This window comes from Haemaphysalis longicornis, unplaced genomic scaffold (genome assembly GCF_048455015.1).
Source record: "Haemaphysalis longicornis isolate Haplotype H1 unplaced genomic scaffold, Haemaphysalis longicornis Haplotype H1 scaffold_2, whole genome shotgun sequence".
Lineage (NCBI taxonomy): Eukaryota > Metazoa > Arthropoda > Arachnida > Ixodida > Ixodidae > Haemaphysalis > Haemaphysalis longicornis.
Genome location: NW_027526295.1, coordinates 167,657,746 through 167,801,520, shown reverse-complemented (window position 1 = coordinate 167,801,520; position 143,775 = coordinate 167,657,746). Strand labels below are relative to the sequence as shown.

General features: G+C 46.6%; 4 protein-coding genes, 1 long non-coding RNA gene and 1 other non-coding gene across 10 annotated transcripts; 3 read left to right on the top strand and 3 right to left on the bottom strand.

Annotated features, from left to right (window-relative positions):
- Window positions 1-21,286: 21,286 nt before the first annotated feature.
- On the bottom strand, window positions 21,287-26,798 carry LOC144167494 (uncharacterized). The gene is made up of 5 exons (XR_013322012.1): window positions 26,337-26,798; window positions 23,862-24,029; window positions 23,521-23,666; window positions 23,313-23,435; window positions 21,287-22,264 (listed from the first exon to the last, which is right to left on the bottom strand). It is a non-coding gene; the product is annotated as an uncharacterized LOC144167494 (long non-coding RNA).
- Window positions 26,799-51,074: 24,276 nt separating this feature from the next.
- Trnag-gcc (transfer RNA glycine (anticodon GCC)) lies at window positions 51,075-51,145 on the bottom strand. Its single transcript has one exon. It is a non-coding gene; the product is annotated as a tRNA-Gly (tRNA).
- Window positions 51,146-51,772: 627 nt separating this feature from the next.
- LOC144169454 (acetylcholinesterase-like) lies at window positions 51,773-63,733 on the top strand. Of its 2 annotated transcripts, none has more exons than XM_077698633.1 (5): window positions 51,773-51,893; window positions 57,822-58,217; window positions 61,152-61,455; window positions 61,951-62,518; window positions 63,362-63,733. In XM_077698633.1, exons 3-5 carry the CDS (start codon window positions 61,245-61,247, stop codon window positions 63,555-63,557), a joined length of 975 nt encoding a protein of 324 aa, XP_077554759.1. In that variant the 5' UTR covers window positions 51,773-51,893; window positions 57,822-58,217; window positions 61,152-61,244; the 3' UTR covers window positions 63,558-63,733. The 2 variants fall into 2 exon arrangements, with proteins under 2 accessions (XP_077554759.1, XP_077554758.1); XM_077698632.1 differs by having other exon boundaries at window positions 51,855-52,675.
- Window positions 63,734-64,796: 1,063 nt separating this feature from the next.
- LOC144169453 (secernin-2) lies at window positions 64,797-114,685 on the bottom strand. Of its 4 annotated transcripts, none has more exons than XM_077698629.1 (8): window positions 114,525-114,685; window positions 108,185-108,357; window positions 107,315-107,502; window positions 89,454-89,653; window positions 86,180-86,383; window positions 84,273-84,367; window positions 73,191-73,352; window positions 64,798-70,652 (listed from the first exon to the last, which is right to left on the bottom strand). In XM_077698629.1, exons 1-8 carry the CDS (start codon window positions 114,526-114,528, stop codon window positions 70,410-70,412), a joined length of 1,269 nt encoding a protein of 422 aa, XP_077554755.1. In that variant the 5' UTR covers window positions 114,529-114,685; the 3' UTR covers window positions 64,798-70,409. The 4 variants fall into 4 exon arrangements, with proteins under 4 accessions (XP_077554757.1, XP_077554756.1, XP_077554755.1 ...); XM_077698628.1 differs by lacking the exon at window positions 84,273-84,367 and adding an exon at window positions 75,691-75,788; XM_077698631.1 differs by lacking the exons at window positions 73,191-73,352; window positions 84,273-84,367 and adding an exon at window positions 75,691-75,788 and having other exon boundaries at window positions 64,797-70,652.
- LOC144169452 (uncharacterized) lies at window positions 91,102-98,659 on the top strand. Its single transcript, XM_077698627.1, has one exon. The coding sequence runs from the start codon at window positions 91,918-91,920 to the stop codon at window positions 97,822-97,824; it is 5,907 nt and encodes a 1,968-aa protein (XP_077554753.1). The 5' UTR covers window positions 91,102-91,917; the 3' UTR covers window positions 97,825-98,659.
- Window positions 114,686-114,856: 171 nt separating the features above from the next.
- On the top strand, window positions 114,857-139,811 carry Kdn (citrate synthase). The gene is made up of 8 exons (XM_077698626.1): window positions 114,857-115,022; window positions 123,270-123,323; window positions 123,797-123,904; window positions 124,651-124,848; window positions 126,556-126,944; window positions 132,902-133,031; window positions 134,335-134,646; window positions 137,259-139,811. The coding sequence occupies exons 1-8, from the start codon at window positions 114,975-114,977 to the stop codon at window positions 137,421-137,423; spliced, it is 1,404 nt and encodes a 467-aa protein (XP_077554752.1). The 5' UTR covers window positions 114,857-114,974; the 3' UTR covers window positions 137,424-139,811.
- Window positions 139,812-143,775: the final 3,964 nt, after the last annotated feature.

Below are 143,775 nucleotides of genomic sequence, written 5' to 3'. Positions count from 1 at the left end.
TATAGTAGAAATAGTGATTTATCTCCGCCCGCGTGCGATTTGTTCCCTTTAGAGAGGGCGACGTGATAGCCGAGGGGTCGGCTATAATAAAAGCTGCTTTTCGATATCGTATACGAGCAAATAGCTTTGTAAATCGGGGTCAGTTTTCTACTTGCAATGCCAAAAATAGCTATTCCGGCAGTTATTATGATGAAAAAAATTACGGTCGGGTGGTCTACTTCATCTCGTTGATAGCAACGGGATGCCGGAATTGCGCCCAACTCAATTATTATGGGCAAACGTTAGTGGAAGTTCTTCTGTGGGAATAAAAAAGCGAAACGCGGCGCTACCACGCGCATTTGAAGGCGGCTCTGAGCGGCCGCCGGCTCTGGCGCGGTCGCTACCGTTCCCTCACGTACGTCACGTCCGGCCGCCGCTATGGCTGCCTTTTCTATTCAGTTTCGGTTCCGAAAATCGAATGTCGCGAACCGTTTGCGTCACGCGCATTGATGTTTGAAGCGCAGTATTTTGCATTTCGCACCCTTTTTATATGAACTGTTAGGTGACATTATTTTTACGTTGTCGAAAATTTGAGTGCAGTTGGCCTTTAAGCTAGCTCGTTTGTTTTTTTGTTTGTTTTTTTTTTTCGCCACGGTTTGGCGAAGGGCGGTGGGGCGGGAGGAGAGATCGGAATGGACTAAAAGCAGCAGCGTCTTGCAGCGTTGGGTGAAGTGAAATCAAAGACCTTTGGAAACACTTGCAGTAGGTATACGGCCCGTTGGGTGTAGGAAAAAATGGTCCCGGAAAAAATGGTCCCGAAAAAAATGGTCCTGGAAAAAATGGTCCCGGAAGAAATGGTCCCGGAAAAAATGGTCCCAAATCCAAGGTAGAAAAAAATGGTCCCGGAAAAATTGGTCCCGAAGCCAAGGCAGGAAAGAGTAGTCTTGTTCGAGTAAAGCCGGCTAATCGAACCAAGAACGTTTGTTTTACCAAAATTCAGGTCGGGTTGCTTTCATGGCCTCTCCCATATTTATTTTATAATTTGCCGTTACGCTAGTTTCAGCGACAGATGTTTCGCATTGATGACGTCTCAATCACATATGACGTGCATAAATCAAAGCGCATCTCTGTTTTAAACCCGCACGTTGTGAGGAGGGTTAGCCGCTTCTACATAACCTCGACAGGTGAAGGTACGGACAGGAAACTGGACATGGAAAACTTGAATACGGCTGTCGCTGCTCTCCACAAACCAGCCTATTCAAAATTTCCCCTCTTACAATGGAAGAAAGGGAGGAATGTCTGGGGTGTCCGCGATGTGCGCGACTTGAAGAGTTAATTGCCGACCGGGCGACCGAAAGGAAAGAACGAGCGATTCCTGGAGAGGGGCGCCTTCGGTGTGACCGCGACGCGCGGAACAGGCAGCCAGCAAGCTTGTTCATGGATGCGGGCGACAGACGCCAACGATTCTGGTCATTGTGTCCTCAGCGGCTTTTCGGGTGGCTCATTGTTGTGCACTAGACAGGGAGGTTGTGTTAGCTCAGGCCTGATTGTATCGCTTTTTCTTGCATCAATGCGGTGACGATTCGGAGACCGCAATCTCCGCTATGCCTGTAAGATTTTCAAGGGAAATTGAACATAATATGACTGAAAAAGAAATCTGGGGAAAATTAGAACTTAAAAACGGGGGGGGGGGGGGCTGGGACAAAGAATTAAAGTGAATGAAGGTTTGTTTGACCGAATAGAATGAGTGGTATTTGTACGCACAACCCGTACGCGCTTGATCAGCATTGATGAGATATAGAAGCTGCAGCTGCTTTCAAAAAAACCGTTCTTCCTCCGCGACAATCTCCTAGACTTGTTCGCAAAAAAATAAAAATAAGCTCGTGAGAACCGTGTCTCCTAATTCCTTTTAGCATGTAAGCGCTGCAGCCTAAATAAACTCTTCATAAGAGTGTCTGCATTACTGGGGGCAACCAAATGTTTGTAAAGTTTTGGATAGTGAGAGTGTGCATTTTATTTAGAAAAAATTACATAAAGAATGCGTTAGCCATCGTAAACACCCGCTAATTGTCCTGGCTTATTTTCATGCCCCTCGAAAGAGCGAATATAAATAACGCCTTGTCGTAAATAAAAAAAAACATGTACGAAAGAATTCAATCAGCTGGCTGCATAATAGGTGTTCCCTGAACGAGGTATTAAAGAAAAATATACAAATTTTCCCTTTATAAAAATACCTGGCCAAAATCGAACACGGCATCAATCTAAAAACGCAATCGCTGCGCTAGATTGTTGTTCATAACCCATGCTAAGCGAAAATAAAAATATAACAGCTGTTTCAAACAAGCAAGCACCCGATAATTCGATCACCGAAATGTTTGCGCACGGAAATGTCCGTGCACCGAAATGTCCGCACCGAAACGCCCTGCACTGAAACGTCCTAGACCCGGGACGACGCTGTGCGCTTGTTTAGTGGAGCTCCCAAGGCGTCTTGTGCAATTTTCACCGATACTGATGAAACCTCGCAGCGTAGAGCTTTAATGACCTTCCATACACTGAGATGGCTGTGTCCGACTAAGCTACTAACTAAACCGGCGGTTCCAGGCCTCGCAGTTGTTGCTTGTGCGGTTTTAATTCAATTACTTGCATTAAAATTTTTAATCTATGCTCAGCCCTACCATCCATCTATCCATCTGTACATACATCGCCCACCCATCCATACATCAAACCGTCCGTCCGCCCGTTCGTCTGTCTGTCTACCCCATTTTCTTTGTTAGATTTTAGCCTCCGCAGGAGCTAATTTCTGCCCGCCATAGGAATATTAAAGCATTCTATCTCTTTCTCAACCCTTTTGCTAAAACGCAAAGGGACAAAATCAAAACCGCAAAAAAGTTCAGATCTGACTAACTTGAAGTGAAACACGTCGACTGGAGCATGGGACCATTTTTTCCTAGATGGCCACTGGGACCATTTTTTCCGGGACCATTTTTTCCGTTTCCGACTGCTATGATGCGCAGTTTGGCTTAAGTAGTGCCTATTACACCTACAATGTTTTTCATAGTTATTCACGGATTTGATTAACGGTCACTGCCGTAGCCTGTACTCTGCACGGCTGATATGTTTACTTTTCGCGACAACTTGTCCGCAATGTATAAATGGTAAACGAACGCGAGTTTTCAACGCCTGCGAGCGGGTTTGGACATGGCTATATTTAGTTTTCATTAGGACTTCGGCTTGGGAATGAATAATTGTAACGTGGGCTCTTATGTTTACAGTGAGCCTGCCTTCCTCTAGCATCAATGAAACTAACGATTGCTCACATAACGCGAGGCTGTGTACGAGGCGAAACACGTCGTTAATGAATTCGGGTAATTGGGAGTTCTAAAATAGGAGAACCGAGCGTTGGGGGCCCCCAAAGTGATGGGGGAACCCAAACGCAACACGCGCGCGCGCAACGAAAGGGTCTTCTCGAACCGCTCGCCGCCGGCTTCGGATGCACGTAATCGTATGTTGGGAACTTTAGGCTTAACGTCGCGGCAGATATTTCTTCGCCGCTATCGTTACAGTTGCGAATGAGAGTCCCTAATACAACTTTTCACTTCACTGTCACCCTCTTTCTTGTATGTGTAACTTTGTATCCGCGTCCGTTTAAGCGATCGATGATCAAGGACCTGCCACGGCCTCGGCCGATGCTTGCGCGCAGGCACATATCCTTCAGCCGCTCGCCGCACCGCTCGTGAACGGGCCGGCGGTGCCGGGCCGACCTTCGGGAACGGTCGGCGTAGATCGCGGCAGATATTTGAGCATCGCTTTGAAAACCACAGCTGATGACACTACCTAGCCCAATTTTTCACCACTCTAACATCCACATTCACCGCTGTCGCAACTAGCGTGATTTTAAAAAGCGGCGACAAGTTGTTGCTGCCGCGACCTGCGTCGGTTCGAGCTGCTCCGTCGGCCGTGCAGGCAGGCACCGCGGTGTGTGCGCGGAGCGTTTCTGCGAGCAGTAAACGCTTCATGATTTCTTGCTTTACACATTTGTTGCAAACAAGGGAAATCTAGAAACTTAGCTTGGCAATCATCGTAGCCTACATTGTTGATCGGGGAAACGAGCCGCAGCTTACGCTTCGGTCGCACGCGTACGCCACCACGCTCAAGTTGTTTGCGGAGAATGTACCACAGTTGATACGGTTATTATATCCCCATGACGTCGAACTGCGCTTGACGCACTGAGAATTAACTTCAAACGACGGAAATTAACACGAAAATACTTTTAGAACGCGCGTCCTAAGCTAAGTGTCACGCGCTGCAAGCCAACTGTGCAGCAAGGTAGGAACGGTGATCCTACAAGTGACGTCAAAACAATCGCAGCGCCAGCCCCTCCAGTGGTGGGCCTCGCGGCCGATATGTACGCACCACCCGTACGCGCTTGATCAACATTGACGAGATATAGAAGCTGCGACTGTTTCCAAAGGCCCGTTCTTCCTCCGCCACAATATCCTGAACTTGTGCTTAAAAATAAAAGCTGGCGAGAATAGTGTCTCCAAATTAATTTTAGCGTGACAGGGTATTCCAAATAGAACTCTTAATGGAAGTGTCTGCATTTTGGGGGGCAACCGATTGTTCGTAAAGTTTTGGATAGTGATACCGTGCATTTTGTTTAGAAAAAATTATATAAAGCATTGTTAGGCCATCGTAAACACCGGCTAATTGTCTTAGCTGATTTTAATGCCCCAAAAAAGAGTGAATATAAATAACGTCTTGTCGTAAATGAAAAAAATGTGCAAAAGAATTCAATCAGCTGGCTGCATAACGGGTGTTCCCTGAACGAGGTATAAAAAAATATACAAATGTTCAGTTTCTAAAAATACCTGGCAAAAATGTAGCAACGCATCAATCTAAAAATGTAATCACTGCGCTAGATTGTTGTCCATAACCCATGTTATGCGAAAATAACAATATAACGGCTGCTTCAAACAGACAAGCACGCGATAATTCGGTCGCCGAATTGTTTGCGCGCGGAAATGTCCGTGCACCGAAACATCCGTACACCGATATGTCCGTACACCGAAATATCCGTACACCGAAATATCCGGGTGTAGGCCCGTTCGTCACATGGCGTTTCGTCATAGTCCGGTTCGTAATAGGCCGTTTGGTCACATAGGATCATTCGTCATACGAACGCAAGAACAAAATTCGTGACTTTTTCTAGACGTAAGTGGTGATGAGGCATGGCTATAACTACTTTGCACACCTTTTCGCAGTACCGGTCCTCTTAGCGGCCGCCACGGCGATCCTAAACTGGCAGTAAGGCATGCCACAAAAATGTTTGGCTTTCGGGGAACCCGTGCACGAATTATCCTCGTCCTGCGTCCATACCGCTCCCACCCTCCCCCTTGCCTTTCACATGAATGTCACGGTAGCAGGCGCACGCTCGCGTGACTAATTTGCAGTGGCCGCAGCACTCCTTTTTCTTCACTTTTTTTCATTTTCGTTGCTCCCTTACTGGTAGACAAGTGCTCACAGCGTGGTCATTTTTGCTTCTTTCCTTGGAAAGCCTTTTTTTTTGTGTGTGTGCACACAAGAACTCACTCGAACTGTTCGAAAGGAGGATATAAAAACGTGCAGCCCTATAGGAGACATATCCGCTCCCTAAGCAGCTAGCTGAGCGGGCGCCCTTTTGTTTATTTTGCCCGAGAGCTACTGCCAAGGATGGCGGACCGGCGCCCCGCGCATACGCAGATGGCTACTGGAGAAAGGTCCATCAAATAATTAGTTGCACCACTTGTATTAAACCACTAATAAGTGACACGAAATGGCCCATGTGAAATTTCCAAGAACGAGAAGGTCCGTGCTACCACTTTCCCTATTACGGGACCACTTTGAACCAGGCGCATGGCCCGTCTTCCAAGAATTTTGTTGGGCTACGTCCCTGTCTCACTTTTCTGTCTTGGGTTGAACTCGTATCTATAATCTTGTCCGAACACGCGTCACTCTACTTGCCCACTCTGGCTTGCATTCTTTGTTGAGCTTTGCTAGATGTACGGCCGAAACTACAAAAAAAAAACTAACTAAACCTGTGCCTCGCTGCTCTCTTTCGAGTCGAAAAAAACAACAACACGTGGACATTCACCCAATACTACCGAACCACGAGACAGACCTTCCCTAGTCCTCACACATCTTTGACCAAAAGCCAAGAAACCACACTCAGACAAATTCAAGGAGGTACTTTTCCCCACCCTATCCGTATGCATTTACTCTTCCCTACACAGTACTCGGATAAGTGTAAATTCTGCCACGAACCAGGAACTCTGGCACACATATTATTCGACTGCACAAAAAACTCGGACCTTCCGCCTCTGAACCCGTCCCCTTCCCCTGAGCAGTGGGAGATACTGCTGTCCAGCTGTCGACCTGAGGACCAGCTACTGCTTGTGACCAGGGCTACGGCAGCCTGGACAGCACATGGGCTCCTGGACTGAGGAACCACTCTCGCATTATTGCGTAATAAAGTTGTCTCTCTCTCTCTCTCTGTGCTCCTGTGACGAACTGGACTATGACGAATTATCCTATGTGACCAAACGGCCTATTACGAACCGGCCTATGAGGAATGATCCTATGTAACCAAACGGCCTATTACTAACCGGCATATGACGAAACGACATGTGACGAACGGGCCGTATCCCCATTTTTTCCTAGATGGTCACCGGGACCATTTTTCCGGAACCGTTTTTGCCTGAATTATTTTTTCCGTTGCCGGTTTCACGTAAGTGCTTCATTTCTATTACCGGCTCACGTCAAAATAATTTCTAAGAGCTTTAATATTGTTGCCGTAATGAGCTCGGCCCCTTGGCCAGAAAGTACGGGGACTTAATCCCCTCACCACGAGCCCTATAAAAAAAGAACAAGACACTGAGGTTGCTTAAAAACATTTTCATTGCTTCAAAACGTTTGCAAGCTTTTTTCCAGTTCAGTGAAATTTCTGGTCATCCTTGCAGCCTCTATTGTGGTTTATGAATGGTTCACGAGCCCGATTACGTACAGCCTCGGCTCCCCGTTTTGCCTCACGAGGGCATAATGGAAGGGGGCAGGTGCAAGATTCATGGAACTGGGATGTTTAGGTGACACCAGAGGAGAAGCGACACACGACTCGCTGGAGGCGAACCACGTGCCTAGCGTGGAATTACCGCGCTCCTGGAAACAATTTCAACTGCCAGAGCTGCTTACGCAGTGCGGTTGGCCAGCGAGATATGACTCTCGCCCCACTGTTTCTAGCAGCCGCCTCGGCAGCTCCCTCCCTTCCGCAAGCGTGTATAGCGTTTCAATTCCTTTGCGACCACTCGATTATGGGAATATCGTGAAAGATTCATTCCCTAGTGCTCCTTTCTTATCCGCCAACTTCTTCCCTTCCTGCCTCTTTTTGCCAGTTACAGCCTCCCTTTCTGCTTTGTGACCCAAGACAAAAAGGTCGCGTCGCTTTTACCGCCTTGTACCGAATGACCTAAACTGAAACATCCTGACCGCTCATATTTCCATTTATATTGAGCCCTGCTCTAAGTTTTGTGTGAAGGGTTTCTCAGTTTCTAATTTGAAAGACAAACGTGGAAATGATGTTTTTGCCCACCCATTGCAGAAACAGCAGTGGTACCAGTAACGTAATAAAAAAATCTAATAAAACAAAGGTGATCGAAAACACGGGAAAGATTGATTGATTGTAGGGTTTAACGCGCCGACGCAACGCAGGTGATGAGGCGCGCTGTAGTGGAGGGCTCCGGATTAATTTTGACCACATGGGGATCTTTAACGTGCGCTAAAATCTCGTGCACACGGGCGGTTTTGCTTTTCGCCTCCATCAGAAAAGCGGCCACCGCGGCCGGGAATCGAACCCGCGTCCTCATGCTAAGCAGCCTCTCAGCCACCGCGGCGGGTAACACGGGAAAGACGCGTCAACATATACAAGCAGGTTTTTGATTGTAATGCATGGCAGAGACAATATAGAATGAAGCTAAGTGCAGGTTAGGGTAATGCGATGGCCAGTTAAACAAAATAAAAACTACAATGAAAGCCGCAAAACCACACTCTCGATAAAACGGTATGCGATAAAACGGGCATTTTGATAAAACGAAACACGAAAAATAGTAGCTTCTTGTCGCGTAATGCGATCATGTGATGAACTGTCAAAGGTTATGTTTTCCAGTCACCACGTGGTCATGACATTATCGGCTCCACTTCAACAAATGCGTGTAAAACAAACAAAAAAAAAAACAACTATGAAGGACAACACGGCATTGTGTTACAAAGGCTACACAAACTAAACTTTATACATAATATATTGCTAAAGCAAGACGTTTAAAGTTAGATGGGGGACGTCAATTTTATGTAATTCTTTGTGCGATTTATGGGAGCTTGATTTCTTACTTAAGCAATTTAGTCTAGTGTTTTATATAACAAAATACAATTGCTGGGCGTGGATATAGCTTGAAATTTTGTGTGCATGGCAGGGTACCCTTGCGCATGAAGCAATACGATTAGACTATAAACCACGCTGCAAGTGCATTTAGCTTCACAAAAACAGTTCGTATGCGATATCTCACTTCTTTGAAGGAGTATCGCTAGACTCAATTTACTGCTATAGCCAATAACAAGCCATACTTCTTGTTACAAACCAACTTTCAATTTAGTGGGGCCTCAACCTCCGCGATCGGCTGCCGGCGGCCCGCCGCCGGCAGCCGACCGCGGAGGCTATGGTGGAGCTGCAGAGGATGCCGGCCACTACGAGAGGGCACCACACGTTCCCACTCTCTAAACTGGCATCAAACTCCAGACCAAAAGTGTCCAGCAACATTTTTCTGTGAACCAATCATGCGGAATTTTATGGCGTCTTGAAGTTAACATACTGTAGTACTCAAACCCGGGAGATCAATTGGATATCTGATCTTGCAGCGACACAGTGCTCTATTTAGGAGAGCCAAGTGGTCCATTTTTTTTGCCCATAGACGCCATTGACAAGAAGTTATATGCCCAGGTAACATGCAGCGTTCTAGTTACATGAATGAAAATATACAGGAATGGAGAATGAAAGCTGTTCTGCATACAACCGGGAGAGCAATGAGCTCACTGGTTTAGGTGAGGAGATATTGATTTTTCATCCTTCGCTCCCTTCAGTTACGGAGCGTCGCGCCGCCACAGGCCGACAGAGGCGCTGCTCTCCGCGGAGGCGCGTGAGCAGGATTTCTGGGTTCACGGTAGTAGTGGAATGTTGCAGACGGCTTCGTAAACTGCACAATACAATAGAGACCAGTGGGCAAGGTCCTCGGAGGCGTTGCCAAATCGCCCCCCTACCCGGCTGGGTAAAATCAAGACAGACTGATCAGTTGCAGTTGCGAAACGGCACCAGCGAGGATTGCTGTACTGGATGAGAGCAGTCTGTCTTGATTTTCACCCAACCGGCCAAACCGCTTCCGCTCACTGACTAGCCAGCGTCACTATCAATAATTAACAGTGACACTGGCCAGTCAGTGAGCGGAAGCGGTGGGCCGGTTGGGTAAAAATCAAGACAGACTGCTCCCATCCAGTACAGATATCCTCGCTGGTGTTGTTTCGCAACTGCAACTGATCAGTCTGTTTTGATTTTACCTAACCGGGCAAACCGCATCCGCTCACTGACTAGCCAGCGTCGGAGGGTAGGGGGGTGATTTGGCAACGCCTCCGAGGACCTTGCCGACCAGTTGAATACGGAAAGTTCTACAGGGTCCTGCAAAGATGCGTTCGTCCACCGTGTTTCTTCATTTTCACCGCGGCTAGGATCTGTCAAGCGTTTCGCCGGGAGTGTTACCCGAAACAGCCGAAATGGGAGAGCTGATCCGTTCTTGTTCCCTGCTCGATACCTGATTTCTTCTTCAGCTGATTAGGTTTTTTTTTCTTCCGTTGCGTTATATTTCTTTTTCTCGTTCTTTGATTTTTCTGCCTCGCCAATAAGGATTTTCTTCGGCCTGTTAATTTCCGTTTCAGTTCAGGGTGCTGGAACGGGCTTTCCTAAGACAGAAAAGAAGAAGATTATGCCCAGCTGCTTCCCTCAATTTGCAACGTTCGACAGGACCGAGTTTTGGTCAGCAGAAAAGAAAGGGAAATTTTGTGAGTCTGAACGTTCGTTTTGCCTTTGAATGACCCCTATTCCGTTGGCCTGTACAGGTGCATTTGAGGACATGAAAGCCTATCCGCCATTCCTTAGCACAACGCCTCCTTGGGATATCGACGCAATGGTAGCGTGCATCTGGGAATGCGAGGTCCAAAGACTGTTTAATTTCGTTTGTGTGGTTAGACTTCGCTGTTTGGCGAATTCAGTATCCCCCACATGTCCCGCATTCGTCATGAGTCACAACCGCATCGGTTGATCAGGATATCTTGCGTTCCACCGTCGACGCTGGCATTTCTCACAACGAGCTACTTAATTAACGCTATCGCGTTACGACTAGCTGTTACCACGGGACAAAGTGTGCCGACAGAAGCTAGCAGACAAGGGCGGGACGAGAAGAACTCCCCGCGAATGCTCTTCGCGAACGCTCTTGTGTCGTTTTACCGAGTGCTCACACATCGGAAGTTTGCATATAGATATGGTGCTGCGATCCTGAAGACATCGTTCGTCTGTGAAAAAGGTGTACCCCTCCGACACTGGGCCACCAGGGGCGGAATTCTCAGTTTCGTCCAATTCATGACAGTTTCAAAGTGTCCGTTTCGAGCGCGCCCTGATTGGCTGATAGCCGACAATCAGGTATGACGTACCACAAGCAAGCAAGGCGGGGCGTCGGTTTCTGTGCACGTCATTGGTCAGAGGCCCCGCAAGTGCACTTACGTCACGACTGAAACGGGCGCGAAGGGGACATTTCTGAAACCAATGTTCAAACTCAGAATTCCGCCCGCCCTCTCGCGCCCCTTTGGGGCGGAATTTTTGAGCTTGTCCTATTCAAAAGTGTCCATTTCGCGCCCGTTTCAGTCGTGACGTAAATGCACTTGCGAGGCCTCTGACCAATGACGGGCACAGAAACCGACGCCCCGCCTTCCTTGCTTGTGGTACGTCATACCTGATTGTCGGCTATCAGCCAATCAGGGGTCGCTCGAAACGGACACTTTGAAACGGACATGAATTGGACGAAACTGAGAATCCCGCCCCTGGCGAGAATGCGCGCGCGATTATAAGGTTCCCTCTGCCAGTGTGGGGACTCTGCCGAATCGACTTTAACGAGCGCGAATCGCGCATTTGTCAAACATTAATTTAGCGAACTGGGGACAAATTCTAGCAAACTATGCGGTGTCGATTGGCCTGTCAAGTGTGTTCCATCAACAATATCAACACTGCCCCTTGTTATGAAACTGGCAGAGAACAGAATAAAATTTGTTACAATATTAAGTTCAAACCACATGAGCGCGTAATCACGATGCATTCGCGCATCGGCGGGAGTGCGCCTAGAAGTTGGCGCTGCCGTGCTCCACGCCTGTGAGGGCGAGCGGCCGGCACCGTGACGGTGGAAGCCGAACACCACGACCCGCTTCAACCGAAGCTTGTTTTTATATTTGTGAATGTTAAACTGCTTCCGCACAAGGAACGATAAAAGCATGACTTCTTTATTTTTAAAATGACAACCCATTTTCAACCTAGGAAGAAACTAGCTCAAGGTCGAAAACTGGGCTACTTGGCGTGTCCGAGTGGGCGCGCTGGTTGACCGGCCGAGCTAGTTTCCGATTGAACGGCGCAAACTTAACGCTGTCGTGTTGTGTCATTCTATCGTCCTGTTAAGCCTGCAATCAGAAACTAGCTCCGCCGGTCAACCAGCCCACTTCGCGCTTTCTTACGCCTAGCTACGTCGATGCGCGAGTACGTCATTACTACGCGCCTACATGGGGCTGGGCCTCTAGGCGTGCTATGCAGTTTCTTCGTGAGAGCCCTGATCAAGACCCGGTAGCTGCTGACGCACTTTCCTGCAGGCCTGGTGGCGCTGCTGGTGGCGGGTGGCGTGGTTAGCGCTGGCCTCCTCCACGTACTGACGGCACACTCCGACGTCCGTGCCGACACGGGGCCAGCGGAGGACACCGGCGAGGAGCGTGTGGACGGCGTGCTAGTCCGGCGCACCTTGGGCATCCCGTACGCGGAGCCCCTGCGCGCTCAAGACCGCTTCGCGAGGGCGCGGCTCATGGACTACCACCGCTACGAGGAGCAGGGCTCGCACTGGCCCCGGGGGTACGCTCGCCTCGGCTGCCCGCAGGTACGCGTCCTTGCCAACCCGGCCGGGTAGCGGGACCGCCTGCGTGTGCAGTGTCCTCTGACGGACGACGGGAAGGGGGAGGCAAATTTAATGGTTTATTACTTGGCGAGACAATGCAAACGCGTTGCAACAAATGGAGGGTCGAATGGGGAGAATTCGGACAGCGGAAGTTTTGTGGGCGCGAAGTGGCGTTCTTTCAATTCTCAATCAGTCTGGCATGACAAACAAATGTCGTAATAAAACTAAAAAAAAAGCAGCCTACAGACCACAGGCCCTCTCAAGAGCACCAGCACAATTCCGCCTTAAAATCAATGGCCTCATCAAAAAGGCGTTCAAACAAGCGATCGGCCTTCCATTCAGCACTGCAAATGATCGTTTTGAAGCGTTGGGCGTTGACAACACTCTCGACGAGTTGGTGGAGGCACAGAGAACGCCCCATTACGAAAGGCTATCCCAGAGCCAGACCGTAAGACAATCATCCCTGTTCTGTGGTAAGACACATTCTTCGATCGCTAGGCATAGCATACGAAACACAGGCGGGCCCGCAAGAGGAGATCCCCCTGAATGGCCAGCGCACCTCTACGTTCCCCCACTCCCATGAATCGAGCGCAGACGGGAACGAGCACGCGCGATAGACAAACGATTTGAAAGATCAGAGGACGTGGTCAGTCGGGGTCTACGTTGATGCAGCCGAATATCGTGCCCGCGACGCCATGACGGTTGCGATAGTCGATCGTACTCACAGCCGCTTCGCTCGCTACGGTGCGACCTGCGGAGGGTGAGGAGGCGGCCATTGCCGTGGCCATATCCAACACCAGCTCAAAAATAATTGCTAGCGATTCGAAATCGGCAGTTAGAAATTTTGTAAAAGGTAGGGTATCACCTCGAACCACGAGCATACTCGCGAAAGCGAAAAATGCAAGAAAAATTCAAATAACGTGGACACCAGCACACTCGGGTCTGTCATGAAATGAGAGGGCCCACGACGCCGCCCGAGGTTTAATCGACCAGGCAGACGTCGACCCCACCTCACCCCACCTCGTCAGGTCGGAAAGAGATCGCATGGTGTCATATAGAAAAATCATAGATCATTACAGATTGGCAAGACGAAAGTATCCCGCCTCACTAAACGGGACTCGGTACGGTGGAGGCAGTTACAGACGAACGCGTTTCGAAACCCGGTTGCGCTGAGTCGCTGCTATCCCGACATATACTCGGGAGATTGTAAGATATGCGCGGGTCGGGAGGACCTCTACCACATGTTATGGTCGTGTCCCGCAAAGCAGAATCTGTCGCATGGAGGTTAACAATCGTCAGCATTACTTAAGAGGAATGATCACTGTAAGCAACTTTTCAATTTTCAGCCAATCTATCATGCCATTGCCTGAAACCATGCTTCAGTTTGAACATCATGAGCCCCGTTTACATTGACCCGACGAGGGCGCGTTGAGTCGAAATAAACAGGTTTTTTGGACTCGACACCCCCATGTATAAGCGGACGGGGTGGGTCAGAGAGCCGTCGCGGCGAGTCCAGTCAACTCGGAGGCAGGGGGTGGGTTAGCTCGCTTGTCTGGCTGAGTCGGCGGGCCGCGGGGAGCAGAATACCGTATTTGCGCGGTTCAAACGCGCCCCCAATCGTAACGCGCGGGTAACCTCGCGCAGGAAAATTCGAAAAAAAAAAAAATGTGACACTGACGGTACTGCGCAGATGGAAAAGACATGACACCACGTACCTGGAAGAGGGAGATTTTATTTGGCGTATGCAGCTCTGGAAGCCAAAAATGAATTGTGCTTCACAAGGTTGCTTATCCAGCTGCTGCTGGAAATAAAGTTATAGCGGGGAACACTGAAGCTGCTTGCGATTCCAAGTGCCTTGATCTTCATAATTCTAAGCGTTAAGGGCTATAGAAGAAGCACAAAAAAATGTGCAACAGCTGACCAGGGTATGCGGCATGCCATTGAGGAATCAGTGCGCCGAAATTCACTCACGTGGTGTTGACGGATTGTTTTTATTGGATTGAGTTGGATTTTGCGGGTACTTCGTGTCCGTTGCGCATGGCAATGCTGCTGGCCGCTTTAAAGCCTATTTCGGTTTTGAGCCCGATTGTAACGCGCACACAAATATTAAGCTGCCTTTTAGCAAAAGAGGGTGCGCGTTAGAATCGTGAAAATACGGTAGCCCATTTTCCGTGAACCCCGCCGCTCCCCTCTGAAGCTGAACCCGCCACTCAACTCACCCCGCCCCCGTCGCGTCCATGTACACGGGGCTATGGTCGCTGTCAACCAAGGGAATGCGTTAACTGTGCCATTACTGTGTATTTTATGCTGAAACATGGTAGTCTGTAGCATTTACGTATGCCAGTCCATGTCATTACGATTGTTTTCTTGGTTAACAGCGGGGAATAAAATGCCGACTCGTTTCGAGCATCGACCAACGTCCAAAGGTCATGCTGGTTCTGTACAACTGCCCAATGATCCCTGTTTTCTGGGGGACCAAAGAGCGTCACAACATAATTTCAATTTCCGGCGTCACTAACGGAAGCTACTAAGTTTATGTGCGCCCTATACATTCCAGAGCCGCCCATTCTCGAGCTGTTTTATTGTTTAGCTTTAAACCGCCAGTGTGTACTCTGCTGAACAATGACAGCACACGCATCCGCTAAAAGTATGTCCTTTCCTAATGTTTGAAACCCAAATAGTAGGGCCTCATTATAGTTCCTTCCTCAGATCTCACGACAAAATTCCAAACGCAGCAAGATTTTGCTCAACTTGCACAGACCATGCCTAACCGCAAGACACCGCCACCGTAGGACACGACCATCGACATGGTTGGACACCGCCATCTTTGCGTTATTATGTTTTCTTGCTAAATATTAACTTCGATATGGCATTGAATATTAAACTTTTCGGTGGCTTGTACCACTTTAACCAGGAGTGGTACCTACACATAATTGAAATGGCCGCCCCAGAAAAGTTACTGGATTTTCAGAACACCAAGGGAGAACTCATTACAGCAGGTTCGATATTTCGGCTGTACCGAAATGTCAACCAGATTGACAATGTTACAAAGCACCAGCTTCTCATGTTCGCCCGGAGTCCTGATGGAAGCTAACATATGGACTGAGTTAGAGACTCGAAATAGAAGCGGAAATTTCATCTGGCGTGGCTTGACGACTACCGATAGCTGAATTATTCCGCTCTGCACGAGAGCTCATCTTATGTTCGTGTAATTTTCGCCGTTAGCAGCGCTGTTCTTATGCGTAATGTGTGTGCGTTTAGGGTTGGTATTTGCAGAAATTATTGCTAGTGATATAACGCTTCTTGTATGCATAATTCATAGCCTGTTGTTTTTAAGATAAGTCCTGTGCTACACATAACGGAAGTAAATAGATTTGATGTGGAATGCACAAGGTGAACTCGATTGGCCTTACACTAGGAGCTGCTCTACGGGCGTAGAATGCTTACATGCAACCAACTTTCTTTTCATATATACTGCATTTTGGACAAGAACAATTAAATAAAAAGTCTTATTCTTACGGCCTACGTCATTTTATTGTGGATGTCACAGTCATCATACTAGACATCCCAGCCGAAAAAAACAATTTGAACCCCATTTAACCTGCCGAAAACAGAACTGGCCCAAATAGAACCAATTTCCTTTTCAAATTGTTCCAACTGAACCAATCGTGTTTTCGACATGTCCAAATTGATCTCCAATTGTTTTATCGACTGGGACATTGAAATAAAGCAAGTAATCCCATGGGATTATCGCCCTTTTAATGTAATGCCTGCACAAGGTGCCCGCGCCTGTATCACGGGCGCGGATTTCCACCTTGCGGTATGCGTATTTTTGTCCAATTTACGACTTTACCTGGCACTAAGTACCATCATAATCAACACCAATATCATCAATATCTTGAAGGGGCCACATGAAAAAAAAATAAAACTGTTCAGTTTGAAAAAACTAGGCTTTGGTAACTACCTTAGCTCCATCCAAGCCACAGAAGGCGTTTTTCAACCGAGGCAAGGCAACAAATAGTAAACATTTCCCAGTTTCGCGCTGCATTGACATAATATAACAGGAGTGACATAACTGCAGCGTTGGAATTTAAATGATAGGATCAAACGTAACTAGAGGCTTTTCTACAATCTCGCAATCATGTTTCTTAGGCTTAGGTCGTTGGCCGCCAATCGTACCAACAAGATCATGTGATGTCATAGAAAAGTTACCGGAAAGTGGCTAGCGAGTCGCCACTGTTTCATATGTTTTATTTAATGCCTCGGTTATTCCTTTGAAGTTTGCGATATAATTAATTGGTGTCACTGTTATCGGGAAAGTGCAGTCTTTTTAATGAACCAAACATGTATTTGTCTTGATAGCCTTTAAGGGCGCTTGCAAATTACCGCGCTTTTTTTCCCTTTCACTGTGAAGGAGCAGAGGAAGAGGGGCTTGAGAACATTAACCTTGGCCCCCTTCGAATAAAAATCCTGGCTACATAATCATCCCAGCACTCGCCAAGACACATAGCTAACGGTAGAAGCGCGAGCAGCTTTAAATTCCCTTCAAGCGGACACCAGCATAATTATCAAAGCAGTGGACAAGGGGGGAGCCATTGTTATACTTGACAGGTTTGAATACTTGGAAGAGGGAATGCGACAACTAAGCGACAGGCAATTCTAAAATGAGCTACCAAATGACCCCACAAAATTCTATGAAAGTGAAATTCACAACACCCTCAAATCTCTTGTCACGGAAGGTAATATAACTGCCGTGATGGTTAAAATTATGTCACCGGAACATCCTGTCCCTGGTCGATTTTACTTGCTACCTAAAATACATAAGAGCAACCATCCGGGCAGACCCATTGTATCCAGTAACGGGACGGTGACAGAAAAAATTTCAAGCTTCATTAATCACATAATTAAGGACATCCCCCCTACGTTCCCGTCCTACATCAAAGATACCAGCCATTTTCTACAGGAAATTGCTGGTATCGTCATCTCCCCAGGGTGTTTTCTGGTGACGCTGGACGTCTGTTCATTGTACACAAATATTCCCCACTCGGAAGGCATCGCAGCGACCGTGGCAGCATTTACTGGCTTAAACAACCCATCAATAGACATAGAGAGCGAAACTCTCGCAACGCTTCTAACCATTGTACTAAATTATAACCACTTCGAATTCAACGAAAAGCACTTCCTTTAGATCAGTGGCACGGCGATGGGAACCAAGATGGCTCCAAATTACGCCAATATTTTTATGGCATCATTGGAAACTCCTTTCATTGAGAAGCAAGAAAAGAAACCACTGTTTTACAGACGGTTTCTAGATGACATATTCATGATATGGAACCACGACAAAGCGAGCCTTCTCGACTTCATTTCAAAATTTAACTGCCTCCATCAATCAATCAAGTTCACCCACGACATATCTCAAGATACTATCAACTTTTTGGATGTAACCCTTCAGGTACATGGCAACTCCCTCGCGACCACACTCTTAATCTGGTTCCACGTAAGATCCACTTAGTAACTGGAACTTTTTTGCAAAAAAGTTCCAGTTATATATTTGGAACCGTGTTCCACATATCCTGAAAATTAAGTGGAACAGTGCACCACATATTTTTGCAACTAAATTATGTGGATCGGTGTTCCAAATAAAAGTATGCGGATCACTGTTCCAAATAAAAGGATAGTTTAAGTTACTGGAACATTGATCCATGTAAAATGATTACGGAATTTATCCGGTGCGCCGTTCCAGGTACCTTCAGGCCAGCTGTTTATATAAAACGGTGTTCCTATAGGCATTGGGAAGCTGTCTATGGGACTCCACTTTTCCAGTATTTCTGCTTTCCTGTCGGTATACACCGAGGTCATATGCCAGGCTGGCGGATGCATTGGTATCAGCAGGAGACCGCAAGCACCATTTTAAAACAGCCTTGATATATGACCCGCAGTGATACCAACAATTGGAAAGCAGAAACGACCGCAGCAGTGTGGTCCCAGACAGTTCCCAACAGTTACCTATCGGAGCACAGTTCTATATAAAAGTTGGTCTGAGGCACCTAGAGCGGCACACAGTCTTTGGCTTCACCCGCAGAATCCTCTTCTGACTTTCAGCTGCATGTAAAAGAAACAATATACTTGCATTAAAATACGCACGAAACCAACTATTATGACTCATACACTGCTTTTCAATATACTATACAACTTTATTGGGTGTTAGTATGCATACATTTCAGATTTTAATAGCTGTCTATTTTAAATTGCACAGAAAATGACCAACGTACAAGGAATAAATACCATAACGATAACACTAGGCTCCAAGTGGCATTTTCACATATTCACCTTTACTCAAAAACATGGTTAATAACGACGATATTAGGGGCAACTACTTCACAAATAAATAGACGTGTGCGTCTACCGCGGCACTGACACAGACATTATACAACAGTGAGCATCAAATATGCTGTCTTATCAGATAAACCAAGGTAATTCAAAGACGGAATGACCAATTGCGCTTTCCATACTATGTTTACGCATAACTGTTTGGGAAAATGCAGTTTGGAATTAAATTGTAGGGAAATACCTAAAAACAAGCCATACACAGTTGTATTACCACAAACTTACAACAGTGCAGTGCAAGAGTTTAGGAAAACAACGCTCGAGCCAAGATTAACGATAAAACATTTTGACACGAGAGGTCACATGTAGCAGCATGCCACCATTAAAACATGATTATTAAAGATAGTAGTTTCCTGACACCATACGTAAGTGTAACATCAAGCTAGTTGTAGGCAAAATAGACTTTATGAGCGTCCTGAAAAGGCCTGACTTAAGGTACGTTACTTGCCCAAACAATTTGTAGTAGTTTAAAATAATTCATCCCAAGAAATCTCACAAAAGCCAGCGTGAATCACATAATTTTGCAAACCAGGTAGCTGGAAGCATGTTACATATATTAATTATTAACAGATGTATGGCGCAAAAAAGACGAAGGACAAAGAATGCACGAGGACGAAGCGCTAACTTGCAACTACTGGTTTATTGAAAGAAGCACACATTTATAACAACAGCGTACATGATAACAGACAACCTACGCGACACATATCGGAAACAAGAAAAAATTTGATACCCCACTACACAATCTTATCGCCCCCTTCCCGAGCCACGGACTTCCAAATAAGCAATCTCTTTTGCCGATAAAGCAATTGATGCTCGACTAATGCATCCGTCTCTGGCTTTGTGGATTTCGAGCGCCTCCACTATTTCCCTGGTCGTTTGATTCTTGCTTTTGAATAAAATCTTGCACTGTGAAAAGAAAGGCTCGCATCCACAATCGCGACAGTGCTGTCCAATGTGACCCTGTTTCTGCCGCACATTATAGTTGTGCTCCCTCAACCTGCAATTTATGCATCGACCGGTTTGGCCTATGTATTTCTTGCCACACCGAGTCGGAAAGGAGTACACCACACCTTCTGCGCATGGTACGAACTGGTCTTCGTGCTTTATCGAGCACCCTTTCGGTTTTTGGACAACTGGATTAGTCTGTTTGCAGAGCCGCGATAGCTTATCTGGCGCGGTAAACAAAACGTCGACCTTGGCGCGCTTCCCAATCTTTTTAATGTTATGAGATATCCTGTGCAAACATGGTATTGCCACTCTCTTATTACGTTGTTCGTCAGCGTTTTCTGCGTGCCCTTGGTTTTTTGCGTCATGTTTAAGTTTAGCGGCCAACCCTTCACCCACTGAGATAAGTAAAGGTTTTGGATACCCCGAGGCAGAGAGACGTTCCTCTTGCTTAGTGAAACCTTCTTTTATCGTGTGTGCGCACGATTTTTCTAGGGCGTTGCTGAAGCACAGCCGCACAATACCTCTCTTAACCAGCCTCGAATGCGCAGAGTTAAATGGTAAAAGGGCCTTCTTGGCACGCGGTTCGTACAGCCAGCAGATCTGAGGATCCGTTTTTACCAAGACCGTTTTTACCAAGACCATGTCTGCTGGCTGTACGAACCGCGTGCCAAGAAGGCCCTTTTACCATTTAACTCTGCGCATTCGAAGCTGGTTAAGAGAGGTATTGTGCGGCTGTGCTTCAGCAACGCCCTAGAAAAATCGTGCGCACACACGATAAAAGAAGGTTTCACTAAGCAAGAGGAACGTCTCTCTGCCTCGGGGTATCCAAAACCTTTACTTATCTCAGTGGGTGAAGGGTTGGCCGCAAAACTTAAACATGACGCAAAAAACCAAGGGCACGCAGAAAACGCTGACGAACAACGTAATAAGAGAGTGGCAATACCATATTTGCACAGGATATCTCATAACATTAAAAAGATTGGGAAGCGCGCCAAGGTCGACGTTTTGTTTACCGCGCCAGATAAGCTATCGCGGCTCTGCAAACAGACTAATCCAGTTGTCCAAAAACCGAAAGGGTGCTCGATAAAGCACGAAGACCAGTTCGTACCATGCGCAGAAGGTGTGGTGTACTCCTTTCCGACTCGGTGTGGCAAGAAATACATAGGCCAAACCGGTCGATGCATAAATTGCAGGTTGAGGGAGCACAACTATAATGTGCGGCAGAAACAGGGTCACATTGGACAGCACTGTCGCGATTGTGGATGCGAGCCTTTCTTTTCACAGTGCAAGATTTTATTCAAAAGCAAGAATCAAACGACCAGGGAAATAGTGGAGGCGCTCGAAATCCACAAAGCCAGAGACGGATGCATTAGTCGAGCATCAATTGCTTTATCGGCAAAAGAGATTGCTTATTTGGAAGTCCGTGGCTCGGGAAGGGGGCGATAAGATTGTGTAGTGGGGTATCAAATTTTTTCTTGTTTCCGATATGTGTCGCGTAGGTTGTCTGTTATCATGTACGCTGTTGTTATAAATGTGTGCTTCTTTCAATAAACCAGTAGTTGCAAGTTAGCGCTTCGTCCTCGTGCATTCTTTGTCCTTCGTCTTTTTTGCGCCATACATCTGTTAATAATGATCGACCAACTAGCCCAACAACGTACTTTACTAGACATATATTAAAATTTAACAAGCAGACTAATCATATACGTCATCAATTCAAGCGGGAGCAAGTCAGACATCCTTAAGAAGCAAACAAGCCAGCGTTGAATCATACAGGTGACCAGTTTTACAAAGCAGACTTGAAAGCATTTTTTCCAGCCTCAACATTTTACCTTAGGTGAAATTCCTAGTTGCGTGCTATAAAAACCCTCCCGTCTTGCTATCAGTGTAATTGTGACCAAAGCCCTGCTTCTGCCAAGCAAGAAATGCAGCTTTGTTCAAAGAAGAAAACTTGTTCAAGGCAAATACGCACATTTTCAATTCTTCTAGGTCATGGGTGTCAGCTCATATCCGGTACTAAAATTTATCAATGAAGGCGAAAGCCATCTGCGTAAATAATCACTGTCACTTTTGCATCAGCAGCAGCACTGCCATGAAAAAAAATCTAATGAGCTACACTTGAATAATAAGGACGTTACAATGCGGTGCCATGGACTACATTAACACCCACTATAGATTCAGAGGCAGCCTGCGCATTGTGCCAATGATGAAAAATAAGGCATGACTTCAGTGTTCAGTTGACATGAAACTTGCATGTGCCAGTAACTTAAACCTCTTCATCTGATTTCACCCCCTTCATGCCTTTCATCTGACCTCCTTCATGCCTTTCAAGAGATACTTTAACCTCTACCAATAATTTAAAATCCCAAGTAGAGCTGAACACTTCAAGTATTTCAACAGCGACTCCAACTTAAATGACACCAGGCCACTGTCAAACTTCTCATGCTTTCCAAGAACTCCCTGCAAAAGTCCCAAGAACTCTCCAAAGGCACACAACCATATGAACATGATGACACGATGAAAAAGATGACATATGCGGCGAAGAGGATGACCACATCCTGAAGTGACAATGCAGGCGGCGAATCCGTGATGTGTTTCTTGCGGGCAATATTGATGCCGCCAGTCCCTTCTCTCAGAATAACCGGGCCTCGAGAAGACTTACTGCTCACCTCATGTACCTTCAAGGAAACAAGAAAATTTTGTTACATGGGTGCTTTAAATGAATGAGTTGCTTAGTTCCTTTCATAACACAGTAATTGATTTAAAATCAGTGATTTCTTGGGTTTTTTTCTGGGAGTGCTGCCAAAGGTGAAAGTGCGCTAAACAATATCACCACAGGCAATCAATGAAATTGCCCTGATTCTGGAAAGTATCCCACTTTGCTGCATCGGTATCCTGAATATAACGTTTTTTATCCTTGAGAGGTTTCGTTTATTAATCAAATAATGATTACTATAATCACCTTTCGGCATTATATTTTACACACCTTCTCTCTGCAAAAAATGTTCTCTGTACTGTATAATGTGCTCCCCAGAATGCTGTAGTGAGGCTGGCTTAATATAACTTACAGCTAAACGATGTTTCTACCGCAAAGAAATAAATGGCCAGTCATAGGAAAATCATAAATATCGCACGGTGGCAGAAATTTTTTGTGGCATTATTTCCGCCTAAAATATTTCCCTATCGATGTGTATTCCTCCATGGTGCGTAGTGGTATGAGCCAGAAGTTGAGCTGACTAATGCTGAACTAGGCTGTTGCACAATGTTCTTATAAATCACAACTATAACAAATTTTATTGCAGACATCACTTTCTGTACTCTAAACAATTCCCTTTAAAAAAATTACCCCTTATTTAACGACCTGTCAAAATCCAATGCAAGCATTACTCATGCTACGCCTGTATTTGGGAGTATTATTGGTGCTACGGGCGTATTAAAAGCGGGAAATTTAAATCGTCAGTTGCCACCGTATTGTTGTAGCAGCAACCACGTTGGGCGTGTCCGTGGTGCTGGCAAATCACAACTCTCAAGGTGTAAAAGCTAAATATTTACAAAACTAAAATACAAAATAGTGGTTTTTTTTGGCCACTGTTGGAGCATCCGTAATAGGCGGAATGTGAACACAATGGCCAATATTGGCGTTCACGATAACTTCTTAACACTGAGATTTTATTAGGACGAACAGACCCAGAAATTGAGTCTCGCAAAAACAAAATGCCAGCTTACCCAACCAAAATTAAGACGCGGGTGTTTCTGCCAGGGCAGTCTCAAAGTGCACTTCCAGGAAAGTTTCGCTAACGTGTTCCGAAAAGCTCCTACTGTCACCTTGAGCCACAGGCCAAGCTGTCACTGAAAAGAAGTTTCAAACCATTAGTTATAAAGAAACTACCAAAAACGCGCCATGAAAGACCCAAAAATGGCAGTGCGTACTTACTTGTAGAATGCAATGATTTCATCCCGTGCAAGAGCTTTAATGTGTTGCCTTCTGATGATACACTTCCAAGAAGGGGTCCAAATACAATTAAAATGGCCATATGCATTCCTTGTACCACTGTTTTAGGTCTATCTTCGCCCTATTGCCTAGAAAATAAACAGTACAAAAATATCAGAGAATAAATTTATACCTCGCTTTACCCAGGGAGCACGAGAAAATATTGAACAATGTCTGATTCGTTCCACGAAACTAGAATGTCTTTTTTACAGCGGAAGCCCTGGTAATCTTTCCTTGCTAAATAATTTGAGATATGAAAATATTTGAACATACTTTAAGCTCACCTGTCCTTGGTCTATGCGAACTGGTGAATATCTGCACAATATGCACAACTCAAAAATACTCTTTTGTGGCTTATGAGCTCCACAGGGCATTCATAATCCGCCACACTCTCCCCGACGACCCTTCAGCATGCCAAAGATGTCTTCAGCCAGTGAATGCCACAGCCATGACTTCGCAGGAGCATGTAAAGAAAGGAAATAATTTGTTCTCTTTATTTTTTTTTTTTGCAGAGGAACAAACACATTTGTCACAACCTATCAGCGGAGGGCCAAATGTCTCCACAGTCAGCCATATACTCTTTCTGAACAGGTCATAGAGCATGAATACAGAATGTAGCAATCTGCTTTTGCAGTATAATTTCTACGTTCAAAGTAGAACAGAAATGGATTAATGTTTCGGGCACATCATGATGCAACAACTTTGCACCCGAGGGTTTTGAAAATTATTCCAACTCTCGAGCTGCCACTGACATTGATAGCATAAAATGGCAGGAATGTATTATTTTTAAACTTACTTTGTGACCTTAAAACTTCTAATAGTCCACACGTGAGTTTTATGGGTAATTATTCTGAGGTCTCAGGTTACCACTGACATTGACAGCATAGAAACGGCACCACACTTTCTGCGTGTTCCCACCTGCCTTCCCCTCCACAAAAGGAACGTTTTGTCACTACGCTACTGCTCAGACAACCACTTTCCCTTGCATTTCACTACACGTCAGGGAGCCAACTTAAGTTGTTTAGTGTAAATAGAACATCTGAATTCATCGAAGGCATTGGAAGAAACCCACCGGGAACAACTACACACACAGCGCACATAAACGTAAGAAGTGCTGCCGCTAACGCCTTGAACGCACATTAAAGGAGCCATGAAGAGAAAACACAAGTTTGGTTCATTCAAAAGATTGTCTCGTTAGAATCATACTGACACCACTTTTAGTAAACTTCGCTCAAATAAGCTACATAATTAGGAAAAACGGGAATGGTCATGCGACCCACCAGCTCATTTCCCGCAACAGAACCTATGTCGTCACATGAGCTAAGCTCTGCGATTGGAGGAGGCTGGCAGAAGCAGACGCAAATTAGGTAGAACTTACAAACTAGACGAACGAGCGATTTGCGCTTAAATTTAGGGCACATTCTTTACAAAGCAATAAGAATGATGGGACAAACAGTGGAAGTTACGAAAGCACATGTAAACATAGAAGTACTGATGCGTTCTGCAGTTCGTACTGCGCACAGCATGCTTGGTTTCGCTGCACAGCACTACGGGGCTTGGGGTTGTCTCAGACGACACTGGCCGATTGACGCAAGCAACGGTGTCTTACGTGACCCCATTTGTCGAGCGAGCACTGTTTCAGGGAACGAATATTTTCTCCCAGAACAAAAACAAGCCAGGTTTAAATGCGGGCAAAAACAAACCAAACGCTTGCCACGGTATGGTGGCGCCATCTAGGTTACGGAACGTAAAGAAACGCGGGAACAAACCATAGAGTTAATACTACTGACTGAACAAACCAACACCGCTGTACAGGGTGGAGACAACCTTTGAACGGTCCCGTGCCGCCGCAATTGGGCCAACGGGCTCAACGCGTTATTCTTTTCGTTTCCCACGAGACCTAGCAACGCGAAACAGACAATATGATTCAAACTTTTTCAGTAAACCGCGTTGCGGCGATAATTTTAGCGCGGTTTTGACACAATTACTTGCTTCGGCGGCGAGCGAGCAACTGAAAATGGCGGCGCCAGCGTATACGTGTCTCTACCCTGTACGGCGGATGTGGGAATGAAGGTATTCTAGGCTGCAGAGCGGTCGGTTTCAGTGATGTTACTTGGGACCACGAAAACGCACGATTGAGCGGGAAAATCAAAATTTTAACCTAAACTGTTTAATTTCTCAGTGAATAAAGCACCGTTTGTATCCGGACAAGCGCTGGGGGCACTATAAAACACGAAATCTTTCGAATAAAACCAACTTGCATTTTCTCTTCATGGCTCCTTTAACAACAAACGGAATAGCGTGATTAGCACAATAAATTTATAGCTCTCAGCAGACCAACACAACGCAATTAACACGAAATTTTGAAAATGCCGATAAGTCTAAAGACAGACGCTCTGACAAACAAGTTGTCCAGTGTGTGCGCGCGAGACAATGGCGTGCGACTAACCCGAGGAGATTCAGTACCGCTGACAGGTACAGCAACCGTCAATATGCAACTAAGCAACACCACACCATAAGGGGACATGCAGACTCGAGATATGCGCACACCAGCTACTTTCTAAATAGCACTAGCTAACGTACGCAGTCATAAATGTCAAGCCGACTCCGACCCACAAACACACAAGCTTAAGTGAATAACGGCCGCAAACGTTTCTCGCATCGAAGAGGAAGCGGAGCGGCACGTTTATCGGACGCAGCAGTGATGAACAAGTCAAAGAACAACAACCGTTACCAGAACATAAATAAGCAGCACTGACCTTTTTTTGCGCCTCCCGGCAAAACTTCACTTCGTCGAACAGTAAATACAGCCCGAGGACATGAAGAAATCCGCAGTTTCACGCCACAACCAAACTGGTAACCGTTCCCGCCAGTCTGACCGACAGTTTATTTAGTGCATCAGGCGCATAACGCGAGCAATCGAGAAAACCGCTATAGAAGGCCACTGGTGGCGCTGCATGCAGATGAACAAAAACTAGCTTCCGTAAACGTTGAGACGTAGGGGCGCTGCTGTCGTTAAAAGAGTTCACGCAGTCCCGTTTTTTCCTCATCGTCGTTGTACCCGTTGCTGTCCCACTATACCATGCATCAACGCAAGCGGCGCTGCCTTGTATTCTTTCCTCCATGCTGTCAACGCACGCGCACGGCATGCCGCACTGAAGTGGCGGTTGTTTCGTAATCGTTTCGGCCAACTTTTTCTTCCTCCGTGCCTTTGGCGATGCACGCCGTAGCCAGTGACCAGTCCGCGGAAGAGATCACAAGCTTGGCACCCTTGATCGCTTATATTTGCTTCGGAAAATGGGAGTAGGCCTCTTCGCGGACGTCTACGCTGCTCTGAGGCTGGAACAAAGAGCTCAGATATTAGCCAATTTAACACGTTAGTTGGGCTGAAGTTGTTTCTCTCCGCGGTCCGTGAGCGCGTGCGGTATGTGTGCATAAACTTTGATGACAGCTTTATTTCTTTCTTTGCAGTGAAAACAAAACGACGCTTCTTTATTGACTGCGTTCTCTTGACAAGTCTTCCCAATACCAATATTATATACTGCGACGCTCTTTGATACCCACGTTATAGAAAACTACTTCCGCATAGTGAATCCAATGTGAATACTCGCTAATTAGCGAGTAATAATACATCTGCCCGTTTTCCAGCAGTTTTTCTTTATGAACACCAATAGTGCAGGAAAAGAGCAACGGGGCGACCAGCAGGAGAAGGCAGGTCATTCGGTGAACTTGAATTACTACGGCAAGTAACAACATTAGGGTAACACTGCGAATTTTTGCGATACTGCAATGCATAATTTGAAATAAGAATACCATTTCAGTATAAATATATAGAATGTAAGGCAGATGCCGCGGGGTAGATTTAGTTCTCCGGGTTTTGTGTCATTCTCCTCCTGCAAAGAAGCTTTCGTTTTTGCTTGTGAAAATTACTAGCCGGGACGAGACAAAATACAAAAACTAACTTCCAAGCATATAACTGCATGCGTAGCATGATGTGTGTGGTGTAAAATGTGACGCAGTCGGTTACCATTATGTATGTACCCCATCACAACATAAGTAACGTGGACTAAGTACCATTGAGCGCGTACTACACCACAGCGAGATGATGACTGAGTGTTGAACAAAAACTGCCGTTTCTGCGACGCTTTGTAAACCAAATGCATAAAATGTAATGGCCTCAACAAGTATTTCGTAATGAAGATGTTCACAAAAGCACCACGAATTCTTCAGCGCTATAGCAGCTATGGCTTTGCCCGAACGGCATATGGGGAAAGGGAAGACGTTTAGTCCTTCTCAAATTGAAGTCACTGGTAATTTTGTACTTGACGCCTCAAATTAGAAAAATACGATGTTCACGAAAGCGGTTTGGGTGCCGCAGAACACCTGGAAATGGGTTCCTGCAATTTCTTCTTTTGCCTAAGATATCCTCCTCTCGACATTTTTAATGCTTTGTACACCGTTGACAAAAAAGTGGGATTTCGTTTTCTGTCAAAGGACGTCACTAAAACTACAGCTTAGCCGTATTATGAAAGTTAACTGCTGCAAGGCAGTGTCATAGATGTCGGCGAAATTCATTAAATTTTATGTGCGGTGTGCGCGTGTATATTAAACGCGCACGTGCATCTTAGGTCAAGAAGCACCTAATATATATGCGGTTCATTGTTCCAGTTGATGCATGAAAGAGTGCATACTTCACTGCCGTGCACGAGTTATGTGGAACAAGACAAGAGCAAACAATATACAAACGCACTCTCCCCAACCGTTTACTGGGACATAAGTGGAACAGTAACCGGAACCGCCGACATCGCATGACCCCATTCCTTCGGTTCCAGATAAAAAACACGAACATAAAGAAAACAAGCTGACAGTTCCAGATAAGATCCACCTATATGCCTCGCTCCAGTTATTCTTTCGTTCGGATCCACATAAAATATATGGATCACACTTTTTAACTGGAACTTATACGGAACCAGATTAAGAGTGCACCGTCTACAAAAAACCCACGGATCGCCAACAGTACCTGCATTTTGACAGCAACCACCCACGACATTGCAAAGTTGGAATACCATACTCGCAGGCATACAGATACCGCCGAATCTGTTCTGATGTCCAAGAATTTGACAGAAACTCGCAAAATCTAAAGAACACCCTTCTGAATCAAAATTACCCAGAAAATATAATTGATGACGCAATCAACCGGGCCCGCCAAACAGACCGCCAGTCAGCATTGTCAAAAGCCAATTCACAAAAAACGGAAACACCCCAGACCAACCTGATGTTAACATACGGTGCGAACATGCCGCGAGTGAACAACATACTGAGCAAGCATTTCAACATGATCAGACAGAGTGAGCACCTGTCAGCTATCTTCCCCGAACCACCCCGGGTAGTGTATCGTAAAGACAATAACTTAAGAGATATGCTTGTTAAGGCTAAAATTGGGATCACGAAACAACACTCAGGCTGCCGCCCATGCGGGGAAATCGCGCTGCAAAATCTGTCCCCTCATCACCCCAACCGACACGGCAAAATCTAACTTTTCCAAATTTTCCTTCCGAATAAAAGAAAGTCTCGACTGTGATTCCAGTAACGTCGTATACAGACTGCACTGCGAAATGTGTGGCAAGGAGTATATTGGCCAGACCGAGAATGCATTCCGACTCAGATTCAACAACCACAAATCCCACGTCACCTCACAGCCGGACCTACCATTTTCCAAACATATGCGCCTGCCGGACCATTCCATTGAGCATATCAGAATCACTCTCCTGCAGTCCGGCTTCCGCTCTTCCCTCGAACGCGAGCAGAGGGAGTCCTACTTTATACATAAATTCCAGGCATTCACCCATGGCATCAATGAGGACCCGGGCCGCCTCTCATTTTTGCGACAAAAAGCTGCGCCTTAGACGGAAATATCGGGACCTTTCGGGCAATGGAGGTGGTGAGCGCGGAACCGGGACCGTGCATACAACTTAAAAAGAAAAGAAACCCCGCTTTAGGGACTAAGTCAGTAAACCACTGTTTTTGTTTTTAAGCTTGCGTCTACCATTTTCTCAAGTATATATATATATATATATATATATATATATAGATACGGGACGAGGGACTCGGTAAAGATACATATCAAGGTTGCAGTCGTCATTGCCAGTGCTATTCGGCTTTTTTTTCGAAATATATAATAGGGCCGAATGACGTGTGCTTGTCACGTTTCTTTGATTCATTGATAAATAAGCGAAAATATAAGTCGAGAAAAAATCCGCCGTTTTCCGGGAGCGGGACTCGAACCCACATCTCCGCATAACCGGTGCGGTGCGTTAACCAATTACGCTATCCCCACAGCGGCTTCTCTCTCGACTTTAAAGCGGGGGTTTATATTTACAAGAGCTCTGAGGCCGGTCAACTAGCGCCGCCCCTCGACTACCGCGGGAGACGTAGAACGTCTTCTTTCCCAGCGGCCGCCACGTAGAACGTGGTCGGAGGTCGGGGTTAGCAATTGGCATATCCGAACTGCTGGAGCCAGTGCCTCGTAATGCATGTAGCAGAACAGAGAGATACGGGACGAGGGACTCGGTAAAGATACATATCAAGGTTGCAGTCGTCATTGCCAGTGCTATTCGGCTTTTTTTTCGAAATATATAATAGGGCCGAATGACGTGTGCTTGTCACGTTTCTTTGATTCATTGATAAATAAGCGAAAATATAAGTCGAGAAAAAATCCGCCGTTTTCCGGGAGCGGGACTCGAACCCACATCTCCGCATAACCGGTGCGGTGCGTTAACCAATTACGCTATCCCCACAGCGGCTTCTCTCTCGACTTTAAAGCGGGGGTTTATATTTACAAGAGCTCTGAGGCCGGTCAACTAGCGCCGCCCCTCGACTACCGCGGGAGACGTAGAACGTCTTCTTTCCCAGCGGCCGCCACGTAGAACGTGGTCGGAGGTCGGGGTTAGCAATTGGCATATCCGAACTGCTGGAGCCAGTGCCTCGTAATGCATGTAGCAGAACAGAGAGATACGGGACGAGGGACTCGGTAAAGATACATATCAAGGTTGCAGTCGTCATTGCCAGTGCTATTCGGCTTTTTTTTCGAAATATATAATAGGGCCGAATGACGTGTGCTTGTCACGTTTCTTTGATTCATTGATAAATAAGCGAAAATATAAGTCGAGAAAAAATCCGCCGTTTTCCGGGAGCGGGACTCGAACCCACATCTCCGCATAACCGGTGCGGTGCGTTAACCAATTACGCTATCCCCACAGCGGCTTCTCTCTCGACTTTAAAGCGGGGGTTTATATTTACAAGAGCTCTGAGGCCGGTCAACTAGCGCCGCCCCTCGACTACCGCGGGAGACGTAGAACGTCTTCTTTCCCAGCGGCCGCCACGTAGAACGTGGTCGGAGGTCGGGGTTAGCAATTGGCATATCCGAACTGCTGGAGCCAGTGCCTCGTAATGCATGTAGCAGAACAGAGAGATACGGGACGAGGGACTCGGTAAAGATACATATCAAGGTTGCAGTCATCATTGCCAGTGCTATTCGGCTTTTTTTCGAAATATTTAATAGGGCCGAATGACGTGTGCTTGTCACGTTTCTTTTGATTCATTGATAAATAAGCGAAAATATAAGTCGAGAAAAAATCCGCCGTTTTCCGGGAGCGGGACTCGAACCCACATCTCCGCATAACCGGTGCGGTGCGTTAACCAATTACGCTATCCCCACAGCGGCTTCTCTCTCGACTTTAAAGCAGGGGTTTATATTTACAAGAGCTCTGAGGCCGGTCAACTAGCGCCGCCCCTCCAGCAGTTCGGATATGCCGATTGCTAACCCCGACCTCCGACCACGTTCTACGTGGCGGCCGCTGGGAAAGAAGACGTTCTACGTCTCCCGCGGTAGTCGAGGGGCGGCGCTAGTTGACCGGCCTCAGAGCTCTTGTAAATATAAACCCCCGCTTTAAAGGGACACTGAAGTGAATTTGTCAAGCTCCCGTTTTTGCTTGCACTGCGTAGACTGGCTCAAATTAGCCCACTTTTCATCGTTTATCCGGTTGACAAATCGGTAATTATTTTACAAAGCGCCAAAGAAGAAAAACTACCATGCGCGGTTTGCGGCGGCCGCACCAACTAAAGCTCTGACGTTGGGAGGAGCGGGACCGTGATTGGACGATGCCCAAGGTGAGCAACCAAACAAGTTTCGGTTTCGGTTTCGGTTCTGTAAAACACAACCTGTGCGTTGTTGGATGGGCATTCTCAATAACTCAGTAATCATCGTACGGCGCTTCTGCCATGTTGTCAGATGTAAAAATGCATAAAGATAAGCCTCCCAGGACGGCTTGGAATCGTAGCATTCACTAGCCGAGGCCTACGCAGTGCATGGACGCCCTCCGCGTGCCCGCAGACGCACAAATGTCATGCGCTTCCCCCCCCCCCCCCCCCCCCTATTTGGAGCTTGCCTCACTCATGCCTGTACCGTAAAATGCGTGTTCGCACCAGGCCACCAGGCCAAGGGTCTGTTCATTCTGGCCTGTGCCCACTGCCCGCAAGCAGTCGGTGCTTATGGACAGCACGCCAACGAGAACTCGCTAGCGCGCCAGTGCCAGCCTGCGCGCGTTCTGTGAACTAGTTCATGGAGCCATGAACGTTGCGGCCCAAACAAAGGTGAACTCAATGTAGAAAACATCGGCAGAAAACAAAAAAGTTAACTTACAAAAAAAAAAAAAAAAAAGCACGCACCCGCGGGGACTCGAACTCGTGACTTGCAAAACACTCGGGGGCGACATACCTGTAGCCTTAGACAACTCGGCTACGAGACGGGCTGCGCCGAACATGGTAATATAAAGTATATATTGTACAACAAGTTTACATTTTTATTTAGTTATGCATTTCAAGCAGCTTAGCTGACTATTTGTTGTATTGTGCTCGTGCAGTAAGCGTCCCCCGAGTTTCCGCAATAGCTCACGTCTAGCAATTGCATTTCGTAGACGGAAAAGCGTTCGCAGATGCGGAGTCGTGCTGCTGACCGCTGTGCTTGTTCGCCCAGCGCAAAAAAGTGCTTCCCGCACCCTATTTTTACGCTGTACGGTAAAAATATCAGTTGATTTTATTTCCTTAGTACCTATATTGACTTCGCTGACTCTTCTCCCGCCTTCAAGAGGCCTTATATTTTCCTACGGGCGTACCAGTCAGCGAAGCGTCGCATGTTCGTTTGCGCAGCGCTTGTGTGAAGCGACCTTGACTTGGAGCTAGATACAGTGTACAAACTAACCAAGTAAAGAAAGGCCCATTCTTCCATTCACAAACGTGTCCTGGCCCTGGTTTCGTTTCAACTGAGCGAACGAATTGCGACGACCCGTCGGCGTCCGGCGGACGAAACGCTGGGCCGACTGACTCTGTCTGAAGGCCGGGGAGCCGTGCAGATAGCTCAGCCAATTGCGAGCTCGGCTCCTCTCGACGTCACACGAAAACGCCGCAGAAAATGGGCGAGCGTAAAGAGAGGAGGACAGCATTTTCGAATTAAGTTTTCTACTAAATAAAAGCGCGTAAACGCGCCCAGAGTGGTCGTAACATGGCCTGGGGACCCCGGACTACAATTTGCGCAAGTAATCCCGCAATGTTTACATATCACTTCAGTGTCCCTTTAAAGTCGAGAGAGAAGCCGCTGTGGGGATAGCGTAATTGGTTAACGCACCGCACCGGTTATGCGGAGATGTGGGTTCGAGTCCCGCTCCCGGAAAACGGCGGATTTTTTCTCGACTTATATTTTCGCTTATTTATCAATGAATCAAAGAAACGTGACAAGCACACGTCATTCGGCCCTATTATATATTTCGAAAAAAAAGCCGAATAGCACTGGCAATGACGACTGCAACCTTGATATGTATCTTTACCGAGTCCCTCGTCCCGTATCTCTCTGTTCTGCTACATGCATTACGAGGCACTGGCTCCAGCAGTTCGGATATGCCAATTGCTAACCCCGACCTCCGACCACGTTCTACGTGGCGGCCGCTGGGAAAGAAGACGTTCTACGTCTCCCGCGGTAGTCGAGGGGCGGCGCTAGTTGACCGGCCTCAGAGCTCTTGTAAATATAAACCCCCGCTTTAAAGTCGAGAGAGAAGCCGCTGTGGGGATAGCGTTATTGGTTAACGCACCGCACCGGTTATGCGGAGATGTGGGTTCGAGTCCCGCTCCCGGAAAACGGCGGATTTTTTCTCGACTTATATTTTCGCTTATTTATCAATGAATCAAAGAAACGTGACAAGCACACGTCATTCGGCCCTATTATATATTTCGAAAAAAAAGCCGAATAGCACTGGCAATGACGACTGCAACCTTGATATATATATATATATATATATATATATATATATATATATATATATATATATATATATATATATAGAACAGTGCAGGGCTTGGCAGCTGAATAGTATATTAAATTAGAGTCACCACGAAAAACATAACAATATTTAATACGACGTTTCGGCTGGAAACCAGCCTTTTTCAAGTGAAGAACATAGGTCGAATACAGGGTATATGTAGGCTCGCAAGGAGCGCTGTGAGCACGTGGGCACATTATTTCAAAAGTGTACAAGAAGGAAATACAGCAAGAAACAAGTGGGAGAAAGAAAAAAAACGTACTGCACGACTGGGCGCGCAGGTAATACATCTCAATATACAACGCGGCGAAAAGCAAAAGCGAGGCACTTAGGAAGCGTGTTTCCGTCAGCCACCGCCCACCCACGCACAGCAATATTAAGAAAAGTAAACAAATAAGGAAGGGGTACTGGGCATCTTACTCCAAAGGAGCGGAAACAACCTGCCGCATAAGGCAGAAGCGTAGAATCGACAATTAGTCATCCAGACACTGGGGAACGCAAAATGGCAGAAGGCGACGTTCAATTTCAAGAATGCAGGTGGGAGGATTAGCGAGGGGGCCGCGTCCTCAAAGGAAAGTGCCGCCGCTTTGGGAGGAGACCAGATAATAGCCACAAATGGCTTATCCGCGGCCCGCGTCCGGGGCACAAGGCGGACAATGACGACTCCTCGAAGGGCGCCGACGCGGACAGAGCTGTGCGTGAGCCACCCAAGAAGAGCGCAGGCTGTGCGAGGATTTTGAGAAATGACACACAAGGCAGGAAATAAACAAAGAAAATAGCACGCAGAAAAAAGCAGTTGAACGAGCCCCCGGCTCATGACATGAAGTGGATAGATACAACAAATTGTCAGCTTACATTTGATATTTTTGCAAGTAACATGGGTTTGCACATTATGAAAAAAGTAAAAGAAAGATGTGGCGCACGTACGAGAACAAATCTCCAATGATCTTAAAAAAAAAAAGAGACACTTTGTAGCTAGTCATCAATGGCAGTATAAATTCGCACACAGCATTCTTTAAACAAACTGGCAAACGAAAGAATACAAAGAATACACGTGTACAAATCGTAGAACATGGGGAACCATAGCAGTGAACAAAAATAGCTTACAAAGTGACATTTCGGGCAAAAGAGCAATGAAGCATACGGAGAAAATAAGTTATTTACAACACTAGACCGAATAGTGCTTGGAAAGTGTAATGATGGGATACAGCAAGATTTCGTGCAGGAGAAGCATTAAAGCATACGGAAAAGTAACCTGCTGACAACGATGAATCATCCAACGGTTGAGAAGTGGTAACGTGCGATACGTGCCGCTGCAAGGTCTACGTTTGAAGGCACGACAGCCTTCCCTGAGACTCATTGATACCTTTTGTGAGAGTGTTATATTTGTGGATCAGATAAGATTCGCAGGCTTCCCTGTCGAAATGGGTTTTAAATCCTGATTGGAGCACTGTGGCCTTAAATTGATCGAACGGGTGTTTCAAAGAGTTGATATGTTTTGAAAGGGGGAAATAAGGTTTTGTTTTTGCATCGGATCTGTGATTATTGATGCGAGTTCTAAAAGAATTTTCAGTCTGTCCGATATATTGCGCACCACAATCACCACATTCTAGGAGGTAAACTATATTTGCAGTGTCACAATTAAAATTGCCCCTGATCTGCATGGAAAAGTCAGATTCCCTGCTCTGAGCGCTTGTTGTTGGTGTCATCATTAGACACAATTTGCACCGGGGTTTTCCACATGGTGTGGAACCTGTGAAACTAGTTTCTCTTGATCGAGATGATGTTACAATGTCTCTGATGTTTCTTGCCCGGCGATACACCACGCGTGGTGGGTCTGGAATGACGTGCTTCATTTTTTCACTCTGGAGCAAGATGTTGTGGTGTCTTCTTAAAATTTCATTGACGTTTGGGCCAGATGCCGAATATGTCAGAATCAGATTGGTTTGTGACCTCGAAGCGGAGGTTTTATTGCCACTAATAAGGCTAGAACGCTCCTGTTCTGATGCCTTCCTGATTGAATCGTCAATGAGTGGTAGTGGGTATTTTTGTCGTGCGAGGTCAATGCGGAGCTGATCACAATTAGAAGCGAAGTCATTTTGGTTAGAGCAAATTCTGCGGAAGCGTAGGGCTTGGCTGTATGGAATGGCCGTTTTGCAGTGTCTCACATGGCTGCTATGAAAGTTCAAATATTGGTGTCGGTCGGTGGGTTTTCTGTACACAGAAGTATCCAGTCTGTGTCCGTTAGTTGTTATCTGCACGTCAAGGAAATTTATTGTAGAGGTTGAATACTCATGTGAGAATGAGATATCACTGTGAGCACTGTTGAAATCGGATATGAATTGTTTCAGGGCTTCCTCACCATGAGACCAAACCAAGAAAATGTCGTCGATGTACCGCTTGTAAAACAGTGGTTTTAAAGGGAAGTTCTCCAAGAACTGTGTCTCAAGGGTTCCCATGAATATGTTTGCATAATTTGGGCCTATTTTTGTCCCCATAGATGTGCCACTTATTTGGACGTAGTGCTGGTTATTGAATTCAAAATTGTTTAATTCAAGTATTAAAGTTAACAGTTGGGCCAAAGTGTTGCTGTCAATAGGTTTGTCCTCTTGTGAAGTTTCGTAGGCTCTTATGACGGATTCTATTCCACCGGCGTGAGGTATGTTTGTATACAAAGAGGCTACATCTAATGTTACAAGGAAGGAGCCATCCGGTATCGTGAGGTCTTTTATTTCACTTAGAAAATGAGTAGTATCCTTTATGTACGAATTGAATGTGGGCGGAATTTCCCTTATAATGTTGTCGACATAGCTAGAAATGTTCTCGGTCACGGTTCCTATGCCAGAGACTATGGGCCTGCCCGGATTGTTGAATTTGTGAATTTTGGGAAGAAGGTAAAAACGTCCTGGCGTGCAGTGCAATGGAATAAGAGCTCGCGCAGTTTTTTTGTCTATCATTTTTTCATCCCTAAGTTCAATTATGGTACTGCGGACTCGTTCTTTGTATTCTAATGTCGGATCGGCCGCAAGGGGCTGGTAGAAAGACGTGTCACCTAATTGCCTTTGCGCTTCAGTGTTATAATCCGTTTGGTTCATGACAACAATGGCTCCTCCCTTGTCCGCGGGCTTTATAATGATGTCAGAGCGGGTGTTAAGGATTTCTAGTGCCCTCTGTTCCTTTCCTGTGAGATTCGGTCTGTAGGAGGTGCGCTTTCTATATTCCGCTATGACATCTTTTTGAACCGCCTTGATGTACGTATCCATATACTTGTCGCGTTGTGGTGGTGGCATCCAATGGCTAACTGATGGAAGGCTCGGTCCTGTGTTATCATCTCTGGGGACATCATGATAGTACTCTTTTAACCGGAGTGAGCGTGAGAAATTTTCTAGATCCTTGTACAGTTGCAGCTCATTTAATTTTCCAGTGGAGGGACAAAAGGATAGCCCCTTAGACAATGCGCTCAATTCATCCTTTGAAAGAGTAACGGTGGAAAGGTTGACTACATTATCAGGAGTGTCGGGCTCGGGTACATCATTATGGGAAGATGATGTGCTAGGTTCGGATAGGGATAAATCAACACCGTCGCGGAGCATTTTTTTTTGCCTTGAGAGCGGAAAAATGGCTTGTTTTGTTCAGTTTAAACATTTCTAGTTCGGTCTTTTCTTGCGTAGTCAAATGAATTTTTTTAAGTAGAGAGATTTCTTCCTTTTTTAAGGCATTGAGGCAACACTGCTCATGTTCGATTACAATGCTCAAAAGATCCATCGATGCCTTATGTAGTATGCTCCGCCAGTTTGCCTCGTGAGTAGGCGAGAGGTCAGAGGTAGCTGATTTGAGGTTAATTATTAAACCTTTTGGGGCAATGCCTGATTTCCTGTATACAATTAAGCTGCTAACGTGATGTTCATATCGAATTCTTTTTTCCACAACTTTCCTTAGTTTTAAAAATTCTCTAGAAAATGGATGGGCACCGGGTTCACCTGGGGGCTCTTCAGGAAGTCAATCTCGGCGTGTTCCCCGGACGACATCGGAATATCGAGGCCTGGTTGAGGGGGCCTCGGAGGATAGAGCAGCGGCTGTTGGTGGAGGCGGAGTGGAGGTGGGGCCTGTCCTTGCTCTTGTTGGGATGGGGCACTGGCAGCGTGTTGTAGCCATGTCGACGGACTGCGTGCAAAGTTTCTCAACAAGGCCCGATGCAGGTGGCTGGCCATGATGGCGACGCCGCCAAAGTTGGGGTGGATCCCATCCGCGGCAAACACCCGGGCCGAGGGCAGCCACTCAAGGCCGTGGACCAGGTAGAAGATGCCCCTGGTGCGGAGACAATGCCGGCGAAGAAGGTCATTAAACCGGCAGGCTTCTGAGTTGAAGCGGTGCACGGCCCGCCAGTTGCTCCGTTGTCGGCGCCGATCAGGGCAGCGAGGGAGGATGAGAGTCGCATAGACGGTACGGATTTGAGGATGGTCATGCCTGATGGAAGCGAGAAGCTTCTCGTACCGTTGAAAGGTGACTCTGGCCGGCGTTTTGGCGATATCGTTCGTGCCAACATGGAGCACAATGGTTCGTGGTGCGTGGCACGAAGTCCATCAGTGCGGGGATATCTTGGATGGTCGCTCCTCGTTGTGACACGAATGCTGGGGTTCCATGGCGAGATGCATCAAAATGGTTGTGAATGTGCCGTACTTGGAAGTCACCGATCACTACCGATGAGGTTAACGTGCGGGGAAATTTCCAACTTATGATCTTCGTGGTGACGGGGTCAGAAGCCATGAGGTTACATAGAACAGTGCAGGGCTTGGCAGCTGAATAGTATATTAAATTAGAGTCACCACGAAAAACATAATATTTAATACGACGTTTCGGCTGGAAACCAGCCTTTTTCAAGTGAAGAACATAGGTCGAATACAGGGTATATGTAGGCTCGCAAGGAGCGCTGTGAGCAGGGCCGTAGCCAGAAATTTTTTTCGGAGGGGGTTATGGGTTTTGGGAAGGGGGTAGTCTTGCCAAAAGCAACAGTAAGTATTGCTAACGCCCTGCCTGGAAAAGATTTCGGGAGGGGTTCGAACCCCCAAACCCCCCCTCTGGCTACGGCCCTGGCTGTGAGCACGTGGGCACTTGAATTAAACAATTTTGAATTCAATAACCAGCACTACGTCCAAATAAGTGGCACATCTATGGGGACAAAAATAGGCCCAAATTATGCAAACATATTCATGGGAACCCTTGAGACACAGTTCTTGGAGAACTTCCCTTTAAAACCACTGTTTTACAAGCGGTACATCGACGACATTTTCTTGGTTTGGTCTCATGGTGAGGAAGCCCTGAAACAATTCATATCCGATTTCAACAGTGCTCACAGTGATATCTCATTCTCACATGAGTATTCAACCTCTACAATAAATTTCCTTGACGTGCAGATAACAACTAACGGACACAGACTGGATACTTCTGTGTACAGAAAACCCACCGACCGACACCAATATTTGAACTTTCATAGCAGCCATGTGAGACACTGCAAAACGGCCATTCCATACAGCCAAGCCCTACGCTTCCGCAGAATTTGCTCTAACCAAAATGACTTCGCTTCTAATTGTGATCAGCTCCGCATTGACCTCGCACGACAAAAATACCCACTACCACTCATTGACGATTCAATCAGGAAGGCATCAGAACAGGAGCGTTCTAGCCTTATTAGTGGCAATAAAACCTCCGCTTCGAGGTCACAAACCAATCTGATTCTGACATATTCGGCATCTGGCCCAAACGTCAATGAAATTTTAAGAAGACACCACAACATCTTGCTCCAGAGTGAAAAAATGAAGCACGTCATTCCAGACCCACCACGCGTGGTGTATCGCCGGGCAAGAAACATCAGAGACATTGTAACATCATCTCGATCAAGAGAAACTAGTTTCACAGGTTCCACACCATGTGGAAAACCCCGGTGCAAATTGTGTCTAATGATGACACCAACAACAAGCGCTCAGAGCAGGGAATCTGACTTTTCCATGCAGATCAGGGGCAATTTTAATTGTGACACTGCAAATATAGTTTACCTCCTAGAATGTGGTGATTGTGGTGCGCAATATATCGGACAGACTGAAAATTCTTTTAGAACTCGCATCAATAATCACAGATCCGATGCAAAAACAAAACCTTATCTCCCCCTTTCAAAACATATCAACTCTTTGAAACACCCGTTCGATCAATTTAAGGCCACAGTGCTCCAATCAGGATTTAAAACCCATTTCGACAGGGAAGCCTGCGAATCTTATCTGATCCACAAATATAACACTCTCACAAAAGGTATCAATGAGTCTCAGGGAAGGCTGTCGTGCCTTCAAACGTAGACCTTGCAGCGGCACGTATCGCACGTTACCACTTCTCAACCGTTGGATGATTCATCGTTGTCAGCAGGTTACTTTTCTGTATGCTTTAATGCTTCTCCTGCACGAAATCTTGCTGTATCCCATCATTACACTTTCCAAGCACTATTCGGTCTAGTGTTGTAAATAACTTATTTTCTCCGTATGCTTCATTGCTCTTTTGCCCGAAATGTCACTTTGTAAGCTATTTTTGTTCACTGCTATGGTTCCCCATGTTCTACGATTTGTACACGTGTATTCTTTGTATTCTTTCGTTTGTCAGTTTGTTTAAAGAATGCTGTGTGCGAATTTATCTGCCATTGATGACTAGCTACAAAGTGTCTCTTTTTTTTTTTTTAAGATCATTGGAGATTTGTTCTCGTACGTGCGCCACATCTTTCTTTTACTTTTTTCATAATGTGCAAACCCATGTTACTTGCAAAAATATCAAATGTAAGCTGACAATTTGTTGTATCTATCCACTTCATGTCATGAGCCGGGGGCTCGTTCAACTGCTTTTTTCTGTGTGCTGTTTTCTTTGTTTATTTCCTGCCTTGTGTGTCATTTCTCAAAATCCTCGCACAGCCTGCGCTCTTCTTGGGTGGCTCACGCACAGCTCTGTCGCGTCGGCGCCCTTCGAGGAGTCGTCATTGTCCGCCTTGTGCCCCGGACGCGGGCCGCGGATAAGCCATTTGTGGCTATTATCTGGTCTCCTCCCAAAGCGGCGGCACTTTCCTTTGAGGACGCGGCCCCCTCGCTAATCCTCCCACCTGCATTCTTGAAATTGAACGTCGCCTTCTGCCATTTTGCGTTCCCCAGTGTCTGGATGACTAATTGTCGATTCTACGCTTCCGCCTTATACGGCAGGTTGTTTCCGCTCCTTTGGAGTAAGATGCCCAGTACCCCTTCCTTATTTGTTTACTTTTCTTAATATTGCTGTGCGTGGGTGGGCGGTGGCTGACGGAAACACACTTCCTAAGTGCCTCGCTTTTGCTTTTCGCCGCGTTGTATATTGAGATGTATTATCTGCGCGCCCAGTCGTGCAGTACGTTTTTTTTTTTTCTCCCACTTGTTTCTTGCTGTATTTCCTTCTTGTACACTTTTGAAATAATGTGCCCACGTGCTCACAGCGCTCCTTGCGAGCCTACATATAGCCTGTATTCGACCTATGTTCTTCACTTGAAAAAGGCTGGTTGCCAGCCGAAACGTCGTATTAAATATTGTTATGTTTTTCGTGGTGACTCTAATTTAATGGTTAAGTCTCCTGCCACGCGCGTGGCACGAGCTGCGCCCCCCTGGCAACAGCTGCTGCCACGCAGAAGTGACGTCGAGCTAAAGTAATCACGTGACTTCCTGTGACGTCACAAAACAAACGTCATATTTACGTCATTTGATCATGCCACTTTTTTTGTGTTAACGACGACGGCAGCAGGGTGTTCGCGTTTTGTGTCCCGATGTTCTCCGCCCGTGGTTCGAATGGCAGGCCTGACGCATCGTTACGTCCTTATCTCCCTGTAGCGGCTGCCTCGCGGCGCTTTTTTCTTGTTGGGAGGTGTGCTTGTAATTATTTAGATTGGGTATTTTTTGTGAACTTGCTGTTGCACGTCTTGGTAAGCCTAACTAATTGTTTTCTGCACGCTGCTTCGCCCCGCTTTTTACATGCTCCTAGAACTGTACTGTTGTCGTTTGATATTTTGTAAGCTTCACGTTGTTTTGCAGTTCGCGTGCTATCGGCCTATCGGCTTTACGCGCCTGCATTTGTTGTCTACTTGTGCCTCGCTTCTTCCATGCCAAGCCTTGTGTTCTGATTCTGGAGTGGTGGCTCAATTATAAAACGTAGAGATCAGTATTTTCCATCGCGTCGCGCCGTGGCGAGCGACGTAGTGTCAGCGTGTGCACGAATCGAGTGTCGTCAGGTAGCGCACGGCATCATCGAACGCAATCCGATCTCGCATGTAGCTTCTGCAATTTTTCCCCCGGGGCAGTAGTACTGTCGCCGAGAAATGTATCCTGACTATTCCACAGAAACGATCTGTGCACGTGGCGCTGCAAAATCCGTGAAGGGAGCGCAGTTTCACTGCCGTGGAGCCCAACTGCCCGTCCAAAGATATATCTATTCAAGATACCACTGAAACCATTCGCTGACTGGCTGGCTTCTTGTGCAAGGAGGCTCAAGCCCCAACTGTGCAAGCATGGGAGAAGTGCAGCCGATAAGATCGCCGTGTGAGCCAAGTTTGGAACTTCTGCTAATAGTCCTTTAAAAGTCTGGTGCATAAGGTTAACAAGTGACAATTCAGTTATTGTTCATCTATGCTCAGATTTGTTGCTTAGTACCATTGTGCTTTCAACTTAGGAAGTCTTAATGAAATGATAGGCAAGGCTTAAAATTACTGCTTGGCTTTTATTTCCCTTTCCTTCGCTCTAGTACCTTTCGCCTCCTCTAACCTGGTTAGGCAACAGAACTTCCTCCTGCATCTGCTTTGAGTATGTATTTTGATTGGCTCGTTAACAGAACTTCCTCCTGCATCTGCAAGCGTGCTTAAGCGTCTACTGTGAAAGCTATAGTCAAAGCCTTTGGGGTAGTGAACAGGAAGAGTTTCCAATTGTGAGGGGACGTTTCACATTCTATTGCTTTTTAACTCCGCGCTGTGTAAACTGTTTTGGAAAATTGCTCAAGTGAATTTACTTAGTGATAAGGGGCATTATAAAATGTCCCACATTTCGTTTACAATGATGCAAGTCTCGTCAGAAGCCAGCTGCTAGAAAACACATTCACGGGTTGTGTGTTGTGTGCCCATTAGCTGTTTCTTTTTCTTTCACAAAACGGGCACTTAAACAATCCTTTAAGCTAACAGGCTTAAAAAAATAGTTCATCAACTACAACTTCGGGGTAATGGTTGGTGTCGAGCGTGACATTGCCCACTACCGAGAGTACTTCTTAATACCTTGTGCAAGAACTGGAGCCAACGCCACGTGCGTGGATGTGAATGCCTGTCGGTGGTTGTGAAAGTTGCAGTACAGCTGGAAGGTGTATGGATCATGCATGGCTTTAACAATAAAATGACTGCTGAACGTACTTTTGCTCTGGTATCAATGAGCAGCATGTGAGCATTGATAAGTGCTTCACTGTTGACATTTTTGTTGCACAAAAGCAGGCCATGTTAAGGCCCCCGGAACTTCTGCAAAAACACTGGACCAAGAAAAAAATTCATGAAAAACACTGGACCAAAAAGCTGCCAACACATGAAAACCATGTTGATCACGGCACCTTTCCTAGTACTTCAGTACCGTTTATCAGCGCTGCGTTTTTCCCCCCAACTAGTAAACTATCCCAGCGTTGCACCTTAAGCCAGAAATCAAACACTTGCTTGTCAATGACAAGTGATCTGCCAAACTTCCGTGTCTATGCAAAAAGTGAGTAGCTCTACTTTCTGTGCACTGTTTGTGCTGTGAAGCTCCGTTTCTAAACAAAATGCCAGGGTTCTTCTGGAAGATGCACAGCATTAAAACCTCAACAAAAAAGGAATAAGCAAGCAATACTCTCGTGCACTACACTAGAGTCCTGCGGGAAAGCCAAACCAGCAAGTGATCTTTTTCTACAAAGTGCTGCAGACGAGCCAAGAAAAAGATTCCTTTTTGCGGACACCAAAGCTACGCTGGAAAGCCAAAATGTGTGGTGTCTGTTACTGCAGATTAGCTGCAAGACGAGCATGTTCACGCAAAGATTTATGAACCAGGCTGGCGGGGTAACAAAATCATTGAATGAGGTTACAACAAAATGTGTTATGAAATTTGCTATAAATAGCAATTAAAGGTATAAAATGGTTTTGACACCAATTAAATGGCCTGTTGGAAATCATTGGAAAAACCTAAAGAGCAACATTTCATACAGCTGCAATTGAGAAATAGCTAAGTGTGGTTGGGGCCTGAATTCAGCAGGCATGCTCCAGCTGAGAATGCATAATTGCAGGGCAAAAAAATTATAAAGTTCTAGGGAAAAGGTGAGCTTAGTTAAGTTACCACCAAGGTATTTGGTAGAGAGAATAGTTACAAAAATAAAGAAGCAACATGGGAAGCTTTATTTTCACTGATATAAGTTTATCAGCACTGAGCTGCATGTTCTGCATGTCCCATTGAAGAATGTTACACCTGCATGCACTCGGCACATCACATTTTACGGTATAACACAGTTTACTTCGAACATAGGTAAATAAGAGAATATTGCATAAGCAGTTTATTTATACGTGAAATAGAAACAGCAGGGTTTTTAAAACGAAGCCCGTAAGTGTGCTGAATGAAAGGGACCAATGACGAGTTTATGTTGTTACTAATAACAAATTTCAATGACCTTGTCAGAAACAAACCCCTTCCATGGAGGGACTGTGTGTAATCATAAGATTTTTTTGATAAAAGGTTGTAAATGCCCTGTAAATGCATGTCAAAAGGTATTTTAATGCCCTAGTCGTGGCCTGTGAGTCATCGGCGCTTTTTTCTGGTGTTTAGATGATCAAGGGCTGTTGTACGGGAACCACCTTCTCTTCTCACTTTGGTCACCATCTTTCTTAGTCACTGCATTCATGTGCTTGGTCAGGGAGCTAGCAAGCGAGGACGACAGTCGGCACCAACTATCAGCCGAGTTCCTTCAGGCTGGGACAATTGCTGGAGAGGCTAAACAATGTTTTTAAAATCCCTAACTGAGAGCTTTCACTTTTTGTTTTGTTGAAGAACATTTAGGCAACCCTTCAAGAACTGTCCCAAATAACAACAATGACTATTGTGCCCGTTAAATAGTTAATCTACGTACAGTGAACGATGGCATAATATCTATCAATGTGAACCTACCCTTTGAACCTGCTTAATATTTAGCAGAAACTCACTCATTAGCTGTTTTATGGCACTGTGTGGGTGGGCTACTGGTTTCCACCTATGGAGCCTGTGGGCCACGCTAGTTTCCAGTCCTGTCAAATGTTTTTGGAGACTAGCACTACCCTGCAGTGTACGAGCCATGGATTCCTTGGGTTGGCCATGTGAAATTCTAGTGAATCGTTACAAGCCACCAAAGAAAGTGAGCATTTGTTTATCGACCACTGTTCTGTGGCCACGAAAAGTTTCGTTCATTAATTAAAAAGACTAACAAATGACATCAATTTTATTGCAAACTTTAAACAAATAACTGGTATTACAGAAAATGTGTAAAGCAGCTGGAGCTCCATAGCCACTTTCCAGCTATTTCTCCATGCCATCAGAGAATCTTGTTTGTGCGACTAACAGATACCGACCTATTCCACTGCAAAGAAACATAACTGGGCGATTGCAGTGGGGCCTCTAGTTCCGTTTGATCATATCACTTGAGTGTTTACGTACAGTTAACATACTGATGACTGTGTTTATAGTGCATGCACATATAACATCAATGTAGTTTGAAATTGGGATCTTTTTCACCATTTCTTTTTGTTAAATTCGCCCCATGACAGCCTTGACGTTTGCCTATCAATTACATTTGCAGCATGCTCGCTGCTTATACCTGTTTACACAAACAATGCGTGGATGCTTTCACGTTCCAGGCACATCTTAAGATTCTCTTTGACGTTGCTTATTGAGCCTGTGCAGAACCCATAGGTTTTCATATGCTGGAGTGCATGTATGTGTATTAGACATGATGGCCGGCCAAGTGTACACCCTTCCTATTACCGTCTGTACAGCCTCTTCTCTGACCCTATCGTCTGGGTGTCCCGAATTAACTTCCTTTGCATGAGGGACTCAGTCAAGTCTGGCCAACATAGCGTATACCACGGTACAGTGAGACGTGAAAGTTATACCAGTGCAGTAGCTATGAGATGAAGCGCCTAGCTAGTCTACCTTTTGAAGGTCGCAGGTTCTAAACTGTCGTAGAATCATGTATTCTACTACAAAGTCTTTGGTTTCTACTAGGAAATCTTTTTAAGCGCTGAATATCATGCAATTATGATGCTTGTGGCGCATGCTCACAAGACTTTTCTGCTCATAAAACGTATCGTGGGTGTAAAACAAATTTTAAGCTACAATTTCGCCCACTAGAAAATAAGAACTTCCCATTTTCGGAAGTTTTCCTTGCTAATATTTCAGATGAGGAGATCTACTGTAGTGGTACGTACGCGGTACATGTGTGGGGACACCAAAGATTACCTTTCATATTCTTGGCGCAATTGTCTGTAATTGTAATGCGCACATGTGCCTAGTAAAAAACAGTTGCCGCCACTACCCTTCGTCCTCGGCACTGTACACTCCGATTATCTTTTGGCGAGAGAACACACACCGCGATTTCAGGTCGCCCATTTAAGCATTCTGAACTTGCCGTGGTGCAAACTGTTGATAGCAGATGCCGCCGCGCCGGGGTGTAGGAAAAAATGGTCCCGGAAAAAATGGTCCCGGAAAAAATGGTCCTGGAAAAAATGGTCCCGGAAGAAATGGTCCCGGAAAAAATGGTCCCAAATCCAAGGTAGGAAAAAATGGTCCCGGAAAAATTGGTCCCGAAGCCAAGGTACGAAAAAGTCGTGTTCGAGTAAAGCCGGTTAATCGAACCAAGAACGTCTGTCTTGCTAAAATGAACGAGGTATTAAAGAAAAATATGCAAATGTTCAGTTTCTAAAAATACCTGGAAAAAATTGAAGACGGCACCAATCTAAAAATGCAAGCGCTGTGCTAGATTGTTGTCTACAACCCATGTTAAGCGAAAATAAAAATATAACAGCTGTTTCAAACAAGCAATCACACGATAATTCGGTCGCCGAAATGTTTGCGCACGGAGGTATCCGTGCAGCGAAACGGTATTCATACACCGATATGTACGTACACCGAAATATCCGTACACCGAAACATCTGCACCGAAACGTCCTGCACCGATACGCCTTGCACCGAAATGTCCTAGACCAGGGACGACGCTGTGAGCTTCTTTGATGGAGCTCCCACGGCTTCTTGTGCAATTTTCACCGATACTGACGAAACCTCGCAGCGTCGTAGAGCTTCTATGACCTTCCGGACATTGAGATGGCTGTGTTCGACTAAGCTACTAAACCGACGGTTCCAGGCCTCGCAGTTGCTTGTTTGGTTTTAATCCAATTACTTGCATTAAAATGTTTAATCCATGCTCATCCCTACCATCCATCCATCCATCCATCCATCCATCCATCCATCCATCCATCCATCCATCCATCCATCAAAGCGTCCGTCCGTCCGTCTGTCTGTCTACCCAATTTTCTTTGTTATATTTTAGCCTCCAAAGGCGTTAATTTCGGCCCCTTATAGGAATATTAAAGCATTCCATCTCTTTGTCAAACATTTAGCTCAAACGCAAAGGGATCATATCAAACTGCAACAAAGTTCAGATCGGACTAACTTGAAGGGAAACACGTTGGCTGGGCCATGGGACCATTTTTTCCTAGATGGTCACTGGGACCCTTTTTTCCGGGACCATTTTTTCCGGGACCATTTTCTCCGGGACCATTTTTTCCGGGACCATTTTTTCCGGGACCATTTTTTCCGTTTCCGCCGCGCCGACATGCGTCGGAAGGTTCACAGAATTACGCTCGAACGGTGTCTTTTCTTGTGTAGAACGTAGCTTGTTAGAACGGGGCCAGTCGGCTGTGCGATGTCGTCTCACGTACGCTGAAACTGTACGCAGGTACCATCGGCGTACACCAAGCATAACAAGCGGCCACAGGTCAACATTACTCGAGAGCGGCTATTTTTCTGCGGTCTGGAAAGGCTGGCTGGGTCCCCACGCAATACATAATCACAAGCAACTTTCTCACGTTTTCAGATAGTGCTTCTAACAATATGAACTCCGGTTTATCTACGTTGTCGGCCCGAGAAAATCGGAGCTTCGTCCAGCTTTCGGTTACGCGACTCCATGTACGCGATACGGCAGCTGGCAGCAGCAGGGCAGCAACATCGCCGGCTGCTCCCGCAAGAACAAAAATTGTTTGTTTAGAAAAGTTTTAGCAGTTCAATGGTGCGTTATTTTGTACTGCAAATAAAAAAAAAGTGTATTTCGGACTACACTACACAAAATAATGACAATTATTAATGTTAAGACGTCTTCATGACGTCATTATGACGTCACGCGTGGCAGCAGCCGTTGCCAGGGGGGCATAGCTCGTGCCACGCGCGTGGCAGGAGACCTTGCCTATCTCTATGCCTAATTTAAATATGGTTTGGAAATGAGGGGCTCGTTAGCAAATACAGAAAGAAATGCTGGCAGTCTACAACGCCAAAGAAGGCATAGGGGAACAGTTAGACGATTTATTACTGTTAGTGACGTTACATTATTTTTATTTTATTATTAATTACGTGAGAAAGAAAGAAAGAAAAACACGCGCCCAGAGTGGGGACCGAACCCACGCCTTTCGATTAGATCTTGAATGCCTTACCAATTCGGCTATCTGGGCGACTGTGTTCTCCTTCGCTTTCTGGGGTATTTATATTCACTGCAACTGTATCTGACGCTTGAGGGTGGTAGCCAGCGCCACTCAGACTACACGGGGAGAAGGGGACCTTCTTTTTAACCCCCGGGGCGTGACGCGAAGGTCTACAGCCTGTCATAAGCGGGTAACTGGCGGGAAACCCTCTTATGCTACCTTGGCATCAAGGCTGCCAGAACCGAGGCCCTCGTTAAGCTTTCGCAAGATAATATGGTTTGGAAATGAGGGGCTCGTTAGCAAATACAGAAAGAAATGCTGGCAGTCTACAACGCCAAAGAAGGCATAGGGGAACAGTTATACCCGTGCTACACGAGCGTTTCGAAGGCCTTCGAGTCGAATGTCATTTGACTCAAATGACACCTTTGAGCTGCTACACGACGTTTTTCAAAGGCCTTTGACTGAAATGCCATTTGAGTCAAAGGAGCACGACAACTGACCTTTGAGAGTCTCAAAGGCCTTTGAAACACGAACGGTCGTACCCTCGGGCTCAGTTTCTGCAAGCCGTAATAACAAAAACAATTATTTACAAGTAAAACTGTGTTTCAAGTGCAAGATCTTCATAGTTTTTCACTTGTTCACTTGTTTTCGTTCTCTGTCACTCGCTCTGCGATTACCAGGTAACTTGGTACTCTCAACACCGGCGGTGCGAAAAAAGACAAAAAGAAACTGGCTGCCTTGTGCAGGTTTTGTGCGCGCTTGTAGGTTGTTATCAATTTGATCTCTAACAATTGCTTTTTTTCCCATTTTAACTCTAAAATTACATTTTCGCCAAGAACGAAACATGGCAGCAGTGGCGACACCAAAACATGGCGGGCGAACGTGGAAACTTTCAACTGCCTTTGAAAATCGTCGTGTAGATCGGTGGAACTCCTTCAAGTTCGAAGGACATTTGAAATTTCAAAGGCCCTTTGACTCAAATGTCCTTCCAAACGCTCGTGTAGCACGGGTATTAGACGATTTATTACTGTTAGTGACGTTACATTATTTTTTATTTTATTATTAATTACGTGAGAAAGAAAGGGCTACCACCCTCAAGCGTCAGATACAGTTGCAGTAAATATAAATACCCCAGAAAGCGAAGGAGAACACAGTCGCCCAGATAGCCGAATTGGTAAGGCATTCGAGATCTAATCGAAAGGCGTGGGTTCGGTCCCCACTCTGGGCGCGTGTTTTTCTTTCTTTCTTTCTCACGTAATTAATAATAAAATAAAAATAATGTAACGTCACTAACAGTAATAAATCGTCTAACTGTTCCCCTATGCCTTCTTTGGCGTTGTAGACTGCCAGCATTTCTTTCTGTATTTGCTAACGAACCCCTCATTTCCAAACCATATTATCTTGCGAAAGCTTAACGAGGGCCTCGGTTCTGGCAGCCTTGATGCCAAGGTAGCATAAGAGGGTTTCCCGCCAGTTACCCGCTTATGACAGGCTGTAGACCTTCGCGTCACGCCCCGGGGGTTAAAAAGAAGGTCCCCTTCTCCCCGTGTAGTCTGAGTGGCGCTGGCTACCACCCTCAAGCGTCAGATACAGTTGCAGTAAATATAAATACCCCAGAAAGCGAAGGAGAACACAGTCGCCCAGATAGCCGAATTGGTAAGGCATTCGAGATCTAATCGAAAGGCGTGGGTTCGGTCCCCACTCTGGGCGCGTGTTTTTCTTTCTTTCGTTCTCACGTAATTAATAATAAAATAAAAATAATGTAACGTCACTAACAGTAATAAATCGTCTAACTGTTCCCCTATGCCTTCTTTGGCGTTGTAGACTGCCAGCATTTCTTTCTGTATATATATATATATATATATATATATATATATATATATATATATATATATATATATATATATATATATATATATATATATATATATGTGTGTGTGTGTGTGTGTGTGTGTGTGTGTGTTACTCAACTTGAAGTTGTTTACAGGTTTAATAAATTTATTTGTTGCTGTCTGTCGTTGTAGATACATATATCAGGGCCGTAGCCAGAATTTTTTTTCAGAGGGGGTTATTGGTTTTGGGAAGGGGGTACTTTTGCCGAAAGCAACAGCAAGTATTGCTTATGCGCTGCGTGGAAAAGATTTCGGGAGGGGTTCAAACCCCCAAACCCCACCTCTGGCTACGGCCCTGCTTGTCCTGAAGCACTCAATTTGCGGGGCTGGGTGTCCCGCACCGTTTGGCGATTCGTATGGTCGGTTGTCGCATTTATTTTCGCGATGTGGTCTCGAAGAATACGGGAATAGCACGTGTGAGCGATTGTCCTCAGATAAGCTTCTCTCGAATTAAACGACGCAAGAAAAAAAAAATACTGCGTCGGCCGGGAATCGAACCCGGGCCACCCGCGTGGCAGGCGAGTATTCTACCACTGAACCACCGACGCCGATGAACGGAATGATTGTACGGGTAGTATATCAAGGTGAGAAAGTTTCACAATTCTTGTTTTTGAGCATATTTTATGGTCAAATTCAATGTTTCTCTATGCTGTTTACTTTCAGTTGTTATAGCTGGAAACTTCGAAATTGCGCCCATGGCGGATAACACATCCCAAGTAGCACCATTCCCCAATGTTTACCTAATCCGCAGGGTTCATTGTGCATGCGGGTCTAACTGGTCTGACTCACGACCGGCTCGAGGTGTAGATTTGGGTGTGCTCGCTGAATTCATTCAGACAGCGCTGCTTGTCTCATTGATTTTTCTTTTTAGTACAGCGTCCAGCGCATGCACTTTTTTCCGACGGTGCGTAAAGTGTTCCCGTCTTTCACTGCACGCCGAAGGAAGGATAGCACCAAGGATAGCGCAGACGAAAAAAAAAGTTCAGCGCCGGATCTGCAGTGGCGGGCACCGCACTATGCAGTACGCTTGAAATAGTTTATTTACACGTTCCGTCGTCATCATTTCCTCAAGCCAATCATATGGACATATGGAGTCGGCAAGTGTTCTGCAAGATTGCATTGCAATCTCATCATCGTCATTGCAGACTTCACGTCACCGGTCCGTCCGCGTTCCGCTTCTAGCTCTCACCTCGGGATTCTCGCGCAGTCGTCGCATTCACTCCCGATTCATGGCTCTCTCGCTGGCCGTACTCGGGGTCTTCGGCTCGTCGTCGCCTCTTCGCAGCATATATCGTGGTGTGTCAGATCGACGTCGACGTTGACATTCTCGATTAGCAATTTAGCATCACGCTGCGCTTGTCGGTACGCGGCTTCTTCCTCGTGCGTGCACTTTCCGCGAACGCCCCCATCTGCGGCGTGGCGGTGCACGAAGCCAGACGTGCCGTCGCGGGTCATGGATTTCTGAATTTGGCGCTGAAAGTTCATGGCCGGCGGGCCTGGATCGTTTTGTCCGCAGGGTTTCACAATTCTCCCAACGGCGTCAGCAGGCGCTAGAACATTGGCCAACTGGGCGTCTGCAGCGCGAGCTGTTTTGTGCTCCCCCTGGCGCGCGGACGCTTCTTGGTATTTTTTGCGAGCGCCACGCGCAACCCTGGACGACGCCGGGCGCTCCTCGTAAGGCGCGTGCTCACATGCGCGGTGAACGGTGGGAGTAACTATACCCGTGGTTTTATGATGCCGCACACCACACACATTACGGCCAGCAACAACAGCTACGTTGTTATAGACCTTTTGTTTCCTGCTAGAGGTGCGATCACCGCGGTTCCTAGGTTAATTATCAGTCCTGGGCTCCCAGAGCATGTACAAGTATATATTAATCTGATCCCTGCGGTGGATCCATCATTTTTGGGAAGAAGCTTACCATCAATGTAGGATAGTTCGCTCTACTTTTAGCAGGGGATTACATATGTTGATGCCTACACTATCGAGTGTTTGGCTGATTTACTGACTTTTTTTTTTCTCTTGACGCCATCCCCATACAGCGCGCACCGACAGGAAAAGAGCGGGAAGGCGGGGAGGTAGGTGTAAATCCTACTCCAGATGTTACCTCCCCCCCCCCTCCTCCCTACTTTTCTCCAATCAGTCCAGACAAGATAACTGAGTAGAAGCTCCTTGTAGTGTTTTCCCTTCAATGTGAAAAGGGAGTAATTATGCTAACAAGAAAAAAAAGGAGCGTATAGTTTTTTTTAGATGTTTGTTCTCAAAGTCGGGAACCATAAAATGCACTTGAAGTTTTGGAGCATGCATAGTTTCTTAATGCCGTCATGCATCAAAGGGAGGCGGTACCATATATTTCGAGCCTGCTCCCGTTGTTCCCCCAAGAACCACATTTTCTTTGTCTTTATTGTGTGCACAACCTGCACATAACATTCCTTGAAAATCATCATTTTTGGTTTAGAAATAAGTTCTCATGCAAGAAGAACACTCGTTAGCAATAAAGTTGGCACAAAAATCTTCAGGTGCTCTGATCAAATTCCTAGCTGTAGTTTTGGCACACTCGAACGATCATTAAATGTTCACCTTTGTGCAAGAAGCTAATTAGAAGAATTGCATCTCCCGTCGAAACTTCTGTGTACATTATTGTGGCCAGAACGTTCGAAGTTTTGCTTGCCATTGAAAGAAACCTTAATATACTTCTGCTTCCGTGCACAGTCTCGTGTTCAATATTGTAATAATTTGCCATCTGAATATGAAACACTTTTGAATAACAAACAACAAACCAGCATGAATGCCACAAGGGAAACAATATGAGATATCAGAGTCAGCGATAAATATGTGGTTGTGGGGGGCAGACATAGTCCCCTATCTGCACAATGAAGAAAAAGGCTTTCCTTTTTGCTCTTTTTTGTGTTATGGCAGTTAATTTTTGGATCCAAATGAAGAAAGTATGGAATTCCCTCTGTACTGCCTAGAAAAATATTCGTCAGAAATGGCACTTAATACCTGAAATCTCATCCAATTATTCTGTTCAGCCTGAATTTTGCCAATGTGTACTGACAAACATCTTGCAGCCAGATGTCCTCTATGACTGCAAACCACATCTCCAGTCGGCAAACATTTAATAACAAGTGAACAGCCTTTTTTTGTGTGTGTGCCTCGATTGCTAAGCGCATCAAACGACAATAAAATGTATTGTTTAGTTCAATTGTGCCTTCCTTTCTCTGTGCCTTCTAATTCTTTTCAATATTTTTTATGTAAAATCGTCCCTAAAGGCAAACTGCACTCAAAATTTCGACCTCTTGACCTCTTGAAAACACTAGTTCCATATAGTCTGCTGAAAAAGAACGCAAGATGCAAAACACAACAGCTGATATGCTGCGTGGACACCGCAAGCGGTCAGCAAATATTGGTGATTTTCAAACTTGCATCGAGAAGAGCGCGGCCATTGAAGTTCCGTTCAGCAAGCGGCCAGACTGTCAGCAGCTCGGGAGCAAGCCTGCGTGTAAGCCATATATTTGCTGCCCCGCAGACGCGCGTGGGGCAGCAAATGGGTGAAGCGTTCGCAGCAGAGCTCGACCGGTTCTCCAGCTGCGTGGCTGCCCAAAGGAGAAGCGCCGGACTATGGTGGCTAGAAGGGTGTACCCGGACGGCTGGAGCGTCGCAGGCGCATCGTGGCTGTTTACGCGATCCGCTGGCATGCAGGTGCAGCTTAAACGCTTCTGACTGTCAACGAGGTGTTTCACGGGGCTACCGATCGTGTCCCAACTGATTTGGTGGTACTATACACATTAAAAAGAAATTCGGTCGAGGTGAAATTTGAGTACAGTTGGCCTTTAACAGATGGACTATGTATACAGGTACAGTAAAACGTCGTTACAAGAGACACTCAAGAGACCCAAGAAACACGTCTCTTGTAACCAAGGTCTCTTGTATCTGGACAGCACTGATCAGATGCCGGACTCTATGTTCGGATTTCGGAGGCACCTAAGCACGCAGGACGTACTGCTGCAACTGAAGGAAGAGGTCATGAAACAAGCCACCAAGCAATCGCCTAGAGCAATCTTGGCATTGGACCTCAAAGGAGCGTTTGACAACGTCTCCCACGCTAGCATCCTAGCCAACCTTCAGGACACAGGCTGCGGAGAGCGGGCATACAACTATGTGCGGGATTTCCTGACAGGCCGCAGCGCTCGAATCAAGGTGGGGGAAGAAGTATCTGCACCCATAGTGTTGGGAAGTAAGGGGACCCCACAGGGATCCGTCCTGTCGCCTCTTCTCTTTAATATGGCACTATTAGGCCTGCCCAAGGCGCTCGGGGTAGTCGATGGTTTGGGGCACGCGCTCTACACCGACGACATTTCGCTCTGGACGACGAAGGCGGGCTCCTTAGGGTGGATTCAAGATACGCTGCAAGCAGGCGCAGATGTGGTTAGTAAATACGCGAAGGAGTGTGGACTGCGATGTTCGCCTCAAAAATCTGAACTGGTGGTTGTCCGCCCTCGGGCGCCCAAGACACAGAAGGAAGACGTGAAGGTGGTCATAGAGGGAGAAGACATCGTTCCAGGGCGCAGTGTTAAGATTCTGGGGCTCACCATCCAGGCAGACAACAAGGCCACTACGTCTGTGCGCAAGCTTATGCACTCCTCAGGACAGATCCTGCACATGCTTCGGCGGGTGGCAACAAGGTGGAGAGGACTGAAGGAGAACGACACCCTGAGGCTGGTACAAGCCTTTGTGGTGTCAAGAATAACGTACGTCACACCTTACCTCCTGATGAACAAAGGAGAAAAGAGCCAGGTGGACACAGTAATACGCAAGGCGGTGAAACAAGCCATCGGAGTTCCCATAAGTGCGTCGACGGACAAGCTCCTCCAGATGGCTCTACACAATACAGTGGACGAGCTGGTTGAGGGCCACCTATCCAGCCAAAAACAGAGGCTGAGTCACACTAAGGCGGGCCGCCGTATCCTGGGTAGAATCGGCTGGAGCGTGGCAGAGCTGACCGATCGAGAACAGCTTGCGGACAAATGGCTAGACGCAATCAAGACCAAGCCTCTCCCAAAGAACATGAATCCGGCTCACCATGGCGGCAGGCGTGAGGCTAGGGCTCGTGCCCTCAACAGGCTACTGGAGAGCGAAGACGGTGTCGTCTTCACGGTTGCCTCGAAAAACAAGGGGACGACTAGAGCAGTGGCGGTGGTGACAACTAGGGGCGAGCTGCTTACAAGCGCATCGTTTCAAGTCAGAGATGTGGAAGAAACGGAAGAGTTGGCAATTGCCCTAGCCCTGACCCTTTCGGGAATTTCCAAGGTTGTCACCGACTCACAGCAGGCGTACAGGAACTTCCAGTCAGGCTGGGTGCCCCGGCGGGTACTTCGCATCCTGAGGGACAAAACACCTCCAGAGAGCCATGTTGAATTAGTATGGGTTCCAGCCCACTCCTTGGTGGAGGGCAATGAGTTTGCCCACCGACAGGCCCGCGCGTTAATGTACCGGGCAACGGCTGAGGAGGAGGCCAGAGGTGAACCTATGGTGACCTACAGAGAGATAGTGCGGCACTATCGAGAGGATAGGCAGAAACTTCCTGCCCCGCACCCAGAACTCACGCAGGAGCAGCAAGTACTGTATCGACAGATTCAGTCAGGATCTTTCCCTCACCCTCGCTTACTGAACAGCATGTTCCCAAATCAGTACGACAAGACTTGCCCATTATGCAAGCAGCTCGGTACTCTTCGCCACATGATAGGAGAGTGCGACGTCAGCCCAAAACACCCACCCCTCATCAGTAACTCCTCCACTAAGAACCCCACCCTTACCCCTAGCGAGCGATGGGAGATCTTGCTGTCCAGCCCCGCCTTGGAGGATTAGCTACGGCTGGTTACCAGGGGCCAGGTGGCGAAGGCAGCATATGGAATCCTGTGAAGAGGGATCCACTCTCATCCAGCGCGTCTTGCGCTGACATGCTGTGTAATTAAAGTTGTTCCTCCTCCTCCTCTCTTGTAAGCAATGTTGCTAACATGGCGAACATAGGAAAACCAACCAAACCATCTTCATTCAAATGTCTCTTATAAACAAGTGTCTCTTGTAACAGTGTCTCTTGTAACGAGGTTTTGCTGTACTGGTATACATGACATACTCACAAATTTGTATTTTGGGTGCTTCACATAAAACTGAAGTGACACCTTGGGCTATGCGACTCCCACTGATCAGAACAAGCACGATTTACCCATCGCATTTCTTTCTGCAGGCTTAGTGCCACATTGGAATTAAGTGCACGCAAAAGCTGCAATGCAGAAGATGATCTGCGAGAATTAAGAAAACACGTAAAAAGTGAAGCTGTAAAGAAGGGTGCATTTGCGAAAGCAACCATAATGGCGGCATTTTGCTCTTCATCTGCTCATCTTGGTTTGTAATTGAGAGGTGGTGTAGGATCAAGTTTCTTAACGACTTTCGGTTTTTGTGCCTTGATGAAGCTTCTTTCAAGGTTGGAGCCCGCCGGAAGGGATTTCATGCCCCAGGTACATGAGAGACGCCTTGAAAAATGTGCAGATCTTACATTTCATCCTCGAAACAGAGTCCTCAATCTTTTGAAAGGCCTAGGTTCTTGATTAGGTGCTCAGTATTGCTCATTGCAATATCACTGATGTAGACAGATGTTATCTAGGGCTTCTTCGGTACTTCCCCGCAAGAATCGCTATTGGGTAAATGCTCATGGTACTAGCAGGTGAGGTGTAACATTAAGGAGCAAGGAGAGAACAAAGTGGATCAGGGAACAAACACGTGTTAATTAAGAAGAAGAAATGGATTTGGGCAGGGCACGTCATGCGAAGGCAAGATAACCGTTGGTCATTAAGGGTAACAGAGTGCATCCCTTGAGAAGGCAAGCGTGGCAGAGGGCGGCAGAAAGTTAGATGGGCAGATGAGATCAAGAAGTTTGCGGGGATGAATTGGTCGCAGTTAGCACAGGACCAAGATAACTGGAGATCTATGGGAGAGGCCTTTGCCCTGCAGTGGGAGCAGATAGGCTGGTGCTGATGATGATGATTGAACATTGCATTATCACTGTTGTAGACAGATGTTACCAAGGGTTTCTTCCATATACCTACCCCTCTGCAAGAATCAGTATTGATAAATGCGCATGGTAATAGCAGGTGGACTGTGAGCAGAACATGGCGTGCACCAAGTAACCTGTGCACAAAGTGTACACTCCATCCCCTCTTGCAGTTGGAGTCAACGCCGTTCCCACGCCGGCACATCACGCAGACGAACAGCGAAGACGACTGCCTGTACCTGAATGTGTGGCAGCCCCTCGATGGCGACGAGGAAGCGGTGTCCGGCTGCAGTGCATGCGGCCGGCCGTTGCTGCCCGCCGTGGTAGTGTTGCATGGAGGCCGATTCCAGTACGGGGGAGGCGGTGGCCACTACCCCTTCTACGACGGCAAGTACCTGGCCGCGGCATGGAAGGCAGTCATCGTCGTGCCGGCATACCGGGTCGGCGCCTTTGGGTTTCTCAATGCCGACGCGCCCGAGGCCCCCGGCAATGTTGGCATATGGGACCAGGTGATTGCCCTCCAGTGGGTGCACGCCAACATACACCGGTTTGGGGCCTCACCATCCAAGGTATACGTGTGTTCAGGTGGAAGCTTAAAGGGGCCATGCAGACAAAATACAAGTTTGTTCTATTCAAAAGATTTCGTGTTTTATAGTGCCCCCAGCACACTTGCCCAGAAGCAAACGATGCTTTATTCACTGAGAAATTAATCAATTTAAGTTAAAATTTTGATTCTCCCTCCAAATCAGGTGTTTTCGCGACATCTGCAGTGACATCACAAGAATCACTCTGCACTTGATTGCGGGGCCTTGTTTACTGTTAGTCAACGTAGAAGGCGCCACCATACCGCAAAGGGCCATTTTCTACCTTTGCTTTGTTTTTGACTGCATTTTTACCTGGCTTGGTTTTGCAGAAGATAATCGCTTCGTGAAACATGGTGTTCACTCGACAAATATGGTCACGTAAGACACCATCGCTTATGCCAATCAACCAGTGTCATCCGAGACATGCCCAAAGCGCCACGGTGCTGTGCAGCTAAAACAAGCATAGTGTGTGCAGTACCAACAGCAGTACGCATCAGTACTTCTATGTTTACGTGTAACACTTCTACTGTTTACCCCACCATTCTTACTGCTGTAAAACAAATGTGCCCTTAATTTAAGTGCAAATAGCTCGTTCAGCAAGCTTATAAGCCCTGCCTAGTTTGCATTTGCTTTTGCCGGCCTCGGGCAATCGCACAGCTGGGCATATCACATCATAGGTTCTGTTGCGGGAAATTAGGTAGTGGGTCGCATGGCCATTCCCTTTTTTTGTAATTGTATAGCTTATTCGAACGAAGTTTATGTTAAAAGTGGTGTCAGTGCGATTCTAACGAAGCAATCTTTCGAATGAACCAAACATGTGTTTTGTCTGCAAGGCCCCTTTAAAGCTCATGAACTTTAGCCACAGCCCATTGAACATTTATTTACATTGGAAAACCATAGACTCCGCAGCAGTTCTTTCATTAAAACAGGTTTTGGCCCTGCTGTTAGCACATTCGGTAGATTGTGTTTCATGTTTACTGAAAAGGAAGCTTTTTGTAGCTAATGCACATTACGGCTCACTCACTGAGGCAGATTTGCCCTTTCAGAATTGTTGTACAACAGGGTATGGATATTGACAAATACAAATTAAAATGGCAACACCAACAACTGGCATTTTGGGCATTAAAATTCGAGCTGTCAAAAAGTGTGGAGTAATACTGCCACAGTTCTACCAGCCACGTGTCATGGCACAGCTAGTTCCCATTGTAGTTTTTTCGCAGCGATGCTGTTCTTGGTCGAGGCTTTTATGGTCGCTGAAAAGCTGCTGGCCATCTGCCCCACCTAAGAAGGCCCGATACGAATAAGGTGTTTCTCTCTCATGGGACAAAATGTGGTAATGCGGTCCCAGTGATGTGGAGAGGGCATAGCCTAGCGAGGAGGAGAGCATTTCAAGTGCCAAGCACACATGCAGCAAGTTAAAAGAATGCTTGAATAAGACACTTAGATAGGCAAAGCTTCTCTAAACTAATCTGGTGGCAATGTTTATACTTGTTCACTTTGCTGAGCAAAAAGAAAACGTTAGGCTTATTTGAGGCTAGACAGCAATCTGTAAGTGATATTCGCATTGTTCTTTTAGTTAAAAGTCAAGGCTGCTTGATTTTTACAACAGCAAATAAAAAAAACGCTCACGGGGCCCACTCGTGGCAGTTACTTTCTTGCTACTTTTAAAACACCGAACACGTGTTCCCAGTTTAAAGGTAACAAAAAATTCTAGTAGATGGCACAAGCAGAGGAGCACAGCATAATGAATGGACCTTTTTCAAGTAGCGTAGCCTTCTAGCGGTGGCCGCCAAACCACACTTAAGGGATTTTAGAAGAACACGCCACCCAAACCACGCTTGGGGGATTTTAGAACACGCCGCCTTTTTTTCCCGCCTGCCCTGTGCAGTTGAGGAAACCGTCCTATTAGCCACACATGGTGTTTGTGGCAGAGAAATTTTTCGATGGCAGCTGTAGTGCCTACCTCTTGGCTGCTTTCAGAGCTCAGAAAACGGAGCAGCACTTAGCTGGCTCGGCACTCACAACTGGCTAATTAAATACGGCGTCGTTTTATTCACCCCCCACCCCCTCCCAGTAATGCTTGCCCCCCAGTAATGGTGGATCGAATGCTGGGAGCGAGAACAGCGCATGTGCAGAGTGATACTAGAAAAAGATCTATTGGTGCAAATGGGAATCGATCTGCTGGTTAAGGCAGGTCTATGAAGCTGAGCCTTGCAATTAAATACGCCAGGCAGCTGCTCTTTTAACGTCACCGCTTGCGTTAAGTCACTAAAGCTGGGCCAATTTTTTTTTAGTTCAGTATGCATTTGGGTAACACGTTTTCCCATATCAAACACTTATAGTATTTCACAATCCCCTGCAAAACGTACCAACAAGGTTCTACTGCATTGCCAGCCCTTGCTTGAATTTCTGCCTGGAGCCCCCAACCTGTTTCACGAATTTTTCATCAAAGCCAGTTGTGGTACCGGGGTCCTTGTTCCCCAGAAAGACACCATGTCCCCTAAAACCACACCTTTACTAAAAGTCCTGTTTCCCCAAGGTCCGCTCCCCAGCCAGTCCAGCTACGCACACCTAGTCCAGCACTGTTAACTATGTTCTGATCTGGTCATGTCCCATGCCACATCTTCGTCTTCACCTGGCACATATCCGTCCCGTGGGATTGACCACTGCCACTTGTCTGATTACCACACAGTAAAAAGTGGCTGCATAGCCACTGTAACAATCGACCTTTCGCAACTGTTCCGTTTTGAGCGGTCTCTCTTGTATATTTTATTTCACTGTAAAGGGCAGTTCTGAACAGTTCTTTGGCAGTTCAGGGCTGCTCTTGCAATATAAATTCAAAGTATGCGGGTCTACCCTGCAGCAGTCCTGAGCAATCCAAAATGACACATCGAAGGGACCAGTTGTTCCCACATGCAGGTGACGCTGCTGGGCCACGAGGCCGGCGCAGCGTCTGTCGGCTACCACCTGCTGTCCAACCGAAGCGCGGCGTACTTCCAGCGAGCTATCCTCATGGCCGGCTCGCCCTACTCGCCCTACCCGAACAACGCTGGCGCTGCGGCCGAGGAAAACCTGCTGGTACTGGCCGAAAGGCTGCGCTGCTGGGACCCATCAGCCGGTGTGCCTTCCGCTGTTGCCTGCCTCAGGACGCGCAGCGTTCGGGCCACGCTCGAAGCAGCTGATGCCGCCGCCATTCAATTCGGGCCAAGCTTCTATCGAGCAGGTATGTGCACACTGCAGCTATATCTGCTTTGGTGATGTATCATCAATTTGATGAGGTTGTTGGATCATCAATTTGATTATGATGATCACTTGATGATGATGTATCATCTCTACTCACGAGCTTTTAAGGTAGGGGTCAGCAATCGCAAAAGAGGTGAATCTGCTGGGACTATCAATTAAGGCAATAGAATCCTGTTAACTGCCAATACAAATGAACCATAGCAAAGTTCAGACACGGGCCTGTTAGCACCACATGAAGAAGGCTGCACTACATGAAAAAGAGAAGTACACTTTGTTTGTCTTTTGGAGCAGTTACTTCTTGCAGCAGTAATCGTACACATGGAAACAAAGCAGTGAAAAATGTATGGTAAGGAGGATGCCCTGTCGGTAAGAATGTTTTTTGCAGGTTTCCCTGCCCGTTGTACCAAGAACAAAAAAGCAATGGTTCTAAGTAGAAAATTAATTTTATGTCAACCTGCACCACACAAACCTGCAGGTGCACGTGAACAGTCTGCGGTGCCAGAGTGGCCTCCGAACCTGAGTGCTGACATGATGCCCCTGGACCTCATTGCGGGCTACACCTGCAACGAGGGAGCTCTGTACGTGCTCGAGATGTTTCAACGCTCACGGCTACACTTCAATGAGGAGACTGTAGGCCGCGAAGTGCTCGCACCCCTCGTTGCGTGGCTGCGACTGCACGGGATTCCGGCACCGCACGAGGTCCTGCACTTCTACGGACTGGACATGGCGAAGTTTGCAGCCCAGAGGGGCACGGCCGTGCTGTCTGCTCTGGAAGGCCTGTTGGGGGACCTGCACGTCTACTGTCCCGTGAACTACCTGGTGGAAGAGGCCACAGCGATGGGCAGCAATGTGTTCGTGTACCAATTTGCGCACCAGCCCTACTACCGCTGGTGGGCCCTCTGGAAGGGCGTGCCCCAGATGTTGGACCTGGTGTACGCTTCGGGACTAGTGCACGCTATCCAGGACGAGCACGGACTCGACCAGAAGGAGCTCTGGTTCTCGCACCAGATGGCCCTGATGTTCGCCGGTTTCGTCTGGAACGGGTGCGTAGCTGCACTGCGTTTCTGCCTGTGCACCAGTTAGGAGGTTTACAGGCCCTTATTTCCCACCTGTCCAGTCAGTGTGAAACTGCAATCACTTAGGAAGGTGGGAAAGGTGCTTCACAAAAAAATGCCAGGGACACCTCACCACTTCTTATGTGTAGTGAATGCGAGAGCATTACTGTCCTGTTGGGCATCAGTGCCTGCTGCTTTGTGTTTCCCACTGAGAGTAATAATTTTATTTTAAGCTGTGCTGCGGGCTATGTCCTTGAGTTTTGCTATTAAATTGGTGTACATAGATTGTTTTTCAGAGTTTTTACATTTGCATGTTGGTGGTAGACCACAATTATTTGGGTGATAGTGCTGAGAATTCAGTTGCCGCGAAGAGTGCAGGGCTTGCTGGTGCCTCTTGCATAAAGCAGCCTGGCTCGCTGGTGAATGTTGCGCCCCTGAGTGAGGCCCACGCAACATGCGCTTGATGGCATGTCGCTACCAGCGAATGCCAACGCCCTGCTCCGCAGTCCCTAATTTATTGTTCTATTAATGCAAAGCAAGGTACCAGGGGCGATGCCGCTCACGGTGCATTTTTGATACCAGGTATGATACCAAACACCATCGATTCTGCGCAGTCCTGTAGTTACAGCCACCTATTCAAGCTAGTCTCGAAGTTACTCCACCGGCTGTTGTTGGCAATGGAAAGAATTAGTGCGCCCATGGTATGTCGTCTGCTTTTCCATCATGGTAGCATATGGCACAGGAGCACGTACTGTGAAGCGTTGCCAGTGCTTCAGAATAAGTTGACTGACACTACATACAATGTTCTACTGATTTGCACCAACTTTGCAGTGAACCCCCGCCGCAGTTTAAATGGATCCACTGGGAGACATTCAACCAGGGTCCACTGGTCTTTGAGAACCACGAGAACAACACCTTTTCCACCATGGCGACCTCGATGCCGCACAAAAGGAACTGCGCTTTCTGGAAAAAATTCCTGGGCCCCCCGCCATCTGCAGTGGCCACAAATGTGTCATCTGGCAGATAGCCAATACATAGCGTCATGCGATTGTGCATAGCATAATATGGAAACTCGATTTCAAGCTAGGTCGCTCACAGTGCAGTTTCGCTGTTCCTTGTAGGTGGAAAAGTGTACCGGCTCTTGATTTTGTATTCTGTTGGAGAAGCAGGCATTTTGGTTGTCACTCTTAGATGTCATGCATAACGCTAACAATAAAGAAACCAAATACGAGTTAGCGTGTACTAAAATTTGTTGGGCTGTGTAAAACCCCGCTACAAGAGACAGTCAAGGGACCCGGGAAACATGTCTCTTGTAACCAAGGTCTCTTGTAACCAAAAATTTTAAAACTGGTACGGAGTCCAACATAACCACTTTGTTATAAACCAGTATCAAAGCGTATTCAGATTATGTCAACAAGAAAATTCCCACTAGGGCTTAAGAAAGTCATTCACAGTAGTTTTAGGGACTCCAGATTGTATTAGCTTCTTTCCCAACTTTTGTGGGTAAAGCACTGTTGTAGGCAAACAGCCACCACTTTCTGCCCTACAACACCCTCGTCATCATTCTCCTCCTCTGGTTCATCCTCTAGGGCGCCATTTACTTGCGCGAGGATCACATGACCTGTAGGCTCCTCAAACACACAAGGTCCACATCTGCAGACACAAACTACTCAAAAGTTTCTGGAACCTCTGCGGTCTCTTGTATGCAGGCCCAAGCTTCATCTTCAGGTTAGTTCTCCACAAGGTCCTTCATATAAGGTCGCCCTTTCATCATGTCTCTTCTAAATAGTGAAGAATTTTCTCTGGGGACCCAAAAAAGTTTCCCTTAGTAACAGAGCGTCTCTTGAGATCATGTCTCTTGTATGCAATGTTGCTAACATGGTGAACATAGGAAAACCAACCAAACCATTTTCAAATGTCTCTTGTAACAGTGTCTCTTGTCACGAGGTTCTACTGTAGTACTAAAGAATGCAAGTAAAGATGACTCACACATGTTCACAATTTCAGTTATATACTAACTATGGCCTGCTGGGCATAGTTAAGGCAGTTAGTATGCGTTTAATTACAACGATCTTTCAAAATATGCTATTTTTATTATTATAATTTTCCAATTTGTTACATGCAGACCACACTGTGTTCATTTTGTTGCCCCATTTTTTCCCTAAGTTGTGTCCTTTTGCTAACAAATCCTTTCAATGGCAGCAAAGCCTGCTGCTATGAAATAATGACCCACCATATCACGTTAATTTAAAGCAACATCGCTTAACATGCTGCCAGAACACGATGTACAGCATTCCCAGCTTTCAGTGAGTGAAACCCCCTTGGAACAGCCCTTCGCAACACAAATGGGAAGAGATCTTGTGGCACCACTGACATCCACGAGACAAAATCCAAGCATTTTTCCTTTATTATTTTTAAAGCAATAGCTCGTAACAAAAGCAAGGGGAGACGCATCGAGCGGATCAAGACACCAGACATTAGGCATTAGCGCCTTACAGCCAGAGCGCTGCAACACGCGGATCAAACACACTTTTTCCCTGCCAGAACTCGCATCAAACCACACTCTTTGGGCAGTGAATCTTTGAAACGCAAACTAAGAATTTCTGAAGCAAAAACTTCACAAAACAAACATAACTAGAAATTAAAACAGGAACTTATCGAGGAGCAAACAGAGCCCTGATCAGATTGGCTGCATAGTCACTTCAGCTCAGTCACCTGTGCACACGTTTCTGCGCTTGTACTGCGATTTTCCAGATCAGATATGTATTTCAAAACTAGCACACACAATCAGCCACAGCCTGGTGCTCTGCTAAGTTTTGTAAGCACATTTCAAACCTGTGGGCTCACATCATTGCAAATCCAATCATGTGTACCTATATGCACACACAAATAATTATTGCAATTTTTAGCAATTTCCTGCAATACTCAGGCCTAAGCCACAACACAGCTGCCCTTACTTGGCAGCTAGCAATTGGGTCGATTAATAGCTATATATAACATGCAAGATGCAAACAGCGTAAGTAAAGCTTTTTGATCTGTTTTCTTTTAAGTTAAGGCCAAAGCACCGGTTACTACAATGTCCCTGGCTGAAAAAAAATTGGTCACTGCTTCAGTAAATTCAAATCTCTAATGCTGCAACGAACAAGCTTAGAACACTGCAGGCTCGCAATAAAAATCCCAGTACCACTGGAAAAAAATGCCTCTCGTTGCTTTAGCGTTAGAAGCTTAGAATATAACATTAAGGAGGTGCTTCATGAACCCATCACTGCACCACAATAATAGATTCAACCCCACATTGCAAGCAAAAAACTAACACATGTTGACACAGCACTCCTAGGAAAATAAAGTTTACTTCCTTCCTTCACTTGGTTTCAAGTAGGGCACCAAAAGTTGACCAGAAGCATCATGGAATCTTGTGCAGCCCAATTTTTCTGAAGTACTAGTCATCTTATGAGGGAGTTTGTATTTAGGAAGTTTGTATTTTGACTACAATAAATTTGGAACATTGTTCTAGTTTTAGCCAAATACTGATTTCTATACAGAACCACCGAACATCGCAATGGTAACGAAACAGGAGTGGCAGTGTACACTGGAAAAGCTCAAGCACAAGCAGTGATTTACTTTCTGCATTTGAGGCAACACAGATTCATGGATTCATAAGAAGATTCGTGGCAAGCTAGGGCATTGAGAAACGTGTGCTTGTTTTGATGCCTCTCTTGTGCACATAATACCGATGATATCCTTTTACGAACATTCCTCAAACCCTTGGACAAGTGACATTTAGACAAGTGATCCCCAACTTAAGGTCACTACTCGAAAGTCATTGATGTCCACTCACATTCCCACACGATGTCTGCATTGTATTGAAGCCTTGAACGATTTGCTTTTAAGTGTCTGTGCCTGAGACTGAAACATCTGCAGCCGAAAACAAGAATGTGAGAGACTAGCCATAGGAACTTTGGTGTTCAAGGGCCCCCCACCAAACGACCCACATTGATGTGGGCGCTACGCCAGATGTTGACTGTCAAAGCAGCACCTACAAAGAGTTTGGTGGCAACAGCTCAAACTCCACCAGTTGCTCAGTCGCACGCCATTATCAGCATGCCCTTGTCCCCCTAAAATTAGGGAACCAAGGACATAACATACAAGGCCAGCTGAGAAGACAGCCAAGGAAATCCATGTAAATTCCCGTACCTACATTATGAATAACTCGTAGCGTTCAACACAATCTTCCACCACACAATAGACAAATATGCAGGACGAATAAAAGTGTAACAAGCTGTACATATTCACTCACTGCGAGTGCACAGTTGTCTACTTCTAGGCACGACCTGCAAATTTTCAACTTCGGAAACTCTCGTCTCAGGAGCTGGTTTTAAAAGAAGACCACGAACACAAGGGGGAGGAAATGTAAAATACTAAAGTCGCAAGTACACGCCTTCTTTATCGACTTCTAATATAAAACCTAGAGATGTTCCAAGAAAAGTTCCGGAGTTTGGCTACTGCCATTTCCTTTCTCGACGACTCTTCACAACCAACAATTCACACGAACACTCACTCCCCGAGTTATAAACACTCCTTTCGCTTGCTCGCAGCTCATGTGACAATGTTAGAAAGAAATTATGCTCTCATGCGTTATACGCATCTGCGGTGCTACCTTATGTGCTCTGGATTTCTTTTAAGAGAAGCCCCATTCTTTCAACCATGCAGACAGCGCAACTCATAGCCTGGCCTCTGCAGTATTTCCAGCACTATGTTACATTGAATCACACGTGGCCTTGAACTACTTATCACTGATTTCCTGAATGCAAAGCTGAACAGATTTACACATGCACTGCACTCGATATGCTCAACCTGGCTTCATAAAGTGTAAACACACACACTGGTAATTTTTGTAAGTGGGTGTATGTTCTTTACTACAGCGGCAAATTACACAACACATATGTGAAACATTATGGAATGAAATGATATGCAGTAAGAAACAGATTAAACAGTACAGTTAAACCTGGATGTAATGAACCTCTACCTAATGAATTCCTGGATTTAACGAAGTTTTGCAATTCCCCATTGCCAACCTATTGAAGCCAATGTGTTTGCCACCTCCATATAACGAAGGCATTGCCACAGTTAACCTCGATATTCGCTACGCTGATAAATCACTGTTCTTTGCACTTTTTCTGAAAAATTGGCTGGATAAATGCATTAATTTGACGAATCTCGCCTGCACCACAAACTACCGTGCATTTCCACCACGTGATAGTGCGGTGTCAATTAGGTGTTACGCCCGCTTGTCAGCGTGTAGTTAGTCTCCACTGCTATATCTGTGGTTTCGGTTTGTCGGTGACGAGTTCTGCTGCCAGAAAACGAAGAAAAGTTCTGTATTTTGAAGACAAGCTCACAATTTCAAATGCCGTCTCTGCCGGCCAGAAAGAAGAACGTCACCGCATGGTACAATATCCCAGCTAGGACCTTCTCAACAATTTTGAGTGCGAAAAAGAGAATCAAGTTCAAGAAAAGGCACCCCCTTTCAGCGTTAGTTTGGTTCTTGAAACGCGTTAAGGCACCAAACAGTGTCAAAAGGCAAAAGTGATACTTTTACGTTTTTGAATACGGGGGTAAGTTACTTTGCACTTTTGGAGTGCCGTGTAGTGCGTGAGCTCGTGCGAAAGCAGCGGGTGCAAATGACGGAATTTTTCACTGTGAAATAGGTACTTGAAGGGCAAGTTCACCTTTGGTGATCTCGAGCATTTTGGTTTCGTTTCTGTTTCATTCAAAAATTGCAAATTTTTGTCGACTTCGTTATATCCAGGTTCAACTGTAAATGCATAATGAAAATACGAACCTGAACACATACCTGAAATACTCAAACTTTTGAAAGACTGAAAAAAATTTGGATGTGGTATTTCGAAGTGCAGATCACCACAGGAAGCGCTACTGTGCCTTGAAAGCTTTTGGGGGAAAATATACACAAAATATGACTTTTGCACCACATAAAACTGGTTGTGAGGATTACTAGGGGCAGGGGCTACCTTTTATGCCCTTTTCGCCAAGGACTTTAAAGTGGTCTCGCTAAACACGAATTCCATGCAAATATCTACCGAAGACAGTCGCAAACCTTTTCTTTCTGTCATGGCTTTTGACAAAAAAAAATGGACAAGTAAAAAAATTAGCAGCCAAACCTTTATTTCTTCAAGGCACGCTTATATGCAAGGTTCGAAGCCTTTGCGCATGCTCTCTGCAAAGGATGTCCAAGGCACTTCGTTCCTATGACTGCATCATGTAAGAACCAAATCTCGAAACTAAAAGCTTGAGAGTTCTGGTAGCTCTGAATGTGTAGTACTCTTCCCCAAATTCGTGAAATATATAACAGGGCTATCAAATTGTAAAGGGTAATTCCACAGTAAATATATGTACGGAAAAATATGGCTTGGTTTACGTTTACAAACATTGAGAGCACTCAGCAAATGAGCCATGCCTATATTTCACCTGTATAGAACAAAATACCCTCGACAAAACTACTGCATTCAGGTTCGAATTTTCAAATAGGTACTTATTCCATTTGTTGCCAATTGTACTTGCCTAGCAGAATGGCAAGTCTATTTTTCATGCAATGTTCCAGCAATGTATGTATGGAAAACTCATGCCCCATGGAAAATCTAGGTTGGTAATACCAGTTTTGCGCAGAAATTAAGATATCTTATTTTTTAATTTATAAGTACAAAGACCATGATTACAAAAACCCTAAACAAACCCAGCCTGAAAAGTTCAATACTTAAAGACCAGCTAGCATCCCAACAAAAGGACACTGTCCACAAGGTGTCAGCTTCTGTACGTTATCGTTGTTTTAAGAATTTGACAAAATTACCGCACACCTGTTGTCGCTTTTTCGCAAATACATCGCAACCACACCTCACGCTCTTGCATGCTGCCCACCACACCATCCATATGAAAGACATCCTCACACCTCCAACAACTATGCCTAACGTCACCCGCCTTTGCAGAGCAAGCCCGCCCAACATGACATACCAACACGCATGACCAGCTTCCACACTTAATCACAGAAACACAAGCTCTTGCAGCGCACACAGACGACCGCTAGAACACACTGCTGCTCCTGGAAGAGTTTGGAACAGTTTCAAGAGCAAACACCACAACGCAATTGCAAGTAATGCCGATGTTACGCACATCAACTGCGGTCACGGCCACTATGTTACGAACATTCGAGTGCCCAGCTCAGGCAATACACCAAAAGCAGAAATTTATCACAGTAAAGGAACACAGAAAGTGGCTACGCTACTAAAACTCCCACTGAGGGTGAAAAAAAAAAAAAAAGGTTTCATCACCAAGGCCCTCAGAAAGAACCCGTCTAGCTTGAGCCAGATACACGAGACCTTTCTCCCGTCAAACTCAAAAAATGGGCCACAGCTAAGTGGTATTTACCAAAAAGGTCAGCTACATATGCAAACCCAGAAAAATAAATGTGGATTTTCAAAAGTGGCCCAGTGCCAACCCCCCTGCTACTTACAAAATATAAAAAGACATTACAAGATATAAAAAAAAATGCATTACATATAAATTACACGATATAAAAAAATGACAAAGGAGACAGACCTAGCCTTGATTACGTTTACCCACAGTCGTAACAATGAAAGAAAAAGAAGAAGTGGGCGCACACTTTTGTCAGCCTGCCAGAAAAAAAAGTGAGCAATTCGAAATTTATTCGGGTCATTCCACGTTAGCTAGCTGCATTCTGTCGGAACAGCTGCGGCACTGACGCGCACGGCAGAGACGAAAAGAGAGACCCTCAAAGTGCAAATGTAAGCCTTGGGCCGACGAAGCGGAGCCAAGCGGCGCGCCTGAGGCCAGAGCGGGCGGCGGCCTACTTGTAGAACTTGATCTCGCTCTCGACAACGTCCTTGAAGAGCTCCTGCAGCTCCTGGGCATTGCCCGGGCTGTCCAGGTAGCTGTCGACCTCGCGGATGCACTTGGCCTCCAGCTCCATCATGAGGGCGTGCAGCTCCTTGCCGGCAGAGGTTCCCTTCTGCATGGCACTCAGCGCCTGCTCGTGGTGGCGGTACAAGGCGTGCCGGCGGTCCACCACGGACTGGAACCGGGGCTTGGTCTGTCACAGGAGACAAATAAGTCAAATGATGTGCATTAGACAAGTAGCTGTCACAATAAAGACGAGGGTCCCAAAGTCAATGACTGTATCAAGAGCCTTACACAGTTGGGGGACCCTCGTACTGGAAGAATACAAGAAAGGCTGCAACCCTTGCCAATACTACCACGGCTGCTTACAAAACACACGTGTATCCACTGCAGGGCAGTGGAAAGGTTGCATCACTTTGTCGAGATTTTACAGGCTCAACCCCGCATTTGTGCCTTTAGCAAGCTGCGTTTGTTTTTCCCACTGGGAGCTACCGCCAATTAAAGAACATTTGGACAAAACACGAGGGGGAGCATGCGTGTATACAGCATCATAAGGAAGCACTAGGACATAGTTTCTCCCATTCAGTGTTGGAGCGAGCTGATCAGGAACTGGAAGAGGAAACAGCGGCCTGCACTTGCAACTTTTGTCTATCAACCTTCTTGAGTGTTACTGCAACAAATATCGAATCTAAAGAAAACTTTACCATCCCTTCCCAAAGAAAGTTGTGAGAAGTGCGAAAGCCTTCCCACATCAAAACTGCACCAAAAGTGCATCAAAACCTTTGCTAAAAGTGCATCCAACCTTCACTGAAAGTGCGCCCAGTCAATTGTCAAAGCTTCAAAGACCCAAATTGAAACAAAGAATGAACCCATGCGACGATTTTTCGCGCCCTAAGCAAATGCATCTACAAGTGATTTAAATATATACCAATAAGTTGTTTATGAGACATATGTATACTATTGTACTCTTCCTTCATGTCTTATCTGGAACCGTTCCTTTTTCATGATTTTCAAGTAACAGTTTTGACACAATGGACGCCCGGTTTCACACACATACGTGTGTTCAGAGATATTACCAGAGCTTTTCGGTCGACCAACCGGTCTATGGGGAAACGCATTAGTTTTTTGACAGGAAACCATCGGTCCTACCAAGAAAGCTTTCGCTTTAAAAGACAGACACAATCGGCATGACTTGCCTATCATGATGTTAATGTATTAAATGCTTGTACACAACATGTTAGCTTATGCTTAGCTTTGCTGTCTCTCTCTCACTCCCTCTATGGCCAATCAGGCATGCTTGAGCTACTTGTACTTCATGTCAAGTTATTCCACAAATATACTCCCCTTTAGTTCAATAGAAGCTCTGTCCTGTTCTCTACACTACCATGAATGAAAGTTATAGGCATCAAATGGCCATCTATTTGTCAATTTAGTTTAGCAGGGAGAACTATCCTCTCTGCAGAACAGCTGTGACCAAATATTCAGCTTGAAATAACGTACTAACACAAACTCATCACCACTGCAATTATTTCAATGTTGGAAAGCTAAGTAGGTACATTTATGCAAACTTCCACACAACATGAGCCCCCCATTACTCCTCTCGTTAAATTGCAAGCCCTCTGGGAAGAGCTTGGCAGAGATAATATCCGGAGAGAATGTCTCCAATACATACGCATTTAAAATCTATTTTCTAGCAACGTGTAAACAGTTAAACGCTGCAAGTTAAGTTCACGCAAACTGTCTATACAAAATACGGTCAAACACTGTCCTAGTTTTCTCCTCTAGGAGCAAAGCTTGTGTTTAAGGCAACACCCAAACAAATGTTAATGTTCCTACACGATTGATAACTGGCCTTATCACAATGTACACCCAAGGCTTTCAGACAAACACACCCCCAAGTAAAACCAATTGCAGCTGCAGATGTAACTCAAGAGCACTGATACACTGCTGACTCCTGCACACATAGTACAGAGTTGTTCCAAGAACTGCTGACTGGGGCCTTAATATTTTTTGTGGCACGGTAGGTGTGACCAAGGGGTGGATTCCACAAGGAAAGTGAAAAATACGTATTCTGCATGGTAGCAGTGCTTGTTTAGGGCAGTGCAAGCCGGTGACGAAATTTTTAAAACAAGAGAGACTGCAGAAAAATTAAAACCGTTCCACTCAATGTGAAAGCTGTCGGGAGTGCAGAGCAGTGATCCGCCATAATGGACTGTAGCGCCGTTATCCGCTCACTGCTACCACCCAATGCAATTCAAATTTCCCGCCTTCGCGGTGCTCATGCGCTCCCTGCCTGAAACTGCGCCAGCGGGAGTTCTGTTCTTTTCGTGCTTGCTTTTCCTACCGCAAGTGCCGGCTTTGCACTGCCACTTTTTTTCGCTTACTATCATAAAACCCAACCCAAAAAGCGTTCCTAACTAAATGAACGCGTGCGCTGCTGGTTAATGACGTATATTTTACCTCAAATGTAAGTTTTCTTCGCGCTAAACAACGGGGAGATGTATGACAAGCGCCAGTGGTTCTCCAGTTTCAAACGCTTACGTCCATATAAACCGCTTGGCTTTTGAAGCCTTTGGGTTACGCCGCGACGACGAAACGCTGTGTGGCTCTACTTGGGTCCAGCGAGCGAGCTACGATGACAGGGTGAGCCCCTTAAGTGCTCTGCACTTAAAAGAAGATTTTCATGCCAACAGCAGCTTGGAACCAGACACGGACAAGGTCAGTCACTAACCTTTGCCGGGTCGTGCTCAAAGACGGGAGAGACAATGTGCCTCGACGGAAGCACCTGGTCGCAGAAGATGAAGGGTTTAAACACTGAGTGTGCGGGATCAGGGGTGCCGGTGAACCAGTGGCAGCAGAGCCTCTTCGACGAGGCAGGAGCCAGCACAGAGACCTATAGGCAAGAACAGTGCTGTGTTGGAATCCGCAAGAATTCGGTGTGTACATCCAGACAGGTACACATACAAGTGCTGCTGCAACTGCTCAGTCAGGAGTGCATGTCTCACACAGACAGCTTCTTGCAGATCAATCGTAGTGACCCGCACCATAACCTCTTGAAACATGAGCCAGACCAATGCCACTTAAAGGGACCCTGCAACACTCTTCAAGCAGTTCAATTAAACCTGCGCAATGTTTAGATTACACTGCCAGGAATACCCGAGCCAAATATTACACATGCACGTGAAGCGGTGAGCGCAGAAATCGCTGTGAAAGACGTGAAAAAACCAACCACGCTCTCTTCATTTTTCCTCATTATGCACCCCTAGCATGGCCTAAGTGACGTCACTGCAGCCATGGCTCTCCTACTGACTGTAGCTGGTCAACTTCGCAGCTATTTCTCACATTTCCTGTGATGATTCGCAGTTGTCGGCGCTGTGTACCAACCTCTTCTATGCTTGAACCTGTACGCAGAGTTTTGGCATTTATTTTGGGTTTTGAGCGCGTGCAGAGTTTGAGTGATGAACTCAATACCCCCTTCCAATGAGACCACTCAATAACAAATGTTTATTGCTTCAAAAACGGCCTACCAGCCCGAGCGCGCATTTGCGAGCAGGCAGCCATGCCTGCTTTTTTGTGGCACCAGACCGCAAATAGACCCCTCCATGTTGTGGAGAAAAGGAGAAAACTCCCCAGCCTGTGATATATCAAAGGCCGCCAAAGATAATGCCGCGAGCCGCCTCCTTTTTCCGGGAGAGAGCGCACAGCTTTCGTCACATTGTTTGTGATCGAGGTGAGAGGGAACAATTATGGGCGATTTCTCATCGCGCGTAGTTTCGATGACAGTGAATAGATTTTCATCATTCTCGCAGGAGGAGATTGCTGGGACAATAGACTTCACCCCAAAGAACATTCCGAGTAGTCTATGGTAAGTGCTGCAGGGTCCCTTTAAACAAATCGAATCCTGTGACTACCACTGATGTGCCTCGTATATACATATTTAAAATGCAATTGTGTTACGAGAACACTTTCAATGCCATAGAAGGCTATTTTTCTCTCTTTAACCGAAGCATAATGAGTGGCTGGCAAGGTCACCAATTTACATTTCAAAACAGGTACTGTGGCTGTGCAGAAAAAGCACAACTTTATGTCTATTCTACACACAAACTGATAAAATATGATTAGCAGGTGCAAGTGCAGCCCATTTTGGTTTTTTACTTCAAGAGGAGGCTTTCATGCTACAAGTCACACACTACTAAAGATGAAAATGAACAAAAACGAAAATGAATAAAAACTGCAGTTCATATTTGCACGTAAACATTGCGCGTTCTGTGAAGGCTGCACTGGTCTTGCATTAGATTAGCACTCCCTTTCAAGGGGCCGTGCAGACAAAACACAAGTTTGGTTCATTCGAAAGATTGCCTCATTATAATCATACTGACACCATTCTTAACACACACTTCACTCAAATAAGCTACATAATTAGGAAAAAAGAAAATGGCCATGCAAACCACTACCTCTTTTCCCACAACAGAACCTATGATGTCATACGCACCAGCTCTGTGATTTGCTGAGGCTGACAAAAGCAAACGCAAATTAAGGAGTGCTTATAAGCTTGCCGAATGAGCTATTTGCACTTAAATTTAGGGCAAATTCTTTCCATAGCAGTAAGAATGGTGGAACAAACAGTGGAAGTTACGAAAGCACACGTAAAAATTGAAGTATACCAATGTGTACTGCTGTTGGTACTGCGTGCAATACGCTTCGTTTAGATGCACAGCACTGTGGGGCTTTGGGGTTGTCTCAGACGACACTGACCGACTGACGCAAGCGATGGTGTCTTACATGACCATATTTGTCGAACGAAACGATTACTTTCTCCATGAACAAAAACAAGCTAGGTTTAAATACAGTCACAAACAAACCAAAGGCAGAAAACGGCTTTCCACGGTGTGGTGGTGCCATCTAGGTTCACTAACAATAAGCAAGTCTCCACTCCACACCAATTTTAGCTGAAAGACCTGTTCTTATGATGTCATTGCAAACGTCGTTCAAACACACGTTTTGGCGCGAGAATTAAAATTTTAGCTTCAGTTGATTAATTTTGCAGGGAATAAAGCATCGTTTGCTTTTGGACAAGCCCTGGGGGAACTATAGAACATGAAATCTTTCGAATAAAACAAACTTGCATTTTGTCTTTGGCTCCTTTAAATATGGGGGATCAACATGTGGGAGGGGGTAAAAAAAAGGTCATTTCCAGTTTTAGACTGCAATGATCGACCTTGTCCACGCACCTGGCTGGAAGCGGTGGGCCGTTTGTGCTGGGTGCTCCGACAGATTCCACTATCCCTATCCCTCAGCACTGTGGTCATTGAGCTCACATCGAAATTCCCTGTCAAACGAAAGAACATTTCATTTTTAACGAGACGAAACCTGAACCTTCTTCAGACTGATTTCGCGGGGCACACGCATGCAGACGGGGTCATAGGGACCGGGCAGCTGGACGGGTGGCGCCACCACTCGGCGCTCCCCTCGTCAGTGGAATGAGCCGGTGCATTGGACTACACAGCCTCCAGTTGTTTTTGTCGTGTTTGCTTCGGTGCTTTGATTGTGGTGGTGGTGTTGTGAGCGGACATGTGAGATGAAACGAAGTCTAGACAGATGTGTTGGGTTCTTAGATGCAGTAACGACTACGTAAACTTGTTGGATGCTTCTAAAGTTGGGTATCGGCTGCAATGCCATGAGCGCATTTTGCAGCGATTTGCGCATGTCTCCACCCGTTCTGAGTATGAATAAAACTACTATTATTAGTATTCATTTCTTCTTAAATGCACTAACGGCTACGCAAACTTATTGGATGCTTCTAAGGTTGGGAATGGGCTACATTGACATGGGCGCTTTTTGCAGCGCTCTGCGCCTATGGTTTCGCGCGATCTGAGTCGGAATAAAACTATTAGGAATATTAGTATTCATTTCTACCACTTTAAATTATCTTCACTGGTTTCAATGACTGCGGTTTCCGCGCCAGCCTTAGCGCTGGGATACCTAGGTAGGTGTGCTTTGAAGAGAAAGGCACTTGCCTACGATGTAGATTACCGTGTAGCCGTAGAAACGTTGCGGTAGTTCACACTTTCTGAAACCGTGAGCTTTCTGCCTTCGGTTTTGGTGAGCGACACTGTGACAGCATGGGAGCCTTAAAGCCGAAGTGGAACTCTCACGTTTGTGGTGGTCATTTTATCAACTAGTGCCAAAGTTATTCACCCACCCAACAGCCCAAGCCACAAACCATCCCTCCTCCCCTTCCTGTTCTACCACCTGCGTGGAATAAAGGCTGGCACTGATAGTTAAAAAATGTGGCAGTGTTAACGTCAGCCGGTGTTTTTTAATGCTTAAGTATTCTTTACAGAGTACCTAAAAAATCGTGTAATGCCTTGTGAAGAAACCAAAAACGCACGAATAGTTGACTCAAATAGAGTTGCATCATCCCGAGTCCTCCCGCACAGTCGCATTTCCCTGCGTAAGAGTACGACGCATAGGTCTTAATCTGACCAGAAATAAAGTTTTTTTTTCTCTCTCTCTCTCCCGACGCGCTGGAAGCAGTTACGATTTGGAGAGGGGTGCATGGAAGTTCAAAATTAAACAGCAAAATCATCCAGCCCTCCATTTAACGACGACAACGGTTGACCGCGAAGCTTTCTTCGTGCGAAATGAATGGGAAATGGTCAAAGTCAAAGATGCTGTGATCAAAAGACCAAACTGCGAGCTGGTCAAATTCGAAGCTCAACTAGTCAAAATTTAAATCCAGAAGGCAACCAAGGAAACCCATACGAGAAAGCCTTGCGATAAACCATCATCGTCGTTAGACGGAAGAGTGCATGATTTTTCAAGCATAGGTGGCAGCTTGTAACCGCAGCATTCAGTTGTGAAGCTGAGTACAGGCTTCAGACACCCTCCTGTCTTGCGTCCTTCAGCCACGCAGGAATTGGTTTTTGAAAAACCATTTACCATCTAGCCAGCAACCATTGCAATTCTTATAAATCAATGCTTCTCCATGACAAGCAATAACATTCTACTATCATGCGGTATTTATTAAGTGCAATGCACTTCTTAAGCGACCCTGAACCTGCGTCCACCGGCGATGTCCGCGCACGTGGAGATGGGCGCGCGCAGCCTGGCCGCTGACATGGCACATACCCACGTGGGGGATTGGTCAGGAATCTCCTCGTCTACCTTGGCAACGGGGGGGAGATGGGCGCGCGCTGCCTGGCCGCTGACATGGCACATACCCACGTGGGGGATTGGCCAAGAATCGGGCGTGAGAAGGGCTAATGCACCTGCTTAAAGGAGTACTGACACGAAATTTCAAAGCTGAGATTCGCTCTAGCAATCAAGTACAACGACAACACAAATAGGTGTCTGTGAATAAATGCATCTTTCTTTCTTTGTAGTTGTGTGTGTGTGTGTGATCTCTCTTTCGCAAACATTACCGAACCGCGCAAATTCAACTCGTGCATTCGCACTTTCACATTCTTCCCCTCGGGGAAATGCGGGGAATTTTTTCTATCAACGATTCCCGATGACGGTAGTAAGAGCATTTCTGTGAAATTAAGCACGTTTCAGCCGTACGTAATAAAGTTATGGAAGCGTCGTCCATCACAATTTCTGTTTTGAGGTAAATCTTAGAAGGCACCCCCCAACTTTGTCTTTCGCTTGTGCACGACGTCGACGCCGTTTTGTCATCAACTGCCAAAGGCCAGCGACGCAGCATTACTGGATCGGTTGCACACACCGGCTTTGTGGGAGCATTTAGCTGCAATATACTCCTCGATACGCGAAACTGCAGGCAGGCATGAAAAAATTACACGAAGGAACGGACTTTCACTTCCACCTTGACTTCCAGCTTGGCGCATTGAGCGTCGTCTGCTATTTGTAAATACTGAGCATGGGCGTAAATCACACACATGGCATGCCTCGTAAAGGTCACATCCACGCTCGAGATTTACCGATCTGAAAAAAGTCGTTGTGGTTATGTACGCTTAGCAAGCCGTACCGCAGAAAAACGACAGAAAGTCATGCACAATAACGCTGCGCTGACCGCCACCTGCATTCCACTGATGAGCGGTTGGCCACGGGCGGCGCTGTTCGCTGAAGCGACGGTGGTGCCATACAACGGCCGCCCGGTCCCTATGCGAATTTGCATAACAATGCTGCGGTGAGGTAAAACTTCTCAGAAAGAAAAAAAAAAAATGCTTGCACTAGATTGACCTTGGCCATAAAATTATGCCGCAACCAACTATCAATAATAAGAAAAATAAAAGCAAGCATGGACAAATAATACGAGCTCATAGAAAGGGTCATTTGATAAGCCTGCTAAATTTTTCTGAGATGGTGCCACAACCTTTTTAATTAAGCTACGGCAATATACTATTGACAAACATGGCTTCATTTTTGTCCAAGACATGTTTGAAATTATCACGCCAGCTTCTGCCCCCACAAAAAAATGGAAAGATAATTGTTCCGTCCAATGGCAAATCATTTTTTTTTTTTTTTCAAAAAGGTGGACACAGATCAAAATCAGGCTATATGAAGTTCATGGAGACTGTGCATAAGAGCTGAAGGTGGCCGGACATAATGTCAAAATGTAACAAGCATTGCACACCACTACTTCAAAATTGTGAAAAAAGAATTCATGGAATTGGTGGGCAGGACTGCCAAATAACAGTGCGCACGATGGGCGATATTGTGGGCATCTCAAATGGAAGAGTGAACGAAATTCTGTGCTAACAATTGTGTGTAAAAAAGTTGCTTGAAATAGGCACTGCGATTGGTGACTGAGGGCCAAAAACGCATACCATATTTTCGCACATATAACCTGCACCAAAATGCGGAAATTTCAGGGGTGAAGTAGAGGTGCGGATTATATGTGAGGAATTTCCTTTGGTGCAGCTTCACCGCAGTGCATATTGGGCCATGATGCGCCTACAGCAGTAATAGCAACTAAGCCACTGTTATCCCATTGACAGTGCTTATTTTGCACGCAGAGCTCAACAATATACCAACCTGAAAAAATGTATGCGGCAAGTCATTCAGTTACGTAGTCAGCTAGGTAAGTTCTTTTGCATAAACATATTGGTAATGTTGCTTCAGTAGTAGATTTGGTCTCTCCTCTTATGTATAAAATATGCGGGCAATACGTGGGGATATATTTTTTTTTATTCGCCGACAGAACGTGGGGGTGTGGGTAATATGAAGGGGCAGGTTACATGCGCGAAAATACGGTACGACTGGACGTTTCTATGCAGCACCTGGTGATGCTTAATCACAATCCGCACGACTGTGTGCGCCTATGCGTGACTGTGAACAAAGTACGAATTCACCAAAGCAGCAGTCGAAGCAGTGGATGTCATCTGGTGAAAGAACCCCAAAGAAAGCAAAGACCATTTTGTTGTCTAGGAAGGTAATGACCACTGTTTTTTGGGACAACCACAGAATGACCCGTATCGACTACTTCCAGAATGGCGAAACAACATGCAATGTTATTGGAGTGTTTGGCCTTAACGAGCCCCCTCTCAACATTTTCCAGATTTGGCCATGTATGATTAGTTTTTTCGTGTTCAAAATCTTGAAAATTGGTTTCAGAGGGAAAAAATCTTCACCCAATTTCGGTGCACTTAGCAACGTCTGCTTTTGTAACACCATTAAACATTGAAATCTGGGTAGATCAAGCATGTAGCCCTCAACAGACAAGCCCATGCTGAGAAATAAAATGAACTGTCTACAAAAAAGGCGTCTAACCTGCATCTTTACCATACTTATCAAAAAGCCCTCCTGGAGCACAGAGCCATTATATAGAAAGGAAAATTTGAAATTGGCATTCTATGCGCCAGACCAAAGGTCACTATGAAGACGTTTGAATTAATTTCGACCACTGTTGGTTCTTTTTATAAAGGCACCGTGGATGATCAATGCATTGCATATGCAAATAAATTAAGCTTAAAGGAGCCATGAAGAGAAAATGAAAGTCGGTTTTATTCGAAAGATTTCGTGTTTTATAGTGCCCCCAGCGCTTGTCCAGATACAAACGGTGCTTTATTCACTGAGAAATTTAACAATTTAGGTTAAAATTTTGATTTTCCCGCTCAATCGTGCGTTTTCGTGGTCCCAAGTGACATCACTGGAACCTACCGCTCTGCAGCCTAGAGTACCTTCATTCACGCATCCGCCATACAGGGTAGAGACACGTATACGCTGGCGCCGCCATTTTCAGTTGCTCGCTCGCCGCCGAAGCAAGTCATTGTGTCAAAACCGCGCTAAAATTATCGCCGCAACGCGGTTTACTGAAGAAGTTTGAATCATATTGTCTGTTTCGCGTTGCTAGGTCTCGTGGGAAACGAAAAGAATAACGCGTTGAGCCCGTTGGCCCAATTGCGGCGGCACGGGACCGTTCAAAGGTTGTCTCCACCCTGTACAGCGGTGTTGGTTTGTTCCCGCGTTTCTTCACATTCCGTAACCTAGATGGCGCCACCATACCGTGGCAAGCGTTTGGTTTGTTTTTGCCCGCATTTAAACCTGGCTTGTTTTTGTTCTGGGCGAAAATATTCGTTCCCTGAAACAGTGCTCGCTCGACAAATGGGGTCACGTAAGACACCGTTGCTTGCGTCAATCGGCCAGTGTCGTCTGAGACAACCCCAAGCCCCGTAGTGCTGTGCAGCTAAACCAAGCATGCTGAGCGCAGTACGAACAGCAGAACGCATCAGTACTTCTATGTTTACATGTGCTTTCGTAACTTCCACTGTTTGTCCCATCATTCTTATTGCTTTGTAAAGAATGTGCCCTAAATTTAAGCGCAAATCGCTCGTTCGTCTAGTTTGTAAGTTCTACCTAATTTGCATCTGCTTCTGCCAGCCTCCGCCAATCGCAGAGCTTAGCTCATGTGACGACACAGGTTCTGTTGCGGGAAATGAGCTGGTGGGTCGCATGACCATTCCCGTTTTTCCTAATTATGTAGCTTATTTGAGCGAAGTTTACGTTAAAAGTGGTGTCAGTATGATTCTAACGAGACAATCTTTTGAATGAACCAAACTTGTGTTTTCTCTTCATGGCTCCTTTAAGCATCCAGAAAACCTGTACACCTGGTGAAAATATTGTTTTTCAGAGGTCCAGTTGCAGTTCCCTGTTATGGTAGTTCTTTCTCTACTACTACCTGTTGTGTAATGCTCCACATCGACCAAGTTTAGGGGAAATCCCCAAGGTGGAGTAGATTTCTGCGCAGGAAAGTTTGACATCCACCTCAATGCAGCCGTACAAAGGGAAGCTATACACCTTCCTCAGAAACTTTGCAGTTTGAAGAAAAATTCGTCCTGGTCCAGGATTCGAATCGACAATGCGCCACATGTTTCTACAGAAATAAAGATTTGGTTGATTGCAATGATGCCCCATGATGAACCACAGATGCCAAAGATCTGATGAGTGTCACGTTATCAAGAAGAGAAAATTTTGTCCCTATTACAGTTCGAACAGCTTCTGGTCACAGTGACAAAAGCATGCATAACTAGCAGGACGATTCAGACAAAAGTAACCTGCATATTTGGGAATGCGTGTTTATAACATCCCATAGGGAAGTAACTGTACAAAACAGAAATGAGAAAAACGTGTCTAAATAAGCATAATTTATTTCAAGCTGAAAAAAAAAAAAGAACTATCAGTGCCAAAATTATGCCCCAAGAAACAATAGTCGGAAGGTAAAAAACAAAATCAGTGCAGAAATAATACAAAGAACATCAGAAGTTGAATGCTGGTACCACTGACTATGTATGTCTTTGTAAAGCCCCACGGTAACATCTAATGAACACATCAGCTTACCCTTCTTTGTGCATGTGCTATACTGTATAAGTAGCCAAAAGTAAGTAAAGTAAAAGTAAAAGTAAGTAAGTAAAAGTAAAAAAAGTAGCCAACCTAGGCTACATTCCTGCGCTCTTTTGAATAACAGAACAAGAACCAAACAAAGACCAGTGCAGCCTTCTCTTGATGCGGGGAGTACTACTTGCCAGCAATACTTGCACCTTCGTCATTTCCACCACCTAGTTTAACCTTTAACACTGCTGTGACCATGCCAAAATACGTTTCTAGTTTTTGCATCCATCCGAGGCAGTGGGCTGGTAAGGAAAAGAACATACTGCCTGACAAACACTGCTCACTTAGGTACTAATGCTGAGAAAGCAAAGGCATTTTTGTTTAACAACTCGCTTTTGTAGACTTTAGACAATGCAGTCATTGTGTTGCACTTTGAGAGTTTCACCACAGCCAGAAAAGTTTAATCTGTGCAAATGTGGTTACCATGGTGTGCAAAGCAGTTGTACAAGAAAAGCCATTGTGCAACTATGCCCGATGAAAGAGCTGTCACAAAGATTAGCTTCACACTTACTAACAAAGCTGTTTACTAGAGGCTGTGCTATAGCAGCTGCTACAACTAAAAGGACCATGAAGACAGCATACAAGCTCACTTCAGAAGATCATCTATTTCACAGCTCTACAATTTTGTTTGGTGGACATTTCCACTTCAGAGTATGAAGGACAGATTTAAAATGACCTGCTCCCTAGATAAATATTGATGGCGTATGACCAAAAGTTCTAATGACGTGTTTCGTGGAGAAGACAAAAAACAGACAGTCAGTATGCTGACTACATTTCAATAGAAGCAGTCTGGCTGAAACCGAAAATCAGAGTACCGTATTGTTGTTGATCCCATGAAAACTTAGTTTGGTGCTTTCTATTTTTTTGCTTCAAGCAATAAAGCTAAAGTTTGGGTTTACAATATGGCTACAACTGGACAACTTGAACCCTATGGAACGCTTAATGTTCCAATGAGAGAAACAACAAGCCATGTTTTCTGACATTTCTTGCGATCTTGTCAGTGTCACGTTGTTACAGAAGCCACAGAGAGATGGCACCACATCCACAGCTAAATCCTCTCATAGTTATTAATGGCATAAGCCTGTAACATCACTCGGTGAGTGCAAAAAAAGTGCCTCAAGACATTGCCACCCTTCGGTTTTAAGGAGGGACACTTGTCTTAAGTAAAACAACTTTTTCTGTTAATTTTCAAGTAAACTTTGTGAAACTTGTCAGTCTTGCTGTTTTTTACCACTGATTTCAAATATGCCATTATTTTTTCAGTTGGTCATTTAGTTCCCAAGATAATTAGAGATAATTAGCCATTTCTGGTCAAACAATTAGACAAAACAGTGTTAGTCATAAAACTGCAGTCTTTATATTTTCCAATACTATGAACCCTGGTGAATGCAATAATCGAAGCAGTTTTTTGATGCATCGCTTGGAACTAATTTTACAACTCATTAAATTTTGGTGGCACCAGTGGCAAGGAACCATTTTGAGTGCCCATTACAAACACTGAAGTGTAATGAGCTGTAAAATTAGTTCCAAGCGATGCATAAAAAAACTGCTTCCATTATTGCATTCACCAGGGTCCATAGTATTGGAAAATATAAAGACTGCAGTTTTATGACTAACACTGTTTTGTCTAATTGTTTGACCAGAAATGGCTAATTATCTCTAATTATCTTGGGAACTAAATGACCAACTGAAAAAATAATGGCATATTTGAAATCAGTGGTAAAAAACAGCAAGACTGACAAGTTTCACAAAGTTTACTTGAAAATTAACAGAAAAAGTTGTTCTAACACCAGTGTTCCCCCTTAAGTATCTAGCTTAATTAACGTAACAAATTTGTAATTCTGCCAAGGGGATCTTTATGCTGAAGCGAACTTGTATGCCATCTTAAAGATCCCTTGCAACGACCTTTACTGTACACTAAGCACCAGGATGAGACTTCACAAGTGGTGGGGTAGGTGTATACCTGGCTGCCCGTGGACACAAAGGCACCTGTTGACATGCAAATCCCACTAGGCTTGTTCCTCAGCACCCTCATCATTTCCTGCTCCCCGATTCCGTCTGTCGGGTGAAAAACACAGAGAAGAAAGGACCAAAGAAACAGAAAGGCAAAGAAATCATCAACATAAACTGTGCGCTCACATGAAAATAAAAAATAAAAACAAAACAATCCTACATGAAACCACATAAGCCAGCACATGAGCGCTAAAGCCTTCATGTTAAGTGTCAAATAGTGAAAGTATGCCCACACTAATGTCGGCCTTTATGCATGCTTTTGACACAGAAGTTTCATAAATGAAATCCCTAACAGGAACGTTCACATGTGCGAAAGCAAAATTCATATAGGCCTTACAGATGAAGACCCACAGCCAATTTTCACGGCTGAGCTTAGAAAAGCTCTCTGCATTTCACTTAATAGGTGTTAGTGATACAGCGGAAGAGGTACAGGTGATGACACTCGCACCTTTTTGGGCAGAGGAAAGCAGCAAGATAGTATTGTTCCCTTTGTACTCCTTAATTCATCAGCGTCTGATGGAGCCGCGCAACGGGGAGATGTTTCATACGGTGGCACATGGCAGCATGCACACCTACATGTTTGGGGAGCCCTCTGCCATCACCACCACGCAAGGCGCATAACCTTACAAAAAAAATTGACTTGCCTATTAACAGTTCAGAAGCTGTGTACCATAAAATATCCCAGCTTCATGAATCAACACTGCCAGAGGTGACATTTTTCATCGCACTGACCGAAGACAAAATACTGAAGTGGTCATGTGTGGGTAGCCATACCTAATACAAGAGCATGCAGAGCGTTACTTTATTTTATTAGTGGTAGTCGTTTTGCTGGGAAGTTCATTTATCAACTGAAAAATGCTCGAAGGCAGAGGGACAACATGTTTTTCTTGAGACCAGGCACGCCGGCCTTGAGACCAATGGCACGCCGGCTCCCACTCTTCACAAGCTTGAAGAAAATGTTTGTAATGCACTGAGCATGATCAGCATTTATGTACGTGAAAATAACAAGCACAACGGCAATGTGTAAAAACTATACTAACCAGTGCTTAAAATGGGGCTAGTTGGTTTTTCACTCGGAACATTGCTGGCGCTAGGCGGGACAAGGACGAGCATCTACATTTGTGTGTGTAGATCCTCGTCCTTGTCCCGCCTAGCGCCAGCAATGTTCCGAGTATACTAATCAGCACCGAAATTGTGCTGATTTCTCTATCTAGAGAGTGACTCAGCACTCCTGCTGCAGCGGCAGCCATAATCATTCTAAAGAACCCCTGTGCACTCCGCAGCCCATAGGATGTAATCAGAACAGTTTTTAGAGCAAGGAGTCATCACCAGAATACTTCTTACACTCTGTCATGTCCTCACCATTCTTGGTGTATTAATGTATGTTAACAGGCCTTTGAGAACGAACTATCCTGCCTGTTGCGATTCCTTCAGTTTTTCATAACCAACTTTCCATGCACGTAACGAAAACCACAAAAGGCCCATAACAAAGGAAGCCACTTCAACCATTCTTTCACAGATGAATGCACCACATATGCTGTTACAGTAGACATCGCAACTTAGTCTCCTGTAAAGACTAAAGGAGACTTAAAGTAATGGCCACGGCAACACTGCGTGCACTAAATCTTCTCCTGTATAATGCTTGCTCTGTACCGACTACACATGCATATGCCAAAAAGGGGCAGCCTACCCCGTCCTGGAAAATGATTCATGCAACACCTACGTACCACACAGACTTCGCCCCTTGTTTACGATAACACAAATGCAGCAACAAAGAAGCACTGGTACGAATCGCACGATGCCACATTTAGCGGCGGGTGGGTACACAGAACAGTGGAGTTGAAGAGGGCAACATACCCCCTGCCGACAGCTTCTGCAGAAGCTGCTTCCCGCACGTGTACCGGCTGTCCAGCTCACCATCGCTGAACGCCAGGCGGAAGTTCAGCTCCCCTCGGCTGTCATCCCAGAAGCCCAGCCTCTTGGCCTCTTCCCTGAGCCCCTCACTGCAGAGGTCAATCCGGGTCTCGATGGACAGGCAGTTGGAGATGTTCCGGCAGCCGCCTGCACGGACAAGCAAGGGAGAGAGAACCAGGATTAGAAGTATGCACGTGGCTGGGCAGATCCACCGCAGTGGTTAAGGCGTTGTGCTTAGTGCAAAAGCCCGAGGATGCGGGTTTGATCCTGGCTCCGGGGGCTGTTATTGCGATGGAGGCAAAAGGCTAAAACGCCCATGTGTCAAGATTTTGTTAGAGATCCCCAGGTGGTCAAAATTAATCCGGAGCCCTCCACAACGGCTTTCCTCAAAGCCCACGTGTAGCTTTGGCGAGTTAAACCCCCCAAATTTTTTTTATGTAGCTGGGCATGTCCCTTGCAGCATCGTGGACCTTCCAAGAGGTGTGAGCAAGAGGCAGGCTCTTCAAGGAAGCTTCTTGGAATTTGAGGGAACTTGGAGCCTCGCTGTACACCTGAGACAACACTCAGGTTTGTTTCAGCTGAGACACTTGCAGCCCTGTTGCCATTTGGTTCGAGGCAAAGCGTGCCTTAATTGCTCGTAAACTGTTGGTCAATCAGTGCTTTTTTCTCTCTCTCATTTTCCCTCCCACATTATGTCACGGCCTTTTGGATGGGTTAGCAGCCAGACAAGAAGCCTAAGTGAGGGCACTGGGTCGGAACTGTATATATACTGGCAGTTGGGTGAACAGTATCGCTGGCTATGTCAGGCCTTGGACATTTCAGCCATTTGGCTGAATTAGTCGTATCGCCCGATGTCCACACGTCAGTGCTCTCTGAACATCATCGCTGCTGCCGTGGGCAATAAAGCTTTTGTCGCGAGGGTTGCTTGGCCAGTGAAGAAAACAGTGCATGCAGTGTTTCACGTTGACTCTACCCATTTTCGGCAACCAAGTTGGCGTAACCGCATATGCACTGATTGTCAATGTGCCCAGCCTCTGTTCACCTTAGATGGTGCCACTGCCAAGCTGCTGTCTGATAAGTGTCAGATGGGCTGTACTTTTTTTTTTTTTTTTTTACAGCAGAGTTAGTGCTAGCCCGGGTCAGACCTTTCGTGTCAGTTGTCAGCGTAGACAAAAAATTAGAAGCTCCCTAGGCCATTTCGTTCCTCCCATGAGACGCACCACTTTCTCTTATAAGGATTTTGATTATACTTCTTGACAAGCAAAAATTCACCTTTGTCATCGGCCAAGGCCCAAAAAGTGGCAAAGGCCATCCCACCCCACTAATGGGAGGAGCGGAATGATTATAGCCTCCCCGTACTCCAAAACCAGTGGACAAGTCATTAACACAGTACTAAATGCGTCACAGAATCACGTTGACAGCATCACTAATGCACAGCCTCGAACATAACTACAGTGCCTCATAGATCATACTTCTCCCAACTGCCTCAAACAACAAGGAAATGAAATTCAGAAGCCATGAAGACAAAATAGAACTTTGTTGAATCTGAAAGCATTGGTCTTTCGTAACCCACTTAGCTCCATTCAGGCCACGAAAGACGTTTTTCAACCAGGGAAGTTCCGGAAATAGCCAAAAACTTTCCCATTTTGTGCTACTCAATGTCAACAGTGACGCAACTGAGGGAACATTAAAAACACAGGTATCAGCATGTTAACTGCACAGTATTATTCAAGTGGTACAATAAAGTGAAACTAGATGCCCAACTATGACCACACAGTCATATTTTTTGGCAGTGGCTTCGCTTGGTGGCCACCCGATCGCACGAACAAGATTTTGTGATGTCGCAGAGAAATCACTGCGAAGCGACTGGGGAGTCGCCACAGCTTTACATGTCCGCTCTAATTCCTCGGTTTTTTCTGATGGAGGCGAAAAGCAAAAACGCCCATGTGTACGAGATTTCGGCGCACGTTAAAGATCCCCAGGTGGTCAAAATTAATCCGGAGCCCTCCACTACGGCGCGCCTCATCGCCTGCGTTGCGTCGGCGCGTTAAACCCCACTATCAATCAATTAATTCCTCGGTTACTTGTTTGAAGTATGCAATAAAATTGGTATTACTCTTACAAAACAAACCCATCTTTTTAATCAACCATTCTTGTATTTTGTCTTCATGGAGACTAAATCTATAGATTAAAGGGGGACACTGCTCTTAAAACAGCTTCTTCTACCTTTGAGTAAACTTTGTGAAACTTGTCAGTCTTTATGCTTCTTACCATTGATTTCAAACATGCCATTATTTTTTGAGTCAGTTAATTAGACTCAAATAATTAGAGGTAATTGGTCATTTTTGGAGAAACAATAGACAAAACAGTGTTAGTCATAAAACTGTAATCTTTGTATTTTCTAATACTAAAAACCCTGGTGAATGCAATAAGAGAAGCGGTTTTTCGATGCACCCATTGGAACTAATTTTACAGCTCTTAATGAGTGGTGGCACCACTTTGGTGGCACTTAACTTTGTGGAGTGGTGGCACTTAACTTTGGTGGCACCAGTGGCAAGAAACTATTTGAAATGCCCATTTCAAACACCATAGTTTCATGAGCTGTAAAATTAGTTCCAAGTAATGCATCAAAAAAACCGCTTCTCTTACTGCATTCTCCAGGGTTCTTAAAGACTAGTTTCATGACTAACACCATCTTGTCTATTGCTCCTCCAAAAATGACCAATTACCTCTAATTATCCTGGGAACTAAGTGACTGACTCAAAAAATAATGTCGTATTTGAAATCAGAGTTAAAAAAAACAGCAACACTGACAAGTTTCACAGAGTTTACTTAAAGGTAAGAAGAAGCTGTTTTAAATGCCATGCCGCCCTCAATGGCTAGATTATTTGTTTGAAGCTTGCAACAAAATTGGTGTCATTGTTATCGGGACAAAGCAGTCTTCTTAAGCAGCGCAGATGAAAGAAAGGGGAAGCGGCCTCTTCCGTCCATCGTCTTGTTTTCTAGCAGCAACATTCACCAACTAGCCCCCATAAGTTTGCTTTTCAAGCTTGTATCCTGTCTTTGTGGCATCTTTAATAGCTAGATCAATTGTTCGAAGCTTGCGACGAAATTGGCGTCATTGTTATCGGGGCAAAACAGTCTTTCTAACGATCCCACTCGTGTTTCGTCTTCGTGGCCCCTTCGTCTTCGGAGGCATGCCAAGCGGTTTGCTCACTCTTGACGTTCTCGGCCGCCCACAGCTTTCCTGCCGTCTCCAGCACCCAGGCCTCGGTGCGGTCGGCGATGAGGAAGCTGTTGTGGTACGTGAACGAGGGGTCCGTGTCAAAGCAGGGCCCCCCCTGGCCGTGCTTCTCGAGCAGAGACACGATCACGTCCAGCGCCTCTCGGGCGCTCTTGCCCCGCTCCAGGCCGAGCCTGCGAATAACGAAGGAGAGCCATTTCAGCCACAGGGTTAATCCTTCACGCGCAATGCATTCTAAGTGAAACCCAGACATCAGAAGATCGAGTCCGCAAATTGATCGACTGTGGGGTTTAACAAGCCGAAAAACTAAACCTGGGCTACGAGGCGCGCTGTAGTGGAGGGCTCTGGATTAATTTTGGCCACCTGGGGATCTTTAACGTGCGCCGAAATCTCAACACACAGGCCTTTTCGTCTCCATCAGAAAAGCCGCCACTACGGCTGGGATTTAACCTGCAATGTCTGCGGGCTCAGCGGCACAATGCCTTCTTAGGTGCTGATCCACCGAGGCAGGTTTGAAACTTGCAAATACTTTGCCCATTCATTTCTGTCTCTTCCCTCTATAACATATATATATCAGTAACAGCATTTAGGTTGAGCTATAGTATAGCGCGCTATACTGTTGAACCACAGATCTCGTGGCTCAGTTCCAGCGTCGTGACTCATCACAGTATTTTTCAGGAGCGATGCCCAGGAGTTCACGTAAACAGTTAGCGCAGATTTAACGACAAAACACGAGAAAGATGGACAGGGTTGGCGCCACTTTAACGCAGGTCTTTACGGCTGTTGTGCAAATGGTATGACTTCCCCACGACTAGGTCAGCCCATGCATTATAGGCTCAAGCACTTTTGGGAATTTTTTCGTCAGTTAATTAAATCACAACCTGACACTCCATTCTTGTTTTGTCACTCCTGCTGCACTGGTTGACGGGTGCTTTTAACCTTGAAAGACAGAATATCCGCTGACTGAACGCGTGGTTTTAATTGGCAGTGTTTGCAGCAAAAAGTGAAAGCCATGGACTTAGTCCCCAGCAGCAGTTAACAAAATGCAATAGCTGCTTTTAGTTATATGGAAGTTTGAAGTTCATTTCTTAATTCAAACGAAGGAAAGAAATGCGACAGGTCACCTGGCATCCGCGGACGTCGTGCGCAGTTATGTTCGAAAAAAAAAAAAAAAACGATGTCTGCACAGAGTCTGCAAACAAAACCAGGGATTTATAAACACCCCCCCAGAACGACTTCGACACCCCCCCCAAAAAGATTCCACAACCACAAGCACCCTGCCTACGGATTTATACAACACCCCCCAGACATCCCACCGACACCCCCCCAAAATCGAAATTCTGCATAAACCCCTGAACAAAACTTCCTTCCGTACTCGGACCCGGACAGCATTCTCAGGGGTTGGGAAGGGGCGCGCATACCTCCAGCTTCTTTTCGCGTCTTCGTTTTCTTATTCGCCGCCAGCGTAGGGAATCGACAAAGGGGGAGAAATAAAGCGACCCATCGGAAGACGGGCGCCGCTCCTTCTGCTCCGTTTCTCCCTTAGTAGTTCGTCGGCAAAAAGGCCGCCGCTTCGCCTGCGCTGGAGAAGAGAGAGGGCGAAGAACTTGCCCTCGTCCGCCTCTCCCTCGTCGATACCTGCCCGCCCTCTCGCAGTGGTCGGCGGTGTCGCGGCGTTGTTTAGTGGCTCTAGCGGCGTCCTTGTTCTGTGACGCAGCAACGTAGTAGCTCGGCGTGCCTCGTCCGGCGGACTGACAGCAGCGCACCGTCCCAAGTTAGTGAGCTGTCAACACAGGCAGCTTCCGCTCTGTCCCTGCGCTGCCGTTTCTGCCGACGCCGAGCGAGCTGCTTTTGTTGTGACATGTAGACCGCGGACTTACTGCCGCCGGACACACACCCAGGCGCGTCGGCGGCGGGTGACCGACCAGCCGACCGACCCGGCTATGGACGCACGCCGTGTTGTGCCAGTTCGACGGAAAAGTGAAAAAATCCCGCGTGTTTTGAGTTAAGTGCTCAGCGCGTGCGTTGCGCGCGTGCTCTGCGTCGATCAGCAGTGAAGTGACAACTACGTAGCCTCAAACCAGCGGACGTGCCACCAACAAACGCGAACATTACTACAGACTGTGATAGTGGTGATAGCCCTCCGAAAGCGGCGAATTCATTTCCGACAGCGTCGTCGTCGTTTCAAAGCGTCATCACGGGCGCGTGCCCACGCCGAGCTGTGCGGTTGAAAACGCTGCGAGAACTGGACGTTCGTTCTACGAGTTGAGCGTGTCGCCAGTGTCGCTGCGCCATCGTGTCTGAACGCTCGCACAAATCGAGCCGCTTCGTGTTCTATTTCGCTGCTTTGTCAGGTGAGGCGGTCCTGCGTGCCACCACTAGTCTTCGGTGAAGGCACCGCGCCGACGACTGTCACTTCCTCCGCATTTTTCCGTGGATGGAACGAGGATATTGGCCCTGGCGTCCCTATGCCCCGCGCTGGAGGAACACGGTACCCAATGGTGGCTGGCGGCCCCTGTACGACTACCCGAACGCCTGGTCCCCCCGCCAACTGAGGCCCCCGGCGGGCGGTCAGCTGGCCAGAGGTCCGTTGCGCCCGCTTGACAATCGTTTCCCACCGCCGCCGGGGCCTGTGCGGCAGTCGCCACGGCGTACCCAGGGTGTGGGGCGAAATCGTCGTCCGAGTTGGGGAGGGCGGCCACTCAACGACCACGCGACGGAAGGTGCAAGTTCGAGCGCTAGTAGCGCTGGGCTCTTGAACGTCCGTGACGGCCACGCGACGCAGTCGGTGTGCTATGTGAGCGATGGGCGGCAAAGACAGGTCGAGCTGAAGGTCCCACTCCTTCAGATTCCAAAATTGTTCCAGCGTCCGCCGCATGCAAAGGAGTCTAGGTACAAGATGGCAGTTTCAGAGCCGCCGGGCCAGGGCTCCGAGAAGTCGGATGCAGTGCCAAGCAAGGCCGAAAGTGCACCTAAAGCAGCGCCCAAGGAATCTAAGGCAAGTGTACCCACAGAGGCTGAGGCAAGTAATCAGGCAGTGGCAGCTCTGTCAAGCAAGGCCCCCAAAGCAAATTCATCAAATGCCGGTGAAGGTGAGCATGCAGTGGTTGTCCCAAAGCCTGTTTCAGTGGAAGAGTCTCAAACAAATGAGTTCAAGCCCCCGCAAGCGAACGGGAAGGCAGTTTCGGAGCCGCCAAGCCGAGTCTCCAACGCTGAAGTGAATCCATCAGTGGCCAGAAAAACTGACCACACAGCTACAAAGTCCCAGAAACTCGGAGCATCTCCGGTGGCCAGTTCAAAGCCAATACCAGAGTCCGAGTCAAGTGCGCCACCAAGCCAAGTCTCCACTGTCAAAGCGAATCCAAGTGCAGCGGCTGCCAAAAAAAACGACCATGCATGTACAAAGCCCAAGAAACTTGGAGTATCTTCGGTGCTCAACTCAAAGCTTGTACCAGAGTCCGAGAAAAGTAAGCCGACGTCATCCCACGCTAGTGAGGAAACAGCCGTTTCGAAGCCACCAGACCACACCTCCAAGGCCAAAGCGAGTCTTCCCAACGTAGCGGCCAGGGAAACTGATTCTGGAGCATCAGCAAAGCCAAATGTGTCCTCGGTGACTGATGTGAAACCCATTCCAGGGAAGGTGCTTCAGGCTCAAGGTAACCCCGTGCCACCTCAGGCTGGCAAAATGGTGCCGCCAAACCAAGCTCCCAAGGCTAAAACTTCAGTCCGAGCACCTACAGCATCAACGAAGGCCAAGGCGCCTTCGGTGACTGCTCCGAAGCCTATTCCAGTGAGGGTGTCTCAGGCAGGTGAGCCCGCACTATCCCAAGTGCCTTCGGAGCCTGATTCAAAGCCTATTCCAGTGTGGGTGTCTCAGGGCGGTGTTCAAGCCCACCCCACCAGTTCGACCCGTCGCAAACCTGCGTCATCGCAGAAAAAACACAGTCCCGGTGATGAGCCCTACGAGGACATTTCCGACGTGCCCTTGGAAGAGTACTGCGATGACTCGAGCGATGAAGCGAACCAGGTGGAGCAAGGAGTTGTGTTCGGTGAAGGTAGGGAAGAATCCCAACAACCTTCGTGTGACAAGGGGAAAGCCACTGAGCTGAGCGACTGTGAGGATGTATCGGACACGCCTCTTACCATGTACCACAGTCCACGAAAGTCTGACAACTCAGTTCAGCCTGCCCGACGACATGCCGGTGAAGGAGTCGCAAAGAGGCCTCTCATCAAGAAAAAGGTTGTTGGTGTGAAGAAGGCCGAAGAACAAAAGTGTACAAAAGTAGTGGAGGCGTGTCATTTGCCGGATCAGGCGCTGGCTGCCAAGCCCAAGCTCGTTGCAACTAACAAAGTAAAAGCACACCTAGGTACGAAGCAAGGTGCTGCCAGGTTGACTGCTTTGCCACCCAATGGCAAACATGGCGGTGCGGCTAAGAGACAGCTCGAATGGCCAGGATCAGCCCACCACGACGTCAAAAAACGAAAGGTTGATAGAAGTTCGGAGAAGAGCAAGCCTGACCCTTGTCCCAGTTCCACTCAGCAGAATGGCAGCCCATCGCCAGGTAAAACACTGGCAGTCAAGAAAATAAAGAAGGTGGTGAGCGGCACCAAGATGAGCGCTAAGCCGTCTGTGGCTGGTACCAGCAATGATGAAACCCCAAAGGACTCTTTAGTGGCTGCGCCAAGTGCCACTCAGCAGAATGGCAGCTCACTGGCAGCCAAGAAAACAGAGAAAGAGGCGAGCTTGTTTGAGGTCAGTGCTAAGCCCTTCATGACCAGTCTCAACAACAAAGAAACCTCAAAGGACTCTGCAATGGTTAAGCCAAGTACCACTCAGCAGAATGGCAGCTCACTGCCAGCTAAGAAACTGGCAGCCAAGAAAATGGAGAAAGAGGAGAGCTGTACCAAGGTCAGCGCTAAGTCTTCCATGACGAGTTTCGACAGCAAAGAAACCTCAAAGGACTCTCCAATGGTTGCGCCAAAGCTAGAAGCCTCGAAGGAAGTTGTGGCCAAGAATAAGAAGTCTGAGCCTAGCAGCGCCAAGACAGACTCTGGGCATTCTAGTGTGACGACACCCACACACAAAAACGATTCTGCAAAAAGGAAGTCAACACCGCCAAAAAAGTCTCACATGGCGAAAAGTGGCAAATCAACTTTGCCAGGCAAGGCTGCTGCGATGAAGTTGAGCAAAAGTCCATCTACAAAGGCCAAAGGAAAAACCAACGGCCTGCCAATGACAGAAAGCTCGACCAATCCACAGGCACGAACGGAAGAAGCGCCGGCAAAGAAACAACCTCAACATCCCAGCAGCAAGGTAAAGGTTCACACACCGAGCTTGGAAGGAACATCTACAAAGGCATGCAAGCCTTTGAGTAGCTCTGCTGTCCCCACGAAGCACCAAGACATGTCCAAAGCGGCAGAGACTCTAGATGATCCGACACAGAAGGCCAGGTGCTCGGGCAGCACTGAAGCTGCACTGGTATGCGCTTCTCCAACTTCTGATGAGAGTCCTGGGAGCAGCAGCCTCAAGCAGTGCCACACATCAAAAACAAAGGAGTCGAGCTCGGAAGCTACAAAGACACACAAGTCATTCAGTGGCCCTGCTCCTACACCAAGAAAGCGAGAAGTGGAAGCCAAGGGGACGCCGTGTGTGGTAGCTGATGGTCAACCGAGAGACAATACAAGCCAGAAACCAACAGGCAGCGTCAAAGATCAAAAAACTACACCAGTCGAGAAGCGATGCTTGGATGTGTCGAAAGGAAGCCAGTCATGTGATACTTTGCAGACATCAGGAATACGGAAAAAGGCCAAGCCAGCAACGCTTGTAAAGGTTAGCAGGACCGAGGGTGATACGAAGAATTCAGATGCGGCCAAGAAGATAGGAGACAGATGTGACAGTTCCTCAACAAGTAATGTTGCTCCTGAGCGAAATTACAGTGCAGCAGAGTTGCCACCATCTGGCGGTGCTGTGAAGACCAAGCATCCTGTTAGCAAGACCTCAGACAAAGCTGCGAAAACTACTACAGTCAAGGAGGTACTTAGCAAACTGACTTCTGGTGATGCTGTAAAGCCCAAGCATCCTGCAAGCAAGATAGAGGAAAAAGCTGTGAAAGCTACTACTGGCAATGAGGTAACCAGCAAACCGACTTCTGGTGGTGCTGTAAAGATCAAGCATCCTGCAAGTGGAAGTGTCAACAAAGCTGCAGAAGCTACTACAGACAAGGATGCACTAAGCAAACCGACTTCTGGCAGTGCTGTAAAGACTAAGCATCCTGCAAGTGGAAGCATCAACAAAGCTGCAGAAGCTACTGCAGACAAGGATGCGCTTAGCAAACCAACTTCTGGCAGTGCTGTAAAGACCAAGCATCCTGCAAGTGGAACCGTCGACAAAGCTGCAGAAGCTACTACAGGCAAGGATGCGCTTAGCGAACCGACTTCTGGCAGTGCTGCAAAAACCAAGCATCCTGCCACTGGGATTGTCGGCAAAGCTGTGGAACATGCTACGAACAAGGAGGTACTTGGCACACCCTCGAACGACATCACGTGCTCCTCATTCAGCCAAGAAGAGCCCGAAAGCATGAGCATGCCGATACCAACTGACAAGGATGCAACACTGCCGTCTGAAGAGAATATGGTTGAAGATCAAGCAGAAGGCTTGTCATCAGAGTCAAAAACAGCAGCTACTTCACCACGTGATGGGGAGGGTCTCAAACAAGCGCAAGAGCCTAGTGTGGTTTTGTCGCAAAAAGTGCAGACGGACACCTACGCACCAGCTCGCCAAGAAGCAGATCACATCAGTGGCACGCTCCTACACAGCAGCAGCTCCCAGAAGTCGCCAGCCGATGATGCCACTCTTGTGAATAGAAACTGCGAGTCTTTGGCAACGAGCAAAGGAACGTCTACACTCGTCTCTCCTTCTCAAGAGCGGGCACGCGACACGCTGCCTCTCACCCAGCAAAGAGATGACAGCAGTGCCTCCATTATCAGTCACGTTAGCAGCGCTGAGCAGCCCAGAAGGAAAAGCCTGGTTCCACCAGAGCTGCCAGCTGGTGCCAGAACCATGAAACAAGGTGACGGCAATGAATCTCCTGCAGCCTGTGATAATGTCTCCACTCAAGAGCCGGTGGAAGGCGCAGACTCGTCGCGAAAACCACTGCCCAGTGATGACCTTGACAAGAGACACGACAGCACAGCCTCAACAGAGGAGCGTGATGGGCAGACGGGGGAGGAGCTGAGCCTGTCTCCGCCCCGACAGAGGGAAGGCGACTGCCCCATGTCTACTCTGAGCAGCAACAGTGGGGAACAAGACGCTTGTGCAACACTGTCACCGGGGGACACCGGTGCTGCTGAAGAAGGACCAGCCACGTCGGTTCACCAAGACAACAAGATCAAACCGAGTCCTCTGAAGAAGAAGAACAAGAACAAGGGCCCAGGCACCAACACCTCCTTGCGTTCGTCCTGGCTTTTCAGTCGCAAAAAAAGGGGCAAACGACAGCGCCGTAGTACCGAGACGCCTTCCGGAAGCAGCCCCAAGAAATCGAAAGCTGCCGACTCTTCACAAGGAAGCAGCAGCAGCGAGTTCAGTGTCAGCCCAACAGCCATAAAGAAAGAGCCAGTAAGTGACGTTGAGACGGAGGCCACGTTGCCATCAGCTGCACCTCCTGGACAGGCCCACAGAAGCAGAGATCCAAAGTCTGCTGGAAACAGTGCTAAAAAGTTCAAGGCTGCTGCCCCGTTAGAAGACATAGACCTCGTGGCACAAGGCAGCAGCAGAGAGTTCACAGGTGAACCCAGCACCAGCCTGGTCAAGAAAGAGCCGGGAGGTGATGCTGCTACAGATGCCGAAAAACTGTTTAACGCGCCCGTCGCCACTCGCATTCTCAGAAGACTAGCGTCTCCCGGTGTACAGGCCTCTGACAGAAGTCCGAAGCGTGCTCGCTCAGCAAGATCTCCTGTGGCTGGCAGCGAGCCGTTGGACCCATCGTCTTCCGCCAACACTGGTAGTGCAGCAGTGCCGCGGACTCCCTTGGAGATGGCCCAGATGGACCTGGACATGTTCACCGGTCTGAGCATCCTCGACGTGTGTGGCTCAGGCGCAGAGAAGCTCGCTGAACTGAAGGAGCAGTTGCACGTGCACAGCATCAGCAAGGAAGAGGCGCTGGATGTGGTGCAGAAATCTGTGCACAAGGCCGTTCTGGACGAGTACTTCAAGCGGGAACACGCCGTCCGGACTCTGAATCTTCTGGCCAAGATTCCCTTCTCACTGGACCACGCCAAGGTGGCCAAGATACAGCAGCTCACTCGAGCCATTGTGGCGACGTCTGAAGCTGGCAGCAAGCTTTAAGACACCGTGGATGTGTGTGTTCGACGTTACTGCCCTTGTGCGCGAGGTGTACAGGGTTGTTTGCCGTTACCATTGGACAAGTGCCTTGTGTGACTGTGGGACTAAATTTTTTTGTTTTGTGCATGAATGGTGCTGTTTGTTTCTGGTGAGATCTCACAACCAAAGATTATTTTGTGATTGAGCATGCCTACTTGAGTCTGGTTACCCGTTTCTCATTGTGTACCCGTATTGAATGCCTTGTAGGCAGCTATTAAAATCCATGTTCTCAAAATACCAGGCTGTGAGAGCCACTACTCAGATAAACACTTTGTTTCATTTCGTGGTGACGGTGGCAATGGCCTCGTAGTCACTGTGGCTGAACATACCTGTAGCTATATATTCTTTGCCAACAGTGAATCTACACACGTTTTATTCCAAGTGGTGTGGTGGGTCCCTGTAACATGACGGCCAAATGTGGTCACTGAGAAACAACAAAACTTTAATTTGCATGCTCATCCCCACAGTCTATGACAAGTATCTCTTCGGAAGTCCAGGAACAGCACAGTGGCATTTGTGCAGCTTTTTCCTCAAGCTTTTTCCTCAATGGTCAGCGATTGATTATGGAAGTGAGTACATGGCCCCCCGAGTACACCACTGCACCAACCACCCTGCAGGGCTCTTGTTACTTTGGGCTTTACAGCCCACACGTAATACCCCTCATCACAGTCAATCTGCTCTATTTTTCTGTATGATCTTGATGCTGTGACCGTTATGCTCCCACGCATGTCAGATTTTTATGGGTGGTCTTCTAGGTATTCGCATTTCAAGGGCGTTAAGTACGGGTGTGCGAATATCAATTTTTTAATTTCGAAGCGAATTCGAATAATAAAAACAAAGTTCGAATCGAATCGAATATTTTTCGAATACGAATACTTATGGTTGTTTGTAAAATTAATGTTTTCACAATCTAGAGACACAAAAACTGCAACTTTATTGCACAACAAATCGCACAAAGTAAAATTAGGAATTACACAATACCATTGCACTCAACAGATTAAGGTCTGCACTCACTTAAATGTTAACATGGAGACATGTTCGGGGAGCAGTGACAACCTCCTGCTCGTCACCACTTTACCAGATATCGAAAACAGCCGCTCACTCGAGACACTAGTAGCTGGCATGCCCGAGCCCGTGCACATTGCCGCGCGCTGATACAGCAAAATCTTGATTATACTAATCTCGCGGGACTGCGAAAAATATTCGTATCATCCGAAATTCGTATGAACCAACACAGACCAAAAAATTTAGCGCTGAAAAAAGTTTTCGTTTATTTCTTTTCCTACTTTTGCGTGAAGAAATTCGTGATTTTTCTGCTTTTTTTAACCCCCGTGTCGTAAAGCAGTCCTTTCTGGAGCACGTAAAGCTTCGCGCTCGTCTCCTCACTCGGTGTGCCCAAGCTCGCTACACGCCGCAACAGCTAAGCGTGAACCGCATGGTGCGGTTTTGCACGCGATTCGCTCGCCTCGGCTCTGCGAGCGCTGTATTTTCACGCCCACATCGACGATTTCGCGCCCGCGGTAGCGCCTACCTCGGTCAGAAAATGACGCAGTACGCGCGCGGCAGAATGGAGGAGCCTGACTACTTGTGATCAGATCGAGACAGCCGGCTTGGCTCCGCCAGAGACGGTTAGGCTTAGCACCCCGGCAAATATTTTATGGGCGCTTTCACTAGCGGCGCGGATGATGTTTTATAGTACCGTTATCGCATGAATTATCAGCTCCTTTACCGCACAAGCAACTTCGTGTCTCCCTTGAGCCGCATTTTAAAGAGCGGTTAGAAGCGGTCGCTCGAGCGCCCGCGCCAAATCGCGGCTGGAGCCGACGCCATGTTGACGTCGCCGGCCGCGCCGCGCGCAGAGTGGGGGTGGTTTCGCGGCGGTGTCAGCGCGTTGGGCGTGCGCAGAGCGTTTTCGCGAGCAGAAAACAACAGCCCGGCCGTTTCTGGAGAAAGAGTGACAAACAGGGGAGCGAGAGCTGTCACTTGCTTGTTCAGCAGTCGGGTGCCTCGCCGGCTCGTTCGTACCTTCCACCGGGCCGCGCAGGTCCGTTCGTAACAGCCGAAATTTTTCCCATTGCAAACGATGCAATTTCGCCGGGACTTTTCGGAAATTCGTATCATCCCGAAATTCGCACCTCCAGAATCGTATCAATGAGAGTCCACTGTAAATAACACCGATAAAGACACGCTCTGATTTTTTTTTTTTTTTTTTTAAGTTTTGGGTGGTTCGAATATTTCGAACAATAAAAGTGTCGTTCGAATCGAATCGAATACCAAAAAATTCGAATCGAATATTCGAAGTTTCGAATATTCGAACACCCCTAGCGTTAAGGTTTCGGTATGACTCGGTCATTTCGGTCATCATTGTTGCAGGCCACAACATACAGACTTCAGTTGGGAATAGCATAAGTGCATGTGAATCAAGTGGCATGGGTGGCACTGAGTCCCTTTTGTAGTGTCTCCTTGTACTCCTTTGATGAGCCTATGTTGCACCAAAAAGGAATATCTGTAGATGGCATGCACAGGTAGAGATTTCTTGAGAGGTTCAGGAGGAGGTTGAAAAATGTCGAAGATAGTATTGACACCTGGGTGTGGCCCTCTGTAATGGGCTTCAGAGGGGGAAAAAAGCAACCGTCTCCATCCAAAGAGAGTGCAATCAAAGCTTTTAACAAAGCCAGTCTCCCTCAAGGGGTCTCGACGAGATTGTATAATAAGACTATTGAAAGTTGACTTTTCCATAAAGGTGTGGATAGTAGCATACGTGATACTTGGGCATGAAGACCACCACTCTGAGCTTCCCCATTAAAAAAAAAAAAAAAAAATTCACTCCCACCTCTGGATCTTCTCCTGGCAGAGGATTGCGCGTGGCTGGTGAGAAAAATCATGCCCCCTCTATCTAACGACAACAATAGCTGAACGCGAATTGTGATGGATTCTTTGATTGGTCAATCCCACACTCCGAGTATGTGCTACTCCGTAGGTACGCACCACTTTTCTAGAATACCCACAGCAACTCTTGAGTGTGCACTCCATATGCCTTGCATTTGGGTTTGGGATGTACGGCGTGAATCGGTGCCTGCTGCTTGGCATTCAGTGAGCAATAGGGGGCGCAACAAACCTGTCGCCAAGCTTTGCAGGGAAGCATTTTAATTTTGCTACACTTAACCCTCGTCGGAGAAAATTGGCTTTCCCGCAGGGCATATTCGAGTGACTGACGCTATCAGTGAGAACACTAAAGCGTCGCTTTAAAAGGCATTCTGAATGGGTTCTTGGATGTCATCCAGCGGTGTTGTTGACTGACAATCAATGCCCTCACATTTTGCAACACTGTCATGTAGTCGCAAACTGGTGATGTTATATGACTCGGCTTCTCTCGCGCCTAATTTCGATTGGTCAGTCTTCCACACCTGTACTGCTCATCTCCGATGCTCCAGAATCTATGAGTGTTCAGTCCGCAATACGGGTCACTGACCTGGAGTAGCGGGTGGACAGTGAATTGAACGTACAATATGTGTCCACCGACCAACAAGTTTCAGGAATTCACAAATCCTGTGCCAGTCTGTGATACTAGTGTGGTTATAATTTTGGATGTGCCAGTTCGCGGTTCCGATTCAATTTGCATGATGCAGTGATCACTGTCAAGCGGTTCCAGCATATTTTTCCACGCGGACTTGCACAGTCCTCTAACTTCTGTAAGGTTGGGGAATGTAATGTATGGCTTGTGCAGCTTACAAGACCCACAGTTAGCTCCAGTGATGGCTTTCCTCACGCTGGGTGAAAATTCCCTTAAAACGCTCCTTTCAAGCATAGTGTTTCCCTGTTTCAGTTCTATAGAATCCAGCAATTAAGACCTGGCAGTCCCGGAAGCGCAAATGCCAGGTTTTCTAAATCCTCCCGGAGACTCTGAAATTTTGATGTTTCTTTTTTGTATGATTATACGACCGAAACAGAAATCTCCTGAAAACGCACCCGTGTTTCGCCAAATCTTTCTCCAAGTATGGCCACATTGCGCCGGAGCTACCTGACACTCCAATTGAAACCTACACCGATTGACATCATTATCAGTGAAGAGCTTGAAAAGCGCAATCGGCCAAGCGCAGAAGTTGAATCGGCCAGTACCACAGCAACGCTGAATGTGTGAGGCAGTTCAGCACAACAGAAAAAATCGCACCCTGTTCTGAGCGTGCATGCCTGACAACCCTTGGTCACATTGTTTTGGCGAAGTGTCGGAGTTGGCGAACAAGGGTGGCGTCAGCCACGTAGAAGATTTAACACGTGAACAGTAGTGTAGGTGGCTACAGTAAAGCCCGCTTATATCGAACACGGATATATCGAATTATTGCCTATATCGAACCAATTCTGGTAAAAATGACATGCATTGAAGACTTTTTATATCGAACGCGATTTTGCTCACAACGGATATATCAAACTCTCCCGCGCGGGATTTTTCGCTCTCCTTAGGCATGCGGCAGGCTTTCCCGCAATACATTGGCGCGCAGCGGTGTTGCGGGTGTCGCTTGCGACTCCTGCGCAAGCTCGGGCGCGTCCAAACCGGCCGTGGCAGAGTGGACCAGCTCCATGCATGCATGCCGTGGGAGCCGGAAGCGCCACATTGAACGCTTCGGGCTGCGGTGTCACCGAACTTCAAGTCCGTGCCACTTGCTGCCTGCACTTGCTCAGTTCACTGGGTTCGCCGTTATTCGCTTGTATCCATGCTTGTCTCCGCTCTGTCGAAGACGCCGAGGGCTCGGTACCGCTTCCGAGCACGAGCAAAGCCGTCACTGCCGTGGCCCTGCTAGGCGATACTGCAGTGCCATTGAGGGCAGCGGTCTTGCGCTTGTCGACTGGAGGAGCAAGCAGTCACCAGCAACGCGTTGCGCTCCAAGAAGCAGGCTACACTCACGCAGTTCTTTCGCCCCAATAAATGATTGTTTTCTTTCTGAGAAAATGACATATAAATAGTGAACTGCAGGGTGGTAAGGGTTCAGCGTTAGCTAGTGACTCCGCCGGCAAGATTGCCCTCATGTAAGTTTTTTTTTTTTTTTGCTTCACTTTCTATATTGAACTTTTGCTATATCGAACTATTTTACAATCCTTGCGCTGTTCGATATAAGCGGACTTTACTGTAGTAGTTCGGAGACAGTTTGGTTCCTGGTGGTGGTAGTGGTGATGTTTATTAATGGGCGGACCTAGCCTTGCAACTAAATTAAAAAAAAAAAAAGGAACGGTATCAGGTTGGCTAGCACCCAGCGATTGCAGGAGGTGAATTCTAGTGCAGTATCTCCGTTGTAGCTACTACTAGCGTAGCGCAAAGGCCAAGCACTGCTAATCAGTAATCACTGTGACTTTCGAAAAGTTCTTCCCATCTAGGTGGGGTGGGAGGGGAGTTAAGGGTTGAAATTTCGAGTTCGGTGATGAACTGATGGACCAAGTGGCTCCTCGCTTGGCTGGGATAGGTTGCCTGGTTTGCCGGTGGGATCGAGATCTAGGAGAGTGTGGCAGCAAAGGGGACCGAATGGCTGTCGAATTGTCCCACTTATCGCCATACGGTCTTCATGTGGCACCCTTGACCCCTCTTTTTTCACCCCCCCAGGAAACACGAACAAAGGCAGCACACTTTCCCGCATAAATTTATTGAGGCACACAGTGAACATCCAACCGGGCACCTGCTAAAGAAGGGGACACTGAAATGAATTGGTCCAACTCCTATTTGTGGTCGCACTGTAGTGTTCCACTCATGCATATCTTCATCTCGCAACACAGTGCAAGTCCAGAGCCTCAGTTCTACTTGTAAGGCTCGGAAGGAGATTAAACACCACGGGCCATTCATGGCCACCAAACCAATCAGCACCTAGTGCAGCACTGACATCGCACTGATTCTTGGTATTGTTAGACGGTAATAATGTCATCCTTCGAATTTTCGGTCTTCACCTATTTACCGTTTAATACCGACTTTTTCTTTGTGCAGGTGCAGATTACACTGGTTAGAACTGCTCACAGCAGTTCGCTAAACTCCATGTTTGCATATGCGTGGGTCACCCGTCGCCATACAGCACGTGATAATTTCTTCCCGAAAGGAATTAGACCTCAAATTCCTCTGACTTACCAGAGAACTTTTGCCTACAAAAGTGATGTACACCAGCTTTTTGGAGGCACATTCTGGAGCAACACAACTCTAGGCACCTCACACATAGCAAATGAGAAAGCTACTGGAATGCTGGCGTGCAGTTCGGACCACTTGTGAAAAAGCTACACTGCAACTTTTAGCAAACATGATGCTTTTTATTTTGAAAATCATACACTGCAGGGCCTCTTGAAATGCCAAGCTTGCCAAAAATTGATGTTGTTGGCAAAGTTCTTAGAGAAAAGCAGTCTGCAAGCTGACCATAAAACAGACAATGAAGCCGCTAATGCAGCTAGGCAACTTGTTGCAATGTGACAAGTGGCACAAAGATGCAACAGTGATGGGACATTCCACTTCGGGAGTTTAAATCAAAACTACCAAGTGAAAATACTAAAAGTACAATACGTCGCTCGTGGGGCAATTTTGCACAATAATTTCCCTTCTAATGTGGCTGCAGCATCTTCCGCATTGGTTAAAGAAAGAGAATGAATCATGACTAAGACCACAGAGTTAGATAAAGAGGAGCGCCGACTGTGGCCCAGAAAAAAAATCGTTTGCGAGGGACGATAATGTCCCCGTGCCACCGGGCGCCCAGCTTTCACACTGCTCTCTTCCTCTTTCGCACCCTTCTCGTCGTTGTGCCTTTGTACATTGCTCTCCCCTCGCTCACTCTCCCCAGCGGCTTGTTGGCTTTCACCTCGACATCTGTCTTCTAGCATGTCAAACTATGCGCGCTATCACGAGACGCGTGCGGAATCTAAATCACAGTCGCAACCGCAACGAGCGGTGGGGTAATCGCACGCCGCCGCACATGTGAGGATCGCTTTGTGAAAGCGTTTAGTCACAAATAATCAATGCGAGCTGAGAAATATCGGCCTAACCCAGCAGGTCTAAGATGCAATCATACGACGACGATTTCGGAAAAACCAAACAAGAAATGAGCCAAAGTAACATCGCACACTACAACATGCACTCTAGCCTGATTTGGCTTATGGTAAAGCGATGCAGAGCAAAAACTGCCCATTTTTGGCGTGCCCACTGCTGCGTGCTTAACCATTTATGCTTCTTCTGCACACAAATAACATTTACGAGGGTCGTCCATAGTCTCCATATGCGTGCGGCAAGAATGCATAGATTTCCACGCAAGAAATTTATGGCTGTTACCTCACATGAATATGGAAAGGCGCTGTCAGCGTGATTAGGTGACCAAAGAATTCCAAACGCTTCGTTTTAACTTGCATAGTAACTTACGGCCCGATGTTCACTCACTGTGCAGTCGTGTAATCTTGTCGATCCAACCAGTCAATAGCGCCAGCTGCATTGCTGAGCAATGTGTTCTGATGACCTGGCTTGTGAAAATAAGGTTGCTCTAGAATAAAGAGCCAAGCCGGATAATGACCTTTATTTTCTCATAAGAAGTGCCTGAGTATATTTTAAAATTAAATTTAATTTAAATTAAATTTAGTTTTAAGAAAATTGTCACATGCTGAAATCTACACCTGTCGCCATCTTATTAATGGTGGCATCGACAGAAGTCTGCCCCCTGCATGTTGTATCTGCATGTAGTAATTAACAGCTGGACAACCAGTTGACGGGTCGCAAGTGCTCAGATGTTAAAGAGGCAGGGGGAGGGGGCAAGTGATGTGTCGAAAATGCGTGGAACATATTGGTACTATGTGGAGCCGCGATACAGAAAGATTTCTCAAAGTGTCCCCCCGCGTGCCCCTGCCGTGGTTGTTTCGGAAATTTTTACAACCAGTCTGAATTGATGAAAGAAGCAGCTGTTCAAGCAATTCAAATACTATAGTTAAGGTGATTTGAAACTTCGTGTTGCCTTCAAAAGCACCTAGCCGCAATCATCACTTTTCAAGCAGCACTCGCATTTTACGTGCACTCTTCAGCAAGGAACAAGCTGCTTTCGACTATTTGGATGTATTTCTCAGGAGTGCATTGCACTATACAGTAGTGTGGTATGCAGTACGCATAATTAAATGTGCACTGTTGTATGCAGTTCCAAAATAGAAAAAAAGAAAAAGGTCGGGGCTGTAACCCCGCGCGATACGAGCAAAGATACTGCAACAATCGAGCACATGAGCTGATTGATTAGCATTCATACTGATTTTCAGCTAGTAAGTTTATTTTACAAATGACGAAAAAGTATACGGCACTATTAAAGTCGCTATTTGTCAGGACTAGTTGGCTTCTGTGGGCTCTTGTAATATATGTAGATCACAACCGAATTTATATTCACCAATTAACCGACGTAGTCCTATTCGTGGCACGCAGTCTGGAAAAGGTAGCGTTTCTCTAGCAGCCAGATATCTGGATGTGGTTGTTTTCCCACCCTGCAAACCAACCCTGTAGGTATCTTTGCCGCACAACAACTTCATTCCGTCAAGTACCGGTTACCCAGGAGGTTCTGTTGAACAAGCTCATCAAGTCGTGTGTAGTAGGCCCGCAACAGATGTGAAGCTGGGCCAAAACATGCCCAAAACGAACCGCTGCCGAAGCAGACGACAAATTCAGCCAGAATGCGCCTTGCCATCGTGCCCGGCGGGGTGAGCAGGCTTTGGTGCACGGGGAATGCTGGGTAATAGTAGTGCCCATTGACAGCGCCATCTACAATGTGCTCCACAAGTTGGGGACATTAAAAGCCCTTCTGAGATGGCCAAATCGGCACTCCTGTTTATATCTTACATGACCATGACCATAAATGTCCTGGCTTTGTGTCTTAATTCGTTCAGATGGCTGTCCAACGTGTCTGTCATTAGCGACCACCAAAGGCAAAAGTTTTTGGTATCCTAGTACGATGGCCAGGTAGCTCATTTAAACCGATCATTCACTGTTTAAACCGATGCCCAGTGCAATTTTCGAGGACCATAAGTGTGCGCTCAAAGTCATCTAGTATAATCATGGCACGTCCAGCCCGCCAGCTATACAGTTTGAGTGATGGCTCAGGAGCCCTTTCCTGCTTCAACGGCACTTCGCAAACTCCGTCAAGTTTAATGAACACCGGTGCTGCTTATTACTGCATACATCAAAAAGAAACCGGGCCCCATCATCCTTGAATTCAAATGGGCACCAATCTTAACGACCACTGAGATGCTGTCGACAAGGCAGAGGTGATTTCATACCCTGCGCCATTTTGTTCCCTAGTGCAACATCGTGTGCATATTCAATACGATTACTTAGAGCCTGTAGCAAATTAAAAATCTCATCACCAGCTGCCTTCTCCGAGAGCACTGCCCTGTTGTACCAGCAGGAGTTTCTGGCTCCTCCATCACCCCCACCACGACACACAAACAGACGAGCGTGCCATAGGTGCCTCACCTGACCAGGTCCATGCCCAGCAGCCGCTCAGTCCTGTCGTCGGGCCCGTTGAGGTGAGTGAAGACGGCCTCATTGCCCACACACACTCCATGCTCGTTGGCCCCCATCTCGGCGCCCCACATCCACGCTGGCTTGCTCAGCATCACCGCGCACGTCTCGGGCACCTGGTCCACCTCGATGTAGGTGCACTGAAAGATATCAGGCACATGATGCACGGGGGGGGGTCACACAACAGGCAGGTACGTGCAACTTAAAGCCCCTCCATCACGACCACTGCGGATGGGAGCAGTATGGAGGGGCTCTAGTGCAACCTGCACTGGCTAAGGTGGATACCCCTCCGGTCAATCCCTCTTAGGTGAATGCCCTTGATAACTTCCAGGTGGCACCTGATACGTCACATTGTTATTAGTAAAGGTGGAACACCGCAGGTTGTGACATCTGGTGAATAGCTGGCTGCAAGCTCCTTAAAACCAACATGAGCAGTGCCCAGCAACAAATAACCAACAGGAGAGTACACTGATTTGATTAAATGAGCTGTACCTTCCACACACACAAAGGTACAAATAAACATATGAGAGAAAGTTACAAAGGCACTGAACTGAGAAGCATGCACTGCGCATGCACCTATCTAAGTGCTCACTTAGAAATTATTATGTCCAACCAATTTTTATACTTCTGGATGGCGGAGGCCATGACAAGTAGGAGAAGACCGGCTTATCCAGCGTCACATTCCCTGGCACACCCTTCGGCAAACCTCTGAAGGGAAAGCTCACAGGTCCTAAACCGACCTCACTAAACATCTCCCAAAAGGCGACAGGCAATGTGGGGTACAAAAGAACTCCGTAGTCTTCCTCTGAAACGACCTCGTACCTGCAGCTTGGCAGATTCGCCGTGCTGAGTCCTGGGCACGTACACCACCTCCTGCACTTCCCCGGACGGCCGGTCAGAGTTCTTGCCAAAGACGATGCAGTCGTTGCGCGTGGCTGGCGGCAGGGCCACAAAGGTGTCGCACGACGTTGGTCGTCGGCTCTCGCGAACAGACTCTGCATCAAAGTGAGCGGGAGCAGTCCAACACACCACTGAGCACCTACGAGACACTTGGCATACCTCATTCCGGCAGAAGACACGGATATAGACAAGCAGAAACTACGAGGCTTTCTCCACATTTCAAACCTCCCTCTTCCTGACCTTCAGAGGCATGACATTTCCAGCAACAGCGCTAGACAACAACCAAGCACGCAGCATCGATGATGATTTTGGGTTTAATGGCGCAAGGCCGACAAAGGCAAAGAGCGCCATGACAATGATGAAAGAGATGAGAAAGATTTGTAAAGGAGCCACTAGTTTAAAAAACTTTACTCAGGGGGTTGGTGTATAGGGCCATAATTAAAGCATAGTGAGTATACTAAGATAAATGGTGTATAGGGTCATATTAAAACAGTGAGTGCAAGCACCTAAGGTGTAAAGTCTCAGGTTCCACCACTGTTTTAAAACACATAATGAACACAGGTGAGGTTACGGTCTATATGATATGTATTTTAAAAAGTCTACATCTGCTAGGTAACTAAAAACTTTTTTGTATGGGAACATTGGATGGTCTGATAAAAATAGTGAAGGGTGCAACGGAATGTTATATGTGTAAGCTTCATTAAAATGACGTTTCCTTTCAATGATGCACATGTCACACTCAATAAGCATATGAAGGACAGAAAGCTGACCCCCACATCGATGGCACTGTGGCTTGTTTGCGTCTGTTAAAAGGTATGAGTGTGTGATGTGTGTGTGGCCAATTCTAAGTCTGCATAAGGCCACTTCTATTGATCTGCATGTTTCTCAGAGGGAGGTTTTTCAATTTTAGGTTTAATGACATGTAATTTGTTGCTTATTTCTTTATCCCACTGTTGTTGCCAGTGCTCTCGTAGCTTCCTCCTCACATAAGGTTTGAGGTCTTCATATGGAACCAGCTTAATATCTATGCTTTCACGAAGGGCAGCAGCTGCAGCACTTTGGTCAGCGGCTTCATTTCCAGCAATGCCACAGTGGCCCGGAACCCAGCACACTGTGACAGCAAGCTTGAGATTATAAGCCGAGTACAGAGCTCTTAGAACAGCATTAAAAGTTGGGTTTTTACTAGCCTTCAGAGATGAAAGCTTTGTAACAACACTCAGTGAGTCTGTGTATATAACTGAGCTCTTAATTTTGTTTTGGAGAATGTGGTTCACAGCTAGCAGGATACCATATGCCTCTGCAGTAAATATACTAGTGTTCCTGTTCATTGTTTTGGACAAAGTGAATATGGGGCCAATTGCAGCACAAGACACCGCTGCAGAAGTCTTCGAGGCATCTGCGTAGAATTCAGCTGCCTTGTATTTGTCCCTGAGTGACAGAAAGTGCTGAGTAATAACAAAGTTTGGCACATTTTTCTTTTGCAGTTCTCTGAAAGACATGTCACACTGAATTGGGCGAATGTCCCACGGAGCAACGAACTCATGAATGGAGGTGCAGTAAACTTACACTGCCAAAGGGAAGGGTGGTGCTATGGATGGTCGATTTTCAAAAAGTTTATTATTAGTGTTATTTTTCATAATTGCGTTCAAAGGGTGTTCCTTCATAGAAGTAATTTTTGCAGCATACATCAGAGCTGTGTAAGTGCGCTGGTACTCCAAGCACCACTGATTAGATTCAACGTGAAGGGATGGAATGAAGCTTGTTCGATATGCACCTGTTGCCAAGCGAAGCCCCAAGTTGTATACTGGGTTCAACATTTTCAGTGCTGTTGTGGTTGCAGACTGGTATACAATGCATCCATAGTCAATTCTTGACCTTACTAGGCTATTTAGAAGTGAAAGCAGACACTTTGTGTCCATTCCCCATGACTGATGCGATAGTACCTTTAAAATGTTCATCGTTTTCAGGCATTTCGTTTTTAGTAATTTAATATGCAGTATAAATGTGAGTTTGTGGTCAAGTAAAATACCCAGAAACTTGTGTTCATTTTTTACTGGTATGGGCTGACCTTGTAATGTAATACAAGGAGGGGAATGGACACCACGCCGCCTGGAAAATACCACAACAGCACTTTTATCAGCATTAAACATAAACCCGTTCTTGTCAGCCCATGTAACCAGTCCGTTGACTCTTAATTGGATTTGGCGTTCACATATCGATAAATTACAGGACTTAAAACTAACTTGAATGTCATCAACATAAGTGGAGTATGAGACAGTTCGTGGGAGAACATTTTTTAGCGAACTCATTTTAACAAGAAAAAGTGCGCAGCTCAGCACTCCCCCCTGGGGTACACCATTTTCTTGAACAAAGGTTCTAGACAGCACATTACCCACACGAACATGAAATGTGCGATCAGAGAGATAGTCCTTAATAACGTTGAGCATATTACCAGTAAGGCCAAATGACTGCAAATCTAGCAATATACCGTATCGCCATGTTCTATCATACGCCTTCTCCATGTCAAAGAACACAGAGAAGCAGTGTTGCTTATGGATGAAGGTGTCTTTCACATATGATTCAAATGCAACCAGGCTATCTATAGTTGACCTTCCACACCTGAAGCCTGTCTGATTTTTGTCTAACAGACCATTAAACTCGAGACATCCGACAGATGGCGACGAGTGTACTGGCCAGTAGGAAGCCGCAGTGAAACATGCCCCTCGCGAGGGGCACGATCAAATGCAGAGCATTTCCGGGGGCGCACGACGTTAAGTAGTTTGCTTTACGTTAATGTTGCTACACTTGTGGCAACTGCTGACGAGAGAGCGCTCGTCAGCAGTAATTTGAATGAGTCAACGATATAAGGCGCGTATATAGCTTCCGATTCTGTGTCGGCTTTGTGGCGTAGTGGTTACAGCACAATGTACATAGCGTTCCGCCCGCAGGGTCGAGGGATCGAAACCTGGCGTCGGATAGTATTTTCTTTTTATATAGTAGGGACAACGACGGTGCGGACTACGGATGCCAACGCGGGTGACATCATGAGTTACTGAAATGCTCTGCATTTAAAAGTACAATAGTCGCCAATTTATCATTTTTTCGAGCAGCTTACATAAACAACTCGTCAAGGTGATGGGTCTGTAACTCGCAGCAAGACAGGATTCTTTTCCTTCTTTTAGAAGCGGTACAATGATAGCCTCTTTCCATGTTCTTGGAAAACGACCTGTTTGCCATATTTTGTTAAAGAGAGAGAGTATTGCATGCAGGGTTTCACTGTGTAGGTGTCTGATCATGTCATAGCTGATTCGGTCAGCTCCAGGGGCGGACTTACCACATGTCGAGAGTGCACTCATCAATTCAAGCATGGTAAATGGAGCATTATATCCCTCATTCGAGCGTTGGTTCACACGAAGGGGCCGACGCTCTGCTGCCTTCTTATGCTGTAAAAATGTTTGTGTATAATGTGAAAAACTGAATACATGTTCAAAGTGTTTTCCAAGAGCATCTGCTTGATCTTTTAATGAGTTACCCACACTACTTACTAGGGGAATAGGATGACTCGTGTATCCTTTTAGCTTCTTTACTCTAGTCCAGACTTTCCTAGAATCCGTATAAGAATTTATAGATGATATAAACCTGGTCCAACTTTCGTTTTTTGCCATACGTCGTGTACGCTTCCCTTTAGCTTTTGCCTGCTTAAACTTGAGAAGGTTGTCGGCCGTGGGATAGCGGCGTAAAAGTGCCCACGCCTTGTTCTGTTCAGACCGTGCAGTTAAAATTTTGATTCTCCCGCCAAATCGCGTGTTTTAAGGACGTCGGCAATGACATCATAAGAAAGGGGTCTTCAAGCTAAACTTGGTGTGAAGTGGAGACTTGTTTACCGTTAGTCAACCTAGATGGCGCCACCATACTGCAGAGGGCAGTTTTCTGCCTTTTGTTTTTGACCGTATTTGTACCTGGCTTGTTTTTTCAGGGAGAAAATAATCGTTTCGTGAAACATGGTGTTGCTCGACAAATATGGTCCCGTAAGACGCCATTGCTTACGCCAATCGGCCAATGTCGTGTGAGACAACCCCAAAGAGCGGCATTGCTGTGCAGCTAAAACAAGCATAGTGCACGGAGTACCAACAGCAGTATGCAACGGCACTTCTATGTTTACGTGTAACTTCTACTGTTTAACCCTATATTCTGACTGCTATAAAAGGCATGTGCCCTAAATTCAAGAGCAAATAGCTCGTTCGGCAATCTTATAAGCACTTCTTTTGCCGGCCTCTGCCAATCGCAGAGCTGTCTGGTATGACATCATAGGTTCTGTTGCGGGAAATGAGGTAGTGGGTCGCATGGCCACTCCCTTTTTTCTTAACTATACAGCTTATTTGAGTGAAGTGTGTGTTAAGAATGGTGTCAGTATGATTATAATGAGGCAATCTTTCGAATGAACCAAACTTGTGTTTTGCTTGCATGGCCCCTTTAAATGCTAGTGTGCAGTTATAACATTGAAAATTATGTTTTTGTGCTGGTCCATATGATGCCACTCCTGCCCGTAACACATCCCTGTAGCCCTGTTCCTCAATACTTTCTTGCTTTTTTTTTTTTTTTTTTTGTCGGTTAAAAAAAAAAATCATGGCTGGAATAGAGCTGAGGGAGGTACTGAAACCGAGTTCTTTCACATTAAACGAAGTTGTATTTTGTCTTCACGGGTCCTTTAATATGATAGCGTCAAAAGCCTCATGCCGCAGAAAGGCTGGCATCAGTCGCAATGTAACGAGAATATCCTGACTGGTCGATATGGTGATGATGAAGTGAGTCACACCTTGTAATTTTATTTACGCTAAGAGTGGTGTTTACATGAATGTGTGACGAGCTGTGTCTTGAAAGGAGAGGAGGCAGTATAAACCCGCCTCGAGCCTGCCGAGTGTACCATTGCGTAGCAACGCAATACTCCGACGATAAGGCTCATATGTCTGTAGGAAAGTTTTCAGCGGTCGTGGAGTCTGGGGAGTGGCACTTCGAAGCCAATGTCATTATTCGTCTGCGGTGAATGGGTGCCCTGCCCATGCACAGCGCTGTGAAAGAACACAAGTGCGATAGATGCACTGCCATCTCCCACTGCAGGTGCTCTTCTGAGTTGTCGTCTTTAATGGATGCAAATGGCTTGAAGGCAGGGCGGTGCGAGAGGTAATGCACCAGAGGCAGTCTGAAAACTGAGAATGCCACCAGGGGGGTAAAGGCAATGCAGCACAAGCAGGCTGTATTGTGGACAAATAGAGGAGTGTTGTGCCATGAGGACCAGATGCATGAGGAGTGGATGAGAAGGTGATATGACCAAACCTGATAATGCTTTCATTTTCCACTCGTAAAAGTGGAGCTGAAGCCTCCCCCAAGTGCCTTTTCTTTTTTTCATTCTTGCTTTTGCAGTCATATGCACCTACTTCTGATTTCATTCAACACTAGCACAAGCAATGCAAAAAAAAAAAAAAAGAACCAATCAGGCGGTGTCAGAAGTTAATGATATCCCATAGTATAACATGAATACGCCTTTTCGGTTAAATCCGGTTAGGTCATATACGAACAGTATGCGGGAAAACAAACAGTAGCATATCCGCAAGGCAGAACTAACCGGGATAAGTGTCCTAAGTTAGACTGAATCAGGCACTGGGAGAGGAAAATGTGAGGAAAGGATGAGCTGCCCTGCCTTATTTCACCGTATTTTCGCAGTTGGCTGTACGACGGTCGTCGGTGCAGACAGCCGACCCCCGTCCACAGAGTAATGACAAAGAAAGAAACCGGTCGGGTGACCAATTGTCTGGAAAGACGCGGATACTTTTCGCGTACGTCAGAAATCTAGGGCGTTCGCCGACGAAGAAAATAAGAACCAAACACGAAAGAGTGCCGGAAAACGAAATCTGCGCCAACAAGGGAGCAAATAGCCATCAAGTTAAACCTGGCGCAGTAGTTACAACTACGATAAAACAAGAGATAACCGTGTTATACATGGCCTGCGCTAAAGAGCAGCACGGTGAAATGCATTTCACCTCCGCCAGAACTCCCGCTGCAAAGATACAGCTGTGAATGTCGACTGCCTTTAAGAATAATTCTTGTGTTTTTGTAAACAATTGTACGCTAGCTAAATTATTCTGAACTTGAGATTACAACCATATTTTCAGTTACAACGTATACACCCAAACTGTATCGATTGGTGCGGTTTCGACAGGATGAGAAAGAAAAAGAGTGGAAAAACGCATCACTGGACACGTACCCATGCTGAATGGTCCGGGCTTCTTTTTTTGATAATTACTGATACCAACAATGAGAATTGTGCAGACCACTGTTAAGATTACACGATTGCAAACTTTCAAACTCCGAAACCAAAGCAGCCGGAGTTCGCACAGCTTCAGACGGCGCACGCAGGTGGGTTCTTTCAGTTCAAAACGCGAGATGACACGCTAGACCAAAGCAAATGTAAAACTATTTTATTAAGCAACAAAAATAACCATTCTTGATTACCCGATATATTTTTAGTTTTATTATTGTTTAGTTTTTTTTATTTACAAAAGTTTCAGTGTTGATTACGTTTCGCGTTTTCAGCAAGCTCAATCCTTTTCCCATCGTGGGCTTCCAGGGCTGCAAGTGCTGCAGATACCGGCGAGTTTGGACGTCGGTTTCAAGTGAACTTTAACATCCCGTGTTCTTCATACACTTCGCCGATATGGCCCTCTTTCGGTTACTGCCCAGCCGCACTATCATACAGTCCCAGGTGAGGTGGAACTTCTCGTGCATCGCCTTCTCAGACTGCCGCTTCGCCTTCAGGCCGACCTTCGGCGGCTTTATGCGTGTGCGGAATGAATGACTGCGTTGACGCGCTCTGAAGAGCTTACAATTAATCCGCAACCTAACTAGCGGTGCTGGCCATGCTTCTCCAGAGCGTCCATTCACCGCCGACTGTTTGACCCAAATTGAATTAGCGGACGCAAACGGCTTTTTCCGCTTTCGAGGTCAACCAGGTCGAGAAGAAAACTCCGCGCGTTAGTTCGTATCCGCGCTTCGCTGATTTTCCGATCGACGTAGCGTCTGTTTCGTCTACACTGTTTTTCTAACATTTCCCGCGGCGAGACACCGTCCTCGCCATCCCTGGTACTTTGGGTGGCCTGCGTTCTCCGAGAGCACATCACTCGAGTCGTATTTCAGCGCGGAGGCTTTTCTTGCCGGCTTTTGTGCAAGCTTTTTTTCCGCCTTTTCCTGGTGTTGGTATTTGGCGTAGTAAGTGGTACGTAAACGCCGAGTGGGACGTCTTAAGTGCGTTGCGATTAGGCGTTGCTTCCTTTGCTCCGGCTTAATATGCAGGGTGGCGTCTTCGGCCGCCGCGCTCCTTGAAGGGACCTGTCTTGCGAGTTCGCCTAACTGGGAGGAGTGGGTTAATTTTTCCCTGTGGCAAGCAGCTCTCAGCTCGTCCTTGCCTTCTCTCAAACACTGTTGAACAGTCCGGAGTGGTAGAGGGCTTGTGGAGCAGCTGAGGCGAGAAAGGGCGTTGTAAATACCTGCCCGATGTCTCCCGTGTGTGTGCTAAAGTAGTACATATACGCACTAGTTGTATTCAACAAAAAACACACTCACACGCCTTTTGACTGGGTTATTCCCTGCGCAGCACGTCTCCTTTTGTCATTATTTTATTTTTGTCGTTCACCTTCCACGTCCGATCGGTGCAAGCGTGCAGGTGTGCAGCGCAGTGGGTCGAAGGCCTTGATTTCCGGTAAAAAAAAAAAGGAGCCTGGGATTTTATCTTTTCTATATTGAAAAACAATTTTTCTGTGTGAAACATTCCTCCCCCGTTGCTCCTGGGTTGTTTCTAAAAGAGGAAGACCTAACAGAGTGCTACATCGTCTTGATTTGAAAAGTATGCGTGTAATCTGCCCAGTTCGCTGTTGCTTTGAGAATACATGAAATGCCATACCTGGCTTTTGTTTTTTACTTCGTTTGCAAACATCCTTTATATTCATGCTCACGTAACATTTTTGGCACGCTAGGCTTTCTGATGGGCGAGTTCTGTAATGGGCTGATTGTGAGAATAGCCGTTATCTCTGGCCTACATTATGCATGGTTCCAAGGACCGTTGCCCCCTCCCTATAAATTGCCCGTGCGTAAAACGGGAAGTGCGTAATCGCTGCCTGATAAGCTGTCTCAGTGACCTAGGCGGGCAGACAGGAATGTTGGGGAATGTAGTGCACACTCAGTCACCGCAACTGACACTGCAATCCTGTTATCTATTTTCGCCGTGCCCTGTGCAACATTGGTTTGTGCGGGGTTGTCTGCAGCAGCGGCTATCTTATCGTGTATGAGCCCCTTCGGGCTTCAGTTTGTGGAGTAGGCTAGCGCAGTCAATGGGGTCACGGCAAGATAAGACATGACTCCTTTTTATTTTGTTTGTTAGGTGGTCACAGGTGTATAAAAGATGCAACTTTTTTTAACACAATTGGTAATTAGGCGCCCACAGGTATTATTTCCTCCTCCAAAGGAATTAATGACTCTTAAGGATGGCACTCTTTTATGTGGTTTCCTGCATTTAATAGCGGAACACATTTTTTTTTTTTTTTTGAATTTGACTGGTTAGGCTCTTGCATGGCCCAGTTACTAATGTAGAAAGAGCAGGAAATACGTGCCATTTAGTGCATGTAATTTCCAGTACAAGCTGAGTTTGTATTTTCCTAAAAAAAGGGGGGGAGGGCAGGCGGGGCAATCGTGTCAGAAATACTCCTGACAATCAAGGTGTAAAGCTTCAAAACACAACGGCAAAAAGAAATGTTATCTCACAAAAAAAAAAAAAGACAAACCACACAGTGAATAAGCAAAGATAGGTTGGAGTTTAACAGTGGAATAGTGTTCTCGTTCTGAGTGAACCTGAGTTCATTTTGAATAGCAGAAGGTAGCGCTTCCTCCCCTTGATGTTTACACGTTTGCTGTGGAGCGTCAGGCCAGTGTTTCTGGTGGCAAAAACTAAAGTCCCAAGGGTTCCGGTGCGCGGGCAGCAGAGATGAATGAGCTTGGCCCTGTTCTCCGTCAGCAGAAGAATCTGTGGATTGCCTCATTGGTTTTGCAGCCGGCTTGAAAATAGACTGCGACCCTGGCAGCCGCACTTTCCTCCCCGTCTAAATCAGTCATGCAAACGGGCAAGGTGCGCTGCGTTTGGTGGTGGTTCGATTCTCCAGCTGTTTCTCTCTCTCTGTCTTGCTGGCTGTATGCAACTGTGTGCATCAGATTTGCTGTCTCTTTTCTTCAGATCTCTTTTCTTTAGTAGCTTCCTGACGGGCTTCGTATCTTTAATGTTAGAATATGCAACTGTTATAAAGCGACCCCCCCCCCCCCCCCTTCTTTGTGCAAATATGGCTGTCCGTAATGCACGAAAGCCACACCGCAACTGTCTCGGAGTCTTGCCTGCCTTGATTTAAATTATGCATATAGTTGCGTTAGCTAGCAGTTACCTTATTTGATTACACCTCTGATGGTATGTGTAGGGAACTGCCTTTTGGGTTTGCTGGGCTGTCAGCGTTCTATCCACCAATAACAGCTAAAATATTTTCTGGAAGCGTTGAGTGGAGCACTCATTTTGTATGTCTTGAGTGGAGCATGTGTGAAGTATCAAAATATGCACTGATTTGTTTTAATGCATCTTTTAGCTGCATGCAAGGAAAGGAACGAGTGTGTTCAGCTTCCTTTGGGTTTGCTTAGGTGGGCAAACATGCAAGTGGCTGCATTAAAGGAGACAATCAACAAGCGGTAACCTCAACCTGCCTTTAGTTTCATAATTTACAGTTTGAGCTCACAGAGGTGGCAGACTTGTTCTTTCATGTATTCCGAAGAGCAGGGAGAACTTTCTGATCAAACCTATTATTTTGGTCATTTTCTCCTCGAACACTTGGAACAACTTTTGCGGGCTGTTTGCTTACAAACAGCTTCGATATTTGCAAGCAAACATTTGCGAAGGAGTGCCTCCCCGGCAACATTTGCCAATGCACTTGTCAAAAATGTGCAGCGGGCTGGTTCACTTTCAGAGACTGGGTAACACCCCCATGCTCACCCTGGCTCTCTCACTTAATTTATTTGTTGAAGTTGCAAGTGTGCTGAACTAATTGCTACGAGCATCACCCCCCGTGCCTTTCGCTGAAAAAGTCAAGAGGACAAAAAAAGGTTGGAGCCTTCTATTCTGAACGAAGCCAGAGGGGAGGGAGGGACAAGCACTGGGTCCTTTTGGCTGAGCTCCAGGTAGAGGCGCTTCTCTCTGTTTCAAAGTCGAGCGGCGTGGCCCGTGCATATGCACAGGCATGGGTGACCTCCAAATCGCGTCTTCCTCTCTCTCTCTGTCTGTGTGTGCGAGATGTCAGGGCAGATGCGAGTGTGCTGGCTCCATCGTCACCGCATTGTCGCTGAGACGGTGCCTATGGAAACAGTTCTAAGCGTGCAGGCTCTGTCGTCGTCCCACTGTCGAAGCGTGTCTTGCGCGGGGTCGTAGGTTTGGAAGAGAAAACACGCACACGTACGACGAACGATGCTGCACCTTTCGGATGGCTGCTCGGTTTGCCCTCCAGAGGTCGGTGCACGCAACAAAGTGGCGTAGATAGCAGCCCCCCTCATCCTCCTCCCCCTCCTCCTTTTCCTTATTTCTTGCTATGTAGCCTTGTTGGAGATGTGAACCCAGGGCGTTGACTCGGCCCCGCCTCCTCCTGACCTTTTCCTTGTTTTTTCTCTTCGAGTTCTTGTGGATGTATGAAAGGTTTATTATGTGCACGCTTAGCTTTGAGTGCAGCTGGCGCACTGCTTGCATGAAATACGAGCACTCAATAGGCAGTGCACTCCTCCTGTAATGCTGTTTTGATAGCTCATGACGAAGCATGCACTGTATACAAAGGTTCGATGTTTTTTTGGAATGCTCATTCTGGTATCTCCTACGTGGGTGACTACTGAGCGTCCGATTTCATACTTGCCTTTCTTGCCTTTGTTGAGTGTGTATTCCCGGAAAGCTATCTTCACTCTTCTTGATGTCATGCTCGTGTATATGGAACCCGAAGAATGGTTGGCATGGTTGATAAGTGTGGCTTGGATGGTTGCTTTAAGTTATTGGGAGGGGTGGGGTACCTTATTGGGCCTTCGGTCTGGCAGGCAAAAAATTGTCAAAAATGTGTATAAATGTGCTTACTCCAGTAACAGACAGCACGAGTTGTGAAGTGTGGGGGTTTTTTGGTGCCTGCTTTTTTATACTGAATGAGATTAAAAGCTTGGAAAATACAAGAATTGCTTAACTGAGTAAAGCTGTGCATCTAATTGTCACTTTTGTGTGCCCTAATTAAATAATGCAAAAAAGAAACTGCTTTTGCATTTCCACACTTTGATAGCGGGAGAGAGAAATTGGTGGTCATCCCGCCTTTACATCCTTGAACTAGCTTTGTAAGTTTGTGCTTGTAAAGCCATGAAGGCTATTATTCACTTGAGTGCATCTATTTCATATCTGTTCTTATGACGTTTCCTAAGAATCATCTCTGTGTGTCAATGCCAAACTACGTTGAAATGTGAACCTGGATTGTTAACAATTTCAAGGGCTAAAGAAATTTGCCTAAAGGTATTTTTTTTATATGGTTAGAAACCAAACATCTCTTTTGATTACACTGCATCACCTGGTGGATTTTTAGGTAATACAGAGAGCTTCTGTTAACCACAGCAATCTGGTCTTGGTTAATTCAGTACTCTTGCTCATTTGCGTTTCTGTTCGCTTCAATTAGATTATCTTATCCCACCACGATAAAAGTTGAGAAATCATGAAAAGTATTGAATGGTCTCTTGTCTCGTATCAACACTAATGCAGTGGATTGTTGTGGGAATTTGTGCCTTGCGTTAAGTGTCGGAATGTCATGTCATGGACGCGAAATGGACGTTTTTGAGACGGACGCAACTCAGAATTCAGCCCTTGGTGTCTTTCACTTACCCCCCGAAAGCGAAAGGTCTCTCAACAGGAAGTCCCTCCTTGTTCTCACCGTTGATTTGTTTGAAAAGCCAGTGGAATGGCTTATCTGTGTAGAATAGAAGAGGCAGTTAAGGGGGACTCACCTGTTAACATTCCTTTGAAATGTACTGCTTCATGACCCACCGGCTCAAAAACCACTGTGTGCCGATACGAAACCTTTTATGAAGGTATAGAAATGTTCACGATCACCTAGTTGGATTATTTTAAAAATATGTCACCTCTGAAAGGAAATGTAATACAACTCTCACTTTCTAGACAGCTAGCATCATCTAGAGAAAACCAAATAAACAAAAATGTGTCTCTTGTTTATTTTTTAATTTCAGTAAAGAGGTGATACGTTTTTAAAAGAAGTAACCTAGGCCATTAAAAACATTTCTACGTATTTGTAAAACATTTCGCAAAACATATTGGTGTACGGTACGTTTTTAATCCTGTGGGTCATGCATTAGCAAGTCCCATAGAAATGTGATCATGCGAGTCCCGCCTAAAAGTGAGGGAAGCAGTGGTAGCATCAACGGCTGACAGAGGCTATGTTTAAAAATTATCTGAAAATTGTTAGATGCACAGGATTCATACCCAGGTCAAATGCCGTGCACAGTACATTCTATCAGTTCAAGGCATTTTATTGCTGTCTTGGAAAAATGTCTCTGGATTCTTTAGCAGAAGTCAGCTTATACAAGTAAACACGGGATCCTTCGTTGTCAGGTTTTATCATTTTGTAAACAGGTGTCAAAAAACGAGGTGCTAATTTCGGTGTTGCAAATCAAGAGAAATAAAGTTTTTAAAAAATGTCTTGCAAGAATTCAGGTTTTATTTTCGCTAAAGATATTATTCAGCAGTAGTAATACCTTCTCTTATCATGGCCTAGGTATGTCAAACCAAAAAAGAGTGATAACTAGGGTGTCCAACTTGTGGAATGTCCTGTGTTTTGGACAGGCCATTTTAATCGTGCCACAGAAAAACAGGGATGCTGCAATTTGCTTGAGGCTTTTGCGAGGGCATCAAGGAACTTCCCCTTGTGTCCTCGATGTCTGTAGCTGCATGTTTCTCGAGCACCTGTGGGCGGAAACCTTTTCCAAGAAAGTTTTATTATTAGGAATGCTCACTGGCACTTACAAAATTCCATTGTAATAACAGGATTCACTATGGTGACATATTTGCTGCAAATCACTTTGAAGTTTTGTCGGCAGCAGGTTCTCAATTTGTCACAACACACTTTGAATAAATTGTTCACGATTGCAACGACTGGCTTGGGGAGCGCATCTTTAAAGCCTTGCACAGTTAAGCGTGCTGTTGCTCTGTACAGCTGCAACATATGTATGCAGCTGCTGTTACGAGTTGGGCAGATGCCGTTGCAATGTCGCACTGCATCTGCATTCTCTGAATTTTATTCGAACAGTATGAATCCCCTCATAAGAAATTTTCGCAAAAGCTTTGCATTCAGTGTATTGTTAGATTCTCAGCAACCTTGTAATTGAATCGAGATGCTCCTCGAAAAATTCGAGTTTTTGGCACAAGTTTCGAGATTTTGCCTGCAAGATTATCTTTGTACATTCAGCTACAACTTCGCAAAACATCAAGGCGAAATTCAAACGAGAAGTTAGTGAAAAATATTTTTTATTTAGTTACGGTGGCTCTAGGAAGTGCTACTTTCGTCTCCCACATCGGCAGCTTTCGATTGTCTCTATATCTCGAGAATGCCGGCGTCACCTGCCATTGCCGTTTGCTCGGAGAGCTTTAAGCCTTATTCTAGCCCCTGCCACCTCCTGCAGTTTTGCATTTCGGCTGGAAATAATTTTAAAAATGCACGTTTTGGTGCCTGTTTCGAGCGTTTCTACCGGACCTTTAAAAAGTCTCAAAAACATTTTTCTCCATTTGCACTTTTCAGCGTTGTTTGCGTTTTGTGCAACACATTTCGAACACTTCCAATGGTTAAGTAGTTTTCAACACACTACCGTAGCTAAGCAGCAAAATTTTAGCTATTGCGGGCCGCTATAAAGAAACATTTAATATGAAAAAGAGATGTGCTCAAAAAGACCTATATTGTGCCCTTGAGGGCTGCCTCACACAAAAACTAATGCAGCCACGTAACAACTAAGAACATATTTGGAATCAGCATGAAAAACCCAATCTATGACAAAGGTTTCGTAACTATATAGGTATAATATTAAAGAAAAAGTGTTTTCAAAAAGAATCTCCCCTTAATAAAACTTTATTTTAACAAATTTGCTGAATAATCAAAACGGGTGAAATAGTGCTGATAATGCCACCCTGAATGATTTTATTAATTACTCCATGGCATGGAAATTAAAAAAAAAAATTGTTTAATCTTCGGTACAAGTTGAGTGCAACACTCTGCATACCCTTATCAGAGCAGTCCCAATGGCCATTGGTCCAGAGACTTTCGAGCTTCTGCAGGCGCATTGTCCGCATGCCCTGTCACTTATTGCTAACGCACAGTTGTTAACGCAAACTATTCGCATCTGAGAAGAGCTCACCAGTGTAAGCCTTAAGAAGCTTTATCGTGTATGTGTGCACCATACTGCTTAGCAAGCAGTTCGAGGTCTTCTGGTTTTGACTACACCTGTATCAGAACATGCAGTATACAGTGACCGTGGCTGATCTCCTCCAGATGGACAGATTATTGCCTTTGTTGGATTAGTGCTTCATATTAGGGGTGGGGGGCACAGCAGCAGCTTTATAGGGCCCCTTATTGTGTACACAGGCATCTGTGCTTTGGTAACTCCTTCCTGTGTCATCCCCTGAGCTGCTTCTATCATTTTTTTTATAGTTCCTGAATAGTGAACTGGTTTGATAATTTGCTGGTGCCCTCGCATGTATGGGTAAAGCATGACGTTTTGCTGAAAATGTTCATGGCAATGATTGACCTTTTTTTTTTTAAAATCTGAGTTATGTGGGACCACGTTTTAACTGCTTTATTAAGCTGCAGTCATCACCTGGTTCTGAACGTGCCACTTTTCTCTCTCTTTTCAGAAATGTCTGCCAGCACTTTCGGTATTCTCCAGAAACATTTCAGCGGATTCCACGGTAAGTGGGGCATCGGAGCTTCTTTTCAAACATGCGCCCACCGTATCAGTAGCGAGCATGTGCCTGTGTGTCATTTGTTGATGTTTGATTGCCCAAAATCGCCGTAAACCCATTTTCTGCCACCAACATGGCCTTGTGGACATAACACCCCTGTCTAGCTGTCTTTGGTTTTAGTTAAAGGGGGGAAAGCTGAAATGCTTTAATATCTGCTAAATAGATATCTAAATAGATAGATAGATAGATAGATAGATAGATAGCTAAATAGATAATATCTGCTAAATAGGCAGGGGTGTTTGTTTATTTTAAAATAAAATAAAATAAACAAACACCCCTGTCTAGCTGTCTTTGGTTTTAGTTAAAGGGGGGAAAGCTAAAATGCTTTAATATCTGCTAAATAGTGTAAAAGAATAGGAAAGACGGTTAGTGAGCTGAACAGCCAGATGACGATGAGTCCCCTTTTCCTCTTGCTGCAGGACCTGAAAGGGCTGATGGCCAACAAAATCAAGACATTCCAGGCCCAGGTGAAGGAGTTCCGCCAGAAGTGTGGCAGCCAGGTGATCGGAGAAGTCACCATTGACATGGTGAGTTGCCGCCGCCTTCTCACCAGAGCGGCAGGGGTGCTTCTTTGGTCGGGTACCTTGTCGTGATTCCTTGTTATCTATAGTACGTCGAAGCAACCTGAAGGGGGAGTTCTTTTGTCATGATGGGATGAAATGAACGAAAAGGACGGGACGGACAAAAACAAACAAACCTGCGGTGTGTGGTGTCTTCTTTCTGTTTGTCCCGTCCCTTTGCACATTTTATCCCATCACGTTAACCTGTATACGTCTTTTCCTGTTGTTTTTGTTGCAGTTAAATTATCGCTACGATAATTTTTTTTTTTTTTTCATAAATCTCGTGCGCTTTTATGCGGGCAGTCTAGCAGATTGTAAGCTATATCGAGTAAACAGCTGTTCTGATTACACCCCTGTGATGGCTCGTGGTGCACTGCTTGTTACATTTGACCCTGTTTTATTACGAGACGACCAGTTCGGCAATTCGGGGTGCTTGCTTACCTCGCTTTAAAAAGAAATTTACATCTCTTGGGAGTATCTCAAGTGTTTAAAAGTCAGCATGCATTAGTTGCTATGTTAATGTATAAGGTTTTAGTGCCCTAACAATAGTAGGAGGAAATGGCCACTTTTGATGCAAAGGTGCGTCAATGCGGTGAGACCGTAAATGACAGCATATTGCGATTCGCTTGCCTCGCAATTGGAACGGCATCCTCACATGTCTGACGTGTGCCTGACGCGTGCGGCTGTCGTCGTCTCTTCGTGGATTGTCGCAGGTGTACGGCGGCATGCGGGGCATCAAGGGCCTGGTGACGGAGACGTCCCACCTGGACCCGGAGGAGGGCATTGCCTTCCGGGACTACTCCATCCCGCAGATCCGCAAGCTGCTGCCCAAGGCCCCCGGCGGGGAGGAGCCCCTGCCCGAGGGGCTCTTCTGGCTGCTGCTCACGGGGGACATCCCCACGCCCGAGCAGGTACTCGTTCCCCTCACGTGAAGCGGTGGCAGCTGAATGGAGGAGGCCTTCTCGTAACAGGCAGAAGCAGTAGTAAGGCTAGTGGAGTTGGTTAGTCTGGTCCTACCTGGTATTAAGCACAAAATTGAGATTACTTGAGGTGGACAACAGTAACTGCACGTATACGTGTCTCTAAAGATGCAGACAAAATACAAGTTTGTATTATTCGAAAGATTTCGTGTTTTATGGTACCCCCAGCACTTGCCTGGCCGCAACTGATGCTGTATTAACTGAGAAGTTAATCAATTTAGGTTAAAATTTTGATTCTCCTGCCAGATCATGTGTTTTGGGGCTGTCAGCAATGAAGTTGTAGGTGTGCGTATTCAAACAAACTTCCACTGCGTCATTCGGCTCTGCAACCTTGCTTACCGCCAGTCCTCCCGGGTGGCACTACCATACTCATCCACGGACTGCTGTCCGCTGTTTCTTTGTTTTTGACCGTATTTGCACCTGTCTTGTTTTTGTTACTGCAGAAGGTAATCGTTTCATGAAACACGGGGTATCCTCGACAAACAGGGTCACGTAAGACAACATCGCTTATGCCAATCTGCCAATGTCGTGTAAGACAACTCCAAAGTGGCGGACTACTGGGCAGCTAAAACAAGCATAGTGCGCCCATTACCAACAGCAGTGCGCATCAGTATTTCTTCGTTTACGTGTATTTTTGTAACTTACACTGCTTACCTCACCATTCTTGCTGCTGTAAAATGAATATGCATTACATTTAAGTGCAAATAGCTCTTTCGGCAAGCTTATACGCCGTGCCTAATTTGCGTTTGCTTTTGCTGGCCTCAGCCAATCGCACAGCTGGGCATATATGACATCATAGGTTATATTGCAGGAAATGAGCTAGTGGGTCGCATGGCCATTCCATTTTTTCCTAATTATACAGCTCATTTGAGCGAAGTGGGCATTAAAAGTGGTGTCAGTATGATTCTAATGAGGCAATCATTCGAATGAACCAAACTTGTGTTTTGTCTGCATGGCCCCTTTAAAGTTGGCATCAGATCAGGATGACACCTGTAGCTGGCATTTGGACGTAATGTTCTCTACTAGACACAGGGATACAAGTAAACTGGGGAATATCTGAGCCACGGCAACGTCTTGTCCTGGAAAAGACCTGCAAAGAATGTTTCAGAAAAGCTAACTCTGGGGGTTGGAAAATAAGCACGGAAATTCAAACAACCTTGAAGAAACATGGGAAGAGCTTCCATCAGCCTTGGTGATGAAATGCAAGATGTTGGTGAATGTAACTACCTTGGACAAGTTGTCACGGCTGATCCAATCTAGCAAAAAGGGATAGGAGGGCTTAGAATTGGTATGTTCGGGCGTATTTGGCAAGCGCTGTTAAAATAGTTAATGCAAGTTATCACTTCTGGTGCTAATTTGTGGAGCTGAAGCTCTCGTTTGCCTGAAAGACGCTTCGCTGTTCCTTATCAAGAGGGGAATCGTGGTCCTGTGCTAAAGGGACACAAGGACTTACCATTACATACTCATCCGCTCCTACGACCTATTCCCTGTCGTGAGGGCCAGGTCATTCTGTGTCGGTCGTATGTCATGACTGAAAGCAGCCGTGTTGGCGGTCCGCGCTTTCCTTTGCAGCTGGTCAGGCTGCTTAGAGACAGTCTCTGGTAAGGCCAGAGGTTGAGGCGTGGCTGTGCACTGCAGGTCAAGTGGGTGAGCAAGACGTGGGCGCAGCAGGCGGACCTGCCATCGCACGTGGTCACCATGCTGAACAACTTCCCGACGCACGTGCACCCCATGTCCCAGCTGAGCGCCGCCATCACGGCCTGCAACACGGAGAGCAAGTTTGTGCAGGCCTACAACAAGGGGGTGCCCAAGGCCACCTACTGGGAGCACACCTTTGACGACACCATGGCCCTGCTGGCCAAGCTGCCGCCCATCGCGGCCACCATCTACCGCAACCTGTTCCGCGAGGGCAGCAGCATCGGGGCCATCGACGTCTCCAAGGACTGGTCGGCCAACTTCACCGCCATGCTCGGATACGACGACCCGACCTTCACCGAGCTCATGCGCCTATACCTCACCATCCACAGGTACGCGAAGAGCGGGCTGGCTGGCTTGGGGCCTTGTGAAGCCGCCTGTGGGGGACACCCCTTTGGCGGCGTCTGGATGAGTCTGTGAACAGAAGGGCGCCGGCACCATATATATATACCTATAAAAAGAAGTGCCCGACTGACTGACTGACTGGCTCATCAACGCCCAGCCAAAACTGTTAGACCTAGACTTGAAATTTCACGAGTTTATTTGCGTCATTGAGTAGGTGCTCACTAAGGCGGGTTTTTCAGAAATTGCCCTCCTAACCGAAGAAAAGGGCGAAATTGTGGTTTCGCGAATTCGTGGTTTTCTCGGTCACCCATTCATATATCGACGCGCTTTTTGCTGATATAAGTAGCCCTTAAGAATACATAAAAAGTAGTTTTTGGATTTCGCCCTAATACACCAACGAGGTGATTCCGCATTCCGGAACTAAAACGGTGTTCCTAAAGATTCTCAAATAAATCTTCAGCGATTCAGTAATCCAACTGATTTTTGCTAGAATCTGTTACTCATACAAATGCACAGAACCGTTTTTAAGGATTTCGCTCTGCGACGCCGCTCAGAGGGTCAAATTGTTTTTTACAAATGACACAGCTGATGAGCCAAAAAGGCCTGACAGGTTATGTACACGTCTAGCCAAACTGCTCTGTCAAACGGCTACAGATTGCAAGGGCACATTCTGATTACAGTGTTTGAGATCAATATTTCTTAAAATTTTAAAAATTCCACCATGGAGAGAGTGAAAAGCGCTAAAATAGTTTTTCAGATATTAATTTTTTTTACTGCCCGCCATCTGAGATATCGAATTGATTTTCGTTGGGATAGGCAACTTACTCACGTATCTCAACACTGTTATACAAGATTTTTCAATGACACCATCCCAATAGAGGCAAGCGGGATTTTGGGAAAAGACTGTTTTTACACTTTCGTAAATAACGACCCAGCCAGTTGATATCTCCCATTCGTTTTTTCTTGAAAATGCTGCCCACTTAATTGCCCAAAAACCACTTTCAGGATTTTGTCCTAACATGCGGATAAGAAGGCCAGCGAGATTTTTTAATCTGCACTCTTTTGGACGTAAAATTCAGTTTTCCGGCGTTCGCTTAGCTGTCGCCATCTGTTGACACCTTCGGCAACTACGCGTCTCCCGTAGGAGCCGGTGTCATATATCATAAATGTAAAAGAGAAGATGTACCAGTAAAAAGCGCAAAGGTTAGCCCTCGGCATCTGCTGGGACTTCCTGCAATCTCGCGCCTCCCGTAGGAAGCCATTGTTACTTATGATAAAACTGTACCGCCGAACATCGTTCATATATGCTGAGATAGCACTTCCTATGAGGAAGAATACCCCTCACCCAGCCAGCCTCCATCATGTGTTCCCAGCGCAATCTCCTGCCGAATTCAAGTTGTGTTTGCAACCTGGCACTCTTCCTCATATCATATTAAGAGTGCAAGCAAACCAAGCTCCTTCTTCCATCCACTTTTCCGAACCTTGAGCTGTGGGAGAACCTGGTGACTAACAGCGATCTGGATGTCCAGACAATACTTCCTCCAGAGCGAAGGCTGTCCACTCATCACATGGCCTTCTGAAATTGGGAACCACTCCCACTTCGCCGGCTCAATAAAACCTTTTTCACTCACTGACTCATTCGCTCAAACGCGCCATCTTGGTGCAATTTGTTTAGCGAGAGTTGGAGTAAAACACGAGTACCAGTCGTTTCACATTACCACGACGCGCCTGCAGTAGGAGCCTATGCACTGGCAGCAGGCAGACGCTCCCGAGTGTGTACCGCTTCCCAATGAAGTAGCCTAATATGGTGACTAACAAATACCAAGTGCTGTTCCTAATATAATGGCCCACCCGGGCACCGCCGTGTACTACCGCTAGTATGTATATATATATATATATAGATGCAGCGATGGCGTAGAGGTAGAACACCCGCGTCGCGTGCAGAAGGACCGTGGTTCGAATCCCGGTGCCGGACAATTCCCACCGGATTGAAAAAAAAGAAAAATCCGCGTATTGATGGAATTGCACAAAGGGGCTTGGGGTGCGGCCTGACCCCGGCGACCATTGCCGGCAATGCACTCCCTCACCAGAGCAGGATTGGCCACCCTGGTGTAGTAACGGCCACAACCTCCCATGAATACGCCAATTAACCCTCGGCCCTCAGTCCCCAGCGGCTGCGAAGCAACTGACCACGGCGGCGGTCAGACCTGTGACGCAGCAGAGGGTGCTAAGAATCCCTGGATCCGGACAGGCCGCCAATGGAATCTGAACCTGGCAACGTTTAACGCGCGAACCTTATCTAGCGAAGCAAGTCTCGAGGTGTTGTTTGAGGAATTAGAGGGTATTAAATGGGATGTAATAGGGCTTAGCGAGGTTAGGAGGGCAGGCAAAGCCTTTACGGTGCTGAGAAATGGACACGTCCTATGTTACCGGGGTCTAGAGGACAGAAGAGAGCTGGGAGTGGGATTTCTAGTCAATAAAAGCATAGCTGGCAACATAGATGAATACTATAGCATTGACGAAAGGGCAGCAGGTCTTGTAATTAGGCTCAATAAGAGGTACAAGCTCAAGGTGGTGCAGGGCTACGCGCCCACATCCAGCCACGACGACCAAGTAGTGGAACGCCTCTATGAAGATCTGGAATCGGCAATGGCTAAAGTAAAAACACAGTATACCGTAGTTATGGGGGACTTCAATGCTAAAGTAGGCAAGAATCAGGCTGGAGACAAGGCAGTTGGGAACTATGGTCTGGGCTGTAGAAATAGCAGGGGGGACCTACTAGTTGAGTTTGCAGAACGAAATAACCTACGCACAATGAATACCTTCTTCTGTAAACAGGAGAGTCGGAAGTGGACCTGGAGGAGCCCGAATGGGGAGCACAAAAATGAAATAGACCTCATATTATGCGGCAACCCTGGCGTCGTGCAGGATGTGGAAGTGCTCGGAAGGGTAAGGTGTAGTGACCACCGCATGGTAAGATCTCGAATTAGGCTAGATTTGAGGAGGGACCGCAACAAGCTAGTACGAAAGAAGCCGATAAATGAGCTAACAGTAAGACGTAAAGCAGAAGAATTCAGGATCGCGCTACAGAACCGATATTCCGCCCTTAACGAGGAAGCCGAGCTTACAACACGGGAAGCCAGCGACAACCTTACACGCATTATCATGGAGTGTGCAGTAGAAGTCGGGGGCACTATGGCTAGACAGGATACTGGTAAACTTTCACAGGAGACGAAAGATCTAATCAGGAAACAGCAAACCATGAGAATCTCTAGTGCAGCTGACAGAATAGAACTAGCCGAGCTCTCAAAGTCAATCAATAAGCGTAAGACAGCTGACATACGGAAGTATAATATGGAGAGGATCGAATACGCTGTAAAGAACGGAGGTAGCCTGAAAGCAGTGAAGAGACATCTTGGCGTGGGGAAAAATCAGATGTATGCACTTAAGGATAAGCAAGGCAATGTCATCACAAATAGGGATAAAATAGTCACAGTGGCCGAGGAGTTCTATAGAGATCTGTACAGTAGCCGGGACATACAGGATAATGCCGAACGAGACAGTAGTTCAGAGGAGATAGACATCCCACCAGTAACAACCGAAGAAGTAAGGAAGGCCTTGAAAGAAATGAAAGGGGGCAAAGCACCTGGTGAGGATCAGATAACAGCAGACCTCTTGAAGGATGGCGGAGAAATTGTACTTGAAAAACTGGCAAACCTGTATACACAATGCCTAATGACCGCAATGGTACCGGAATCTTGGAAGAACGCGAACATCATCCTAATCCATAAGAAAGGCGACATGAAGGACTTGAAAAATTATAGGCCGATCAGCTTACTGTCAGTCGTCTACAAGGTATTTACCAAGGTAATCGCCAACCGAATCTCTGCAACCTTGGATTTCAGTCAACCTAAAGAACAAGCAGGGTTCCGTAAAGGTTATTCAACAATGGACCATATTCACACGATCGATCAGGTGATAGAAAAGTGCGCTGAGTATACTGAACCCCTATATATAGCCTTCATAGATTATGAGAAAGCATTTGACTCGGTCGAAACCCTAGCAGTCATTCAGGCATTACGGAACCAGGGGGCAGATGAGCATTATGTAAGAATACTAGAGGATATCTACAATGGGTCTACAGCTACCATCATCCTCCATAGGGAGAGCAGTAAAATACCTATAAGGAAGGGTGTCAGACAAGGAGACACAATCTCCAATGTTATTCACAGCATGCTTACAAGAAGTATTCAGAACGTTGGATTGGGAACAGGTGGGAGTAAGGGTTAATGGAGAATACCTCAGTAACCTCAGATTTGCTGATGACGTTGCCTTGCTAAGTAACTCGGGGGACGAATTGCAAAGCATGCTTTCTGCACTGGGCGAACAGAGTAGAACCGTGGGCCTGAAAATTAATATGCAGAAAACTAAAGTAATGATCAATAACCTCGGGACAGCACAGCAGTTTGAGATAGGTGGCGAGGCAGTGGAAGTAGTAAGTGAATATATATACTTAGGCCAAGTCGTGACCCCAGATCCCAACCGTGAGGCAGAGATAATTAGAAGGATCAGAATGGGGTGGGGTGCATGTGGCAGACATTCTCAGATAATGAATAGCAGCCTACCATTGTCGCTGAAGAAGAAAGTGTATGACAGCTGCATCTTACCGGTACTCACCTACGGGGCAGAAACTTGGAGGCTCACTAAGAGGGTTCAACTTAAATTGAGAACGACTCAGCGGGCAATGGAGCGGAAAATGATAGGTGTAACATTAAGGGACAAGAGAGCAAAGTGGGTCAGGGAGCAAACTCGTGTTAAAGACATATTAGTAGAAATTAAGAAGAAATGGACGTGGGCAGGGCATGTAATGTGAAGGCAAGATAACCGCTGGTCATTAAGGGTAACAGAGTGGATCCCTAGAGAAGGCAAGCGTTGCAGGGGGCGGCAGAAAGTTAGATGGGCAGATGAGATCAAGAAGTTTGCGGGGATAAATTGGTCACAGTTGGCACAGGACCGAGATAATTGGAGAATAATGGGAGAGGCCTTTGCCCTGCAGTGGGCGTAGATAGGCTGGTGATGATGATGATATATATATATGGCGCTGGCTACCACCCCCAAGTACAGGAAACAAAAATGCCTTAACATAAATACCCGAGAAACTGGTGGGGAAACAGCCCCGCAGGTAGCGTAGTGGTTATCGCACCAGACCGGTATTCTGTAGGTCGTGGGTTCGGATCCCACCCGGCAGGCATTTTTTCACCAATTTCTTTCTGACTCAAAAAATTCTTCATCTGTTTCTATGACCCCCCACAACCTCCCCTTTGCTTTGCGAGGTTTTCTTGACTGATCTCCACGTGCACACACACACACACACACACACACACACATCCCGTCGTCACAGCCTTTAGTTGGTGCGGCCGCCGCAAACCGCGCGTAGTAGTTTTTCTTCTTTCGGGCTTTATAAAATAATTGCAAACTTATCAGCCGGATAAACTATGAAAAGTGCGTTAATTTGAGCCAGTCTACGCAGTGCAAGCAAAAACGGGAGCTTGACAATTTCACTTCAGTGTCCCTTTAACAGGCTGCAAGGTGTTACGTATGTACCCCCCCCCTCTCCCCTCCCCCTTCTTGTGTGATTACAGGTGATGCAGTTCAGATGCATGTGGGGACCACAGCAGTCAGTATATGTTTAAAATCTGTTCCAAGCAACATCTGATGCCCATAGATGGAGGAAGGCATCTCCACAAGATGCAGCCAGCTCTTAAGATAGCGATGCCACTGCTCCCGTGGAGTGTTACCGGTTTACAGAGCTACCCGTGGAACCCTGTGGTATCTTGTGAACAGAGCGTACCATTTGCCTGTGCCGCTGTCCACTTGCCAGGCTGCTCTTTGGAGAGGAAGAGGCGTGCTTCTCTCCCCCACACTCTGCTTGTTTCCCGTGCAGTGACCACGAGGGTGGCAACGTGAGCGCGCACACGACACACTTGGTGGGCAGCGCCCTGTCCGACCCATACCTCTCGCTGGCCGCCGGCATGAACGGCCTCGCCGGACCTCTGCATGGCTTGGCTAACCAGGTGAGTGGCTGCCATCATTGCCGGCCGGAAGTATATTCGACCTGTAGTCCGGAGTTTGCACTGAGAAGCTGGGTGGTGTAACTTAGTTTTCGGTGAGCCTGCAGTCTAAAACCACGCGTGCAGGCAGTGTATCTGTCAATCAAGGTTAAAAGCACCCGTCAACCAACCAGTGCAGCAGCAGTGACAAAACAAAAATGGAGTGTAAGATTGCGATTTAGTTAATTGACGAAAACATCCATCACCACAGCATGGCTGCTTTGGGAAGGGGAGAAAGAATATATATATATATATATATATATATACATCGTGTTTACTCGCATAATCATCAGACTCGCGTAATGATTGCACCCCTGAAATTGGTCGTCAAAGTTATATTTTTTTATTGTTTATATCGCACAATGAACGCACCCTGAACTAGCCGCAGTGATAAGTCATATGTGTGCCAAGTCTAGCTGATGATAGTCGTGCGTACCTCTGTTTCCTTCCCTTTCAAAGAGGACATGGCTACGTTACTGCGGCAGACTTGCCGATATTGGCAAGCATGCGTTCAGTATTGAAGAGGAAGAAACTCTAACTACATCACATAATGTACTCACAAAACAAAGAAAAAAAACGCGCTCAGGTTGCTGCGTCGGCCGCCATGTCTGTTTTTATGTCCCGCACTGTGACAGTGGCAGCCGCTAATTGGTCAAACTGTTGTCACCTCGCAGCAAACCCATTCCAGCGCATTCCATAATTCATGAAAACACTGCATTTTGCGTAACTTTGCAAAGCAGCTGGCGGCGGTGACGTAGTTTTTATGATGTTTTTATTTATTATTTGTATTATGTTCGTGAGACCTAAAATTTACCCCGTGTAATGAACGCACCCCTAAATTTGCATCAGATTTCTTGGAAAAAAAGTGTGATCATTACGCGAGTAAATATGGTATATATATATATATATATATATATATATATATATATATATATATATATATATATTCCCAAAACTGCCCGCTACAGTTGCTCAGTGGCTAAGGTGTTGTGCCGCTGAGCACGAAGGACAGGGGTTCGATTCCGGGCCGCGGCGGCCGCTTATCTGATGGAGGCGAGAACCAAAAACGCCCGTGCGTACGGGATTTCGGCGCACGTTAAAGATCCCCAGATGGTCAAAATTAACCCGGAGCCCTCCACTATGGCGCGCCTCATCGCCTGTGTTGCGTCAGTGCGTTAAACCCTGCAATCAATCAGTCGGCCAGCAGTTAATGCGGACGAGCCTTGTTGCGCGTGAACTCAGTGAGGGGTTCTCTGTGTGCGCGCAGGAAGTGCTGGTGTGGCTGACCAAGCTGCAGAAGGAGCTGGGCGGCGAGGTGAGCGACGAGCAGCTCAAGGAGTTTGTCTGGAAGACGCTCAAGTCGGGCCAGGTGGTGCCGGGCTACGGGCACGCGGTGCTGCGCAAGACGGACCCCCGGTACACGTGCCAGCGGGAGTTTGCGCTCAAGCACCTGCCCAACGACCCCATGTTCAAGCTGGTGAGCCAGATCTACACCGTGGTGCCCCCGATCCTGCTCGAGCTGGGCAAGGTCAAGAACCCCTGGCCCAACGTGGACGCCCACTCGGGCGTCCTGCTCCAGGTGAGGAAGGGGGCGGGGCGGTTTTGCGCCATGGTGTCTGCCGAAGCGGGCATGCTGGTCATGTCTGGCACAGGGTTTGCTCCTCGTGCCTTAAAGGGGCCGTGCAGACAAAAACACGGGTTGTGTTCATCCCAAAGATTGCCGCGTTAGAATCGTACTGACACCACTTTTAGCGGAAACTTCGCTCAAATAAGCTATATAAGTAGGGAAAAAAAAGGAATGGCCATGACTCACTGGCTCATTTCCCGCAACAGAACCTATAATGTAAATATACACAGTTGTGCGATTGGTTGAGGGCCGGCAAATGCAAGTTAGGCAGGGCTTATAATCTTGCAGAAAGAGCTATTTTCACTTAAATATAATGCATATTCATTTTATAGCAGTGAGAATGGTGGGATAAACAGTGGAAGTTACGAAAGTACAGGTAAACGTAGATGTACCAGTGCGTACTGCTGTTAGTACTGCGTGCACTATGCTTGTTACGAAAGTACACGTAAACATGGATATACCAGTTCATACTGCTGTTGGTACTGCAAGCACTATGCTTGTTATAGCTGCACAGCAGTTTGGAACTTTGGGGTTGTCTCACACGACTCAGGCTGATTAGTAAAAGTGACATGGTCTTACGAGACCCTGTTTGTTGAATATACCCCATGTTTCACGAAACGATTACTACCTACCGAAACTAAAGCAAGCCAGGTGTAAATATGGTCAGCAACAAAGCAAAGGCAGACAGCGGACCTGCGCTCGGTGGTGGCACCATCCAGGAGACACAACGGCGTGCTGCAGTATGCTGCAGAGTAAAAGCGTGCTAACATTTGTGTGAAGACCTGTTGTCACAGCATTGCAGACGTTGCGAGACACATGAATTTTAGCAGGTGAATCAAAATTTTAGCATAAATTTATTATTTCTCGGCGAATAAAGCATCGTTTGCTGCCGGGCAAGCACTGGGGGCACTATAAAGCACTGAACCTTTCGTATAAAACAAACATTTATGTTGTCTGTATGTCCCCTTTTTAAGTGCAGTCCAGTGAGGGAGGGGAAATAGCTTCTTCGAGGAGTGGTACAAGTGCATTTAAGAGGCTGGCAAGACAACGAGCAGTCCCGTAGAGAACAATAATACTGCCAGTTTCGAAATGGTAGTGGGGGAATGGGGGTAATATATCAGTGTTTTTGGCGCATTTGAGCCGTTGTCTCTGTTGCAGGGGCATGCATCTGACAATTGAAATACCGTATTTACTCGCGTAATCCTCGCACTCGCGTAATCCTCGCACCCCTAATGTGAGCCACCAAAACTTGGATTTTTTGGTTCCTCGCATAATCCTCGCACCCCCAACTTTGCAGCGGCGAAAGTTGCCTGCTCGCGAAACCCGCATGGCGCACGCGCTCTCCAACGCGCGCCCTCCCCCGCCGCCTCTCCGTTCGGCGGAGAGCGCTGTGTATCCAAGGCCATCCAGGCGCCCTAACAACCGGCATGGCTACTCCCTAACAGGCGCCTTAACACGCTACTCACACTGTCCTTGAGCCGGTTTCGCGCATGTTTTGCGTGCGCGCAACTAGACGGTGTTCGCGCAGCCCGCTGTCGTGTCGTCGTGTCGCCGTCGTGGTCCCGTCGTTGAGCGGGAGCAGTCAGTGCTCGCGTCAGTGGTGGATAGCTCGCTGCCATTTTGAGAACTTTTTGATCTCTTTGTTTTGTGCTTGGTGCCGCTTCGCCATGGGGAGGAACGCCAGCTACACTGCCGCTTTCAAATTGAAAGCGAAAGAGTACGCGATCGACCACGGCAACCGTGCCGCAGGCAGGCACTTCGGCGTAACCGACTCCAGCGTGCGTTACCAGCGTTACTGGAGTAGGGCACGCACATGACGCACATACGACGACGAGATAGGGCGCGCGCCAGAAAGAACAGGCGGCAATTTCATGATCGCTGATCAACGGGAGACTGTTTACGTTGTAAATAATAAATAAAAAGAAATAGCTGCTGTTGGCAACACTGAGCTTACATATACAAAAAACGACCGCTACATTTAGCGGGATTGGCATAAGGCAAATTGGCAACACTGTGCACCGGAAAATTTTTTTCCCCGCATAATTCTCGCACCCCTAACTTTGCATTGACTTTTCCGAAAAAAAAGTGTGAGGATTATGCGAGTAAATATGGTAGTTGCCTTTTAACAGCGAAGCGTTTTAGCAAATCTTAATTTTTCATGTCCGCAGTTAAAAATATCGAGAAAGTGCTGAGCACACCCACTTAGGGATATTGGCCCAGATTGGCCAAAACACGCGTAGCCACTTGGGGAGATTGGCGAAGATTGACAAAAAAAACGCCAACCTTCACCGTAATCGTGGAAGCACTTTCTCGGGGAAAAAAAAAAACTGAGCAAGCTCACATTTATAGCAACAATGATGGAGTAAAGGTTTTAGCGGCAGCGAAGAAGAAAATCGGCTGCAATCGCGGACCTAAACCATCGTGATGGTCATGAAGGTTGCGTACAGCTGCGCTACCTTCAAGTCTTAAGCGTTAGTGTGAGGTTTTTTTTTTTCCCATGTGTGTTGCAGTCACAGTAACCACACCGGCTGATTATTGGCCCGTTTTCCTTCCCCCCTTTGCAGTATTACGGGATGAAGGAGATGTCCTACTACACGGTGCTGTTTGGAGTGTCCCGCGCCCTCGGAGTCCTCTCGTCACTCATCTGGGACCGCGCCCTGGGCCTGCCCATCGAGCGGCCAAAGTCCCTCACCACTGAGGGCCTCATGAAGCTCGTGGGCTACAAATGAAGCTCCGGGCACCCACCCTGTCCTCCGCCACCCTTCCCTCCCCTCCCTCGACACCACCATCACTCTCATTGAGAAAGAGACCTCTCCTTCCATCTTTCCCCCAAAATTAGAAGGGGCTTTCTGTTCGAATTTCCTTGCCGAGTCTGTCACAGCCCCAATTCATTTCTGTTCTTCAGCTTTTCGTTTCGTTTGAGGAGGCATCTCTTGTGGAATCCATGCGCACAAAAAGCACCGTTGCGTCGTGCTTTCTTCTGAAGTGGGCACGACGCGAATGGAGGCGACCGCGGAGGGGGTTGTGGTATCCTCGTCAGGCAGGGTGCAACCACCAAACATCTCGGCTGTAGAAGCCACTTGATGGCATTTAACGAAAATTTTTAAAAAAAGAAAAAAGTGAGCTATTTGCTAACTGTGGCAGGTTGGTCACATTGACCTCTGAGAGCGCAGAAACACCTTTACTTGGCCAGGACTCCCAACAGCCCCCACCGCCCACACCCTCAAGAAGCAAGCCCGTACGTGCGTCAGATATTCTTGACTGTACGCTCCACTCGCATTATCATAGTGCCTGTTGAGATCGCACACAATAGGCACATTGTTGTACGTATCAATTGCTCGAGTTTGAGCACGTTTGCTGTATGTGCTCGAATACGAGCTCCCTGTTTACAAGATTTGGCGGGTAAAAGTTGGTAAAGAGCAGCTTTTTCGTTCATGTTTGAGGGCATCGGTGACACGTGTTAGAAGAAGAAAAAAATACAGGCAATCACCCCTGGCCCTGTGATCGAGTGACCGCCTGCATATCTGATGCCTTAGCGAAATTGGCAATGTACCCGAGTGTGCGCACCATTTTTTATTGAAGGGTGTCCAGTATAATACTGCAAGTTTGTTGAGGGCTTGCTTTTGTCAGAGTTGCTGCTGCTACTGGCTGTTGATTGGGGCCAGTTCATTTTATAAAGAAAAACGTTGCTGGCTGCTTTAAACAAGCACGTACAGTAGTAGCTTGTGACTGATAACAATTAGATCACGTTTCTGTTTTCTTTGATCCGGTAATATTGCCTTTTGTATGTGAGCGATTGTGAGTGTTGCCTGTGTATATGCCCTTTCCTCCATAATATATACAAACAGGTGTGCGTGTTCGTGTCTGTGTTTCAATGGGAATCCAGTGACTGTGTTTGTGGCAGTCATGGTTGGTGGGTTCTGTTACATTGGTGCCTCTGTTGTGTGTACTTAGGGTGCTTTTTTCTCCCTCGTGTTTCCTCTTTTGGCTGTTTGGAGGTCGCTACCTATTTCCGCATCATTTTTCGTTTTTGTTATCTGTCCTTTGCAGCATCCACGAACATTGCAGCTTCATCACAGGATGTGTAGGTGTCCTCACAGAAGCTTAATCAAGCAACTATGTCCATTGCGTGAAGTTATCAGCTATCTCAACGGCTTAGCGAATACGAACTAGCAGCAGCGCACTTGCTGTTCTTGAACACTCCTCGTGGGGCAAAGTGTAAGGTGTTAAAAAAAAGTCTCGTTATTGCTTCCTTGTTGATCATCCTAGCCTTAGTCGCGTTTAAATTAGGTTTCTTTCTTCTCCACACTTTCATTGCTCAAAAGCACCAGAGAGTGTGTGCTTTCTCAATTGCAAGGAAGGCACTTCTAACCCAGAGTGTGTGTGTGTGTGTGTGTGTTGTTGGAAAGGAAGGTGGCACACTGTTTTTCGCTTTTTCCATGTCACTCAAGGTCTCTGAAGACTTATCGCCCAGTGTTGCAACTGCAGTGTTTTGCTGCGCCCATTTGGGACTGTAGCCGGGCAAGAGATAGAGATAGAGAGAGCAAGAAAGAGTTCATGCTCGCTGGGCATTAGGTCTTCTGATGAGTGGCCTTTCGTAACACTGCCATAGGTGTTTTACATCCCAGTGCCCTATTGGCCTTTGCTGGCCAGCTCAGCTAGTGGCACCCAGTGCATGCTAAGCACATACATTTAGACACCTTGTTTGGACTGGTGTCTGTAACCCTATCAGCTGTTGCGTTGGGCTGCTTCCTGTGGGAGGTTGTTGAGAGGGAGGGCCTTTTATTCTTAGCCAAGCTACATTGGTGTTGGACAGCTAGAACGGCTTTAATTTATTTGCAAGCACTTGCTCGTCGCTTTTGTTCTCTAGAGGTGTGAATAAATAAAAAGAAAGATAAGGTTATAATTTTTGTACAGTCGGCATCGGTGTGCATAGCAGTTAGCTCAATTTAGAAAGTCAGTCAGCAATACTACGATGCAGTGAGACTCTACTTTCCCCAGCTCGTTTCCGGGCGCATAGGAGGCTGTAATTAGAAGATGCTGTGTGTAAAGTAACAGGCAGTGCTTATTCCATTCAGTGTGATATCTGGAAATAAACGTGTGGATGAACTGTGTTACGCACTCGTTTTGCTTCACCCTCTGCTTTCACAGACTGTTTGCCTCTTTGATGAGCACAGCAAATGAAACGAGTGTTGGGAAGAAGAGGGGAATGCAAAGAATGCTTCTCCGGGGGAGGTTTTGCTGTGTAAGGAAAAAAGGAAGTTGTTTGTCTTGTTGGAGGAATGGGCCACAAAAGAACCTGCAGCTTTGGTTCTGGCTTGCGAAGCCTTTGGCTTTGTGGCTGATGGCCCTCAGAGAACACAAGCTCAAATTGGGGCAGGTTTTAAATGCAGAGCACTTCAAAGGCTTGCCTTTCGTCGTAGCCCACTGTAACGGTCTATGTCAACAAACGACTGCTTGAAGCAGGCGGTGCCATGAGATAATGGAGCCAAGTAGAGCCTGGCGGTCCGTCGTAGGGCGTCCTGCAGAGGCTTCAAAAACCAAGCTGTTTAAATAGCCACAACCATTCGAAACACATGATACGCTGGCGCTTGTCATACATCTCCCCATTGTTCAGTGCAAAAAAATTGCAGATACAAATTGCAGATACATTTGACGTAAAATATATGTAATTACTTGGCAGCACCCACATTCATTTATGGAGCGTTCAGTTCAGAATGCTCGTTGGGTTGGTCTTTGCGATAGTAAACGAAAAAAAAAGTGGCAGTGCAACGCTGGTTGTGCAGGAGGAAAAGCAAGCACAAAAAGAACAGAACTCCCAGTTATGGCGAACCACTTTTTCTGCACTTCAGTCAGCTTTTTGTTGAATGGAACGGCTTTAATTTTAACAACTGCCTCGTGCGTACACACACACAGTTTGCTGGCACATTCTGCACCCTACTAGGTCTGTGCTGTTGAGGCCGGAGAATTGCACCCCAAGTTTTTCTCTAATTTCATGCCAGATGCATCGCACCCAATTTTTTTCACTCGCGCGGCACATAGCGCTTTTGGATTAATGAAGGAATTGTAGCTGGGCTTTCGTGAGGAAGGTGTGAGGCTACCAGGTGCAGAATCTAGTCCCCAGTTGGTAGTCAAGAACAACCCCTTGTCCATGCTAAGTGAAGACCATTAATGAAGACCAGCGATGAAGACCAACAACATTAATGAAGACCAGCGAGGTTAGCCGAGCCATTGCGCTGGCTTGCTACGCTAGATGATAGAAGAAAAAGAGAAAGAAAAAAAAACTAAAAATGAAAAGTCATTTGATGCACCGAAAATTTTCAATCTGCCCAATTCTGTCCAGATTGCCCAGATAGCCTGACTGGGACCCGACCAAGGACCCGAAACAACCCTCAGTTCAAGTTCTGCACGGTGTACCTTGGGCACACGCATATTGCTTGCATTTACTGGCAAGGCACGCATGCAGGCAACCATGTGAGTGCTCCGTCACTGGTTGCATCGGGCTTCGCAGGATGGCGACACTTGTCCATGCTAAGCACATGACGTGTATTGGGCGTTCCAAACTCCACTGAATACAAAGTAATGCCTCGAGTCCAATGTGAGTGCGATTAATAACATCTCTAATGACACCACCATTGAGAATCGGGTTGAAATGGAGCAGACGACGCACGCCGGTGGTTTTTTTATTCTGCGTGCAGGCGCAGGGACACAAGCCATGCCATGTCCGTGGCTGTTTCCAGTGTTGACAAGCGAAGAAATTGACAGCTAAACTTTTTGATGAATACCACCTATAACATGACGAATGTCTTCTCGTAAGCCACATGGGGAACAAAAAAAATTACACTATCTTCCCGTGGGGAACCCTGATGAGGATGCGAAGCATCGTGGCGGTTCCGTGTGGTTCCATTGTGTTGCCGTTATGTTGAGTGATCTGGTTTTTACTAGCGCCAGGGGGAATTCCGCGTCCGGGTCCACACCGGTGGCAAAGGCACGCAAGTGCTGTTGTGTTACGGTGAGTAGGCGGTGGTTCTCGAGGCGCCGAAACTCGTCCATCATGTTCTTGTCGATGTGGTCTCTGTGGTAGAATCGGTAGTCTCCGTCAGCTTTGGTGAGGTAAAGGTTGTTGACATTGGTGCACCGGCTGAGAGCAATGTACACGCCCTCCTCTTCGCAGCTTTGTCTTCTCGTTCTTCTTCTTCTTCGGCGGTTCCCCTACGGGAAGATGACGACGGTGGTTGAACGCGAACCTATCTCGTGATGGATTCTTTGGTTGGCCAATCCCTAGGGGCATCCTGCCACAATCAGCATCAGAGGCGCTGCGGACGGGGCTGGTTGAGCTGCAAGGCGCAGGGCGCTTCCCGCCACAGCTTTCCCACGGGAAATTCAGCATCCCCCTCTAAAGTTTTCAGTTCGTCGTTTCCGTCAACGTTCAGCTTTGCGTGCCTTCGTTGTATCAGTAGCTTCTTGACGTAGTTTGAATGAGTCAAGGACATAAGGTGCGTTCGTAGCACTTGCTCCTGTCCCGGATTTGTAGCGTAGTGGGAAGAGCACCGCGTACCTCCCGTTGCAGCCAGAGAGTCGTGGGATCGAAACCGGGCGCCACTAACTATTTCTTTTTTTTATAGTGTAGTATCGCGGAGCTGTGGGTGTAAGGAGGAGAGTTGCGCATGCGCAGTGAGCGTGTGGACGGCGCCGCCATCAACGACGGAGGACCAGGCGAGCCTAAGAAATGCTCCGCATTTAAAAGATGAAGATGCCTGCTGAATTTTTGTCCCATGTAGGCCACATTCAAGCGCAGCCTATGCTGAATAGCTTCTTCGCACTTGCTGAGTTCAGGTGGCATTCTGAAGGTGCACTTAGGATCAGTCATGTGAAGAGGTGCGTATTGCTGCCGTGCGTCAGTCCGGATAGACAACTGCACTTTCCATGCAGTTGATAAGGCAACTATTGCCGCATCCTTTCTCGTGAATGGGATCGGCAGAGCTTGAGTACGGTGACTGTGCACACTACGTCCACATGCTCTTGAAAGTGTTTGGCACAGCATAACTGTCACCATTCTGCACAGGCAGGTAAGGAGAATGTGGTCTGCATCATGTCTGCATCAAGGAAACTATGACGCTCCAGCACCTTGCAAGTGGTACATTTCATAAAAGTTTCATTTTTTGTTACACGCTCTATGAGGCACTAGGACTGGCGGTATGGACCTGGATAACTCGGTGGAGGGGGTGGTTTGCTTCTGTCACTTTGGCGTACATGACGAAAATTGTTGAACACTATGCATGTGGTTACTCGGTTAAAAGAGTTTGGCTGGCTTGTAAGGCAGTAAAACAATGCAGGGACACATTGTTTAAAGCCGGCATCTGGCATCTACAGCTGTAAAACAACTAAATCTGCCCGACTTTTGTTGACGGCACAAAGAGGCAAAGTAAATGAGTTCAAAACAAAATCAGGTAAGTGTGGGACAGGATAGGCATTAACCAAGGGCCTCTGGAATGCCACTCCAGCACACATACCATGTGTCACTTCACCTCCATCGCATTACCACCTCCGTCGCATTAGCTGTAGACCGAGTGAATGTGTTTCCGCCTTCAACCAAAAAACATCTTGGGGACGTACTGATGCCTACACGGGTAACCTGAGCATGCTGATTAACGGCAATCGTATGCAAGCAGCAATGTCCATTCCCACAAAATTTTTCTTTCCCTGGCAATGCTAATGTGGGTGTGTGCCGGCCTGCTCTCAGTAGCGCCATCATATACGACGCTCACTGAGATCTGGATCGTAAGGCGCTGCTCCAACAAATGGCTTGCAATTAGTTGGATGCCGGTATGTACCGTGTTTTTGCTGAGTATGTGCCGTACAAGAAGGTTGTTCTCCTCAGTGTCGTCCCAACGTTGGGCTTAGTTAAGCTTTGAGCTCAAAAGTCAACCGGTGGACGCAGCTTCACGTACAAGTTTGACGTTGCTTGGTACATCAATAGGCTCAATAATAATGTAACAGGCTGAGCAAAGGCTTAACAACTACCCACTCTGGTGCACAGGCCAGCTACGATGACAGCTGTGGTCAGAAGTTAACAGCCAA

Coding starts and splice junctions, on each gene's coding strand:
- LOC144169454 (XM_077698633.1), top strand. CDS start 61,245: ATGGCCGGCTCGCCCTACTCGCCCTACCCGAACAACGCTGGCGCTGCG. Junction 61,456..61,950: donor GCCAAGCTTCTATCGAGCAG/GTATGTGCACAC, acceptor ACAAACCTGCAG/GTGCACGTGAACAGTCTGCG. Junction 62,519..63,361: donor GCCGGTTTCGTCTGGAACGG/GTGCGTAGCTGC, acceptor CCAACTTTGCAG/TGAACCCCCGCCGCAGTTTA.
- LOC144169452 (XM_077698627.1), top strand. CDS start 91,918: ATGGAACGAGGATATTGGCCCTGGCGTCCCTATGCCCCGCGCTGGAGG.
- LOC144169453 (XM_077698628.1), bottom strand. Junction 89,654..107,314: donor CTGGGCATGGACCTGGTCAG/GTGAGGCACCTA, acceptor CGTTATTCGCAG/GCTCGGCCTGGAGCGGGGCA. Junction 75,789..86,179: donor GCAGAAGCTGTCGGCAGGGG/GTATGTTGCCCT, acceptor TTCGTTTGACAG/GGAATTTCGATGTGAGCTCA.
- Kdn (XM_077698626.1), top strand. CDS start 114,975: ATGGCCCTCTTTCGGTTACTGCCCAGCCGCACTATCATACAGTCCCAG. Junction 115,023..123,269: donor GCACTATCATACAGTCCCAG/GTGAGGTGGAAC, acceptor CTCTCTTTTCAG/AAATGTCTGCCAGCACTTTC. Junction 133,032..134,334: donor TGCATGGCTTGGCTAACCAG/GTGAGTGGCTGC, acceptor GTGTGCGCGCAG/GAAGTGCTGGTGTGGCTGAC.